Source organism: Mastigoproctus giganteus, chromosome 13 (genome assembly GCF_048544385.1).
Source record: "Mastigoproctus giganteus isolate SK-2022 chromosome 13, ASM4854438v1, whole genome shotgun sequence".
Taxonomy (NCBI): domain Eukaryota; kingdom Metazoa; phylum Arthropoda; class Arachnida; order Uropygi; family Thelyphonidae; genus Mastigoproctus; species Mastigoproctus giganteus.
The window spans coordinates 70162430-70284325 of NC_143587.1; the positions used below are offsets into that span (position 1 = coordinate 70162430).

General features: G+C 37.0%; 1 protein-coding gene across 1 annotated transcript; it reads left to right on the top strand.

Annotated features, from left to right (window-relative positions):
* The first annotated feature begins 457 nt into the window (after positions 1 to 457).
* LOC150076149 (uncharacterized) lies at positions 458 to 120720 on the top strand. The gene is made up of 9 exons (XM_090387270.1): positions 458 to 539; positions 37341 to 37408; positions 57527 to 57615; positions 73568 to 73661; positions 79408 to 79563; positions 79938 to 80011; positions 85039 to 85097; positions 89368 to 89436; positions 120632 to 120720. Exons 1-9 carry the CDS (start codon positions 458 to 460, stop codon positions 120718 to 120720), a joined length of 780 nt encoding a protein of 259 aa, XP_090243396.1.
* Positions 120721 to 121896: the final 1176 nt, after the last annotated feature.

Sequence of the window (121896 nt, forward strand, 5' to 3'; positions counted from 1 at the left end):
AGAGTAAGATGCTGAGAGGGCATATATTCAAGTTGAGGAAAGACAGTTGTAGAATAGATGTGTGGAAAGTTGCCTTAGCCGGCGGTTAGTTGATTACTGGAACAAACTTCCATCTGTTGATAACTTAAATAAATTCAAGGAAGAAGTGGATAGACTTTTGGATCGAATGAATGGGTAAAATAGGAATGTTTTTTTTTTTTTTTTTTTGGCTGATTCTGTGAAACTCTAGGCTCACCCTAAAACTTCATTTTGTTTTCAACATACTAACATCCATGGAGAAGAACGATATCATTTAACATTCATGGAAAAGAAATGTTATTATTATCCAACTACATCCATGGAGAAGAAATACTGTATATTGTTTAGTGTCATATAAACTTTGTTTTAAAATTTTGATTGTAGAAGGGGTCGCTTGATGTCGAATAATATGGCTGCTTCCAGTGTGTGTATAAACAAAATGAAAATACATGTCTTTGATAGTTTAAGTTTCATCTTTATCATATATCTAGAATTAATATGTTGTACAGTTTTGATCTCAGGTAAAAGAAGCATTTTATCTTTTATTGATTGAAACTATCACGGTATAGTTTGTTCCATCAAATCTTGTAAAATGTTAGCCATCTGTCGTTTTGATAAGCTTAATGTGTGTCATATGAGATTTATCTCATCTCTTCGCTTTAGGGTGTTGCGAGTTATTGCAGCCCTTTTATGTAATATCTGAAGTCTATACTTTTGTTTTTTCTTTTCCCGCTATATGTAGACGGTTATAACAGTAAAACAATGAATTTTTTAAGTGCCGGGGAAGCTCATTACATTTTGATATTTTTTATTAAATGGAAACGTCTTGTCGATCACAGATCAGTTATTTTCAATTCCGTTTAATTAATAGCTGATCAGAATTACACTGACAATGCCAATCTTTCCCGAACAGCTATAGGTGCATACAGTATATAGAATATACGATTAGAATATAATGCAACAAATAAAAAACTAATAAATTAATGGCATAAATATTAGCAATCAAGTACATGTACATGCAATTGACATGAAATTACTAACGCAAAACACAAGATTAAACACGTAATTAATTACCACATAATTAACACACTGACACATAATCCTTTACTTATATAAGTAAAGGACTAGCGTTTTAGATTCATACCCTTCCTTTCAGAGTTTTTTTACATAAACTAAAAGGAAGGGTATGAATCAGATTGGTCCACTTGATATCGATGGTTCGACTGTTGACGATCCTGCTCAGATAAGAAACAAACTGAATGAGAATTCTGCATCTACATTCACACATGAGGAGTTATTAGGGAAGGAAAATGGCAGAAGGTTATCAAATTGTAGCAGTGTGCTTAATGATTTTGTAATAACTGAGAGCAAAGTGGAGGAGAAATTGTTGAAGTTAAACATAAGAAAGGCACCTGGGATGGATGAGATCTATCCAGTTATATTAAAGGAGGCAGAAAGGCAATTAACCAAACCCTTAGCCATAATTATGAGAGCATCATTGGACTCAGGGGAGGTCCCCATGGACTGGAGATGTGCAAATGTATCCCCAATTCACAAAGGGGATTGAAGGGTGACACAAGTAATTACAAAAAGTTAGGTTAACTTCTGTTCCGGGTAAAATAATGGAGTCACTAGTTAAAGATGCATTGCAGGATCACATAGACTAGACTGCAGCAATAATGCAGACACAACATGGGTTTGTTAAGGGAAAGTCTTGTCTGACAAATTTGATTGGATACTATGATGTGGTTACAAAGGAACTGGATGCAAAAAATAATTTCGATTTCATATACTTGGATTTCAGGAAAGCTTTTGACACTGTTGCACATGGAAGACTACTGTACAAATTGGAGAAGAATGGTATTAAGGGTAAGTTTCTACAATGGATAAAATGGTGGTTGAGTGGAAGAAGACAGAGGGTGGTAATCAATGGATGGTACTCTTTGTGGACTAATGTCCCACAGGTTTCAGTGTTTGGCCCACTGTTGTTTTATATATTTATCATTGATATTGATGAAGGTATATCAGGCCTGGTTTGAAAGTTTGCAGATGATACAAGGGTTGGCAGGGTTGTTAATGACACTAAAGACAGTATGCTACTGCAACAGGATCTAGAAAATTAGGCAGATGGGCTGAGAAGTGGCAACTGAAGTTTAACATTGACAAAAGCAACATATTGCTTATTGGTAGAGCAGTAACCCAACAGAAACGTACCAACTGTGTGGTACTACACTTAAGGTGGTAGAAAATGAAAAAGACCTGGGAGTAATTGTGAAGTCAGGTATGATTTTTCTGAGCAATGCAGACAGGCTGCAAGAGCAGGTCATGAGGTTTTGTCAATGAAATACAGAAATTTTGCTAGCAGAGAAAAGGAGATGAATATCCCTTTATATAAGGCAATGGCCAGGCCACGCCTTGAGTACTGCTTACAGGTCTGGAGGCCTCATTTTAGGAAGGATGTAGATTTCCTTGAGCATGTACAGAGAAGAGCAACAAAATTGTTGAGAGGAATGAAGGGATTCTCTTACCGAGAGAGGCTTAATTTCTGCAAATTGCAGTGGCTGGAGACTAGGCATTGCAGGGTGATCTGATTGAGGTGTATAAGGCCTTGAATGGGTTGATCAAGCTGAATTCTGATGGGATTCTTCCACTTGCTCAGATTACGAACCTAAGGGGTCATAAATTCTAATTTTGGGAATACGGTTGTAGAATAGATGTGCGGAAATTTGCCTTTAGCCAGCGGGTGATTAATTGCTGGAACCAACTTCCATTTGTTGTTGTGGAAGTTGATAGGTTAAATAAATTCAAGGAGGAACTGGACAAACATTTAGAGGGAATGGTTGTGTGAATTTTTTTTTTGGCTGATGCTACATAAGCTCATACGCTTGCTTTCTTGCATCACATGCCACTATTACTATAACTGTAAAACTCGAATTACACAATAGTTGGAAAGGTCCATGACCACAAAACTAAACTATCAAGTTTTAGTGAAGAGGGAAGTCAGGAGGATAGTGACAGATTTTATGAAATTTTAAAGAAATGAAATACACACAATGAAAACAATTCAGGAATAATAACAGTAAAGAATTTTAATGCAAGAGTGTAAAATAAACCAATATCAAATTTAATTGGCAACTTTTGTGAAAACTCTTATTAATAATCAGCAGTAATTGAGAGATAGCTCTCATTTTAGGCCATTATGTACTAGTACTTCTGGCGCCTCCGTAGCCAGGTGGGAAGGAGCAGCAGTGCGTAGCACACGCTTCTTGATTAGACCAGGGTTCGAGCCCGTCACCACCAAATACGGAGGATGCGGAAAGGTCAGGGAATGACCACTGCATATCCCAGAGCAATATGGCGTTAGTTGCTAATGCTCCTAAAAACCAAATAACAACAACTAGTACTTCTATGATAAATGTTAGTTGTGATGTGGGAGAAAAAGTACCCAACACTTTTTAAATTTTTTTTTAATCTGTGATAAAAACAGCAGCAAATTGTTATTGTATCATAAAAGATTTTAATTTATTGGACAATCACATTTTAGCAGAATGTAAACGTTGTTACAGACATTACATTTAAAGTATACATAGATCTAATTTTAGAATACTAATGCATAGATCTGTACATAAGTGATATATATGGCATTACTGAGACTTGCAATTTGGAGGTTTATTCTACCTTTGATAAGCTTAATGTGTGCTTTGACACCAATACAAGCAATACCTGTCATTACCAAGATTTATATTATGTTTCAGCCCAACTTTGAAGCAGGCTTAACAATGTAGCATTGCCATAACTTGCAGTTATTGCATGGTTGCATGTAGTATTTGTGTTATGATTTATTACACCTTTCATAAACTGAGTACATTTTTATTTATTTTTTTTCTTCTTACTCTTTAGGCACCTCCGTAGCCAGGTGGGCAGGAGCAACAGTGCGTAGCATACGCTTCTTGATTAGACCGGGGTTCGAGCCTGTACCCACCAAATACGGAGGATGCGGAAAGGTCAGGGAATGACCACCGCATATCACCGGAGCAATATGGCCTTAGTTGCTAATGCTCCTAAAAACCAAATAACAAAACTCTTCTTACTCTTGGACACAGTTCACAAATAACTTATTTCTCTTTGGTGGAGTTTCCATATCTTCATAAAAAACTCCCATGAAGTTGGTTAATTTTAGAAGAGATTATGCTTAGTTAAGAAACATATTAAATCTAAGACAGTGCAACCAGGCGACATGGGTGACGAGTGCAGTGTTAAATGTTTGGTGTGATATAAGCATTGGAAAAACAAAATTGAGATTAGGAATGTGTTATAGTCCTATTGACTGTGATGAGTATACCAAACAGCTATACAAAGATATAGAGTGGGCCAGCAAATCAGAATGTCTCATAATGGGGGATTTAACTTTAAAGATGTTGACTGTAATTTGTGGGTTGGCCACTCACACACTAATAAGACATTTGTGGATTTCTTGGATGATTGTTCTATAGCAGCACATTAGAAAGGCAACAAAAGGAAGCAATACTCTTGATCTGGATATCAGTATGTATTAAGAATCTGCAGATAAAAGAGCCACTGACTGGCAGCGATTGCATGTACTGAAAAGGGAAAAGTTTTTGCTTTGATAAGAATGAGTACAGCGGTCTCAGCAGTTTTTAAATTTTTTGCAGTGGAACCAACTGATATTACCAACAGCAAATTCTAAAATGGGAAGTGTTCGAGGAACTAATCAAATAAGCTACTAGGCTTTTCATACCAACTGAGATATACTGTTCAAGGCTTAGACCTAAATGAATGTCAGATGAACGATTGAGACATATGGCTGAGAAGAAAAGTACATGGGTTGCATACAAATTATTAGGTGATATAGAAGCTTATAATAGCTATAGTCTGTAATCAAGTCACAAAGGAGATTAGGCAAGCTAAGGCAGATTATGAGTAGTCTCTGGCAAAGAAAAAGAACAAACACTTCTTTGTTTATATTAACAGTAGAAGAAAGGGATTGAATCACATTGGGCCACTCGATGACCACAGGTTACTAGTTGATGACCTGCTCAAGTTGCTGACAAATTGCGTAGGTATTTTGCATCTACATTCACAAGTGATGAATTCTTTAGGGAACGGGATACCAGAAGTTTTTTAAACTCTAATGAGGAGCTAAATGACTTTGAAAGGAGAAATTATTGAAGATGGAAATAAGAAAAGCACCTGGTGTGGATTGACTCTATCCAATTATATTAAGGGAGGCAGCAAAGGAAGGTGCCTCTGTGGGCAGGAGCAGCAGTGCGTAGCACACGCTTCTTGATTAGACTGGGGTTCGAGCCCGTGACCACCAAATACGGAGGATGTGGAAAGGTCAATGAATAACCACTGCATATCCCCGGAGCAATATGGCCTTAGTTGCTAATGCTCCTAAAAACCAAATAACAACAACAGCAGCAGCAAAGGAAGTAAGCAAACTCTTAGCTATAATTATTGGGGCATTCTTGGATTCAGGGGAAGTCCCTGTGGACTGGAGATGTGCAAATGTATCCCCAGTTCATAAAGGTAGATCAAAAGTTAACTTGTGTAATTACAGACCTGTTAGCTTAACAACTGTTGCACGGAAAATAACAGAATCACTGGTTAAAGAAGTAATACAGGACTATCTGGACAGGCATGCATTTACACTGCAGTCACAGTATGGATTTGTTAAGGGGCAGTCTTGTCTAAACAACTGATAGGTTACAATTTTCACTTTCCAGATATTGACAGGAACTTGTGGATTGGTCACTCACACACTAGCAGCAAGACTTTTGTGGATTTATTCAATGACTGCTTTTACAGCAGCATGTTAGAGAGGAAATAAGAGAGTGAGCAATACCCTTTATCTGATTATCAGCAGTGATTCTTCGTGCATTAAGAATCTACAGATTAGAGAACCACTAGACGTCAGTGATCACAGTGTATTAATGAGGGATCTACTTAAAGAATGAACTAACATTAGGGATAAGGGGAGGAGTTGATCTCAGAGAGTTTTTAAATTCTATACAATGAGACTAATTGATAATCTTCAGCAAATTCTAAATAGGAAGCGTTGAAGAAAATAATCATAGAAGCTACTGGGCTTTTCGTACCAATTAGAAATACTGTTCAAAGCTGAGACCTAAGGGCTTTTCATACCAGTTAGAAATACTGTTCAAAGCTGAGACCTAAATGGATGTCAGATGAACTGATGAGATGTTACAGAAAAGAAAAATGAATCGAATGCATATAAATTATCAGGTGATACAGAGATCTGTGGTAGATATAAAGTAGTCTGTAATCAAGTCACAAAGGAGATTAGGCAAGCTAAAGAAGATTACAAGATGTCTGTGGAAAAGGATGCCAAGTAAAGCAGCAAAGGTTTCTTTACTTATATTAAATGTAGCAGGAAGGGGTGAATCACATTGGCGCACTTGATGTTGATGGTTTAACTGTTGATGATTCTGCTCAGGTTGAAGACAGACTGAATAGGTATTTTTTATCTACATTCACACATGAGAAATTCTTTAGGGAGGGGAATGCCAGAAGTTTATCAAACTCTAACAGGAAGCTAAATGATTTTGTGATAACTGAGAGAAAAGATGAAGAGAAATTGAAGTTAAACATAAAAAAGACACCTCGGGTGGATGGGATCTATTCAATTATATTAAGGGAGGCAGCAAAGGAGATAAGCAAACCCTTAGCCATAATTATGAGAGCATATTTAGATTTAGGGGAGACACCTGTGGACTGGAGATGTGCAAATGTACTCAGTTCACAAAGGGGGACCAAAGAGCGACACGAGTAATTAGACCTGTTAGCTTAACTTCTGTTCCAGGGAAAATAGAGTCACTGATTAACATTAGTAAAGGCACATGATGCAAGAAAGCAAGCTTATATAGTATCAGCCAAAAGAAAAAAAAAAAAAAAAAGCACCCTTCTTATTTCACCCATCCACTCGCTCCAAATGTTTGTCTAGTTCTGCCTTGAATCTATTTAAGCTATCAACCCTGTTTCTAAACCCAGTTATAAAAAATCCAACCCATCCAACATTCATGTTGTTCTCCCTTGCCACAGCCAAATCGCTAGACGATTACATCGTATTTTCACTAACACTGATATCTCTATAATTTTTTCTACCTATAATAAGTTAGGAGCCCCTTTTAATAAATATAAAGAAACCCACATTTACAACACTAAAGACATCAACAACATAGTTTATTTAATCAAATGTCAACCCGACTGTAATGCATGCTACGTCGGCAGGACTACTAATAAATTTAGATCATCCACCATCGCAAACACATGCACCTACTACAGTCCATAGTTTTTGGACACAGCAAGGAAATACCGAACTGTCTCAACGTGTACACACTCATAACCAAAACCCTTCATTTGATACCGTAACAACCATCATCAAATTAAATTCAAATTATAAACTCTTTCTATACAAAACTGTCGTAATAGAATGGTATCGTCTCAACACCATCTTGGCATCTTAAACACAAAACTTCTGGTCACCTTGTCTACCATTTGAAATGTCACGTGAATTAAATTAACACGTGCCCAGCACAACATTTCAGGTACTTAAGATCTACAGCAACCGTTTCACTCTTCTTTTTATCACCAACTGAAGATGAACCATCAAACGTCCGTCATTCTCAACTATTGGCCTTAATCCTTTTTTAATTTTAATTTCAGATATTTTAAGACAATTAGAGGACAATATGGTGCACCCCTCCTCCTCTAGGCTAAGTTTTTTCAATTATTCTTTTTAAACCACTCTTCCTTATCGCAATTTTTAAACACCGTTTTTAGTTAACCAATGTTTTCTCAGACTACTGTTTTATGATTCATATAACCACAACACATTATTGAGGTGAGTGCCGTCTCTTTATTAAAATTTGACTAAATGCATATTTCTTGCTCTCAACCTCCACAACGACAGATGGAAGTCTGTTCCAGCAATCAACCACCCGCTGGCCAAAGGCAAACTTCCGCCTATCTATTCTACAACTGTCTTTTCTCAGTTTGAATTTATGCCCTCTCAGGTGATTATTCTGAGCAAGAGGAAGAATCCCATCAGTACTGAGCATGCTCAAGCCTTTCAAGGCTTTATACACCTCAGTCAGATCACCTCGCAGGTGCCTAGTCTCCAGACACTAATTTGCAAAACTTTCTTTGTAAGAGGAACCCTTTGTTCCATTCACTAATCTTGTTGCCCTTCTCTGTGCTCATTCCAACAGCTCTACATGTTTCTTAAAATAACATCTCCAGACCTGTATACGGTACTCAAGGTGTGGCCTGACCATTGCCTTATACAATGGGATAATCACCTCCTTATCCCTGCTAGAAAAATTCCTGTATATCATTGAGAAGACACCATAAGCTACTCTTGCAAACCATCTGCACTGCTCAGAAAACTTCATATCTGCCTGAACAATTACCTCCAGGTCCTTTTCATTCTCTATCACTGTCAGTGTAGTATCACAGAGTTCTGTGCTACACAAACAGAGTACACAATGCAGAGAGGGGAAACCCCTGGTGCCATCAGACAACTAACACACTTTGCACTTTGATCTATTCTGATTACAAAGATTATTAATTTGCCAAAGGATCAAGAACATATACTAATTCATACCCATGACAATTATAAATACTTTGCCACTTTTGCACAGGATGTCTTCAACAGACGAAGAACATTAAAGAGCCTAAACCATCAAGACCAATAACTTGAGACAGATTCCGAGCACCCATCTCCAGTAACATCAACCGCCAACCTCATCGAAGCTTAATTGAACTGAAATTCACTTCCTTCATCCAAGTTCCATCGGGCTGATATCTGCAACTGAATCTGCAGGCAACGTCAACCGGTACCTGATGCCACTCAAGACTCCAAACCCAGACACTGCAGACACCGACAGCTTTACACATTGGCAATCAAAGCTGGAATTCTTCTTCTTCCATCTGGTAAGGCATAGGCCTGCCTCACTGAATTTCTGGGATCGCCTTCTCTATCATCCCCATACCTCTTATCTTTTCCCCCCAGCCTTCAGTCTCCCCCTACTCTGTCTAACTCACCATGTACACCCCACACAACTTAACAATTAATAACATCCAAATTTAAACCATGCTTAAATAAACCTCTCTTGGTGTTTTATATTCTAGCGTTAACCCCCTTTTTTATTTATTTATATATATTTTTTCACATAGGCCCATGCCACTGAAATCTTTGGAAACTAGGTGGCAGGGCCTGCCAGAGTACAAAAAATCTACTGGGTACATGACCTGCCTCCCTGTGGCCAAATGTGGTAACAGTGGGTCCCAACGGGGGCCCAATGATTAAATGGTCAGAAGAACAACGGTACATAACACTACACATCCGTCCACTCCCACACGCTTTTTAAATCTCTAGCCTTCACAGAGTTCTGTGCTACACCAACAAAGTACACAATGAGCAGATGGGGGGAACCCCTGGTGCTGTCAGACAACTAACACACTTTGCAGTGTAGTACCACACAGTTGATACACTACTCTGGGGTTACTGATTCCCATATGCAGTACTTTACATTTGTCAATGTTAAACTGCAATTCCCACCTCTGAGCACACCTGCTCAACTTTTGTAGATCCTGTTCCAGCAGTGTACTGTCAATAGTGTCATTAACAACCCTGCGAACCTTCTCATCGTCTGCAAACTTGGACATTAAGCTGATATACCATCATCAATATCATTAATAAATACAGAAAACAACAGTGGACCCAACACTGAACCCCGGGGACTCCACTAATAATATTAGTCCACAAAGAGCTGTGTCCATTGATTACCACTCTCTGTCTTCTCCCACTCAACCATCCCTTTATCCATAGCAGCAATTTTCCTCCAAACCACACTGCTCCAATTTGTGCAGCAGTCTTCCATGTGCAACAGTATCAAAAGCCTTTCTAAGATCCAAATATATGATATCAAAATTATTCTTTGCATCCAGTTCCTTTGTAACCATATCATAGTATCCAATCAAATTGGTCAGACAAGGCTTCCCCTTACAAACCCATGCTGTGTCCGAACTATAACTGAAGTCATGTCTAAATGATCCTGCAATGCTTCTTTAACCAGTGACTCCATTAATTTCCCTGGAACAGAAGTTAAACTAACAGGTCTGTTATTACTTGTCACCCTTTTATTCTCCTTTGTGGATTGTGGTCACATTTGCACATCTCCAGTCAATGGTACCTCCCCTCAGTCCAAGGAAGCTCTCATAATTATAGGTAAGGGTTTGCTTACTTCCTTTGCTGCATCCTTTAATATAACTGGATAGATTCCATCCACTCAGGCACCTTTCTTATGTTTATCTTCAACAATTGTTCCTCCACTTTACTCTCAGTTATTACAAGATCATCTAGCTTACTGCCAGAGTATAATACACATCTGGCATTACCCTCCCTGAGTAACTCCTCATCTGTGAATCTAGATACAAAATATTCATTTAGTTTGTTAGCTACCTGAGCAGGATCATCAACAGTTCAACCATTGATATCAAGTGGACCAATCTGATTCATCCTCTTCCTTCTAGAGTTTACATAAGTAAAGAACTCTTTGCTGTTTTTCTTTGCATCCTTTGCCAAAGATTTCTCGTAATCTGTCATTGCCTGCCTAACCTCCTTTGTGACTTGGTTACTGAACAGGTTATATCTATCATAGTTTTGTCACCTATTAATTTATATGTATCCCATGCATTTTTCTTTTCTGCCACATGTCTAATTAGTTTCATCTGACATCCATTTAGGCCAAAATCTTGAACAATATTTCTTAGTTGTTATGAAAAGTCTAGTAGCTTCTAAGATTAATTCTTTGAATGGTTCCCATTTTGAATTTGCTGGTGGTAACATCATCAGTTGGTCCCACCGTAGTCACCTTTACGAAAGCAAAAACCCTTCCCTTTACCCCTGATGATAGTTACCTCTTTGAGTAAATCCTACTTCAGCACACCATGATCATGGCCACTTAGTGGTTCCTTTATCTGCAGATTCTTAATGCATGAAGAATCACTACTGATAATCAAGAGTAATACTTCAGTAGTTGAAAACAATCATCCAGTATATCCACAAAATCCTTACTAGTGTGTGAGTGACCAAACCACAAATTCCAGTCAATATCTGGGAAATTAAAATCCCCCATTATAAGACTCTCTGATTTACTGGCCCACTGTATTTCTCTGTACAGTTTTTTATTGTACTCATCAGAGTCATTAGCCCTATAACACACTCCTACTCTCAATTTTGTTTTCCCAGTGCTTATGTCACTCCAAACTGATTCGACACTTCACTGTCCAGCCATGTCGACTGGCTGTACTAGCATAACCTCCTCCTCCCTTCCTATCCTGTTTATCCTTGCTGTACACATTGTACTCCCCAAATTCCAGTTCTGCATTCCTTATATCTGTGTGACATCAAGTCTCTGTTATCTCAAGAATATCTGCCTTTGATGTTTTGACCAAATTCATCAAATTTATATAACAAGCTCCTAGAATTGCTGTACATGCATGTGTTCCTATTCTTAGCTACCCTAACACAGCTCATATATTTACTTGTTCCACAATGACTCCCAGCAGTGTCTGGAATCCCCTGCACCTTGTTTTCCAGGCTGCTGCTCATTCCAATAGAAGCAGTGCAAGAATCACTTTCACCTCTGCCATCAGCTACTGTTAATCTATTAGTCATCTATATTCCCCCAAGCTAACAGTTTTCCGACCCACCTAACACTGGCTCGATACCATCAGCAAATATTCTTGCACCCTTTCTATTTAAGTTAATCCCATCCGTGTAGAAGCAGTCTCTCCTGTTAACAAGCACAGACCAGGCTGAGAAAAATTCTACCCCTTGAGCCTTGCACAATTTCTCCAGGGCCGTATTGATTGACGAGGCTCTCATCATATACTTTCTCTATCGTGTCTGGCAGAATTGCAGACACTATCAAATTTAACTCTAACTCATGGATTTTTTCCAACATTGACCTGTATTTGTTAAGTAATTCTGCCAGTCTCCTAATCTTAATATCATTAGTGCCAACGTGTACAACAGTATCATCTTTTGTGCCCTTAAAAGATGATATCTGCTCTACAATATCATCAACATTTGCCCCGTGGCAGACATACCCTGGTCCTGTTCCACCTATCCTTTTTTGCACAATATGTTCCCCGTTTCCCTGACAATAGAGTCACTGACAACTACTAGTTCTTTTTGGGCCTGCGCATTCATTTATGTCATATATGCATATTAAAGAAGTAATGCAGGACCATCTAGACAGGAGTGCAGTTACACTTTAGTCGCAGCATGGGTTTGTTAAGAACAGATCTTGTCTGACCAATTTGATTGGATATAGTTTTAATTGTAATGAGGCTCCTGGGGTTCCCCCAACTCCTCGTCAGGCAATATGATGATGAATACAAAACTCTGTAAAAGCCAGATTTATGTAGGTTAGTGAGTGTTCACAGGGCTGGCGCAAGTGGGTAGGCGAAGTAAGCGTCGCTTACGGGTGTCATTTCAAGGCAGCAGCGAAATTTTTTTTGATATTGTTTTCTGATTGGTTAATGCTTATCAGTATTCAACATTTCAGGTGGCAATTTTTATTTTTCTTACTGGTGGCACATAGGAATGCAGCGCTACTGAGTGTTCATGTAGTATTAGTGTGGGGTTGTTGTTCATCCGGCCTCTTAGCCTGGGAGCCTGTGTTTTCACACAAAAACCTCTAGTTTACCGACCAGAGCCATGAGAATGCACACCAGGCAGTAGGGAGTGTAAAGTACTGGCAGGATAAACCCTGTGGTTGAGCAAACTCACTGCTGATGGGATTCTTTCTCTTGCTGAGATTGTGCATATGAGGTGGTATAAATTCAAATTGAGGAAGGATGATTGCAGAATAGATTTGTGGAAGTTTGCCTTCAGCTGACCAGTGGTTTTTTGCTGGAACAAGCATCATCTGTTGTTGTGAAAGTGTATAGTTTGAATAAATTCAAGGAAGAACTAGGCAAACTATTGGAGGGCATGGATATGTGAAATAAGATGTTTTTTTTTTTTTTTTTTGTGGTGCTGTGTAAACTTTTGTTGCATTTGCCACTATTAATACTAATAATATTATTGCATATTTCATTTCTGGGTAAATCGTTGATACCATGCAAAAACTAAGGTCACATATGGATTCATCATACCCAAACTCATAAAGATTATTAGGAAAGATAAAGAGGTCCTTTTTGAAAATTTTTCACATAGTGTTATATATTAGTTAGTCAGGATTACTTCCTAGAGTAGTTGTGCTCTTTCTTAATGGGAATAATTCTCTCTCTCTCTCTCTCTCTCTCACACACTCTCACAGGGTAATGGCGGAAATTTTTTTTTTTTTTTTTGGCTGGTACAGCATAAGTCTCAGGCTTCCTTGCACCATATGGCTAATAATAATAATACCATTTTAGCATCTTTTTTGTTTATTCCCTGTTTGGTAAGTAAAGGGTTAGTTTAACATACTTTTTTTTTTTTTCCCCTGTAACAATTAATAATACATGGTGCCTTCCTCAAAAATATAATTTAACTGAACTAGTGTATTATTAAGCTTAATATGATAATATATATCTTTTTAAAATTTATATTTAATTATAAATGGCAATAAAAGAGAAAAGAACTTTTACTAATTAAATTCCTAGAAATGATCTGGAGCTACTTGCAGCTACACTGCCCTACATTTAATATCCGAACACCAGCCTTTAAGACAAAAAAAATAGCTTTTATTGTATCATTTAATATTTTGTGCTGAAACGTTTTGCTTTTATGGTGGCCTTCAATCTTTGCGGCATACTCTCAGCCATCTTTTTATAAATGTTAGGTGATGTGTTCTCCACTTGGCCTTTAACGCAGCCACCAGTTTGGTCTTGTTCTTTGGACGATCTCAACATGCACGTACCCAATGATCCAATACATCCCAAAGAAGCTTGATAGTGTTCGGATCAGGACTCTGGGCTGGCCAATCCAACTTTTACACTCCCATATCTTCAAACCATTCTGTTATGACCCGAGCAGTATGGCATGGCACGTTGTCTTGCTGATACAGGTATGAGCCTTCCCCGAAGTATTTCCATAATGTTGGAAGTGCATAATTGTCCAGGCTGGCCTGGTATTGCACAGCATTCATGGTTTTGTTGATAACGACTAATGGGCCCAAGCCAAACCATGAAAAGGAGCCCCATACCATGACACTTCCTCCACCAAACTTCATTTTTGGGAGGATACAATCAGGAAGGAACTGTTCTTCTGGCATTTTCCACACCCAGGAATGGCCATCAGACTGGTAGAGTGCGAACCTCGGCTCGTCTGGCCATAGGACTGTTTTCTACTGCTCTACAGTCCAGGATTCGCGCTCCTTACACCATGTTAATTGGCATCTAGCATTTGTTGAGGTGATCAATGGCTTGTGAACAGCTGCACGACCATTGTAACTCATGTAATCCTTCATATTGTACTAGTGCTTACATTAGTCCTAATACTCTCACAGAGAGTTTGCGTGACTTGAGACAATGGCAAATTACAATTTGTACGCACAGTTCTTCACAGAATTCTCTTGTCCTGTTCTGTTAGTTTTTGGGGCTTACCATGCCATTTTTTGGCAGATTCAGTCCCATTCCTCTTTCATTTGCATATGATGTGACTAACCATTGACCTAGGGATCCCCAGAGTGACTCCAATATCTTCTACAGAATGATTGCTTATGTGGCATCCTCTATCATTCCACGTTGGAAGTCTGTTAATTCTGTTGAATGCCCACTTTTGCAATTGTCTGTTCGAAGCCCAGGGTGCATATTTATAACAGGTTCTGTGACATGTTGCATGCATAGGACCTGTTTCCCATCCATGGAGGGGTGTCTGGTTATTAATGGTAGGGCAGTATATGTTATATATGCATATAAAAATGCTGAGCTACATGCTTATATCTGGCACTACTACTTGTAGTAAATTTAGCTATATGCATTTTTAAATATATAGGAAAGTACCACAAATTTTTTTTATAGCTATACATTTTCTGAATGTGAAGAACTTGGATGGATAAAATGCCTTTAGTGATGCAGTTGCCAAATAGCAACTTCTGAAAAGTCCGAAGTTAGATGAAATGGGCTTTACATATCCTTTATAAATTAATATGTACCTCAATGTATTTAATCTCAAAGATTGAAAAAAATACATCTGCCATTCCTGGATTAGTAGGAAGGTTTTCCAAATTTCTTTAAGAAAGTGCTTCATTAAAACAAGCCCTCTCCCATCCAAAAAACCAAGTGCATCTACTAATGGGGACGCCCACACTCCTGGCCTAATCAGATTGGCCATTCATGATCTCCTTTTGACAAATGCATACTATGATTGCTTTATAACTCCATTCCTGTTGAGGTGATTATGAATTAAATCTTTAACTATTGATCCCACAATTTTCCCTAGATCAAAATTCAGACTTACAGGTTGCTCATTAAGCCACCTTTGTGAATAAGTGAGACTTGTCGATCAATTCGGCCCTGGAAAGATTGTGCAGGGCTCAAGGGGTACAATTTTTTTCAGCCTGGTCTGCACTTGTTAACAGGAGAGACTGCTTCTACAGGGATGGGATACACTTAAATAGAAAGGGTGCAAGAATGTTTGCTGATGCTATCGAGGCAGTGTTAGGTGGCTCGGAAAACTGCTAGATTGGGGGGATACAAGGACAAATAGATTAACAGTAGCCACTGGCAGAGGAGAAAGTGACTCTTGCACTGCTTCTATTGGAATAAGCAGCAGCCTGGAAAATAAGATGCAGGATATTTCAGAGACTGCTGGGAATCATGGGGGTACAAGTAAACACATGGGTTGTGTTAGGGTGGCTAAGAGGAAGAGCAGATGCATGTATACTTGCATGTACACCAATGCTAGGAGTTTAGTAAATAAATTTGATGAATTTGACGTATTGCTCAAAACATCAAAGGCAGATATTGTTGGGATTTCAGAGACTTGGTGTCACACAGATATAAGGAATGCAGAACTGGAATTTGGGGAGTACAATGTCTACAGAAAGGATAGACATGATAGGAAGGGAGGAGGGGTTATGCTATTAGTCATGAAACACATAAAATCCAAGGAAGTGAAGCCAGTCGACATCGCTGGACAGTGCAGTGTCAAGTCAGTTTGGTGTGACATAAGCATTGGGAGATCAAAATTGAGAGTAGGAGTGTGCTATAGGCCTAATTACTATGATGAGTATAATAAGAAACTGTACAGAGAAATAGAGTGGGCCAGTAAATCAGAGAGTCTTATAATGGGGGATTTTAATTTCCCAGATATTGACTGGAATTTGGGGAATGGTCACTCACACACTAGCAAGGCTTTTGTGGATTTATTGGATGATTGTTTTCTACATCAGCATGTTCGGGAGGCAACTAGAGGGAGTAATACTCTTGATTTAATTATCAGTAGTGATTGTTCATGCATTAAGAATCTGCAGATAAATAAACCACTAGGTGGCAGTGATCACAGTGTTCTGAAGTGGGATTTACTCAAAGAGGTAACTACCATTAGGGGTAAAGGGAAGGGGTATTGCTTTCGTAAAGGCGACTATGATGGACTGAGACAGTATTTAAATTCTATACAGTGAGATCAACTGATGATGTTACCAAAAGCAAATTCAAAATGGGAAGCATTCAAGGAACTAATCTTGGAAGCTACCAGGCTTTACATACCAACCAAGAAATATTGTTCAAGGTTCAGGCCTAAATGGTTGTCAGATGAACTAATGAGACATATGGCAGAGAAGAAAAATGCATGGGATACATACAAATTAATGGGTGACATGGAAGCCTGTGATAGATATAAGTTCGTCTGTAACCAAGTCACAAAGGAGATTAGGCAGGCAAAGGCAGATTATGAGAAATCCTTGGCAAAGGACGCAAAGAAAAACAGAAAAGAGTTTTTTTCCTATGTAAACTCAAGAAGGAAAGGGATGAATCAGATTGGTCCACTGGATGTTGATGGTTCAACAGTTGAGGATCCAGCTCAGGTGGCTAACAATCTAAACGAGTATTTTGCATCTACATTCACACATGAGGAGTTATTCAGGAAGGGGAATGTCGTAGGTGAAGTAAACATTGGCAGTGAGCTGGATGATTTTGTAATAACTGAGAGGAAAGTGGAGGAGAAATTGTTGAGGATAAACATAAAAAAGGCACCCGGGGTGGATGGGATCTATCCAGTTATATTAAAGGAGGCAGCAAAGGAAGTAAGCAAACCCCTAGCCATAATTATGAGAGCTTCTTTGGACTCAGGGGAGGTACCCATGGACTGGAGATGTGCAAATGTAACCCCAATTCACAAAGGAGGATCAAAGGCTGACACAAGTAATTATAGACCTGTTAGTTTAACTTCGATTCCAGGAAAATTAATGGAGGCACTGGTTAAAGAAGCACTGCAGGATCATCTGGACAAGAATTCAGTTATAGCTCAGACACAGCATGGTTTTGTTAATAGCAGGTCTTGTCTGACCAATTTGATTGGATACTATGATGTAGTCACAAAAGAACTGGATGCAGGGAATAACTTTGATATTATATATTTGGATCTTAGAAAGGCTTTTGATACTGTTGCGCATGGAAGACTGCTGCACAAATTGGAGAAGTGTGGCATTGGAGGCAAATTGCTGCTATGGATAAAGGGATGGTTGAGTGGCAGAAGACAGAGAGTGGTAATCAATGGACACTGTTCAACGTGGACTAATGTTATTAGTGGAGTTCCTCAGGGTTCAGTGTTGGGTCAATTGTTGTTTTCTGTATTTATAAATGATATTGATGATGGTGTATCAGACTTAATGTCCAAGTTTGCAGACGATACCAAGGTTGGCAGGGTTGTTAAGGACACTACTGATACTATGCTGCTGCAACAGGATCTGGAAAGGTTGAGCATTTGGGCTGAGAGGTGGCAAATGAAGTTTAACATTGACAAATGTAAAGTACTATTTTGTTATTTGTTATTTGGTTTTTAGGAGCATTAGCAACTAAGGCCATATTGCTCCGGGATATGCGGTGGTCATTCCCTGACCTTTCCGCATCCTCCGTATTTGGTGGTGACGGGCTCGAACCCCGGTCTAATCAAGAAGCGTGTGCTACGCACTGCTGCTCCTTCCCACCTGGCTACGGAGGCGCCGTAAAGTACTACATATGGGAAACAGTAACCCCAGATCAACGTATCAACTCTGTGGTACTACGCTGACAGTGGTAGAGAATGAAAAGGACCTGGGGGTAATTGTGCAGGCAGATATGAAGTTCTCTGAGCAGTGCAGACGAGCTGCAAGAGTAGCTCATGGTGTCTTGTAAATGATATACAGGAATTTTTCTAGCAGGGACAGGGATGTGATTATTCCCTTGTATAAGGCATTGGTCAGGCCACACCTTGAGTACTGTATACAGGTCTGGCGGCCTCATTTCAAGAAGGATGTAGAGCTGCTGGAACGAGTACAGAGAAGGGCAACAAGATTAGTGAATGGAACAAAGGGTTGCTCTTACGAAGAAAGGATTAAGTTTTGCAAATTACAGAGCCTGGAGACTAGGCATCGGCGAGGTGATCTGATAGAGGTGTATAAGGCTTTGAATGGCTGAGCATGCTCAATGCCGATGGGATTCTTCCTCTTGCTCAGAATAATCACCTGAGAGGGCATAAATTCAAATTGAGGAAGGACGGATGTCGGATAGATGTGCGCAAATTGCCTTTAGCCAGCGGGCAGTTGGTTTGTGGAATAAACTCCCATCGGTTGTTGTTGAAGTTGATAGCCTAAACAAGTTTAAGGCTCAGCTGGACAGGTATTTGAACGAACGGAGGGGTGAAAAGGGAGTAGTGGTTGTTTTTTTTTGGCTGATGCTGAATAAGCTTGCTTTCTTGCATCATATGCCTCTACTAATGCTAATGCTAAAATGCTAATGCTAATGCTTTAATGGGATTGCTGGTTGGGGTTGAATGCTAAAGAGATGTGTTAAAGGCCAAATAGGTCGGGCAAAATTTTGATGTTATTAAATTTAGACATGTGAGGCTATACGCTAGATAAAAGCTAATAGTGTTAGTTGCCTTAGAGATTTACACAAAACCGTAGAATTTAGACGTTGATTATAATATGGCGGCATTGTTAAGGGGTGTATTCGGTCGATTAATGAGAGAGGGAGGGAGACTGAAGACTGGGGGGTAAACAGATAGAAGAATAGGACGATAGAGTAGGCATCCCCAAAGAGGTCAGTGGAGACGAGCCCCACCAGGCGAAGTATGGGGTGGTAGGCCGGCAGGGAGGAGAGGAGACAGAGATCTGTCTCCTCCCTCCTCTGCCTGGGGATGGGATTTTAAGAGAACCAGGTTAGAGTACTCAGTTCAGATCACCAATGGCGTGTTGGCAGCAAAGCCGCAGAATGTCTTCGTCGTGTCATGTCCAAGGAGTGTCGAATCCAGTATGAAGGTCAAGCTGCCCATCCCGCACTGGGGGTGGATATGTTACCTTGCAGTGGGGAACCCACCAGGCAAGGGGGGTGGGAAACACACATTTACTTCATTCGAATCTGCATTCTCACTCTACTTGCATTCTTTTTTTTCTTCTTCTTTTCCTTTTTAATACTTTTTTTCTTATTTTATATTTTTTTTATTTATTATTATTTTTTATTTATTTATTTTATTATTTTTTTTCACTCAACTCATTCATCTTTTTCTCACACACCAGCAGGGGATGCAATGATGTGTAGTGTAAATTTAAATACTAATTAAAACTAGGGTTAGTGTGTACTTAACTGCTTAACTGTAGCATTTATGGTTTTTGTTCTTTTTCTCACACGCTTACACTTTTATTCATTCTTCTAGCTCATCTCATTTATTCGACTCTTACTTTCTGCACTGCACTTTCTGGGCACCACAACTTACTGATATTCTTCAGTTGTGGTGCAGACCTAGCCGTAAGTTTTTTTTTTTTTTTTTTTTTTTTTTTTTAGCAGGCCAGGGAGAATGCGGTGATAGTGTTTATGTGGTTAGTAAATGTTTGTTGGTACAGTATATATAAAGTAATGTAAGTTATTTTTAACTTTGTATTCTTTCAGCCAATTACATTTGCTCTTCCACTCATTCCATTCACTCTCTTCCCATTCACTCTCTCTTTCCCTCATGCTAGGTTACTCTTTCTTTCACCAAAACTGCCATTTATTCCCTTTTACCATAATTCCTAGTTCACTCAGTGCCCAGCCTATTTATTCTACCTTTCATTTTCATTCATTCATTCTACATTGCATGCCCTTGCTACTAGCTTACTGATATTTTTCACTTAATCTGCTTCCCTGGCTGCCTGTACATCTCCCTCTCCTACATGGTACTTGGTGTGGGGCCCCAGGTTCCTACACATGGCAGGGTAGTCCTGGGGAGTTTTGTCATGTCAGGTTTCTGTCAGGGTGCAGAATACTGCTATCCTAACAGTTTTTAAGTCATCGTCTTGGCGTGATGGGAAACTTGGGCAATTTTACTGTTGATTATTGTTTAATTGCTGGGGGGCTGAATTGCCATTCTTTGCATTTCTCTGCGCATTTTGAATACTTTCTGTGTGAAAGATGTAAAAGCTTTATAATTTTGCTCTTCTATGATGAACAGATGTTCTTCTACCCCGGGAAGGTGACCAATCTGTGCTATTAGCTCTGTTCTGGAGATGTCATATATTATATATTCATATAGAATATGTGCCTCTTCACTTTCGCCACAGGTGCAGTTTGGGTCATCGGTCAGGCCTAAGGAGGTTAGTTTCGCCTTTAGGGAGCCATGACCTTCAATATAAATGTTGTAAAAAGTCCAGGGGTATACCACTTAGGTGGCTCTGGGCTAACCATTGACACCCATGGCAGAAACCGTTTGGTAACCAGACCTCTGGTTTCCTGCTCCCACTTTGTTTGCCATAGCTCGTGGAGCTTTGTGGCTATTCTTTTTCTTTCATTCCAGGACACAGTGTGACTTAAGAAGGAACAGGTCAACACTTGACCATTTAATCCGCTTGGAAACATCTATACGTGATGCTTTCCTGAAACGTGAGCACCAGGTGTCGGTGCTCACTTTGATATGGTAAAAGCATATGACATGGCTTTGAGTAAAATCCCAGTCTACTCAAAGAGTGTGGTATTGCACTCCCACTCCTGACCACTTGGCTACAGAGGCCTCGAAATTCAAGTATACGATATCAAAATTATTTTTTGCATCCATTTCCGTGGTCACTGCATCATAGTAAGTTATTAGATTGGTTAGACAAGACCACCGCTAATAAATGCATGCTGTGACTGCAATATAATTGCATTCTTGTCCAGATGGTCCTGCATTACTTCTTTAACCAGTGACTCCATTACTTTTCCCTGAAACAGTTGTTAAGCTAACAGGTCCTTAATTACGCATGTCATCATTGAATCCAAGGAGTGCCCTCATAATTATGGCTCAGGGCTTGCCTACCTCTTTTGCTGCCTCTTTTATTATGATCAGATAGTTCCCATCCACCCTAGCTGGCAGGCTTTTTATGTTTATCTTTAACATTTTCCTTTTCCACTTTCCCTTCAGTTATCATAGTTATTTATCTCCCGTTGCAGTTTGATAAACTTCTGGCATCCCTTCCCCTAAATTATTTTTCATGTGTGAATGTTCTTGCGAAATACCTATTCAAATTTTCAACAACCTGAGCAGGATCATAAACAGTTAACCTCCTGACATCAAATGGGCCAGGTGTGATTCAATCTTTTTGTTGTACTGTTAATATAAACATGGAAGTCTTTACTGCTTTCTTTGCATTCTTTGCCAGAGCCATCTCACAAATCTGCCTTAGTTTGCCTAACCTCCTTTTTGACTTGATAGTGGACTGATTTATATCTACCATAGCTTCTGAATCACCTGATAATTATTTGCACCACTTGCACTTTTCTTCTCTGCCATTTGTCTCAGTAATTCAGCCGACCGACATCTATTTAGGTCTCAGCCTTGAACAGTATTTTTTCATTGGAATGAAAAGCCCAGTAGCTTTTATGATTACTGTCTCTAAAATGCTTTCCATTTAGAATCTGCTGTTGGTAACACATCATTTCATCTCACTACATAGAATTTAAAATCAAAATCAAAATTTCGAAATCAAAAGCCTTTACCCTTGTCAGTATTTGTCTTTAATTAAATTCCACATTAGTACACTGTGATCACTGCCACCCAGTGGGTCTTTTACTTTCAGATTCTTAATGCATGTGGAATCACTGCTGATTACCAGGTCAAGAGTATTGTTTCCTCTTATTGCTTCTCTAATATGCTACTGTAAAATACAGTCATCCAAGAAATTTGCAAAAGTCTTGCTAATGTGCAAGTGGCCAACCCACAAATCCAGTCAACATCCGGAAAGTTAAAATCCAACATTATAAGACACTCTGGTTTACCGGCCCACTCTATTTCTCTGTATAGTTTTTTTTGGTATATTCATTAGGCCTATAACACACGCCTATTCTGAATTTGTCTTCTCAGCGCATATATCACACCAAAATGACTCGGCATTGCACTGGTTACTCATGTCAACTGGAAGCACTGCCTTACATTTAATATGCTTCTTAACTAAGAGCACAGTGCAGAATTGGAATTTGGGGAGTACAATGTGTACAAAAAGGACAGACAGGGTAGGAAGGGAGGAGGGGTTATGCTGTTAGTTAAGAAACACAAAATCTAAGGAAGTGCATCCAGCTGACATGGGTGGACAATGCAATGTTGAGTCTGTTTGGTGTGACATAAACACTGGGAAAGGGAAAATGAGAGTAGGAGTATGTGCAAGGCCTAATGACGCTGATGAGTACAGTGAACAGTTGTGCAGAGAACAGTGAACAGTTGTGCAGAGAAATAGAATGGGCCAGTAAATCAGAATGTATTGTAATGGGGGATTTTAACTTCCCAGATATTGACTGGAACTTTGTGGGTTGGCCACTCGCACGCCAGCAAGACTTTTGTGGATTTATTGGAGAATTGTTTTCTACAGCAACATGTTTGAGGGGCAACCAGAGGGAGTAATACCCTTGATCTGATTATCAACAGTGATGATCATGCATTAGGAATTTGTGGATAAAGAAACCACTAAGTGACAGTGATCAGAGTGTACTGATGTGGGATTTACTTAATCCATCAAAGGTAAAGTGAAGCGTTTTTGTTTTCGTAAAGGTGGCTTCAGAGGTCTCAGACAGTTTTTAAATTCTGTAGAATTTAAACAGTGAATTCTAAATTGGAACCTTCAGGGACTTAACCTTGGAGGCTGCTAGGCTTTTCATACCAAATAACAAACAAATACTGTTCAAGGTTCAGGTCTAAATGGATGTCAGATGAATTAATGAGGCTCGTGGAAGAGAAGAAAATTGTATGGGATGCATATAAATTATCAGGCGACACAGCAGCCTACGACAGATATAAGCTAGTCTGTAATCAAGTCACAAAGGAGGTTAGGCAGGCAAAGGCAGTTTATGAGAAATCTTTGGCAAAGAATGCAAAGAAAAACAGCAAAGAGTTCTTTACCTACATACACTCTAGAAGGAAGGGGATGAATCAGATTGGTCCACTTGATATCAATGGTTTAACTGTAGATGATCATTCTCAGACAGCTGTCAATTTAAATGAGTATTTTGCATTTACATTCACACATGAGGAGTTATTCAAGGAGGAGAGGGCCAGATGTTTATCAAACTCTAACAGGGAGTTAAATGATTTTGTAATAACTGTGAGCAAAGTGGTGGAGAAATTGTTGAAGTTAAACATAAAAAAGGCACCTGGGGGTACATTGAATCTATCCAATTATAATGGAGGCAGCAAGGGAAGTAAGCAAACCTTTAGCCATAATTATGAGACCATCCTTAGAGTCAGGGGAGGTCCCCATGGACTGGACATGTGCAAATGTATCCCCAATTCATAAAGGGGGGTTCAAAGGGTGATACAAATAATTATAGACCTGTTTAACTTCTGTTCTGGGGAAAATAATTGAGTCACTGGTTAAAGAGGTGATACAGGATCACCTAGGCAAGACAGCAGCAATAATTCAAACACAGCATGGGTTTGTTAAGGGAAGTCTTGTCTGACCAATTTTATTGGATACTGTGATGTGGTCACAAAGCAACTGGCTGCTAAAAATAATTTTGATATATCACATACTTTGATTTGAGGAAAGCTTTTGATACTGTTGCACATGGAAGACTGCTGTACAAATTGGATCTGTATGGCATTAAGGACAAGGTACTGCAATGGATAAAGGGATGGTTGAGTGGGAGATGGCAGAGAGTGGTAATAAATGGACACTGCTCTACGTGGACTAATGTTATTAGCAGAGTCCCCTAGGGTTTGGTGCTGGGCCCATTGTTGTTTTGTGTATTTATCAATGATATCAGTGAATGTATATCACGCTTAATGTCCAAGTTTGCAGATGTTACAAAGGTTGGCATGGTTGTTAATGACAATAAAGACAGTACACTACCGCAACAGGATCTAGAAAAGTTAGGCAGATGGGCTGAGAAGTGGCAACTGAAGTTTAACATTGACAAATGCAGCGTACTGCATATGGGTAGCATTAACCCAACAGAAATGTACCAACTGTGTAGTATTACACTCAGGGAGGTGGAGAATGAAAAAGACCTGGGGGTAATTCTGCAGTCAGATATGAAGTTCTCTGAGAAGTGCAGACAGGCTGCCAAAGCAGATCATGGAGTTTTGTCAATAATATATAGGAATTTTGCTAGTGGAGACAAGGAGGTGATTATCCCTTTGTATAAGGCAATGGTCAGGCCACACCTTGAGTACTGTATACAGGTCTGGAGGCCTCGTTTTAGGAAGAATGTAGAGTTACTAGAATGAGTACAGAGAAGGGCAACAAGATTAGTGAGAGGAACAAATGTGTGCTCTTATGAAGAAAGACCTAAGGTCTGCAAGTTGCAGCATCTGGAGACTAGGCACCTGCGAGATGCCTAGTGTCCAGATGCTGATGGGTAGTTGATTGCTGGAACAAACTTCCATCTGTTGTTGTGGAAGTTGATAGCTTAAATAAATTTAAAACTGAACTAGACAAAATTTAAGCCCATACTCACCAGATGTGAGCCCCCGCTCAGGGGGGCTCACATCTGGTGAGTATGGGTTTGGCACACCCAGGGTCCTTAGCTGGATATCATCATTCTTCTCTTTCTTGGTGATTCCCTTCTACTTCTGACTCATGCATTCTCTCTCTCTCTCTCTCTCTCTCTCAGCATAATTCTGAAATTTTTTTTGGCTGGTGCAGCATAAGCCTCAGGCTTCCTTGCACCATATAGCTAATAATAATAATACAATACAATTTATTTTCATCAAAAGAATTTGTTTACAATAAATGAACTTGTTAAGAAAAGTAAATTTCTTGACAACATGTTGTAATTCTTCATATACAACAGTTTTTCCATACAAATTTGTTATCTAACAGGAAAGATAATGAAATCATCTCTCTCTCTCTCTCTCTCTCTCTCTCTCTCTCTCTCTCTCTCTCTCTCTCTCTCTCATCTCTCTCTCTCTCTCTCCTCTCTCTCTCTCTTCTCTCTCTCTCTCTCTCTCTCTCTCTCTCTCTCTCTCTCAGGGTAATTCTGAAATTTTTTTGGCTGGTGCAGCATAAGCCTCAGGCTTCCTTGCACCATATAGCTAATAATACAATACAATTTATTTTCATCAAAAGAATTTGTTTACAATAAATGAACTTGTGAAGAAAAGTAAATTTCTTGACAACATGTTGTAATTCTTCATATACAGCAGTTTTTCCATACAAATTTGTTATCTAACAGAAAAGATAATGAAATCATCTTTCTCTCTCTCTCTCTCTCTCTCTCTCTCTCTCTCTCTCTCTCTCTCTCTCTCTCAGGGTAATTCTGAATTTTTTTTGGCTGGTGCAACATAAGCCTCAGGCTTCCTTGCACCATATAGCTAATAATAATAATACAATACAATTTATTTTCATCAAAAGAATTTGTTTACAATAAATGAACTTGTTAAGAAAAGTAAATTTCTTGACAACATGTTGTAATTCTTCATATACAACAGTTTTTTCCATACAAATTTGTTATCTAACAGAAAAGATAATGAAATCACAACATATAGTACATTCCACACTTCAAACAGAGATAGTAATTTATCTGCATAGCAATTCTGATCTACTGTATCATTGAGTATCAACAATTTTCTCATTAGGAATTTTAATTTTAAATAATAATAACATTTGGAGTGACCGGATGGGTAAAATGCGAAGGGTTTTTTTTTTTTTAAGCTTGCTTTCTTGCATCATATGCCTCAGCTAATGCTAATAACCCCCATCTTTCCTGCCCTGTCCATCTTTCCTGTATACATTTTACTCCTCAAATGTAAATTCATTATCACTTATGTCTGAGTGATATCGAGTCTGCTATCCCTACAGTGTCTGCGTTTTATTATTCAAACAGTACTTCAAATTCATCAAGTTTATTAACAATGCTCCTGGCATTAGTGTACATGAAAAATGCAGTAAGTCCTCCACTTATGCAATTAATTCATTCCAGTGATTTCCACACAATTTGAAAAACTGCCTAAGTCGAATATTGCTTAAATATGATCTATTTTTAATTGTATATTCATTTGAAAGGAAAATTCAAGCAAATCAACTTCTATTTATGAAAACTTTGCGGAAATAAAACTTCATTCAATATCCTATCTAGTACGTAAATATAAAAATTTATCTAATATAGCTGAAAATACCCATTCTGTATAATCATTTAATATGTTCTCAGTCTCTGGAGATTTTGATGGTAGTCTTGAAGTATTTGTCCAATGATGTCTGCACTAGCTCTTTTTTTCTCGTCATAAATCAGTTTGTAGCATGCAATTGCATCATGCACCACTCCAATCACTTTTTCAAATCATTCTGTGTCTGGATCCTGAGCTTTTAAGCCAGCTAGTCCTTTGTTGATCATTTTAAAGCATTTTGCCATTTCCTTAGTATCAAATCGTTTTGATGGTTCAATTTCTTGTATGTCCTCCAAAACCTAGGCTTCATTTTTATGGTCATCAAGCTCCATTAAATCTACATTGCTTAATTCCTTCCTATGACTTTGCAACAATTCAATAAAGTCATTTTCCTTTAAATTTAATTCCAATGTTCTGGTCATTTCCACAGGCTCTCTAATTACATCTTCATTTTCTTCACTTCCCAAAGCATCTTGAACGAACTGAGGGCGCGTTTCTTCCAGAAGGCATTCATTGTTGATACTGTAATTTCACTCCAGGCAGCATCAATGTTTTTAACAGCTTTATAAATATCAAATTCTTTCCAGAACTGCTTCGATGATCTGGCATTCTCTCCTTCAGTGACCCTTAATGCCTGTCTAAATGTTTTTCGTAGATATACTTTTTGAATGTCTGTATTAGACCCTGATCCATGGGTTGAATGAGAGAAGTTGTATTTGCAGACAAAAATATAACTTTTATGTTTTCGTGACTAGTCACGCATAGTTGTTGGTTGACCATGCATTATCAACCAGCAGTAATATCTAAAATGGTAGGTTGTTTCCTTTGCAATATTTTTAAAATTTCTTGCAGAAAATGATGGAGAAACCAGTCCTGAAAATTTTCTTATGTCACGCATGCTTTTCGATTGGACTTCCACACAACAGATAGCGATGCCTTTGAAATATTTTTGAAGACCCTTGGATTTTTGCTGTGGTAAACTAACAGTGGTTTTATTTTGAAACCTCCAGTAGACGTTTCCACCAAAAAGAAGGGTTATTCTGTCCTTTGATACCTTAAATCCTGGCATAGTTTTTTTCTTCTTGCGATATGTAAAAACGATCTGGCATTTTTTTTCATTATAACCAGTGTTGTCTACATTGAAGACCTGTTGTGGTAGGTAATCCTCGTTTTTGATGATTTCTGTCAAAGTCTTGGAGAATGTATACTTGCATGTACACCAATGCTAGGAATTTGTAAATAAATTTGATGAATTTGAGGTATTGCTCAAAACATCAAAGGCAGATATTGTTGGGATATCAGAGACATGGTGTCACACAGATATAAGGAATGCAGAACTGGAATTTGGAGAGTACAATGTGTACAGGAAGGAAAGACGGGATAGGAAGGGAGGAGGGGTTATGCTGTTAGTTAAAAAACACATAAAATCCAAGGAAGTGAAGCCAGTCGACATCACTGGACAGCGCAGTGTCAAGTCAGTTTGGTGTGACCTAAGCATTGGGAGATAAAAATTGTGAGTAAGATTGTGCTATAGGCCTAATGACTCTGATGAGTATAATAAGAAACTGTACAGGGAAATAGAGTGGGCCAGTAAATCAGAGAGTCTTATAATGGGGGATTTTAATTTCCCAGATATTGACTGGAATTTGTGGGTTGGTCACTCACACACTAGCAAGGCTTTTGTGGATTTATTGGATGATTGTTTTCTACATCAGCATGTTCGGGAGGTAACTAGAGGGAGTAATACTCTTGATCTGATTATCAGTAGTGATTCTTCATGCATTAAGAATCTATAGATAAAGGAACCACTAGGTGGCAGTGATCACAGTGTGCTGAAGTGGGATTTACTCAAAGAGGTAACTATCATCAGGGGTAAAGGAAAGGATTTTTGCTTTCTTAAAGGCGACTACAGTGGTCTGAAACAATATTTAAATTCTATACGGTGGGACCAACTGATGATGTTACCAACAGCAAATTCAAAATGGGAAGCATTCAAAGAATTTATCTTGGAAGCTACTAGGCTTCACATACCAACTAAGAAATATTGTTCAAGGTTTAGGCCTAAATGGATGTCAGGTGAATTAATGAGACATATGGCAGAGAAGAAAAATGCATGGGATACATATAAATTAATGGGTGACATGGAAGCATTAGCATTAGTAGAGGCATTTGATGCAAGAAAGCAAGCTTATGCAGCATCAGCCAAAAAAAAAAAAAAAAAAAAAACCACTTCCACTTCACCCCTCTGTTCGTTCAAAATGCCTGTCCAGCTGAGCCTTAAACTTATTTAGGCTATCAACTTCCACGACAAGGGATGGAAGTCCATTCCACCAACCAACCACCCGCTGGCTAAAGGCAAATTTCCGCACATCTATCCTATGATAGCCTATGTTAGATATAAGCTGGTCTGTAACCAAGTCACAAAGGAAATTAGGCAGGCAAAGGCAGATTACGACAAATCTTTGGCAAAGGATGTAAAGAAAAACAACAAAGAGTTCTTTACCTATGTAACCTCTACAAGGAAAGGGATGAATCAGATTGGTCCACTGGATATTGATGGTTCAACTGTTGATGATCCTGCTCAGGAGGCTAACAAACTAAATGAGTATTTTGCATCTACATTCACCCATGATGAGTTAGTTATTCAGGGAGGCGAATGCCAGAGGTGAGTTAAACTCTGGCAGTGAGCTAGATGATTTTGTAATAACTGAGAGGAAAATGGAGGAGAAATTGTTGAAGATAAACATAAAAAAGTCACCTGCGGTGGATGGGATCTATCCAGTTATATTAAAAGAAGCAGCAAACCCTTAGCCATAATTATGAGAGCTTCTTTGGACTCAGGGGATGTACCCATGGACTGGAGATGTGCAAATGTGACCCCAATTCACAAAGGAGGATCAAAGGGTGACACAAGTAATTATAGACCTGTTAGTTTAACTTCTGTTCCAGGAAAATGAATGGAGGTACTGGTTAAAGAAGCACTGCAGGATCATCTAGACAAGACTTCAGTTATAGCTCGGCACAACATGGTTTTGTTAAAAGAAAGTCTTGCCTGACCAGTTTGATTGGATACTATGATGTGGTTCACAAAGGAACTGGATGCAGGGAATAATTTTGATATCATATATTTGGATCTTAGAAAGGGTTTTGATACTGTTGCACATGGAAGCCTGCTGAACAAATTGGAGCAGTGTGGCATTGCAGGGAAATTGCTGCTATGGATAAAGGGATGGTTGAGTGGGAAAAGACAGAGTGGTAATCAGTGGACACTGCTCATTGTGGACTAATGTTATTAGCGGAGTCCCTCAGGGTTCAGTGTTGGAGCCATTGTTTTCTGTATTTATAAATGATATTGATGATGGTATATCAAGCTTAATGTCCAAGTTTGCAGACGGTACGAAGGTTGGCAAGGCTGTTAAGGACACTAATAACAGTACAAATTTGTATTTGTATGCTGTTGTATGCTACAAATTTGTATGCTGCTGCAACAGGATCTAGAAAAGTTGAGCAGATGGGCTGAGAGGTGGCAAATGAAGTTTAACATTGACAAATATAAAGTACTACATACAGGAAGCAGTAACCCCAGAGTAACGTACCAACTCTATGATGTGGTTCACAAAGGTACTACACTGACAGTGGTAGAGAACGAAAAGGACCTGGGGGTAATTGTGCTGGCAGATATGAAATTTTCTGAGCAGTGCCAGACTGTCTGCATGAGTAGCTCATAGTGTCTTGTCAATGATATACAGGAATTTTTCTAGCAGGGATAAGGAGGTGATTATCCCCTTGTATAAGGCAATGGTCAAGCCACACCTTGAGTACTGTATACAGGTTTGGAGGCCTCATTTTAAGAAGGTTGAAGAGCAGTTGGAACGAGTACAGAGAAGGGCAACAAGATTAGTGACTGGAACAAAGGGTTGTTCTTACGAAGAAAGGCTTAAATTTTGCAAATTACAGTGTCTGGAGACTAGGCACCTGCGAGGTGATCTGATTGAGGTGTATAAAGCCTTGAATGGTTCAAGCATACTCGTTGCTGACGGGATTCTTCCTCTTGCTCAGAATAATCACCTGAGAGGGCATAAATTCAAATTCAGGAAAGACAGATGTAGGATAGATGTGCAGAAGTTTGCCTTTAGCCAGTTGGTTGGTGGAACAGACTTTCATCCTTTGTTGTGGAAGTTGATAGCCTAAATAAATTTAAGGCTGAACAGGACAAGTATTTGGAAGTATGGAGGGGTGAAATGGGAACAAGTTTTTTTAGGCTGATGCTGCATAAGCTTGCTTTCCTGCATCATATGCCTCTACTAATGCTAACTAATGCTAAACTCCAGGGCTGTGGGCGCCTCCGTAGCCAGGTGGGAAGGAGCAGCAGTGCGTAACACACGCTTCTTGATTAGACCGGGGTTCGAGCCCGTCACCACCAAATACGGAGGATGCGGAAAGGTCATTCAGGGAATAACCACCGCATATCCCGGAGCAATATGGCCTTAGTTGCTAATGCTCCTAAAAACCAAATAACAAACAATAACAAACTCCAGGGCTGCTATTATGTCTGCACTAGCAGCCTCACCTGTAATTTTGATGTTGTGTGTAGTTTAGCACAGCCCTTAAATCTTTGAAACTATCCATGGCTTGCAATGAATGTTTCACTAGCAACATTCTCACCATGTTTACACTTTAGTTCTTCAAAAAGACTCAAAGATTTTTCTTGTATGAGCATAAGACTTATCGGCATTCATTGATGTTTCATGTCTTCTATGCAAATCATCAACAATTTTTCCATTTCTGCTCTTAATAAGCTTCTTCTTTTAGATATGATCGTAAATTGCATTGGCACAGAACTTTTTATGTGCTGCATATTCAAACTTTATCTTTTATAATGGTGCTAACAGTCAATTCATTCATTTCATAAACACATGCAATGTCAGCAAATTCTTGGTGTTTTCATGTTGTGTAATGATTTCGATTTTAGTCTCCATAGTAATAATGTGCCTTTTCTTATCACCATGATGATAATTCTCACCATTTTTTTTCTTTTTGCAGACATATTTAGGGTTTATATTTATTTTGTTTACAAGTATAAGTTCACAAGATATAACTTACACTTAAGTGGTTAAGGTGAAAACAAAGTGCCGATGTTACTATCAATTCACATTAGCAGACACTAACGTAATTTATTATATTTAAAGTGGCACTCAGTGGATGCCGTGGCTAGTCATAAGTAGAAGTAGTGCAACCGCATAGTTTATCTACGAATCCGTGTTAGTCGAGGACTTACTGTACATGCACGTGTTATTACTCTTTGTTATCCTTACACAGCCCACTTATTTACTTGTTCCATGATGACCAACAGTAAGGCTTGAAACCCCTGACACCTTGCTTTCCAGTTTGCTCCATTTTCTAATAGAATCTTTCCAGTTTGCTCCATTTTCTAATAGAATCTTTCCAGTTTGCTCCATTTTCTAATAGAATCTGTGCAAAATTCACCTTCACCTCTGCCTGTGGCCGTGGTAATTTATTATTCTGCGTATCCCGCAAGCTAGCAGTTTTCCAACCCATATATTACTGCATCCATAGCATCAGCAAATATTCTTGCACCTGTTCTATTTAAGTGTATCCCATCCCTGTAAAAGGTATAGTATAAAAAGCCTGCATTTACAACTACCACAAAATTATGTCTTATGATGACAGTTGTTTTTGTGGTAGTCAAAAGTACTCTTCATATGCACTGGCAAAACTTGGTGTCACCATCAACTATAACAAATGCAAAAAAAAAAAAATAATATATATATATATTTATATATATATATATATAAACGGCGCCTCCGTAGCCGAGTGGGCAGGAGCGGGAGTGCAGTAGCACACGCTCTTTGAGTAGACCGGGGTTCAAGCCCTTGACTGCTGAATACGGTCAATCTGCCAACCCGCACTGGACCAGCGTGGCAGATTATGGTCCATTTCCCTCAGCATGAATTGTTGAGGAGGCTTCCATCCTGCAGTGGGTTGATAATGGCTGCACTTTATTTTTATTTATATATATATATATATATATATATACAGTGGTTTATTTGGGGCAAATCTTAAAAAAAAAAAAAAAAAAAAGGTAAAGTGCAGCCATTATCAACCCACTGCAGGATGGAAGCCTCCTCAACAATTCATGCTGGGAGAAATGGACCATAGTCTGCCACGCTGGTCCAGTGCGGGTTGGCAGATCGGCCATATTCAGCAATCAGGTTGAACCTGGTCTACTCAAAGAGCATGTGCTACTGCACTTCCGCTCCTGACCACTCGGCTACGGAGGCCTATCTTAAAAAACAGAACCCAATCGAGAAAATAGCTTCAGAGCAGGAGACTGCAGCACTGGAGATTACCCTACGATTGTTTCCGACCGTACCATGTGGTTTGGTCGGATTTCTGGTGGTCACGAACATAAAACATTAAAAGCAATTAGCAGTCACCTGTTTATTGGGCTTTTCTCTTAGTGCGGTCTATCATAAATGGATAGTAAACTCGATCTTATTGAATTTGCGATACTACCGACAGCTGGAATTCTGTAGGTTATTATGGTGAAATGTGTTTACACTTCCATGGAATCTTCAATCGTATAAAAAATTAATTTTCAGAATCTTTTCTTGATTCCTATTTTTAAAGCTTCGTAACTTGTTACTCTGTTCTCACTTGTGCGTATTGTGCTACTTGCAATTTGTGTGTGCTGTGTTTTTTGTATTTGATTGCTTATCTTTTTACTGTTTTAGATTTTTAACCGCCACCCAGAAATGTCAGTGAACAGAAATGTCAACTAGTTAGTATGTACACATATTAATTATTTCGATTATCACGTTTATTCTTCCGATTTTCACATATAATTTAATTTTTTAATTGGTACAGTAAGAAAGGGTAAATTTGTGCTTAATATGTCTTTACTTTTATAGCCTGTGGATAATATTCCTCCTATTTTTGCTAATTAGAATCGCTGTTTAATAGAATTAAAGTTCAATTCATAAATGTGATCACAATGACTGGTGCTTACTACACATCGTATAGTAAACGGTACTTTACTGTGGTGACTCCATCATAACACGATTTGATTGTACAGTGAACCAGTTGTAAAGCGGGGGTCCTTTGTAGTTTTAACTTTTTTACGTGAAACTTTGGATAATTGGGGCAGCCGCTTAATCGGGCCAAAATGCACTAGTCCCGATGTGGCCCAAATAACCGGAATTCACTGTGTATTTCTTTAAGTTTTTGAGGAACTTATTTATATATGATATATGTCCACACCAGTATTGTGATATATAAAAATTCTTGTTTATACTCCAGCGCAACCACCAGGTCAGTAGAGTTTACAATAAATTATCAATACAATCGTTAATTGTATTTAGCAGTCGTGAGCTTGAACCCCAGTCTACTCCACTCAAAGAGCACATGCCACTGCACTCTCACTCCTGAACCACTTGGTTACACACACACACACACACACACAGATTTTATGTTTACCACATGAACTTTCCATAACTGCTGCAAGAGGCACCCTCCCTGATTGCTACCGAGCAGACTCTGTGTGCACATGCCAGTGCTTGTCGAGCTAGTGTTGCACGAAGAGAGTTTTTTTAGCCGCATATCACTGACGATCGATTTGAAGCAAGTATCATATTGGACATACAAATTGAACAGCAATATGCAATTCGTTATTCTGTCAGATGGGGTTTGAATGCATCAGAAACAGTTAAAGAGATGAATGAAGTATATGGTATTGAGTGTTTTGGTAGGATGGCCATACTTAAATGGAACAGGCAATTCAGTGAAGGCCATGAGTCTGTTGCAGATGATCCTGGTCAGCCTTCCTCCTCGACAACTCCTGAGCAAATCGCAAAAGCCCAGGAAATCTTGGATGAAGACAGACAAATTGCGCTTTGTGAATTAGCTGTTAGAATGTCCATTTCATACGGTAGTGCTCACAGTATTGTGAAGGTTCACCTGAAAATGTCGTGAATCTGTGTCCACTGGATTCCATGCAATTTGACTCTATAATAAAAACAGCAAAGAATAGACTTCTGCTAAGAAATGCTTGATTGAAATGCAGGATCAAAACTTCATAATTCGAGTAGTGACTTGTGATTTTACTTGGATTTTTCACTGTGATCAAGAGACAAAACAAATGTCGAGTGAGCGGAAGCATTCTGATTCAACAAGACCTGAGAAATTTCGAGCTTTGGTTCAGCTGACAAACGAGTGGTTCTTGTGTTTTTTCACATAAAAGGCATTTGTGTTACACATTTTGTGCCTCTTGGAACAACTGTGAATAAGGAAGCATCCTCTGAAGTTTTCAGAGTCAAATTTTGCCTCGCCATTCTTGAGAAATGTCAACAACTTTCTGATGTGAAGTAGTTTCTCCATCAAGACAGTCAGGCTCCATACAGCTAATATTGTGCATCCATTGATCACTACTATAGGTGCCAAGGTTCTGGCACATCTTCCTTATTCATCGGACTTAGCCCTCTGTGATTTCTTTTTGTTTCCCTGTCTGAAGAAAGCTCTGAAAAGCAAGCGTTTCTTGTCTGACAGCGATGCTCCCAGCCACAACGGCAACACTTCACAGTCTTTTGAAAAATGGCTTGCAAAAAGCATTTAATCTGTGGGTATGACGATGATGAAAGTGTGTAAAGTTCAAGGGAGAGTATTTTGAGATGATTCAGATGAAGAGAATTAAGATAAAATCTTGCCTAGTCCGTGAATTAAATGATCACCCTCATACATCAAAATATTATGTGCATATATATTATATATATATGTTTCTCAAAAACTTAAAACCTTCAATTGCCTCCAAAATATTGACACTATCAGATTCAGAACACAAAATACATATAAGAAATAGTTATAAACAAAACCTTTTTTGTTATATATTATAATCATCCAAATTCTAAGTTCATGAGTTCACCTGACATCTGTTTTGATCAAAACTTGAAGAATGTTTCAGGTTGGTGTAGAAGGCTTAGTATTTAGTAGCTTTACTTCCTTTGCTTTCTTTGCATTAATGCACAGATTTTCTCCTCTAGCTGTTTTATGTTCAGCTACTGTCAACTACATGTGTGTACTTCACATTGCACATGCAAGAAGACTTCTTTTTTTTTTATTCTTAGGAGAGCTGTCTTTGGCAACTCTCAAAGCCAAGGAATACTTGTTGAGCCATATGCTTTTCCACTCTAATTTTGGGCATAATTTTTGTTAAAAGTTTAAATTAAAACTAGAGTAGGTATCTTGGCACTGTTACAGCAATACTATGTAATATATATGTACAGTAATAATACACTTGCCAGTTACTACAGCAATATGTATGCATTATGTTCAGTTAATAAAACTTTTGTAGAACTGCATGAAAGAAAATATTAAGGAATTATTACCTCCAGTAATGATGGATAAAACAAATTTCTTGATGAAATTACTTCCCTTCTTTGATTTGCAGTATTTCATGAACTACATATCTGAATAACAAAAGAATCACACCTGCTTAATCAGAACAACACAAACTGTAACTATCATAGCTTCATACATGTTTTTGAAAGACCATAATTTCAGCATCTCTCATCTATGTGTAGAAATGGATAGAAAAAATTCTGCTTAGTAGATAGAAAAATTTCTGCATCTAATTAACGTTTCATTTATAAACTTCTTTAAATATTGGATTTTTTTTATTATGAAAATAACCGTTGGCATTATGATGAAGATATTTTATTTTTGACTAGAAAAAATTAGAAATTCCAAATAGTGAGCTTGTCTTGGTAGCCAGTGTACTCTTGACTACCATAAATATTCTAGCCAAACATATAGAAGAATGAGATAGCCCTCAGTTTACTGAATTGATTTCTTTTCTAAGACCATGTAGCCTTCACTGTATTAAATACTTTTAATTTCTTCATGCTGCATTGTAACTCGTATAAAGCTGCGTACATTATTATACTAGCCAGAAATGCACTAATTGAGACCACCTGATAACTGATTAGTGACCACAAAGGCTTGAGCGTAGAATTGAATAGAGAAACTGTCATATCAGTGTCATATTAGTTTTAAACAAACAGCAGACTAGCCTTTCAGTGATGTTATTTGTATCTGTTGTTTGTAGTGTATTTCGAGGTGACTTGTGAATATGCAAAAGCTGTTCTACTGCAAACATAACATTTGAATAACATTTAATTACTTATGACAGTTAAGTCTCTTGGTTAGTAACCATATAGAAGGACAAAGTAGTTCACTATATACCAATGATTAATATGCTATAATTGCTTTTTTATGTTAATGCTGATGAAAACTGTGAAAACATAAAGAATTATGATCACTTGAAATGATTGGTAACTAGCTATTCTGAGGTTTCTTTAAAGAAACTAGCTTATTATCCTCATCATTGTAGGGTTAAACATTGAATGTCTCTGAAAAAATCAGAAATTCTATATAAGTTTTCTATAGGATAATCAAATTTTAAACAAATATAAATAAATATAAATTTATGTTCTAAATTTATTAATTTTCTCCCTATTTTTAGGAAAAAGTTCATCTAAGATTAGTAGAGAAAGAAGTACAGAACCTCTAGTAAAGCCTGAACAATATAACGTACGTTATTGAAACTTTCTGTTTACTGGCATGTATATGCAATTAGAAGTGGGAATTTTTAAACTGGTATTCTGTATTTTAACAGTTAAAGTGTACAGGTTAGATAAAAAATGTTGTTTGAAAAGCTTTGTAATGGGAACTTTGGGTATTGAAATCATTTTAGTTATGAGATTCTGTACCACTAAAAATTTGTATGAAATGTGAATTCAGTTAAGAACTGATCAGTAGGTGTATATGATAGAAGGGTCAGGCCTAGAGTGCAGAGGGCCTAGGTGTAAGAATTAATTTGGTGAAAGATCAGCATTTTTCTTACCTATGTTGAGAGGGACTCCTTATAAGAATTTGGTTTGATATATATTATTAGTATTACTAGTAGTGGCATATGATGTAAGAAAGCAAGCTCATATAGCATCAGTCAATAAAAAAGAAAAAAAACCTTCCACATCACCTGTCCATTTCTAATAGAATCTTTCCAGTTTGCTTTCCAGTTTGCTCCATTTTCTAATAGAATCTGTGCAAAATTCACCTTCACCTCTGCCTGTGGCCAATTCTTCCCTGAATTTATTCAAATTGCCCACTTCCAGAACAGCAGGTGGATATTTTAAACATATATAAACCATCAAACAACAATCAACCATCCTTTCTCACTTTGAATTTATATGTGTGTAGTCTCAGCATGAGGAAGAATGCCATCAACAACAGTGTGCTTGCTCAGTCTATTCAAAGCCTTGAACACCTCAATCAGTTCGCCTCACAGGTGCCTAGTATCTAGGTACTGCAGTTTGGAACTGAAGCCCGTCTTGATAGGCCCCGGGTGCCAAGCGTTCCGTGGCCAAGCGATTTCAGTGCATTCGTTAAAGCGATCCTCCTAAAGAGCTTTTGCCAGATATAGATTCTTTTTCGTTCTAAATACCGTTTTCCTCATTTTCTATTAGAGTAGCTCTTTCGCACTACAACTAGTAGGCAAAGGCCCAGAAAGGAAAGTCACCTTTCTGTTTCTTTTTTGCAGTATTTCATGAACTACATATCTGAATAACAAAAGAATCACACCTGCTTAATCAGAACAACACAAACTGTAACTATCATAGCTTCATACATGTTTTTGAAAGACCTTCTTATTTCACTAACACAACTAACAGCCGCTTGGTCACCTCGTGGCACTGCTCCTGCCTCCCCGTGGCGGGGCCGGAAACCTGGAAGGAAAAGTTATCCTTCCGGGGCCAAAAGGAGCAATTATGGAAACCGAAAATTTTCCACCTCTCAAGACTGTAAATCCTGCTTCTTTGGATTTGCAACAAACTGACTCTGACTATCAAACACGGAAGAGGATGAAAACAGATGTACCTCAAATGGAATATCCATCTTTCCTCATACTGCATTCCCTAACGAATCAGTCTTTGGGTACTCTGTCTCCTTTTTATATACAGAAATGTCTAGAAAGTGTAGCCGGATCACCAAAAATGGTAAGAAGACTGAAGTCTGGCGACCTATTAGTCGAAACCACCAATCGTAAACATTCTGAGTCCCTTCTGAAACTTACATCGTTTGGTGGAGTTCCTGCTAAAGTATCTCCTCATGCTACCCTGAATAGCTCCAAAGGATAATTTCCGAATGGGATCTGTTGAACGTCAAAGAGGAGGAAATTGTTCAAGAACTCCAAGACCAGAAAGTTACTGAAGCAAGACGAATAATGGTGAAGAAAGATGGAGAATTTGTTCCTACTCGTAGCATCATTCTCACATTTTCTACACCAAACCTTCCTTCATCAGTAAAAGCAGGATACTTAAACTGTCGCATCCGTCTTTATATACCCAATCCTATTCGATGCTACAAGTGTCAGAAGTTTGGACATTCCCAAACTGTCTGCCGAGGAGATTCAATTTGCTCAAACTGCGGATCAAAAGAACATGTCCATACTGATTGTAATGCTGAATCATCACGGTGTCCAAACTGCAAAGGCAACCATTCAGCCTTTTCTAGATCCTGTGAGCAATGGAAGCTGGAGAAAAAAATCCAAAAATACAAAGTGGAGAACAAGGTCACATACCCTGAAGCCAGAAAGAACCTACTACAAAACATGCCTAAGCGTACATATGCTGAAGCATCCAAAAGACAACAAACAGTTTCAACGCAAACAGATATATCAGTCCCACCAAAAGTGTCAATTTCTGATTGGGCTCGATCATTGCTATCACCTGCATCACAGTCAACAAAACATCAAACAGTAGATAGGACAAACAATACCCCGATCTCGATACCATCCACTGCTAAATTAGATCCAGTTACTGCAGATCAGAAGGAAAATTCAGTTCATGTTAGAAAGCAATTATCTGATAACACAGCTATGGATACTGCAGAAAACAATACTTGTAATGAACCTATCCTAGATCTTCATGCAGAAGACGACATAGACACACGTCCAGTCTTTCCAAAAAAGGACAAAATAAAAATTGACCGTCACAAGCAGAGCAACATTAAAAAACAGACAGATTCAACTTCTAATTCAAAACCAACACAATGAACAACATAATTCAATGGAATTGCAGAGGCTTTCGTAGCAACATAGACGATATATATGAACTAATTGATCGTTATCATCCTGTGAGCATATGCCTACAAGAAACAAATCTAACACCACAAGTGTCCGTGTCAGTTAAATATTACACTGTTTTTCGACAAGACAGGACAAACAGTGCTCATGGTGGAGTGGCCATACTCATAGACTCAGGGGTTCCTTGTAAACAAATTCCTCTTCAAACTGCCTTAGAAGCTGTTGCGGCTCGTGTAATGATTGGCATTTCTTTAACGATCGTTTCAATATATCTCCCTCCCAATCAGCAATGTACGATTCATGAACTACAAAACCTTGTTCTGCAATTACCGTCACCAGTTTGCCTACTAGGAGACTTTAATGGACACCATCCACTATGGGGATCCCCCGTCTCAGACAGACGCGGAGAACTCATTGAGACACTACTAGACAGACAGAATTTAACATTACTGAACACAGGTTTACCCACTTACATTCATCTTCCTACTGGAGCATCATCTGCAATAGACCTCTCAATCTGCTCTCCGATCCTCTTCCCAAGTGTCGAATGGACAACACTTGACAATCCTCTCAACAGTGATCACTATCCAGTAATATGCAGAATTCAAACCACGATTTCCAAAACAACTGATCCACAAATGAAATGGAAATTTTCAAAAGCAGACTGGACAAAATATAAAAGTCATATCTCTTTTGATGATCACATCATTGAGTCTGCCTCTATCAATACTGTCACAAAACATATCACAATGCAGATACTATCAGCTTCAAAGGTTGCCATCCCACAGTCTCAATTAAGAAATCGTAGACACACCAATCACTGGTGGAACGATGATTGTAATAAGGTGAAAAGAGAAAAGAACGCAGCATGGAACTTATTCCGAAAATGCCCTACCACTGCCAACCTTATCAATTATAAGAAACTTAAAGCCAAAGCACGGTACATCAGGCGAAAGGCTAAAAAGGACTCTTGGATAAAATTTGCTTCATCAATCAATAAAGACACTGAAGCCAGAATAATATGGAAAAAAATTAGGCAGCTAAATGGTAAATACCCTACATTACCTGCACCTATTTTTAATTGGAATGGGAAGGAGATCTCTAATCCAGAAGATATTGCAAATGCCTTAGGAACAGCGTTCTCTGAATTGTCCGCCTCCATCGCGTATCATCCATCATTCCAAAAAATTAAAGCCGATGCTGAGAAATTCGAACTAAATTTCAAAACTTCCCGCAGTTTACCCTATAATCAACCGCTCACACTATCAGAATTGAAAGAATCTATAAATATTTCCCACAACAGTGCCCCTGGCCCTGATGGAATTTACTATGTAATGCTTAAAAATCTAGATCAGCAATCGTTATCCTCTCTACTAAAATTTTACAATCGGATATTTTATGAACACACATTTCCTAGCTCCTGGCAACATTCATATGTAATTGCTATCCCTAAACCAGGAAAAGATCATTCGATCCCTAACAACTACAGACCGATCTCTCTAACCAGCTGCTTAAGTAAAACTTTAGAAAAAATGGTGCACCGTCGATTGACGTGGTACCTTGAATCTAGAAACATAATCAGCAACAATCAGTTCGGCTTTCGGAAGAAGAGATCATCCTTAGATCTCATGATAAAGGCTGAATCAAATATAAGAAACGCTTTTATCAGGAATCAACATCTCGTCATGGTGTGTCTCGATATAGAAAAAGCTTTCGATACCACATGGCGTTATGGAATCCTAAAAGACCTCCATTCTATAGATATGAAAGGGCATTTACCATATTTTATCCAAAACTTCCTTTGCCACAGGACATTCCAAGTTCGATATCGGCAGGCTCTGTCTCACACATACAGACAAGAAGGTGTCCCTCAAGGCTCTGTCCTCAGTGCCACTCTATTTGCTATACGAATTAACAATATCACAAACAGCATTCCAAACACTGTTGACTCATATATTTATGCTGATGATCTTACCTTGTCCTGCCATTCTCAGACTATAAATTATATTGAGAGGCAATTTACAAATATCAATAAATAATATTGAACTATGGATGACACAAAATGGATATCGACTATCAAAACACAAATCTATGGCCACGCACTTCTGCAACAAGCGGAAAATGCATCCAGAACCCGAGTTACACTTGGCCAATCATCCTCTTCCAATCGTTAACAGCATTCGTCTCCTAGGGCTAATTTTTGATAAGAATCTAAATTTCCAGGAGCATGTTAAACACCTACGAACCACCTGCCTTAAGAAAATTAACATACTACGGGTCGTCTCTAGTACATCTTGGGGTGCAGACCGGTACACCCTGCTTCACATGTATAGGTCTCTAATTAGATCTCGCCTAGATTATGGGGCGCCTGTCTATGACTCTGCTAGAGAGAGTACTTTGGCTCGTCTTGCTCCAATCCAACACGCTGCCCTTAGGATTGCCCTGGGTGCATACAGAACATCACCTATTCAAAGTCTATGTTGAGGCTCACGAACCTCCACTCAGTATCAGGAGAAAGATGTTACTGCTAAACTACTCGGCTAAAATTAAAAGCTTCCCCACTCATCCTATTTGGCCACTACTGTATGATCCGCAGTGGAGAACACACTATGGAAACAAACCCAGAACAATCCGACCTGCAGGTATCAGATTACAGAACCTATTAGAATGCTGGAATATTTCCTTTCATAATATCATCAGAGATTTAAAAGACTCGGATCCCCCATGGATTACCTTAACTCCTTCATATGATGATTACTTTGAAAAATGGGGAAAAGGTGCTGTAGCAGATGTTAACATCAGACAATTGCATCTTGTCCATGAAGAAAATTATTCCCACTTTTCTAAGATCTACACTGACGGTTCAAAGTCTGGCAATAAAATGGGTGCAGCTGCTGTCTTCCCTAATACAACTGTCTCTATTCCACTTCCAGCTGAATGCAGCAGCTATACTGCTGAACTCTATGCAATTAAACTTGCCCTGGAAAATATTTCCCTCCTGTCAACGAATAAAAGTATAGTGTACACCGATTCCAAGAGTGCTCTCTTAGCTCTCACAAACACCTCACCTTGCAATTCTTTGGTAAAGCTAATAAGACAAGAACTGATACATCTCCATGAGCAACATTGCACTGTTGTCTTTTCCTGGATCCCAGGCCACAGCGGTATTCCTGGAAATGAGTGCGCTGATCATGCCGCAAAGCATCCCTCCAACGTAGCCTTATCAAATGATCTTGTTCCCTATCCTGATTATAAACGTAAAATACAGGAAATATGTATGGTACAATGGACTCTTTTGTGGAAAAAGCAAACACATAATAAACTGTTTCAACTGAAACCTGAACCACAATTATGGACCTCTAGCCTCCGTAAAATCAGAAAGGAAGAAGTACTTCTAGCCAGAACCAGAATTGGCCACACTCACCTTACTCATCTGTTTCTACTCACAGGAAATGATCCTCCTCAGTGCACACACTGTTTGCAGCCGTTATCAGTGAAGCACATTCTGATTGAATGTAGCTTGTTCGACACGGCCCGACAGTCTACTTTCAGCTCCATCTCAAACCCCTTGTCACTCAACAGCATCATAGGTAATGACGCAAAACTCTCCGAATTTTTCACCTACTTGAAAAAAATTAAAATGTATGACCAACTCTAATTGCTCCCAGAGCAGTTATCATATGTATACATACTTACTTTGATAGGCGCAATATGGCCTATGTAGCCCTTGCACCAGAAATCCCATAACAACAACAACAACAACAACCGTCTTGATAGGACCACCCTTTCATTCCCTTCACCAATCTCTTTGCCCTTCTCTGCACCTGTTCCAACAGCTCTACATCCTTCCTAAAATGAGGCCTCCAGACATTATTATTATTATTAGCCATATGGTGCAAGGAAGCCAAAAAAAAAAAAAAAAATTCCTGCAATAGCCTGAGAAAGAAATAGAGAGAGAGTCAGAAGTAGAAGGGAATCACCAAGAAAGAGAAGAATGATGATAACCAGCTCAGGACCCTGTGTTTGCCAATCCCATACTCACCAGATGTGAACCTCTGACATGTATACTGTACTCAAGATGCAGCCTAACCATTGCCTTATACAACAGGATAATCACTTCTTTGTCCCTCCTAGTACTCGCATATCATAGACAAAACCCCATCATCTCTCTTGGCATTCTGTCTGTATTACTCAGAGAACTTCATATTGACTGCACAATTACCCCAGGTCCATTTCATTTTCCTCTACTGTGAGTAGTACTATACAGTTGGTACATTAACCTGGAATTACCACTGCCATATGCAATATCTCGCGTTTGTCAATGTTAAGTTTCAGCTGTCATTTCTCAGCACATTTGCCTAATTTTTTTAACTTATTGCAACAGCTTATCCTGAATGCTGTCATTAACCACCTGGCTAACCTTTGTACCATCTGGAAACTTAGACATTAAGCCTGATATACCTTCATCAATATCATTATTAATATAGAAAACAACAATGGACCTTGAACTGAACCCTGGGAGACTCCACTAATAACATTAGTCCACAAAGAGCAGTCTAAATTAATAACCACTCTCTTCCTTCTCCCACTCAACCATCTCTTTATCCAGAGCAGTAACTTGCCCTTAATGCCACACTATTCCAATTTGTACAGAAGTCTTGTATGTGCAACAGTATCAAAAGCTTTCTTGAAATCCAAGTATTAAATTATTTTTGCATCCATTTCTATTGTCACTATATCATAATAGTCAATCAAATTGGTCAGACAAGATCTCCCCTTAAGAAAACCATGCTGTGACTGCAGTATAATTGCATCCTTTTCTAGATGATACCGCAATTACTTCTTTTACCAGATAATTCATTATTTTCCCAAAAACATAAATTAATCATGTCACCTTTTGATCTCTTTGTGAATTGGGTATACATTTGCATATCCTCATTCCATAGGGGGACTACTTATGAATCCAAATATGCTCTTATAATTATGGCTAAGGTTGTTTTACCTCTGCTGCTTCCTTTAATATAATTGGATAACCCCCCCATCCACTTCAGGTGCCTTTTTTATGTTAAGCTTCAACAATTTCTCTTCCACTTTCCTATCAGTTATCACAAAATCATTTAGGTCCCTGTTAGATTTTAATGAACAGCTGGAATTTCCCTCACTAAAGAACTCCTCATATGTGAGTATAGATGCAAAATACCTATTCAGTTTGTCAGCAACCTTAGCAGAATTATCAACAGTGAAACCTTCAACATCAAGTGGAACAATGGGATTCAACCATTTCCTTCTACTGTTAATATAAGTAAAGATGTCTTTGCTGCATTTCTTGGCAATCTTTGCCAGAGACATCTTGTAATCTTCCTTAGCTTGCCTGACATTGTTTGCTACTTGATTACAAACTACTTTATATCTACCATTGGCCTCTGTATCATGTAATAATGTACATGCATCCAATTCATTTTTCTTCTCTGCCAGAAGTGTCATCAGTTTATCTGACATTTACATTTAGGTTTAAGCCTGGAATGGTTATTTCTTTGTTGATATGAAAAACCTAGTAGCTTCTATGATTACTTCCCTGAATGCATTCCATTAGAATTTGCTGTTGGTAATATCATCAGCTGGGCCTGATATATAGAATTTAAAAACTTTCGGAAACCAGTCACCCTTAGAAAGAAAAATCCCTTCCTACTTTTGTCTTTAAGTAAATCCCACATAAACACACTGTAATCACTGCAATTCAGGGAGTCTTTACCTGCAGGTGTTCTTAATGCATAAAGAATTTCTGCTGATAATCAGATCAAGCGCTTCCTTTTGATTTGCTTCTCTAATGTTCTGCTGCAGAAATCAGTCATCCAGTAAAGTCTTTCTAATGTGTGAGTGACCAACTCAAGTTCTCGTCAATATCTGAAAGTTAAAATACACTATTACAAAACATTCTGATTTACTATCCCGCTCTATTTTTTCTCTGTATGGATGTTTGTTGTACTCATTACAGTCATTAGTCATTATTATAATACATTACTACTCTCATTTTTGTTTTTCCCAGTACTTATGTCACACCAAACTGACTCAAAATTGCACTGGTAACCACGTTAACTGTGGATTCACTGCCTTAGATTTAATATGCTTCTAACTAAGCATAACTCCTCCTCCTGTCCTGCCTGTACTTCCTGTACACTCGTGACAAATTGTCAACTTGACTAAAAATATAAATTCAAATATGTGATTAAAAATATGATTGAGAATGTTTTGATCCTTTGTTTTCTTTCTTTAGAACCTCAGATTCTTTTGCTCATTTTAATAAATTCTTAACAGAAGATTTATTTCACAACATTTAGGAATTTTGAAATGTTAATATGAAAATCTGGACATAAGTTTTCGGTTCAAACTCTGTTACATATCTGTACTGAGATCATTGCTCTTCGATTTATTGAAGAATGTTAAGTGCAAATTTATCTTACCAACAGTGTTTGTATCTTTCACTTCCATTTTGGTAATTGATTAATATATCAATTTCAAAAATGAAATGGAAATTAATATGCTAACCTATGACTAAATCAGAATCAAACCTGAAATTTGATTCTTAGTCATGGGCATTTTTACTGCCAAGGTCAAGGGGGTATTTTTTTTAAAATTTATTTATTGTACTAGGTGGTCTCAACCAGCTTTCCTGGCATCCCCGCCAATAATCACAATACTGTACAGATATTTACAGACTTACAGCACTAATTCCTGCTCCATTACAAAATATTGAAATTCAGTGCTTCATGTTCCTGCACCATTATAAGACATTGAAGCTCTGCAGTTCATATATAATGAATTTGCAGTCCCTGCTATGGAAAGTAGCTAGTGAGAAATTGCCATCAGCATATAAATTTTCAATGTAATGAACAGTCTGAGAAAAATGTGTTTAATAAATGAAATATAACCTGAATTCCACACCATGGAAGTATTCTTCAAAGTAAATTGCAGTCAAACCAGGGAAGTATTCTCATCAGTATCAGTAAATTGTAGTCAGAAGATGAACACAGATCTGTTGCAAATGTCGTCTTCATAAGCGTTGAAATATGCTTAATTAGAGGTTGACGTCTCCAATGGACTCGTCGAGTACACCGACTTAAAAGACCAATCAGTGATGAAATGCACAGCCTGAAGCACCTGTCCTTGTCGAGTACTCAGATTTGAAACCACTCGGAGAAGCACCTGTCCTCAAATACTCTGTCTTGAAAGAGCACCCAGTGATGAAATGTGGACTAACTAGGGATGGACTGGCCTATTTGTACTAGTCCTCTTGAATCATTCGTGATTATCTAGCAGCTGCCAAAGCTCATGCCTGCAGTATCAGGAACCTCATCACACAGCCATCATCTGCAGCACAAAGAACCGCCATTCTATAATCTAAAGATCGCTAAATGAAGCAAGGGGCAGTAGAAATGACAAGAGAGTCTAAAACAGTGGGAGAAGATTCTGTTCTTTTGCTTAATGAGGAAGTACTTTGTGGCTGCTTGTGACTATGTGGTGCAGAAGTTCCCCTTGAAAATTGATGTTGTTATAAATGCTGAGGTAGCACAAATTTCATAATTTGGCAGTTTGAATCACTGAAATAAGGCAGGCCATTCAGTTAGGGACAAGTGATGTCCAGAATTTTAAAGAGCACGGAAATTTATAATTGAAAGAATAGACATATCTGATATTCAGAATGGGGCAAGACTGTAGTCAAGTAAGTTCAAATCAGAATTACTCTAAATATGGGAATGGTACATGTAGCAGTCATAATGAATGGATTAGTAGTAACAATAATATAAAAATAATCCAGCTGAATTCACAATGATCAAAAGCTGTTAAAGTTGAGCTGAGAATAGCATACAATAGCTGTAATCATTGTATTCAATAATAACTTAGAGGTGACTATGCTGCATTTGTTTTGTAATTCTCTTGCTGTATGTGTCTGTGTTGAAAGTGAGGATGTATAATTTTACTTGGTGTTGATATACTTCCATCATGTTGCAGATATTGAACTTCACTTAGAATATCTGAAAGGACAAACAGTAATTTTGTGTTTGGACTCTAATTCCAAAAATACTTTGTGTTTTAGCAAGTATAACAGAGGGTGATTACTGGAGAAACAGTCATTTGAAATAATCTCGTAATCCATAATTAGAGATCAGAGCATATTGGACACTGAATGAGGAATCGAATATTGATATCACACTGTCAACTATAAGAGGGTCCAAACACAACGAGCTGGAGCATTGAGTCTGACTGAGTCTCCAGTGATCATAGTGTGATCAGGTTTGAAATTACAGAAAAAGTTACTCGTCATTCTAGGTATATAGAGAGCCAGTTTTGATGGTTCTCTGTCCATACTGCTAATTGGAATATGTTTAATGAAGAATTACGCAAACAGAAGGCACAGTGTCAGCTCATGTGTTAAATGATTTGAGTGGCCCTGCAGCAGTTAAGCTGATACGGGTTGGTTATAAAATGCTTCTATAGTTGCAGTGAGGCATTGTGAAACTAAATGTATCCTGTTAAGTGGTGGACTCCACAGTTGACAATACTATGCAAAGAAACCAATAAAGCAAGGAAGATATATCAAAGAAGCAAACGTCGGGCTGAAGCAAATCATATACATTTAAAGAATGAGTATCAACAACTGAGTGGAAGATACACATGGCTGATCACAAAAAAAAAAAAATTTAAATGTGTGGAAAGAACTTGTAAGGACATGTGGGAACAAATGACCCTTGGGGCTTGGTTTATAAATTATGTACAGTCAGTCGTCGTATAACATGTGTTTATACTACACAAATTCGATCATACACAATTTATAAATAGGAGAACGATATTGTATATAACACGAACCAAATTTGCTTATGTGCGATTCACCTTTGCATTTACAAGAAACAGCAGTCGAACGCGGAATCACCCCAACTGAACGCAACATAGGAATGAAAATAAGATTCTGAAAATGTACAGTATTTGTTTTTATATCAATGAAGGGGAAACACATTTCACCATAATAACATAAAAACCCCACACAATTCCAGCTATCAGTATTATCGCAAATGCAATTAGATCGAGTTTACTACCAGTTTATAACAGATTCCACTAGCAGAAATGCAACTGGAAATTGTTTTTATTGTTTTATGGTAGTAACCCCCAGAAATGTGAGCTAGTGAGGTGTTAATAGTATTTCTGCCTTTACAGTGTTGTTTATTCATTTGCTACACGCGCGCAGCTTTGTTGATGTGTATCAAGTGTGCCTCCTCATTTTGTAATTGTGCTTTATTCCCGAAAAATGAGTGAAATTCTTAAAAGGTGTGAAGAGGAAGCATCCTGGTGAAGACACTACAGATTCAGAGAGAAAAAGAAAAGCAATATCGATACACAGAGGCGGACTGGTCAAAAATTCTTACCTGGGAAAATTTGTAGCGGCTTCATACTAGCGTTTATGGCCAAAATCACACTGGCCTCCGGCCTACCGGGGAAATATGAAAATATGAAATTGTGAAATGCTTTGAGCGAAATGAAAGACCATGTGATATTGTACGTGCTACAGGCTTAAATGAGGCAATGCCAAGAATTAGAAAGAATGCAGAGAAAATAAAAACAACTTTCATAGCAGGAACAACTCAAAGTGTAATTAAAATCTATTGGATCAAGACACAAATTGGAAGAGATGGAACGGCTGTCATCTGTTTGGATAGAAAATCAAAGAAAGAACAAATTTGATTATGATAGAAGCAAAAGCATTAGCAATATTTTATTACGACTATTACAAACTTACATAATAAAATACGTAAGTATTTTATTATGATTATTTGTGTTTGGTAATGTTTTGGTTACAAATGTGTGTTCAATCTTGGGTGGTCGGCGCCTAACCCTATTTTTCCCTTAGGGCCTGTTGTTTATATTGCATGATTTTGCATTGCACGAGGGTTTCTAGGAACACAACTATCGTGCTATATGAGAACTGACTGTACTAATAAAATTAAAAACCCAGCGGGAGATATCACATGTTTGATTCAGGCTACAGATGGTACTTCTCGAATGTGGAAAGAAAGTGTAGGTTTGATATTAGATAAATTGGTGAATGACATAAAAGCAAATGGGGATTCTGATGACAATGGAAATAAATACTTGGAAATGAAATTGCATAATGAAAGTTATAGAGGCAGTGGGAAAGAGTGCAGCTTCCAGATGGATGAGCTAGATGTCGCAGTTCAAAGAATCAAGAACAATAAATATCCAGATATGGACCTCATTGAGGGGGGAGGTCATAAAACAGTCTAAAATTGATACCAGAGCACCTGCTAAGCATTTTTGCCACTTGTCTCAGAGATGGAGTATTTCCACCACTATAGAAGGAAGCTCTTCTAAAATGTCTTCTGAAATCGCCATTGAAACCGAAGGAAAGGGCAGATTCATGTTGCCCTATTGCATTGTCGAATGGACTAGGGAAAGTTTATGAAAGATTGTTGGCAAGTAGAATTATGGAATGTATTAAAGAAAACTGCGAGTGGTCTGAAAAGCAATGTGGGTTTACAGCAGGAGATGGACTGATGTTGCGTTGGGGGGAAAGTTGGTGGAATCTGCTGTACATCGATGCAGATCAAAATATTGTCTGGGTATCTTTGTAGATTTTGCTGGGACATTTGATAGCATCAACTGGCACAGTATTCTTATGGTATTACATCAGGCAAACTGCACATCATAGATCTACTCTGTTATAAGAGATTACTTCTGCAACAAGACAGTTACAGTAAATCAGCATAGAGAGCATTATCAGACAAGTTGTAAGAGGCTGTCCATAAGGGTCAGTCCTTGGCGCATTACTGTGGAATTTAGTCGTAAATAATTAGTTAAAATTGGAGTATGACAACGTAATTATGATTGCATATGCTTATGACTTAGTTTTGCTGATGGAAGGCGACTCGAAGCTCCAACTAGAGGAGTGATCACACTTTATTTTATCTGAGCTGAGTACTTGGTGAGATTGCATAGGCTTGTGATTTCAACAGAAAAGAGCAAAACTGTGTTGTTAAAAGGATACCTGTCTATTACGAGAAATCCACAATGTCGAATAGTTGGAGCCAGTCTGCAATGTGTGAAGACAATCAAATACCTAGGAGTTAAGATTGATAGGCAGTTATGATTTGTCTCACACATCAGTTACATTGTTGAGAAGATTTGTAAATTTGTTGGTATGACTGGGCATGTAACTAGGAAGGAGTCGGGGAGGCAAGGCATTGAATCTATTTTATGACTATCTTCTTACCAAATTTCGAGCTATGGTGTGCATGTCTGGCTAGATTGTGAATTGCAAAAGGCAAATGTTAGGAAAATATTTTCAATTCAACAGGTAATGTTGTTACAACTCAATATGGCCTGTAGGACTGTGTCAAATGAGGCCTTTGCAGGTGATAACAGGATGGCTGCCACTGGATCTTGTTTTAGTATTTAAGTCAATGTTCTTCTAGGCGTAGACAGCTACATGAGTGGATGTCAATTGAGATTTGTTGTGATGGTGGTTATGATGAGGAGAGGAAACGATTATGGACACTTCTTATTGACTGGTGGCAAGACAGATGGTACAGTTGTACCAAGGATTTAATAACCAAAACATTTCTTCCAAATATTGAACAGTTTGGAAAGGGTGTGCCAAGTTGAATTTCAAAAAAATCTTTATTCAACATTCCTGATTATGGGACCTGGATCCTTCTTTGGAAAATTAATGAATTAGGTATTTCAGCACATTTTTGGTGTACTTGTGGAGGAAAAGAAGACTGAGCACATTTTCTGTATAGATGCCATGAGTACTAGGATCTGCGAGAGGAATTGATTGATGGAGCACTCAGCATGCAAATGCTGACTTCTGGATGTGAGACCCTTCTGCTGAAGACAAGGACAGACTTTGGTGCTTTCCAAAATTGTGCAGTACAGGTTTTCAAGAGAAGACAAGACCTTCTGCAAATGGAGCAAGAACAATCCATCTGTCTTGCCTACGGTCCTGATAAAACTACCCGTTTCTTTCAGCTGCAGCAAACATAACGGAAGATGATTTTCTGTGTCTCTTTCACCTGTGTTAAACAACGATAGAAGATTACCTGTGTCTCAGCTACAGCAAACATAACGGAAAAAGAAAGGTGAAGCGATTCAAGAGGGCTAGTACTAGGACTTTCTCAATAGCTTTTTTTCCTGGCAGAGACTCAAACTTACATGACGTGAACTGTAGCGTGCTCCAATACCCTATAATGGAGTGGGCACATGAAGTGCAGAAGTTCAGTATATAAATAGTGGCAGGGATGCCAGGAAAGCTGGCTTGGACCACTTAGTACAATAAATAAAAAAAGAAAGGAATGTGTTATTTTAAATATGTAATAGTTATATGACAGAATCATATCAGCCTTTGGTATTGTGGTCAGTTATAATTGGACACATCATTACTAATAGCCTGAATTCAACTCCATATGATTCTTTAATACAATAGGCTGTATGGTGTAATTGCAAATGGTGTAACTGGATGTATTCTTTCCTCCCCAAGGCCTTTCTTACGTAAGGCTTTGGGGAGAAAACTTTTCCAAGAGAGATGTTTCTCAGTAATCATCATGTCGTCAGGCAGGGGTGGGAGGTGACAAGTCTCTGTCTCTTCCCCCATACTTTACATGGTGGGGCTTGTCCCCACTGACCTCTTTGGAGATGCCTACTCTATCATCCCCATCCTTCTACCTGTTCCCCCAGTCTCCATTCTCCCTCCCATTCTAACTAAACCAACCGAGTACGCCCCTAACAATGCCTCCAAATTCTAATCAACATCTAAAAATTCAGCCACTTTCTCATAAACCTCTTTCGGCCTTTACAAATTCTAGTGTTCACCCCCTTTTATATATATATATATATAGGTCTTGCCACTGAAATCCTTGGAAAATAGGGGAGGCGGGGCCTGCCATAGTACTTAAATAATTTTCTGGGTGCCTGACCTGTCTCCTCGTGGCAAAATGTGGGCAATGGTGGGTCCCAATAGGGCCCAACAGCTAAATGGTCAGAGAAACAACAGTACATAACACTCCCCACACACTTTTTAAATCTCTGGCCTCCACAGAGTTCCGTGTCACTTACAAAGAATACAACACGGATATGTGGGTAACCCCCGGTGCTGTCAGACAGCTAGCACACTTTACACTTAGATCATTATGTCGCTGTTTATGACAAGTTGACTCTTATTCATTGTTTATTTCTGATTCAAATATACTTTCATTTGTAATGGTCATTGCAAAGTACCTGTTTAACTATCCTTCATCTGTATGGTTTGTCTGTAACTTCACCTCTTCCGTTTTGTAACGAAGTCTATCTGATATATTCTACTTGTTTCTATTCACATACAAGTGGAATTTTGTTCCATCCTTAGCTCTTCTTAGCTCTGCCCTCTCCTACCAAATTTACTCCTTACAACTTAATTTTTTGTGAATTTTTTGATCTTTACATTGAAGTATGCTGGTATTATGTTATGTGATATTTTAATGGATGAAAATTTTGTGTAGATCAGTTGGTGATCTTGTTTATTTGTTTCTATTCATATGCAAGTGGAATTTTGTTCCATCCTTAGCTCTTCTTAGCTCTGCCCTCTCCTACCAAATTTACTCATTACAACTTAATTGGCACCTCTGTAGCCAGGTGGGCAGGAGCAGCAGTGCGTAGCACAAGCTTCTTGATTAGACCGGGGTTTGGGCCTGACCACCAAATATGGAGGATGCAGAAAGGTCAGAGAATGGCCACCGCATATCCCCGGAGCAATATGGCCTTAGTTGCTATTGCTCCTAAAAACCAAATAACAAACAACAAACAAACAACTTAATTTTTTGTGAATTTTCTGATTTTTACCTCCCCAAGGCCTTTCTTACGTAAGGCTTTGGGGAGAAAACTTTTCCGAGAGAGAAAGCTATTTGAATTGGGAAGTTAGACTTCAATCTAACTTCCCAAACATTTCATGGGAAATTTGATTGCAGGTCAAGGTTCAGTGTAAGAAAGTCAAAATTCTGTGTGCACTATATATAAATGGCAGAGCGATAATGACATGAATTTGATGGAGTGGGGTAAAGAGATATTGAAGAAAAGAGGTAAAAAATATATATATATATATATATATATATATATATATATATATATATATTCTCAATTAAGAAGTTTCTGATAAGGAATATCATATCAGAGAACGGAAAGAATCTTGGCGTAGTTTCCCCAGAGAAGGTTTGAACCATTATCATTATGGCTGTTCAAGATATGCAGCTGTCCTGTAGTGGAGAGGAAAAGAGATAAAATGAAAACAGAGCTAGGGTGATGAAGACATGGAGCCAGTCCTGATGAACCAGGACTTTCTGCCTACTTCTCTTGATGTATAGCATTAGTATTAATAGTGGAAAATGATGCAAGAAAACAAGATAAAAAAAAAAAAAAAACCCAACAACAACAACATTTCCCGTATAACCTTTTTATCCCTTCTAACAGTTTGTCTAGTTCTTCCTTGGCTTTATTCAAACTATCCACTTCCACAATACCAGATGAAAGTTTGTTCCAACAATCAACCATCCTTCCTGAAATTGAATTTATGTCCCTTCATGTGTATTCTGTACAGGAGGCAGGTTGCTATCAGCATTGAGTGTACTAAATTCACCTCGATTGGGTATCCTCACAGTACCCAATTTCCAGTAATGAAGACTTTCTTCTTCAGCGTATCCTTTTATTCCCCTTGCTAATCTCATTATTTTTCTCTGCAACCATTCCAATAGAGCCACATCCTTTCTAAATTTAGCCTGTAGACCTGTATGCAGTACTCAAGATTTGGTCCAACAGTGGAATAATCACCTCCTTATCCTTTCTGGCAAAATTCCTGTATATCAACAAAACCCCATAAGCTGTCTTAGCAGCCTGTCTGACTGCATGTTTCTCCTCAGTCATTTTCATTCTCCATATATTAGAAATAAGTTTTTGAAAATATTGTAACAATACAAATGACTTATTTATAAAATAAATAAAATTGCTCCTTTTAAATAAAATTTCTTTTCTTTATAAAAGTAAATCTCCCAGTTTTCTACAGGACTTGCAGAAACCTTTTTTCACAGATGAAAAAAGGTTTCTGAGATTAAAATTCAAATTTGAAATTTAAAGGGAAAAAACTAACTTTTTATCTTTATAAAAATTTTTATATTCTTTGAAGTACTCTTCTGATACAATTTAAATGAAAGTTGTTAATGTAAATGCAAAAGTACAAAACAAAATCAGACAGTTCAATTTACAAGGGATGGTCAATAAGTATTTTCCCTCAACTATAAATATTTTAGGTAGAGATTTGATATATATATATATATATATATATATATATAGATAGATATATATATAGATATATATATACTACTAAGATAAATATATATATAGATATATATATACTACTAAGATAAATATATAGATAGATATATACTACTAAGATAAACAGATATATATATATATATATATACTACTAATCTCATAAGTTAATGCAGTGTTTGCAACCTGTGTGCCACGAGTATGCTTCAAATGTGCCGCAGAAAATGCAAATTTAAAAAAATAATAATAATAAATCCAAGTTTTATAATAAAAATTCAAACAAAAAAAATCATTTATTTACGCTGTGCCAATTTTTGGAATTTTGGAAAAGACAATTAAAATTTTATTACCTCAAACCCAACCGTCTCACTGATTAAAATGTTATTATTGTATTTTTGTTTGTTTTTATATAATTATGTAATTTTTCACTATTTTTTTTTAAATTACATGTAATTCATGTATGTTCAAAAAAAAATAAATAAATAAAGAGACATTAAAAGCACTTAAAACAAATAATAAGTATATTAAATATACCCACAAATATATCACAAACAGGAAGTTATTTCTCCAACAGAAATAACTTCCTGTTTGTGAATATATGAGTATAGTAGTAATTGTAGACGTGAAATTTTAGCGTCTTTAAAAATGTGCCTCAGCAACAAAAAGGTTGAGAAACACTGAGCTAATTATATATTCTTAGATCCACCAGTTGCTGAACTAGAATCATGACTACAGCAGGAGGTGCTATGCTGGATATGGTTAATCCAATCCCTTATAAAATTCCTTCATTTGCAAAGCAAAGAAGCAAAACAAATCCACGAGAAGAGGAAAGCTGTATGTAAAACTGTGAAATACTGTTAAAGACAGTTCAGATGTGGGCAATGCAGTTTACGCAATGACCCAAAAGAAAGACCCATCTCAGCTACATTCTGGCTAAAGTGGAACAACTAGTACTTGAAGACAGATGTGTGACTATAAATTGTATAGCAAATGATGTGAACATTAGTCATGGGTTTGTATGGACCATAATTCATGAGTTCTTGCACATGTCTAAGGTGGCAGTCCAAGGTCCTGAGATGCTGCTTTCTCAAAAGCTTCACAGGCTTCACAATATTCCAAACAGTCCTTGGCATACATGCCAAGCTTAATGGAGCTTTGTAGAGAGAATAATAATTTTTTTGACTGAATTGTGATGATGGATTATTGTTGGGCACGTCACTGTAATCTAGAATGAGCATACAATAGAAACATTCATCTTCACCAACACCCAAAAAAGCCCAAGTACTATTGCCTGCCAACAAGGTTGTGTTATTGGTCTTCTGGGACTCTAAAGCTATGATCCTCACAGATTACCTCCTAAAAGGCAATGGCATCATCACTGGAGAATACTACAGAAAACTCCAGGGAAATTTAAGAGAGGCTATCAAGTTGAAGAAAGGTGGAAAGCTATCTAAAGCTGTCTGCCTCCTAGCTGACAATGTTTCTGCTCACAATGCTGCTCTCACAGTGGATTTCGCAATCAGGTGTGACTTTGAAAGTCTGCAGCATCCACTTTATTTTCCTGACCTCTCATCTTTAGATTTCTTTTGCTTCCCTAAATTGAAGAAACCATTATGGGGCCACAGATTTCAGACTGATGAGGAGGTAATTAATGAAATTTAAACCTGGTTTTCTTCTCAGAGTGAGGAGTTCTGTTCAAGAGGCTCAAAAGAGCTTATCCATAGGTAAGGAAAATGTGTAGCTCTAGGAGTTAGCTACATAGAGAAGGATGAAATTGCCAGCCAAGTTTCAAATCCCTAACTCAAATAATTTTATGTGACGATAAATTCTTATTGACTGCTCCCTCATATTATATAGAGGTTTTGAGACATGTCTGAAAAGTATAGTTTAATTTTTAAGAAGTTTATTTAATGATCAAGTTTTGAATAAGTTATTTGATGGATATCTGTCTCTCTCGTGGAAAATTTAGCAAGTATATGAAAATTTTTACCCAGCATATGATTTAAATTATCAATTCTCTATAGAAGTTGTGTGTAAGAATATGTAAGTGAAATACTATGAACAAACAAACAAACATCCACGCATCCTTATTCTTATAGAGAAAATGATGCACGGCTGTATCATAAATGGCCAATTATCTCTATTTACATAGTCGGTAATGAATAATGCTAATAACAATTCAGACGTTTTCTTTTATCTTTCAGAATACCTTTGAATTCAGTAAACAAAATCTTCAAGTTGTATGGTCTGAAGAAAGTATTATTTTACTTTTGTCATCCAGATTATATAGGAGGTGAGAATTAATCTATTAATTTTAAAATAAAATATAAACCCATGATATGACATAAAGACAGAAAAAAAATTGACTATTTTAAATACTATACTTATTACCTGTGTGCATTAATATTAAATTAAATGTGAAATTTGTCCCTTAAGCAATTGGGAGGGAAACCTACCATGGTGGGTAAAATATTTAAATTAGCAAGATCAGCATGGGCAAACCAGTGGCATGCTTGACATAAATAGCATTCAATGAAGTTTAACATTGACAAATGTAAAGTACTACATATGGGAAACAGTAACCCCAGAGCAACGTATCAACTCTGCGGTACTACACTGACAGTGGTGGAGAATGAAAAGGACCTGGGGGTAATTGTGCAGGCAGATATGAAGTTCTCTGAGCAGTGCAGACGAGCTGCAAGAGTAGCTCATGGTGTCTTGTCAATGATATACAGGAATTTTTCCAGCAGGGATAAGGAGGTGATTATTCCCTTGTATAAGGCAATGGTTAGGCCACATCTTGAGTACTGTATACAGGTCTGGAGGCCTCATTTCAAGAAGGATGTAGAGCTGCTGGAACGGGTACAGAGGAGGGCAACAAGATTAGTGAATGGAACAAAGGGTTGCTCTTACAAAGAAAGGCTTAAGTTTTGCAAATTACAGTCTGGAGACTAGGCACTGGCGAGGTGATCTGATAGAGGTGTATAAGGCTTTGAATGGTTTGAGCATGCTCAATGCTAATGGGATTCTTCATCTTGCTCAGAATAATCACCTCAGAGGGCATAAATTCAAATTGAGGAAGGACGGATGTCGGATAGATGTGCGGAAATTTGCCTTTGGCCAGCGGGTGGTTGGTTGGTGGAACCGACTTCCATCACTTGTTGTTGAAGTTGATAGCCTAAACAAATTTAAAGCTCAACTGGACAGGTATTTTGAACGAACAGAGGGGTGAAATGGTAGTGGTGTGTGTTTTTTTTTTTTTTTTGGCTGATGCTGAATAAGCTTGCTTTCTTGCATCATATGCCTCTACTAATGCTAATGCTAATGCTAATAAGAAAATATACCAGCATGTGGCAAGAATTTCTGGACCTGATACTGAAAATATCAAAGGGTTGATGATACAGAAGCCCTTAGTGGAGAGTGCCAAGGTGACTGATGAGTGAGGTCTTAGTTTTTAAAGATACAGGCAGGAGATTTAATTTCAGGAAAGAGGACTATGATGAGAGAGAGAGAGAGAGAGATGGGATGGGATGGGATGGGATGGGATGATTTTAAAGCTGTATGGAAGCCCATATGCATGTATGCCATTAAGAAAGCATAGCAAGAAGAGAATGCTGAAATGGATCAATAAAAGACTGGCTAGTTCGACCCTTTTCACGAGTGGATTTCTTCACAAAATTTCTAAGTTTTTTTTTAAAAAAACTTTTAAAAAAACTTATTCATAAATGTTTTACATAGCTTTTAACTGTTAATTTATTCTTATTTGGATAAAGAATTGATTGCCCAGTATAGTAAAATTATTGTCAAAAATCATACCAGAATTTAAAAAGAATTGTAAAAAATGCTAAAAAAATTATAAAAAGGCAGAAGATACAGTAATCACTAAGCTCAAGCCCCACCTGAAAGAAGTGAAAGTGAACACAGTGAGGAAGATAAGGAATAATGGAATATTGATCGAAGTTGCAAACAAAAAGGACAAACTAGGCCTTCAACATGAAAAACCTAAAGGGAGAAATCTCAATATACTTATTTTTGATATAGTAGAGTCTACCCCTGAAAGGGAATTAATGACAGACATATACTACAAGAATTTTAATGACATAATAACCATTGATGAATTTGCGGATCAATTTCAGTTAAAGAGAGGCACTAAAAGCCAAAAAAATGGGCAGTTGAATGTAATAGCAATGATTTCGCCTAAAATATGGCAGCAATTAAAAGGACAACAGAGATCTATACTGGCTGAACCAGCCGTAGATTCAGGGAACACTTCCCTGTTCAAAAGTGTTATAGCTGTCACAAATATGGACATACTGCCAGGGACTGCAGTCAGGAAAACTCCTGTCTGTGGCCACTGTGCCATCACTCGCCATGACTATAAAAACTGAAAAAAAAAACAAAAATCAGCAGCCAAAAGTGCTATAAGTCAGACATGCTGTCTGACCATTTGTACAGTATCAGGGTTGTAAAATACCCCTGTTACCAAAAATTATCCAGATTGAGAACATGAATGTGACTATGGCTCTAAACTTCATCCAGTTGAATGTTCAGAGGGCACGTACAGTTGTTGATCAGATCAAACACAAGTTAGAGGAAAATAATATAGATATCTTGGTACTCCAAGAACCCCTACACACAGAGTAGAGTTCAAGGATAGTCAAGGCTATAAGATCATATAATGCACCACAGGTGTCCCTTCTACTGCAATAGTTAAAAAATACTGACATCACTGTCACAAAGGTGGGTCACCTCTGCTCCTCAGTGGCAGTGTGTGCACATATCACCAGTGTTGTGGGACAATTTTATATTCTTTCATTGTATTCCAGACCAGGTGAAGATCTAATCACACTGTTGAATATCTACAAATAGTTACAGATTTGCTACCTAATCTAACATAATTGTGTGTGCTGATGTCAAATGCTGGTCAACCTTATGGTACATAGTGTTAATTGTAATGTGGCTCCAGAGGTTTCCCCCAATTCCGTAACCTTATGGCTATACCATAAGGTTACGGAATTGTGGGAAGAAGAAAATAGAGCAGGCACACACAATGGCCAGCTACTTACTGAATATAGTTACCTCCACATTTCAGGTATTAAATTAGCCAAATAACTTTCCAACTTTTAGCAGTACTATGTGGAAGAGTGACATTGATGTCACTCTTGCTACAAATTCAATAGCTTATAAAACTACAGACTGCTATGTCTGTAATATCAGATCATAGTGCAATTACTTTCAAACTAAATAAACAGTTAAAACAGACAAACAATCCCTGTTGGATATCAAAAGATATAACATAAAGAAAGAAAATTGGAATATCTTCACAGAATTTACAACAGCTAAGCTGCAAAAGCAGGAAAATGAGTGGTCTAGATCAGTGGTTCCCAAACCAGTGAGATCTACGGACCCTTTCAAAAATCAAAAAAGGTTCACGGACCCTTTCAAATATCAAAAACAGTTTGCGGACCCCTATATATAACATATACATATGTTTTATATATATATATATACAGGTAACTCTTGTATAACGCAGAGGTTATGTTCCAGAAATATCACACGTTATAGAAATTGCTTTATATGACATTCAGGTTTCATACAAAATGTAGGGTTATGTTACGTAGTGTTTTTTTAATTATAAAAAAACAATGACATTCAACAAAAACATATTTTATTCATTCAAGAATTCATGTAACTAATTATTTAACGAATACATAGCATAAAATTATAAAAATTAGGAATTGTACATAAATTTCATTGCATATAATGCATAAATTTTGCATTATATGCAATGAAATTTTGATTATGGACGACACCAGGCCATATTTTTTTCCAGCAACCTTTCAGTGTAGAGGGTTTTAACTCCTTTACACATAGAGAAATAATTTTTACACAGTTAAATATTGAAAACTTTTTCCACACTTGAGGCAGTGTCATGTTTGGATTAGATTCCATTTTTTCCAAAATTAATTCGAATGTTTGATGAATATAATACACTTTAAAATGTTTAAATTATCCCTTGATCAAGGGGTTGAATAAGTGACGTTGTATTAGGTGGCAAATAAATTCTTTTAATATTCGGATGGGTTACATTTTTTGAGTGCCCTGGCGCATTATCTAAAATTAGTAAAATTTTAAAGTCGATATTCTTTGTCTTTGTGTATCTTTCTATATCAGGCTCAAAACAGTTAAAAACCAATTTTCAAATCTACTAGCTGTAAGCCATGCCTTTTTGTTGGCTTTCCAATAAACAGGGAGAATTGACATGTCAATCGCTTTCATAGCATGAGGATTTAAAGATCGGTTAATTAACATTGGTTTTGTGATGTGATCACCTGATGCATTACTACAAAACAGTAGAGTAATTTTGTCTTTAGAAACTGAATCCAGGAGCTGTTTTTTCATTTTTTGATATATAAGTGCGTTTTGGCATTTTTTTCCAGTTTAACCCAAATTCGTCTGCATTGAATACCTGGTCTGCACTATATTCACCTTCTTCAATGATTTTTAAAAGTTCTTCTGGGAATTTTCGGGCAGCATCTACATCTGCTGATACTGATTCTCCTTGGAGCTGAAGATTATGCAAAGAAAATCGCTTTTTAAAATTTTCGAACCAGCCTTTACTGGCACAAAATTTATGCTGAGAACTTTCTTCTGAAAAATCTTGTTCAAGTCATTTTAAATATTGATAAATTTTGAGGGCTTTTTGTTTAATAAGGTTTCCACTCAAAGGCATTTTCTTGTGAGTGCAATCTTCAATCCAAACCATTAGAGATTTCTCCATTTTTTCAATTACAATATCGCATACACGAGCAATGCGCATTGCACTTATCGTTGACCCAGCAATAACACTATCTCTGATTTTCTGCACATTTTGTTTGATTATACGAATTGTTGATTCATTTAAATTCAAAGTCCTTGCAACAACTCCTTGTTTTTCTCCATTTTTCAGCCGATCCAAGATTTTAGTTTTTTTCTTCGAGAGAAATGAATTTTCTTTTCAATGTTGGTTTTTTTTTTTCCTTCTTTTGCAGTTTTGGTAAAAACTGCAAAAGAAGGAAAAATAAATATAAAATAAATAAAAAATAAATTTTATTTATAAAATAAATAAAAAATAAATGCACAACAATTAACTCTTTATAAGTTAAAAAATTGGCACTACACAAAGAAATATGTATTATATGTACTTGCGTGTTTCCCCTTATAAATTCGGTTCTGGAAACCACCCGTTATATGAGCAGACACAAATTTAACGAACATAAAGTTTGATTTTTAAGTCGCGTGGTAAAAGTGTGTGAAAAGAAATGATAAAACAATTTGTAGATCGCGTTATATCGAAACCATGACTGTGTCATACAAGGGTAGCCACAATTTATAAACCGCGTTATATTGAAACCGTGTTGTATAGGTACCGTGTTATACGAGGTTTACCTATATATATACACAGGGTGTCTCAAAAATATTGGTGCAAACATTTAGGGGAAGTAGGTAACATCTAAAGGAATGTGAATTGCATAGGAACCCATAACCGGAAACGTCACCGTAAGTCGGTACATGGCGCTGTTCATCAGTTCGCGAGAGGGAAAATTTCTGGTTTACTCATTCAAGCAGAAGTTGCCGCACAAAGAGCATGCATCAATATACGAACTGTGAGCTGGCAGACATGCACCTAGTGTATGGATTAGCAGAGGGCAATGGATGAGCCGCTCAACGAATTTATGGAGAACGCTTCCCAGACAGACATGTACCGGACCACTGTTTGTTTGCACATGTGCATCAAAATTTGTGCGATTATGGGTCATTTAGAGGTACCAGGAGTAGTGCGGGCAGACCACGTTCGATGCAAACTCCTGTCATGGTAGAAAGTGTGTTGAATGCTGTCTAGAATAATCCTACTACCAGCACACGTGCCATTGCCTCTACCTTAGGAGTGTCTCGTTGCAGTGTACAGCGTGTCTGGCACGATGATTCCTTACACCCCTTTCATCTCCAAAAGGTTCAGTTACTGCTCCCCCAAGATCAGTTACTGCTCCACTGCGCAAAAGCTGTGTGGCTTTTGCGCAGTGGTTTTTCCAAGTTGTTCAAGACTTGAATTTTCCAGCCTATGTTTTGGTCACGGATGAGGCTTATTTCACTCGGGAAGGCTTATTCAATCAGCACAATGCTTGTGTGTGGGCTCACGACAACCCACACGGTGTGCGTCCCCATGTGGCACAACATCGCTTCGCAATAAATGTGTGGGCAGGTATGGTCGGTGACTGCTTAGTTGGCCCATACCTGTTACCATCCCGCATGAACTCCGCTAAATATCGGATCCTTCTTGAACAAGTTCTACCAGGGTTACTTGATAATGTTCCAGCAAATGTGAGACGCAACATTTGGTTTCAACATGACGGGGCACCTGCCCATTATGGAAGGTGTGTTCGTGACCGTTTGAACAGGCATTTTGGGTGTCGATGGATTGGCTGTGGTGGACCCGTTGCCTGGCCCCCACGTTCACCTGATTTATCGAGCCTTGGTTTCTTTCTGTGGGGGCCCTCAAATCTATTGTGTATGAATTGCTTCTGGAGACGGAAATGGATCTCGTGGCAAGACTCGTCTGCGCTGCTGCTACTGTCAAAGAAACTCCAGGTGTGTTCGACCGTGTCCTCCAATCCATGCTGTGTCGGTGTCACGCATGCATCGCATCTCATGGCGGAACCTTCGAGCATCTGTTGTAACATCATGAAATGCACCCATCTCTACTCCATTGTTAATATTATGTCAAATAAATGTTTGCCACTAATTACTGTCTTGTGTCGTTTCTGCTTCTTGTGCCTCTGCTACTACTTTCCCGTGACGTTTCCGGTTATGGGTTCCTATGCGATTCACATTCCTTTAGATGTTACCTACCTCCCCTAAACGTTTGTACCAATATTTTTGAGACACCCTGTATATATATATATATATATATATATGGTTGACCACTGTTTCGCAGACCCCCTGGAACTGGTCTATGGAACCACAGTGGTCTGCATACCCAAGTATAGGAAATGCTGGTCTAGATCAAATAACAGTTATAGCCCAGACGACCATGTACTGATTATGAAAAATGTCTTGATAAAATTGTCAAACCTGTCTATCCAAAAGAAAAAACGAAGGAATCCGGTAGTTCCCTGGTGGTGCCCTGAACTAACTATACTCGGGAGAAGGGTACACCAGGTGAGAAGACATTTTGAAAGAGCCAGAACATTTGGCCACAAAACAAGGTTGATGCACTGAGAGATTCTTACAAGGAACCAATATACAGTCAGACCTCTCTTTAACGAACTTCCATATAGCGAATTTTTTATGTAGCAAACTTTTTTGTTTCCCCTTGGTTATTATATTGAAAATAGTTTCTGTATATCAAAGAAAATTTCGATCCTGATTTTGAGAGGCCTGCGTACTCATTGCTTGCACTTCTGGCCTTTAGGCAATAAAGTTGAAGCTGTAGAAAGCACGAATTAAGAGCTAAAAGGATTAAGAATTAATTCCTTTAGCTCTTAAAAGCTAAAGGGATTAATTCCACGAATTAAAAGCTAAAACATTCTACAATTTAGTGGTTCCTGTAAAACCTATACAAGGATTGCTGCCATGTGGGCGGTAGACGAGTTGATTGTAAATTGTTCTCCGTAAAGTGATTTAAATCTAGTGATAAATCTAGTTTGCTACCCAATCTGATGGATATCATCGTATAGTGGACATCGAAAGCTATCCAATCATAGGGATTATGGAGGTACCTGACTTATAGCAGATAAGTAACTTTTAATTTTAATTTGTTTATGAATGATCGTGTTAGAGCCAAAGCAAACTGCTGCCATTGTCTGACATTATTGTGTGTGTGTGTGTAGGTCAATGCTAGGAAAAAACGGGTTGAAATATATTTCAAGTTAATTGCAACAGTCATGCTACCTGTACCGCTTGCTGCCTAAACCTCGGCAACACTACTGCCCTCGGCAACAGTTGCCTGCCGCAACCACCTGTTTTTACCCCATTTCATTGCGGCGGCACTTGTCCAACTTAAACGCTATTGTTCTCCCTCAGACCCTGCAGAATTGTCAACTAACTGTCCCACCCCAAAAATTCCCATCCCTTCACTCCCATTTTTTTTTTTTTTTTTTTTAATTTTTTATTGAGTGTGTGGCCATGCATTTGTGAGCTCTGTGTAAATCAGTGTTATAAAGTATGTAGAATTGGAATTTTCACCCACCAACGATGTTAGATGAAACTCTTTAGGACACTGGACATTCAGGTGACTTTTTGGCTAAAAATAACTTGTTTTAAAGAATATAAGAGTGTATTAAAAAATTGTGTGTAATAGTCACCATACGTATATGATATGCATACAAAATCTTGGACTTTAGTGTCCCGAGAAATAGTTTTGTCCCCTGTGGACTCCACAGGGCAAAGCACAACTGGTGAAAAGACTAGAAACCTTGCAGTATTTAGTTATAGGAAATTACCACAATAATGACCATGTATTTTTTTACTGTTCTAATCTATTCCTTCTTCTCATCGCGATGCCGAACAAACACGTTGCCACAACAATAGTGACGCCATCTTGGGCGCCATATTGATTTTTACCTCATCGCGAGAGGAAGTACTTTCTTATTTATACTCTTATGACTTATATAAGAACTGAATTGATATTGTATGGCAATTATACTTGTCACTTACAACTAGGAAATAATAATATGGCTCTTTTATATATTTTTAATATGTTTACCTTGGTATTGTGCACCACGTGGTCGGAACTCTCACTATGCTCCAGGGAAATTGAGCAATTTACAGGCTTCTGTAAATAGCGATCCAGGTAGTGGAAAGAAATTCTAATTATACTGCTTTAAAGAGGAAGATCCCCTCCATTAAACAAGACCAACTTGATATCAATACCCAGATCATTCTTTTGGTGTTATCCCCCTCCCCTCATTCATAGACTTTCCATGGGTTTGAGCCAACTTTGCTCCTGCACATATGTTTGGAAAGTAAATACCACCATCTTGTTCCCGGACCTCGAAAACCTTTGAGGAAAGTTTCCCCATCTCTCTAGGGGCATTTTGCACTTGGGAGTTCCCCCCTCCCACGTGCCTTGTGGCAGTCAGCCCAAATATTTGCCGACGGACTGTTCAGCATCAAATTGACCTACAGATCTGCGGTTTTCACTGCACAGTAGTATTCTGAACGGACTATAGCAAAATGGAAATAGCAAACGGAAATAGCAAAATGTCCAATCATCCAAATAATAATCTCGGTGATGCGACTCTGAGTGAAATGCACACCAATAAGACAAACTGCACAACAGCAGTGTAATTTGTCTCAGTGCCCAGAAAATGCCGATGTCGCCATAATACAAGACCGAGAGGACCAGAAGTCAGTTCTGGCCCCCAAGAAAAAATATGAGGAATTGTCCCCAAATCTGAATGAGAAATGAGAAGCCAGACTGAGCCTAATGACTCAGAAAGGCCCTGGTAAGCAAACAGATGCTGACATTTCACCCAGAAAGGCAGGGTTTCCCCCCACCCTGGAGCCTTCACTTCCAGCAGGGGATATTGTAAATCAGGTATTAGCATTAGCATTAGTAGAGGCATATGATGCAAGAAAGCAAGCTTATGCAGCATCAACCAAAAAAAAAAAAAAAAAAACCCTTCCACTTCACCCCTGCGTTTGTTCGAAATACCTGTCCAGCTGAGCCTTAAATTTATTTAGGCTATCAATTTCCACAAGGAAGTCTGTTCCACCAACCAACTACCCGCTGGCTAAAGGCAAATTTCCGCACATCTATCCTACATCTGTCTTTCCTCAATTTGAATTTATGCCCTCTCAGGTGATTATTCTGAACAAGAGGCAGTATCCCATCAGCATTGAGCATGCTCAAACCATTCAAGATTTTGTACACCTCTATCAGATCACCTTGCCGGTGCCTAGTCTCTAGACACTGTAATTTGCAAAATTTAAGCCTTTCTTCATAAGAGCAACTCTTTGTTCAGTTCACTAACCTTGTTGCCCTTCTATGTACTCATTCCAGCAGCTCTACAACCTTCTTGAAATGAGGCCTCCAGACCTGTATACAGTACTCAAGGTGCAGCCTGACCATTGCCTTATACAAGGGAATAATCACCTCCCTATCCCTACTAGAAAAATTCCTGTATATCATTGATAAGACACCATGAGCTTTTCTTGCAGCCCATCTGCACTGCTCACAGAACTTCATATCTGCCTGCACAATTACCACCAGGTCCTTTTCATTCTCTACCACTGTCAGTGTAGTACCACAGAGTTGATACGTTGCTCTGGGGTTGCTGTTCCCCATATGTAGTACTTACATTTGTCAATGTTAAACTTCATTTGCCACCTCTCAGCCTATCAGCTCAACCTTTCCAGATCCTGTTGCAGCAGCATAGTGTCAGTAGCATCCTTAACAACCCTGCCAACCTTTGAATCGTCTGCAAAGTTGGACATTAAGCTTGATATACCATTATCAATATTATTTATAAATACAGAAAACAACAATGGATCCAACACTGAACCCTGAGGGACTCCACTAATAACATTAGTCTACGATGAGGAGTGTCCATTAATTACCACTCTCTGTCTTCCCTTTATCCCTAGCAACAATTTGTCATCAATGCCACACTGCTCCAATTTGTGCAGCAGTCTTCCATGTGCAACAGTATCAAAAGCCTTTCTAAGATCCAAGTATATAATATCAAAGTTATTCCCTGCATCCAATTCTTTTGTGACTACATCATAGTATCCAATCAAATTGGTCAGGCAAGACCTTCCCTTAACAAAGCCATGCTGTGTCTGAGCTATAACTGAATTCTTGTCAAGATGATCCTGCAGTGCTTCTATTAATTTCCCTGGAACAGAAGTTAAACTCACAGGTCTATAATTACTTGTGTCAGCCTTTGATCTGCCTTTGTGAATTGGGGTTACATTTGCACATCTCCAATCTGTGGGTACCTGCCCTGAGTCCAAGGAAGCTCTCATAATTATGGCTAACCGATTGCTTACTTCCTTTGCTGCCTCCTTTAATATAACTGGATAGATCCCATCCACCCCAGGTGCCTTTCTTGTATTTATCTTCAACAATTTCTCCTCCACTTTACTCTCAATTATTACAAGATCATCTAGCTCACTGCCGGTGTTTACTTCATCTATGGCATTCCCCTTCCTGAATAACTCCTCATGTGTAAATGTAGGTGCAAAATATTGATTTAGTTTGTTAGCCACCTGAGCAGGATCATGAACAGTTGAACCATTGATATCAAGTGGACCAATCTGATTCATCCCCTTCCTTCTAGAGTTTACATAAATAAAGAACTCCTTGCTGTTTTTCTTTGCATTCCTTGCCAAAGATTTCTTGTAATCTGCCTTCGCCTGTCTAACCTCCTTTGTAACTTGGTTACAGATCAAGTTATATCTATCATAGGCTTCTGTGTCACATGTTAATTTATATGTATCCCATGCATTTTTCTTCTCTGCCATATGGCTCATTAGTTTATCTGACATCCATTTAGGCCTGAACCTTGAACAATATTTCTTAGTTGGTATGTAAAGCCTAGTAGCTTCCAAGATAAGTTCTTTGAATGCTTCCCATTTTGAGTTTGCTGTTGGTAACATCATCAGTTTGTCCCACTGTATAGAATTTAAATACTGTCTCAGACCATCGTAGTCGCCTTTACGAAAGCAATAACCCTTCCCTTTACCCCTGATGGTAGTTACCTCTTTGAGTAAATCCCACTTCAGCACACTGTGATCACTGCCACCTAGTGGTTCCTGTATCTGCAGATTCTTAATGCATGAAGAATCACTACTGATAATGAAATCAAGAGTATTGCTCCCTCTAAATGCCTCCCGATTATGCTGATTTAGAAAACAATCATCCAATAAATCCACAGGCTTCCACAACAGCCTTGCTAGTGTGTGAGTGACCAACCTACAAATTCCAGTCAATATCTGGGAAATTAAAATCCCCCATTATAAGACTCTCTGATTTACTGGCCCACTCTATTTCCCTGTACAGTTTCTTATTATACTCATCAGAGTCATTAGGCCTATACCACACTCCTACTCTCAATTTTGATCTCCCAATGCTTATGTCACACCAAACTGACTCGACACTGCACTGTCCAGCAGTGCCCACTGGCTTCACTTCCTTGGATTTTATGTGTTTCTTAACTAATAGCATAACCTCTCCTCCCTTCCTATCCCGTCTTTCTTTCCTGTACACATTGTACTCCCCAAATTTCAGTTCTGCATTACTTATATCTGTGGGACACCACGTCTCTGATATCCCAACAATATTCGCCTTTGATGCTTTGAGCAATACCTCAAATTCATCAAATTTATTTACCAAACTCCTAGCATTGGTGTACATGCAAGTATACATGCACCTGTTTTCTTTCTTAGCTACCCTAACACAACCCATGTGTTTACTTGTACCCCAATGACTCCCAGCAGTCTCTGAAATATCCTGCATCTTATTTTCCAGGCTGCTGCTCATTCCAATAGAAACAGTGCAAGAATCACTTTCACCTCTGCCAGTGGCTACTGTTAATCTATTAGTCCTTATATCCCCTCCAATCTAGCAGTTTTCCGACCCACATAACACTGCCTCGATAGCATCAGCAAACATTCTTGCACCCTTTCAATTTAAGTGCATCCCATCCCTGTAGAAGCAGTCTCTCCTGTTAACAAGTACAGACCAGGCTGAAAAAAATTCTACCCCTTGAGCCCTGCACAGTCTTTCCAGGGGCGAATTGATCAGCAGGGCTCTCATCATATATTCTCTCCTATCGTGTCTGGGCAGAATTGCAGACACTTTCAAATTCAACCCTAATACACGGCTTTTTTTCAACAGTGACCTGTACTTGTTAAGTAATTCCGCCGGTCTCCTACTCTTAATATCATTAGTGCCAACGTGTACAACTATATCACCTTTTGTGCCCTTAAAAGATGATATCCGCTGTACAAAGTCATCAATCTTTGCCCTGGCAGACCTACCCTGGTCCTGTTTCACCTATCCTTTTTACGAAGCATTTTTCCCATTTCCCTGACAATAGAGTCACTAACAACTACTAGTTCATTTGGGACCAGCGCATTCTGCCTTGGGGGTTGCCGCTCTGTTGCGTGATGCCCAAGTACAAACTCTGGCGTTGGTGTGGGCAGCTGAGAGCTTGATGGGTCCCTCACTTTTAATCCTTCGAGGGCATCCAACCTATCCTTCAAGCTCTCATGTAGGCCGATAACAATGCTGAGTTGTCGCCTGATTTTCTTACACACCTTGCATCGCGCACATACAAAGACATTCCCCATGGCAGTATCATGTCCCGTACCTGACTGCTCCACAAACATCAAGCAAATAGTGCATTTTAAAAGGCTGTGATTCAGAGGGCAACTGCCCCCCTCAGTTCTTCCCTGAGCCACAGCACTTCCATTAGCTTGAGCCTTTTGCTTTGCTGCTCTGGTCTGAGTCATGATTTTGATTTAATTTCAATAAAATTTCAATTTCAGTACAAAATTAAAACCCCAAACTTGTATCCCAACAGTTATAATGCTATATTTATGTTTCCGTGTCAAGTGTTATCTACGAAATCCCTTTATATAACTTTCGTATCAGTTAAGTATTAATTATTTATTTTTGCTAATTATTTATGTTACGTGATCTGAGTCGTTATATGTATATAGTTAAAAGTACAATTTAATTGACAATGAAGTTCAACAAGATTAATAGATTTACTGATTAATTGACAATATTATATTATGTACCTACCAAACTAGAAGACATCATGAAAGATAATAACAATAGAATCACCACTTCACAAAAGGGGACAAAAGGATATCAGAAGGATTTTGATGAATCTTGATGCTAAGAAAGCTCCAGGTCCTGATGGTATTTCTCCACTTGTTCTCAAAACCTGTGCTCCTGAACTTACTCCTATTCTTTGCCGCCTTTTTTCACTTTCTTATTCCAAAGATGTTTTTCCTTCTGCTTGGAAATTTGCTCATATCCAGCCAGTTCCTAAAAAGGGTGACAAATCCCTCCCATCCAGTTATCGTCCCGTTGCAATTACTTCTACTCTTTCTAAAGTAATGGAGAAATCAATTAACTGCCAACTCTTAAACTACCTAGAAACCTTCCGTCTGATCAGCGATCGCCAGTATGGATTCCGTCAGTGTTGATCCACTGGTGATGTTCTGGCTTATGTTACCCATTTATGGACTAATTCAATGGAAAGGTTTGGTAAAACACAAGTAGTTGCTCTTGACATCTCAAAGGCTTTTGATCAACTGGTGATATTCTGGCTTATGTTACCCATTTATGGACTAATTTAATGGAAAGGTTCGGTGAAACACAAGTAGTTGCTCTTGACATCTCAAAGGCTTTTGATCGTGTTTGGCATAAAGGTCTTCTAAACAAGCTTCCATCTTATGGTTTGCCAACTGTTTTTAGTAATTGGTTATCCAGTTTTCTCTCTGATCGCTCACTGAGAGTGATGGTAGATGGCTCTCTGTCTTCTAACTTCTCCACTAATGCCGGTGTCCCCCAAGGTTCAGTTCTTTCCCCCACTCTGTTCCTTTTGTATATCAATGACCTTCTTTCATTGACTGGAAATCCTATCCATAGTTTTGCCGATGATAGCACATTGCATTCAACTTTCCATTTTGAGAAACCTTGTACTGCTCAATCAGCTTCAAGATCTCGAAAATCTGCTGCCAATTCCTTAAATGCCGATCTTCAGGTAATTCTCCAGTGGGGCAAAGACAACTTAGTTGATTTCAACCCTTCTAAAACTCAGTCTTGTCTTATATCTCGCAAAAAGGATTCTTCTGTACCTATGCTTATCTTTAGTGACACTCTAATTTCTAGGCAAAATGATATATCTCTTTTGGGGATTACCCTGACTTCTAATCTCTCTTGGCACAAGCACATTACAAATATTGCTTCCTCTGCATCTAAAAAACTTGGTTTTCTCTTTCGCTCTCGCCTTTACTTTTCTTCCAAACAGCTGCTCACTCTGTATAAATCGCAAATTCGCCCTGCCATGGAATATTGTTCCCACATCTGGGGTGGTGCCCCCAAAACCTCTCTCAGGCTTCTTGATTCCATTCAGAAGAGGGCAGTTAGGTTAATTAATGATTCATCTCTAACAGAGTCTCTCCACTCGCTTTCTCATAGATGCACTGTTTCTGCTGCATACCTCTTCTACAGATACTTCCACGGGCACTGTTCTTCTGAATTGGCTTCTATAAGTCCCGCTCTCTCTTTCAAAACAGTCCGAAAACGTGCCGCCACCAGCCAACATCCATTTACTGTCCAACTTCAAACCCACAGAACCAACTTTTCATCTTCCTCATTTATTCATTCAACTGCCGTTTTCTGGAACAACCTTCCTTCATACATATTTCCTGAAAATTACAATCTACAGAAGTTCAAGTCCAATGTCAACAAATATCTTCTTTCCTCTTCTCAACCTCCAACCCAAGCACGGTACTAAGTACTATAGGTTCTAATACCTCCCGTGTTTTGGGTTCACATAAAAAAAAAAAAAAAAATGCCGTATTTATCATGAAAAAGATTTAACTCTGATTACATGGAAAACTGATCTATAGAAAGCTGGGTTTTCCACTGAGAAAGAATCAGCATGTTGAGTTTGTAAACGTTTTATATTGTTCTGTAACCAATTGTGAATAAAATTTTTGTCATATTCTCCCAGAGTTAGTTTTTCTAGATTATGGCATACAGAAATTTTATTTATAGTGCAGATTGATTGGTTGTTTTTGGGTTTTTTTGGTATATTGACTACTAATAGTTGACCAGTACACAATATTGACTACTATTCATCAATAGATTAGTTGATGTGGTGTGCTTGTATATCATGGTCTATACTAGGTGTGTATGTTCTTGGACTGATTTTCATATTATTTAGCCTGAAAAATCCAAAATAACTCATGAGAAACTCTCTGCCTGAGATCAGCTAACTTTCAAATACTCTATTGAGGAGGCTTTTAAGAATTCCTCCGGTCTCCAATAGATTTGAATCCAGACCTTTTGAAATAAGTGATGCATTGTGACACACTGTGTTGTCGTGGAGGAAATTTGAAGTAAAATACTTAAACTTCACTTTTATTTTGAGAAACAGATTTTTTTTTTCCCCTATGTGTTTACTCAAGGTAATAAATCTCATGTTCTGTATATTCTTCTCTATTTTTTTCATTTGCAGCACTGATGGAGGAAAAACTTTTAATGTGGTGAAATATCCACTTATGAATTTTGCTGCAGATAACATTCTTGTTAGCCCTGTGGACAAAAATAGGGTAAGTTACCTCACTTTTTATTTTGATGATTTTCACTGATGTTATTTACGTATTACATACCATTAAAGAAAGTGTGCCTAATCTATTTAAGAACTGTGCACTTACATAAATCCCAGTGTTTACATATTTAGGAATGTTTTCATTAGAGTAAAAATATGATGGCACTATATTCCTATTAAATACAAGTAGTTCCCGACTTTACAAGTTAATTTGTTCCTAGCGTGCTCTCATGAAGTGAAAACTCATAAAGTGGGAATGTATTTCCCATAGACATAATGTTAAAAACAGGGGTTATGTTCTCAGCAATGAAATTAGTTAGCCAATTAGTTTATCTTTAAACAATGATTGATTTATCCAAATAAATGAAAACATAGCCTGTAAAATCAACTAAATTATAATTTAAAGAAATTATTTTTTACTTATTATAAATGTTAAAGAATGTTTATTCATCATCATTGACTAAATGCACACTCATTGATCACTTGTTGTTGGGGCAGCACATGTTGTTGGTTTGTTGCACAAGGAGTCGCCGTCTTCAGAAATGCTTCAAGAGGTGTTTGTCTCCAAGATAATCTCTTCTCTTTTCTTTATAAATTTCACGATAGCATGCATAAGCATTTTTTAATGGCACACACAAATTGCGACTAACTAACACGATATGCACAAGTGAGGTTGCAACTAACACAATTCACGCGGAGTAAAAATTTACAAAGCTTAAAAAAACAAGGAATGAAAAGAAGATTCTGAAAATTTATTTATTTATGTTTTTTATATGATTGAAGATTGCAGTGAAGGGGAAACACATTTCATCATAATAACATAAAAACCCACACAATTCTAGCTATCGGTATTTTCACAAATGCAATAACATTGAGTTTACTACCGTTTATAATTGATTGCACTAACAGAAAAGCCCAATAAACCGGAAAGTGCAAATTGTTTTTATTGTTTTATGGTAGTGACTTTGAGAAATGTGTTTTTTAGAAAAATATCACAAAGGCTTTCAAAATTGATTCTTATAACGGAACATATGATAACGATGAAAGCGTAGTGTGTTTTAATGATTTGAATTGGTAACTAATACAATTTCTGTTATAAAAATTACCTTTTAGAGAGTAAATAGCTTAGTTATATAGCGAAAATTAACTTCCCAGGTCTTGGAACGAATAACTAAAAAACAATGTGTTATTGGGTTCACATTACGATATTTTCAAGATAAGTTGGTTTCTCTGAAACATATTAATATCGTAAAGTGGGGTGCACTGTATTGTATAGCTACACGTGGTTTGAAATGTGGTATTTATGAATGTTTAACATTCATTTTTTTGCAATTAATGTTCATATTTTCAATTTTGTTGATACTTGAAAAAAAAAAAAAAAAAAAAACCTCTTAAACCTGGGAACTCATAAAGCGGGAACTGCCTTTTTGATAAAATTTAGTTTATTTATTTATTTTTTTGTTTTTTAATCCATTTCAACTAAGTGGGTGGTGTGGATCTTGCAAAGTTTAAAAGAGGTTTAGTTGTTAAATAAACATATGAGATATTAAATTGTTGTCTCTTATTCAGACCAAAATTTAATTTATTTATTATTAATTTGAAAAGAAAGCATTCAGCCTTGCATGAAATTCAGGGGCAGCATTTATTGCTTCTGCTCACAGAAAAGGAACAAATTGATCATACAGGTACAGATAATAGATGCAGTTTTGTGGATAAGATGTGCTACAAATACACCCTCATGTATTAAACATACATTGTGAAATTCATTTAGTTTTGACACAGTGATCACATCAAGATAATTTCTGTATACTGAAAAAGGGAAAAAGAAATTTTGTCCACAAAGCATCTATACTTGTGTGATCAGTTTATTTCTTTTCTGTAACCATAAGTATTAAAATCAGTCCTTCACATCATGTGTGTGTGCCTACATTTTCTTTGCAAGTTTATAGTTTTTTTTTTATCTGCATATTCTTCTTCTTCTTCTTCTTCTTGGTCCTTAGCTGGCAGCTGGGGGAGGCGGTTGGCCACGCAACTAGTATGCTGCTGTAGGTGCCGCAGGGTTTCGGACTTGCTCTGTGATGTTCTTCCATACTTTACGATCTGCATATTACATTGTTGAAGGAATACATATATTATAGTTTAACTGTTATTTCAATGTGTAATTTTAAAAAAAAAATTTACAAAAGTTTCAATATTTTAGACCAGTGTTCCGCAACCGGTGTGCTGCCACAAGATGACAGGTGTGCCACGAGCTTATTTTAAGAAATTAACTGTACATTATTTACTCACAATTATAGTTTTTATATATGCTTGTAATGCTACTCATTGTTATATTTCACAATATGCCATTTTTACTAAAACACAATGTTGTACATGTGGGACAGTAAATTTTTTTTCGCCTGAGTATCCAACACTTGTTTTCTAAATTTATTTGTGTGTTTGCCCATTCAATATATCTCGTTTTGTTGCTGCGCTGACTGAAATATGAATGATGCTTGTTAAAGTTAGATACATACATGCTGTTCCTTAAAAGAGTAAGGATTAGCAAAACATCCCCTCTCTTTTATTATTTTATTGGCTTGTTTTGATATTTGTCCTGTTTGTCCATGCTACTTCAACGTTATTATTTTGTTTTGCCGATTCACCCACCTTTGTTATAAGACTTTATTTTAAAGCAATAGATGTCCCTTTCTCTGAAGAGTATTGTTCCCACGTCTGCTACTTTCAGTTTCCTCATAGCTATGCTCTGAAATAGTCAGAAAACTGTGATTGTGAGCCATAACATTGTCGACTTTACTATTTTCTTTTTTAACAATGGAAAAGTTCCTCATATGGAGTATTCCGTCCATGAGTGCAAGTGCTGAAAGTGACAAGCTTGAAAAAAAAGAAACAAAAAAAAAAATTGGTGTGCAGACAATATAGTGATAATTATTTGTCTTTTGTTTTTTTTTCTGTTGTGGTGATAAAACTTGCCCAATTCCTGAGTGTCTTGTGTGTGAACCATGACAGTCGAGTTTAGCTTTGTAGCTAAAGTGCACAAAGTGAGTCCTGACATACAATGTGACCATTGTCTTATTCACTGTGAAGCCATTGTTGCCAAGTCTTTCCCATCTACTCTGAAAGTTGTGCTGGACGAAGTAGTAAAAGTCATTAACTTCATCAAATTGTGGCCCCTCAATTCGTGGCTTTTTTCCATTTTGTGTCAGGAAGTGGGATCTGAACACACCACACTCCTGCTACATACAGAGTATGGTGGTTGTCACATGGTAAAGTGTTAAGGTGCCTTTTTGAACTTAAGGGTACAGGCATTTTTAACAGTTGAGGGGCATAAGTATGCAGAGTTATTGCAGATGATGAATGGGTGATTAAGTTGGCATATCTTTCCAATATTTTTGTTTACTTGAATAAACTGAACCGAAAAATGCAAGGCAAGGACGAAAATTTTTTTACAAGTATGGATAAGATTTGAGGCTTTCAGAATAAGCTGGATTTGTGGATATAACACATTGCAAATGGGTCGTTTGAGATGGTCCCAACTGTATGGTCACTTGCTGCTGGTAATAAAATGGTGAAGGACTTCATTAAAGAACATTTAGGTAACTTGTGGCAGAAGTTCAAGGATTATTTTGGAGAGCGCATTGAAGATTTCATTGAAGAAATTGAAGATTTCACATTGAAGGTATGCATAGTTATTTGGTTTAATACTAATAGAATTTTTTTTTTTTTTTGGTTTTGCTTTGCTTTTGTACATTGATTTAGGGTTCATAAAATGTTAATATATGCATGAGGCAATTTATGTTGGATTGTTGGAACGATAATAATTGATTCTATTGCATATTTATATTAAATTGACGTAAATTATGCTTTTTTGGGGGTGGTTGTTATTTTGGTTTTTAGGAGCATTAGCAACTAAGGCCATATTGCTCTGGGGATATGCGGCGGTCATTCCCTGACCTTTCCAAATCCTCTGTATTTGGTGATCATGGGCTTGAACCCTGGTCTAATCAAGAAGCGTGTGCTATGCACTGCTGCTCCTGCCCACCTGGCTACTGAGGTGCCTTTTTGGGGGATTAACATTTTGATGGGCCTTGTTGTGTCATGGATAACTTAAGGTGTGCTGCAAAGAGAGAAAGGTTGCAGATCACTGTTTTAGATTGAATTATTTCATAATTATGTACATTTTGGTGAGATGTGTGTGTGTGTACAGTATATATATATATACATATATATATATATATATATATATATATATATATATATATATATATATATATATATATATATATATATATATATATTATAGTTCAGTTGTTTCAATGCATAATTTTTAAAAAAAGTTAAAATTATTTCCTAATTATGCACATTCTGTGTACCATTTTTATGAGATTGTTTTCATGAAAATCAATGATATACAGAAATACAGACCCTCTCTTTCTTTACTCTTAACTCTAAATTAATGAGAGTTAAAAAAACTATTTCTAATAAACATATTGTATTGAAAGCTGATAAAGGAGGCATTGTTATTTTTATAAAAAAGGTGAGTTACAAGTCAGAATGCCTTCAAATTATTGAAGATGATAGCATATCTTAAATTGAGTAATAATCCAGTACATACTGTTCAAAGGAAAATTGAAATTCAGTTAAGGCATTTGAAACATGCTGAGTGATATATTATGTTCTGACCCAATTTTTACTATTTTTTTTTAATATTATGTTCTGAAAACTGACTTACTGGGACTTTTTCAAAATCTCCCTACATTAATATTAAAATGACAAAACAATGAAAGGATATGCAGCATTTGCTATCAAAATAATAATAATAAATAAATAAAATAAAATGGCTCTCCCTTTTATTTTATCTATTTCCAAATAGATAAAATAAAACAGTGGCAGACAAGAAAACTGCATCACCTTAAAAAAGTAACATTTGTAGTGAAACGTATAAGATAGGACAGAGAAATAGAGAAACAAATTTGACTTGGTTGTGTTGAAGGTATCTGTGTTGAGATGACTCAGAGTACTTTCTTGAATATCTTCAGAAGGTGGGTAGTGGATGCAGGTTAGTCTACATTGGCTTAAATGTGTGTCTGAAGGAGTTTTAAGAAGTATCCTTATGGTATATACTTTAAAGATAGAGAAGCTGGAAATTTCTTTAACAAAGTGAAACATTACCCCAGTGGCTCACATCTGGTGAGTATGGGCTTGATACATACACTCAGTGTCCTGAGATGGATATCATAATTTTTCTCTTTCTTGGTGATTCCCTTCTATTTCTGATTCTTGTTTTCTCTATCAGGGTAATTCAGAAAATATTTTTGGCTGGTGCAGCTATAGCCTCAGTCTTCTTTGCACCCTATAGCTAATAATAATAAGGCCACAGGACTCAAATGAGAAGACTGATTTTTACTTTTTCATGTTTGCTAACCTTTTTGAACTTTGAAAAAGGTGGATGACATAATTCTGGAATTGGTGAGCTGCTGAGAGCCTGTCAGCTCTTTTTGAATAGATCTCATATATATAAAAAAAAAAAAAAAAAAGCTTAATGAATATGTGCAAAACAAGTGATCAGATCATAGTATGAAACAAAAAGTATGATTTTAGTTATATGTTCAAAGGCAGGTAAGGTAGATTAAAAAAAAGTTTGGTATTGATATTGCTAAAAAAAAACTGTTCAACTAAATAATTATATGCAGTTTCTTTAGTGTTTGTTTTACTTTGTACCTGAATTCACGAATTTTTTTTTACAGATATTGTTGGTAAACTCTACATGTCTAATATATAGCAAGGATGGTGGAAGATCATTTTTATATACTACACTGCCATTTACTTTAAGAAATTCTATTATTCAGTTCCATCCAAAGGGTGTAGATTATCTTTTGGCTTTGACAAGTAAAGAATATCAGGTAAATTTAGCCACTTATCGAGGTTCCAGTGGGTACAGTTACTGTACATAACTTTGTTTTTTTTTGTTTAATGATTAACTGATGAATCTTTAAACCAGTTATTTAATTAACTGATACTAATACTTTTTTTTTTATGATAAACAGTTTCAGCTCTTTTTTGAAAATTGTCTTTAATTTTCAGTATTTATATTTGAATTTATATTCCATTTAGTTTAAATGGAATATAAATCATTTGGATAACATGGGGAAATTTTATGAAACTGCAATACCACACTTTGACCAAGGATTTTTTTTTTTTTTGCAGATAGGGTAGTCACACAATAGTTCCATGATGTTTAAAAAGTTCTAAAGTACATTTTTATTGTTTTTTGCAGTCAAAGGCATGTTTTTCTAGCAGTTTTGGCCTTAAATGGATAGATATATTACCCAATGTAGAATATGCTGAATGGTAAGTATCTTTAGTATTTTACTATTTTCAGTTCTCAAATAAAAAATTAGTATTACTCTAGCTAAAGAGTATTCATGAAAATATGAAAAATAACTGTGCTTGATTAGTTTTGGGGGAAAAAAAATTATGCAGTTGATGCTCCTTGTCTTAATGTTAGGCCACTATCATGCCACTCAAATCCACAACACATTGTTTTCTTTAAAATTGGTGGTTCTAAATATTTTAATTCCTTGGCATTTTTTCCCTTTCTTTTCCTTGAATGATAAGTGTCTCTTTTCCTAAAAGAAAATGTTCATACAGTTGTTTTGAGGATTGAAAGGATGTGTAATCTAGTATTAAGTATTACTAATGTAAAATGATGGAAGGAAACAAGCTGAAAAGCTTAAATACCGAATCAGCTAAAAAAACAAAATCCACATCATCTGACCATATCCTCTAATAATGCTGGCCAACATGATTTTTAATTGTACCAATATATCATTGTTTGCAGTCAATTTTTATGCATAGATTTCAAAAATAACTCTTAAAGTTTTATATCATATTACAATTTCGATATATACAAGTTTTTGTTTATCCATGATACGTATATCTTACTAAATTTTAGGCAAGTAAAGGTGACACTAATCTCTTGTATTACCAGCAGATAGCAATGTTTGCATGTGCTTATAGATGGCAGAAATGTTGAGGAGGGTTAACTTGTTCAACCTTGTCTGTCTGGCTGCCTGCCCCTTATATCTGACATTTCTTCCATCTCTCTCTCTCTCTCTCTCTCTCTCTCTCTCTCTCTCTCTCAGCAAAGACATTGTAGTCTGAGGAAGTGTACAGTTTATCTGTGTTTATTGCATATTGTCTGTTTCTTTTCTGTTTTGCTTAGCATTGTGTTCTAAAAATGTTTAAGCAGAAGCAAAGGGGGTGTCTGAATCACCCTGAAAATTTCTGCAACATGTGTGGATGGTTTACAACAAAAACTTAAAGAAAGAAAAATCTACAATATTACTAAACCTGCATATTCTTTGTACTTTTTACTTGTTGCAAGATTGGGCATCAAGGCAAAACTTGGGCTACACATATGTGATTTTTTTTACCTATATCACAAATCTGAGGATGTGACTAATTGAGAAAATTAAAAGTGCTTTTTTTGTTTCCTATGGCATAGTGAGAACTGCGCAGCCACATTGATAGTTACTATTTCTGCAAGACAAAAATATCATGAATATCCAGAAAAAAGCAAGTATAGCATCAAATATCCTAATATATCATTTGCAATAAGGCTTGTTCCACATAATGAAAAACTGCTGATACCAGATCCCCAAAATCATGGAATAAAGAAGCAGTGATGAATATAGTCAGCGATGAATATAGTCAGAATTCTGTTACAGACTTCTGTGGGCAGCCCAGCAACTGGGCTGTCAACATCAATAGGTTTGGACTACCAACTAGAAAATTATAATATCCCAGACAAACTAAGTAATTCAACTAAGAGTTGAATTATATAGTTTAAAACATGATTTAACTTATCTAAAGAGGGAGCAGATCCCCTTGGTTCTAGTTTACAACAGTGGAAGTTATTTGAAGCAAGAACTAAAATTACAGTATATCAAAATCATCACAAAGTATTTTCAGAATATTTCATTATGGAAGGTGAAACTCTGTAATGAAGTTAGTGGCCTTCTGAATAAACTGGGCATTGAACACAATCCTAATGAATGGCATATATTTATTGATGCCTCGAAATTAAGTTTGAAAGCAGTTTTACTGCATAATATCAATGCATTCTCATCATTTCCTGTACCTTAAATTGTATTTATATTATATCTTGAAAGAAATATATGAAAGTATGGCCAAGATTTTGAGTGCAATAAAGTGCCATGACTTTGCTTGGAATGTCTGTGGTGATCTTAAGCTAATTAGATTACTTACTGGTCTTCAGGGAGGTTTCACAAAATACTGTTATTTTCTGTGTTAGTGGGGCTATTGCACAACAATAAAACATACAATGCAGAGTGCTTACTGAAATCACTGATAATGTTACCACTTTTAGCCTTGGACTAATAAAATTAGTCCAAGGATAGTAATGCCCAATAGTAACCACTCTGTCTTCCGCATTCACCATCCTATTATCCATAGCAGTAATTTGTCCCTAATGCCACACTGCTCCAATTTGTACAGGCATCTTTCTTGTGGAATAGTATCAATAGCTTTACTTTATATAATGTCAAAATTATTTTTTGTGTCAGGTTTATTTGTAACTGCATCATAGTAGCTAATCAATTTATTTATTACTGCATCATAGTAGGTAATTTTATTTGTTACTGTGTCATAGTAGCTAATCAGATTGGTCAAATAGGATCTCCCCTTAATGAATCCATGCTGTGATTGCCATATACCTACATACCAGTCAAAATATTCCTGTATCACTCTTTTAACATTAATTCCATTATTTTCCCTGAAATCAAGTCAGGCTTACAGGTCTGTAATTGCCCACTTCACCTTTTGATCTCACTTTGTGTATAGCAAAGACATTGCACATCTCCAATTTGAAATGACTCCTCTGCATGTACCTGTGAACCTTACAATAAAGATCATATTTATTACTGCCACTTAGTGGTTCCTTAATCTGGCAATTCTTAATGCATAAAGAGTTACTGCTAAAAACAATCGCCTAATAAATCCAGAAAAGTTTTGCTACTGTGAGTGACCAACCCAAAAGTTTCATTTAGTATCTGAAAAGTTAAAATCCCCCATTATAAGACATTCTGATTTACTGATCTACTCTATTCATCACAATCATATGGCTTGTAACATACTTCTGCTCTCATTTTTTTTCTTTCCAGAACTTACATAACATCAAAACAACTAAATATTTCACTAGCCACTCATGTCAACTGGGTCACTGCCATAGATTCTATAATTCCCATAAAAATAATAGTAATTGTAGTAGTGGTAAATGATGCAAGAAAGCTAGCGTATTTAGCATCAGCGAAAAAAAAACAAAAAAACATACACACTTCACCCATCCACACCCTCCAATGTCTTAAACACCTCAACCAGGTCTCCCTGCAGGTGTATAATCTCCAGATGATGAAATTTGCTAACTGAAGCCTTTCTGGGTAAGAGCACCTTTATGTTCCCTTCTCTGCACCAGTTCCAGCAGATCTATATCCTTCCTAAAGTGAGGCTTCCAGACCTGTATACATTACTCAAGATGTGACCTAACCTTGTGCAAGAGAATAATCATCTCCTTATCCCTGCTAGCAAAGTTTTTGTAAAAAACTCCATGAGCTGTCTTGGCAGCTTGTCTACACCACTCAGAGAATTTCATATCTGACTGCACTATAACCCCCAGGTATTTTTCATTTTTCACTATCCTGAGTGTAGTACCAAACATTTGATAAGTTACTATGCGATTAATGTTACCTATATGCAGTGCCTTGCATTTGTCAATGTTAAACTTCACATAAAGTAAAAAAATATGTGGAGGTCTTAAAGTCTCGAAACTTTATTAGACAGTTGGATAGACAACTTGATTAGTCGAGACCTACTAATTGGGGATTTGAGGGGTGACACCTTTATAGTAAAATACTCTATTGAGAAGCTATTTATTTGAAAAGTAGTGCATCACTGATAAAGTCACTAAAAGATGAAGTTAGTTCTGAATGAGAGAGCCAAGACAAAAAAAAAAAAAAAACTGAAATACTAGTTTGTCTAGCTGCTCTGAGACTACAGTGATTTCCTTTTATATGAATATCAGCATGGACCCTCTTTTGAGAATTGCATTTATTTGAAAAGTAATGCAACAGAGGTCATTGAAAAGACTAAGAATGAAAGGTCTATGACCATGTTAATAAGACTTTTTTTTTCTTTTTTGTCAAAAGGTTTCAGGTCTGAAATTTTATTGAAACAAATATATTTTCAATAATTACACTACAAAATTTTCAAAATGATGACTTGGTATCAATGTGTAGTATGACTTTACTTGTAGAAAATTTTATTATAATCACATTCTTCGTTATCGACATTAGGGTTTTAACTTTTCACTACCAGCAAGGGAATTTCTGATTCCATATTTATTGAAATACATGGTTTCTAGAAATAAATTGGATTTTCTTGGCATAAAGGATGTTCTAGTAAGGTGTTCCAGGATAGAATTTGTACCTTGTGATCAGGAAAATATGGTAATTGCAAAAATAAAGTGTCTTTAAAGGCTTTTTTTTTTTTTTAAAGTTCTTTGAAAGTGTAACTTCTGCTTTGCTGGATAATTGCTGTCCCTTTAAGGAATTCTTTAGTTTGGGAAAAAATAAAATCACATGGCAATAGTGTATTGTATTACTGGATTAGTTCTGTAATAAACTAAAATTTCAACTCGCAAGTGGAGACTTAGTGTTTTATTTATATATACTGGGTAATAGGATTGATTTAATATCATTATGACTTTTGTGGAATGCATTAAAAATTTCAATTAAATTTTTAATTGTTCTTGTTTCATCAATTCTGAGTGATAGTACTCATCTGATATCAGTGATAATATTCATCTCTTTTTGTTTCTATTTTTCATTGGCTTTTTCAGTTTATTATTTGTTATCAACTTTACTATTATAATTTCACAAGTTATTTTGTGTATATTGACTTAAATGAATACTGTCGGAATATTCACTTGATCTATAACATGAGAAATTACATAATAGCAGTCTCCTGTTTTATGTATGTACCTGTTCCCTTACAAGAATGCTCTGAGCATCCAGACTGGTAAAGCATATAAACTTAAATATCTCTAATAACAAGGTATTTTATAAACCCTTGATGTAATATGGTGACTTTGGTAAAAAAAAAAATCTTATTAGCGATTTTAATTAGTTTGTTAGTGTGGTGGCAATGCTATTTTTTTTTTTCACCCAAGTATTCTTTTTATTGATAAAAGTAAAGAAATGTAAAGTACTTTGGCATTTCATTGTAGTAATTTTTTATTTGTTTTTCATCTAAGCATCATATTTTATAAATTCATTGTAACTCTAATGTGATATTTTTAGGGATATAAAAGGAAATAACACTATTTATCTTTTGAATAAAACTGGATCAGATGCAGAAGGTGAGTAAAAGCATTTGTAGCAAATGCATCTTTTAATAATAATAAATAATTGCAGGTAATGCAAATCAAATTAGCATCAGTTTGTTTAAATAATAGCTGTTTTGCTGTTACTTCTCTTTCCTTTGTCAGATTAGTTGACAATGGAAGTAGTTTTATGGGAGAGTGGATTGAAAGTGGCTCAATATATAGCAGTTTGATAATTGAAAGTTGGCTATTAATGACAGAACAAAAATCATGTAAAATGTTGAAAATCTTGTTTATGTGGTTTTAGTTTTCCTCAGCCATATGATTTAAGAAGGTGGTATATCTTGCTCCACTGGTCACTTCACATACATAAGTATCTTCACAGTTTTAGTATCCTATAAAGCAGACATTCTCAACCTACTGCTTACATAAAACCACAATGACTTTGTTGGAATAATTCCCAAAAATCTTGGAATTTTGAAGATAAATTTGAAATTGGATAATTTATATTGTGAATTAACTGCAGTTAATTTCTGTAACACATGAAGATCTTAGCACTTTGAAATTATAAAATAGCTAATGCTAATTTAGCCTTTTCAAAATGATCAAACAGAAGGAGTAGCTTGCCCTCTGTTGGATTTTTGTAGACAGCTGTAGAATTTAAATTGCCTTGGGAATGCAGTGGTCTTAATGATCACAGCAAAACTAACTAAGGCAACTCCTGATTTAAAAAAAAAAAAAAAAAAAAACCAACTGCACCAAACCTGATGCTGTTGTTTTTGGGCTTTTTAGGCATATCAGTAGCTTAAACATGTATTTTGCTTTGTGTATTATGTCTGTACAGGTGTGTGTTTGCAAAGTGATTTGCATGTTGTGTTAGCTGAAAAACCCAGAATAACTCATGGGGGAACCCTACACTTTCTACCAGAGATCAGCTAACTACAGCCCCAATTGAAGAAACCTTTAGAAATTCTTCCAGTTTACAACAGGACTCAGACACAAATCTCTCTAAATGAGTGAAAGTGGCAAAACTGCTATGCTTTTACAAATCACCACCAAACTTGGTGCTTCAGTTATTAGGGATGAGATGGGCATAACTTATTCCAGTGATCAGAGGTACATGCTGTCCAAAGTAAATTTATGACATCCAGCCTTCTGTTTTAAAATGAAACAAATATAAATATAAAATTCTCCCTAGGATTTTATATATTTTTGCTCTTTTCTCTCTTACCAGTGACTATATTCTTCCTCATTTATTTGAGTACTCTTTTGAACACTCTCTAGATGTTGTTGTTTTTTAGATGCAACCTTCAGATCTATATATAGTATTTTATTATATTGTCTCTTATTGTTAGCTTATGTAAAGACACCCTTCTCCCCATTTGCAAAAGTTCTTATTACCAGACTTTGACAATTACATTGCTATTAAGGGAGCATGATACTTCTGTTGCAGTACGTGGTATTCATGGAGGGATGTCAGAATATGTTTTGTCTTATTTGTCTTATATTATAACATGAACAGGTTGTTCACATGCTTTATATTGCCACCTAGTCGTTAGGTCCAATTAATTGTATGCTTACATAGAGGGGTCTGCTGGAAAGTGTGCTTGTTTTAAGTACAACTATGTGGATAATGTCAGTTTGGAAGGATCAGAGGCAAGTGATCAGGGAGGCTCAGCATTGCAGTTTCATTTTTCAGTAGCAAAATAGTGTAATTCGTTGTATGTCACAGCCCAGTGATTATGTTGTTGGCAAATCAGGGTCGTTCAGGATTCTCTGCCTGTATTTTTTATCTTGTCACAAACTTTTTATATTTGCAATCTGGCATCTGAAGAGTTGGAACCATTTGAGTTGGGAGAAACCTGTCTTTAGCATGAGCCTGTTATTGCCAAATGATAATGGTAGTGTGGCTATGAGGTTAACTTGAGATACAATTCCTCCATGTGTATAGTTCCCAGAAGTTAGTCATCTATCACCCCAGTGAACACCTTGACTGTGAAGGTGAGGTGCTGTTCCACAATGATGGCTGGAAATCTATTAATGCTCAGTAACATTCCATCTGGGTTATTCTCTCTTATTGGTGATTCACCACAACAGCCAATATTTGTTAGTGTATATCTTTTTAGTTGTGGTTATGGCTGTGCAGTCCAAAATTTCTGCTCCATATAAGATGGCTAAGGATGTAGTCTGAATAATCAAAATTTCTGATTAACAGTGGTTCATTTACATACTGGCTAGAAATTTAACAGCACCAACTAGGTAGACCTCCAACATGACATGATTTCTAAAATGCAGATTCTAAAATTTTTTTAGGCAATATTTAGAATCCAGAATATAAAATTAAGAAATTTTACATGGTATCCTCTGCATTCTGGGTGCTCCCAGAATGCAGAGGATACCATGTAAAATTTCTTAATGAACGTTAATGAAGTCTGTGGAAAAGAATTCCAGTGGAAAAATTGGCAACAGATCCATTCCCTGGTGAAATTCTGGCCTAAGAAAGTATAAAAATAAACTCCAGAGAAGATTCTCAAAAGAGGATAGGAAACAGGCCTACTGCAACTTCTAAATGCATTACAGAGAGGAAATAAGAATACAAGCTTAAATCTTAGCATTAATATTGAAAACAATGCAAATAATCCTTGATAGGGAAGATCTTTTATAAACAAGGAAAAAAGGGCTGAACTTTCCATCGGTGAGAATTGATAATGGATTCACAAGAAACATTGAGGAATTGATTGAAATGTTCTCATCTCTTTCTTAAAGGAGGAGAATAGAGAACAGTATATATGAATGCACATAACACCTCTCGCTGAAAAAAGCCCCAAATGTGACTGACAATGTCAGCTACCATCAGCAATGTTTGATAGACATGATAATGATAGTTTACAAGCTATGCCTCATATTTGGAGTTTATCCCAAAGTATGGAAATGCATCCTTGTAAAATTATCTCAAAAAGTGAAAACAATGACTGCATGCACTTTAAGCCCATTTGTCTCTTCTGCAACTTTGGCAAAGTCTTTAATCACCTTATGAATCAGAGACTGAGCGAATGGTCTGTTGAAGATGGCCATGAGCCTGTACATCAGTAGCCCTTTGATCGGGCCTTGGATTTGTTATTATTTTTGGAAACATATTTCATGGGCTAAGGTTGCAAAAACATCTGATAAAACTATTTAACTCTTCTAAGCACTACACAGAGGTAGGTACAAAGGAGAGAGAGAGAGAGAGAGAGACAAGTCTACCTGGAAGTAGGAGGAAAAACATGTAACAGACACCCAGAAAAGAGGGTACCCCCCTCTCTGTGGGTCTACCACCAGGCATTACTTTTGGATTTATTTTTTAATGAGGAACTTGTCAAAAAAAAATCCTTCTACTGGTCGTTGATAGGAATCAAACTCAGATCTCTCTCCAAATGAGTGTCAGATAGTGATGTATTATTGTGCTAAATAAACTTCATATTGTGTTCCACTGGACAAATTGCATGTTGTTCAAGCTAAAAATACACCTAGAATAACTCAGGAGAGTAGAGATCCCTCCATGAACCTGAGATTGGCCAACTACAGACTTCCTTGAATAGGATATTAAAATTCCTCCAGTCATCTTATAGGAATTCAACCAAGCTCTCTCCAAGTGGGTAGCAAATGGCAATGTATCATTGCTGACTGAGCTGCCACAGAGGATAGCTTTGTCACAAATTCAAATTATTATTTTTAATAGCACAGGAGCTTGTAACTCATATCCTTGTAGTTTTTTTTATCTTTAGAAGTGTGTGTGATCACAGGATGATTTGCATGTACCATAGGCTGAAAATCCTGGTATAACTCATAGGGGAAGGAAATCTACTCCCTCTGCCTAAGATTGGCTAACTGTAGCTTCAGGTGAATTTGAATTTATAAATTCCTGCAGTTGTTGATGGAAACCAAACATAGAACTTACCGAAGAACCAACAGTTAGCAGTATATTGTGCTGACTAAGGTGTCACAGATGACCAGTTTGAGCACAGAGTTCATTGTGCCTTGTGCAAAAACTCATCTTTGTTTAACTACTGGAGCTCAAGGTTGAATGTCTGGTTTATGAAAGTTTGAGAATTCTTGCTGTAAAGGAAGCCACAAAAGGCATACTTAACGAGCTTTATTAAATTGACATTAATGAATATGTAAACGAATTCATAACTGGGTATGCTAAAACTGCTCTTTCATTGCATAGCTTTCATGATATTTTGCAACTAACTTTGTGCTAGCTTTAAATATTACTGTAGTGGATAAACTGCCTTTCATTAAAAAAATAATGTTATATTTACAGGGAGTAAAAGTAAGGTGATTGATTTAATCAGAGCAGAAATAAATACTCAGAATACTCCAGAAATAAAAGGTAATTGATTGTAAGTAAGAAATCAATAAGTAATTCATAGATTATTTTACATATTACTTGAACAATACTTTGGATCTGGGGGATGTTTTGACATTAATTTTGAAGCAATTAATTTTAAAGCCAGTGCAGACTGATTATTATTATATATATCTTCAACTTTTTTCTCCTTGCCCTTTTAGGTGTATTTCTTGAGTGGAAAATGTTCGTTAATGTTCCACCTTCATCTTCATTATAACACTTATTTTAGTGAGAGTGCTTTATGCAGATTGATTGATGAGCTTTTGGGATGAACTTTTATTCATTCAGTTAGTATTGATACTAATAGTGGCAAATTGTGCAAGAAAGCAAGCTTATACAGCATCAGACAAAGGGAAAAAAAATTTAACAGTCCCCCTTTCACCTATCCACCCACTTCAATAGTTTATCTAGTTCTTGAATTTATGCAACCTTCCACTTCGGCAACAATGGATAGAAGTTTGTTTCAGCAATCAATGACCCCTAGGCTGAGAGTAAATTTCTGTATATTTATTCTGCAACCATCCTTCCTCGATTTGAATTTATTTTCCCTCGTGCACATATTCTGAGAAAGAGGAAGAATCCCAACAGCATTGAGTTTGCTCAAACCATTCAAAGCCTTAAATATCTAAATCACATCACCTTGCAGTTGCTTAGTCTCCAGATGCTGTATTTTGCAGAACTGAAGCCTCTCTTAGGAAGAGATCACCCATTTGTTCCTCTCACCAGCCTCATTGCTCTTCTCTGTACCTGTTCCAGTAGTCCTACATCCTTCTGGTGCCTCTGTAGCCAGGTGGTCAGGAGCAGCAGTGCGTAGCACACGCTTCTTGATTAGACCGGGGTTTGAGCCCATGACCACCAAATATGGAGGATGCGGAAAGGTCAGGGAATGACCACTGCATATCCCCGGAGCAATATGGCCTTAGTTGCTAATGCTCCTAAAAACCAAATAACAAACAACAACAAACAAACCTACATCCTTCCTAAAATGAGGCTTCCAAACCTGTATGCAATACTAAAGATGTGGCTTTTTCATTGTCTAATACAATAGGATAATCACCACCTCATCCCTGGCACCTCCTTAGCCAGCTGGGCAGGAGCAGCAGTGTGTAGCACATGCTTCTTGATTAAACCGGGGTTCGAGCCAGTGATCACCAAATGCAGAGGATGCGGAAAGGTCAGGGAATGACCACCGCATATCCCCCGGAGCAATGTGGCCTTAGTTGCTAATACACCTAAAAACCAAATAACAAACAAACAAACAAACCTCATCCCTGCTCTCAAAATTCTTGTATACCATTGAAAAAAACCCCAAGTCGTCCTGGCAGCCTGTCTTGCACTGCTTAAAGAATTTCATATCTGACTGCACAATTATCTCCCAGGTCCTTTTCATTTTCTACTACCCTGAGTGTAGTACCACACAGTTGATATGTTACTGTGGGAATACTGCTACTCATATGCAGTACCTTGTATTTGTCAATGTTAAACTTCAAATGCCATTTCTTAGCCCATCTGTCCAATTTTTCTAGATCTTGTTGTCTCAGCATACTTTCATTACTGTCGTTAACTACCCTGCCAACTTTGTATCAACTGCAAACTTAGACATTAAACCTAATATACCTTCATCAGTATCATTAATAAATACAGAAAACAACAATGGGCCCAGGACCAAACCCTGTTAATAACATTAACAGGGTTAGGTGCTAATAACATTAGTTCATTGATAAACACTATCTTCTCCCACTCAACCATCCCTTCATCTATAGTAGTAACTTGCCCTTAATGCCATACTGATCCAATTTGTACAGCAGTCTTTTATGCGCAACTGTATCAAAAGCTTTCCTGAAATCGAAGTATATGATTTTGGAATTGGTTTTTGCATCCAGTCACTGCATTATATTATCCATTCAAATTGGTCATGTGACTGAAGCATAACTGTGCTCTTGCCTAGATGGTCCTGCATCACTTCTTTAACCAGTGACTCCATTATTTTCTCTGGAACAGAAGCTAAGCTTCTGTTCCAGAGAAAATAAAAAAACAGGCACAACCTGTTACTCTGGAACAGAAGCTTAGCTTCTGTTCCAGAGTAACAGGTTGTGTTCCAGAGTAACAGGTTGTGCCTGTTAGCCATTGTTCCAGTTTGAGCTTACAAAAGCCAGTTTTATCCTTCAGATTCAGAAGTTAATGAAATTGTATCAAATGATACATAAATAGATATAGGAGATATTATTGCTGAAAATAAACGACATAAAGAAGTTTTTTTTTATGAATTTATAATTTTAAGAAATTTTTTATTTTGTTTTTAATCCTGCAATGATGCTACAGGGTTAATATTTGTAATAATTAGGGTATTATTACAAAAATACTTACACTACACCTATTAGGTGTAGTGTGATTTCTTTTTAATTTCTAAAAAAAGTTTATAGATTTTCGAATTGATCTGAGTATACTAGTATTTCACCATTTCATAATGAATTGTAATACATGCAGTCCATTAAGAAAATATGAAAAGATAGGACATGTTCTGTAATCTTCAATTATGCATTTTTTTTTTAGATTTTAATTTAATAAAAAAAATGCTGCTTTTTTACCTATTTTATTTTCAAAAAAAAAAAATAATAAGATAGTAACTCTGTTGGAAAAAAAAAAAAAAAAGCATAGGTGTACAATATAATCATCATCATCAGCCATTTTCAATCCACTGCAGGATGAAGGCCTCTCAAGCAACTTTCCAGTTCCTTCTGTTTTGTGCAATGGCCCCCATTTACTACCCACAAACTCATGAATTTCATCTATCCATCTCCGCCATTGTCTTCCAGGTTTTCTTCTAGCTCCTCTTGGGTACCATTCTGTTATTTTCTTATTCTATCTGTCATCATGGTCTTTGAGCTGTATGTCCTGCCCAAGACCATTTTAGTTCTTTACTTTTGATAAGAATGTCCTTTACTTGAGTTTGCTGTCTAATCCATGTGTTTATCTTCTTATCTAACAGTCTGATTCCCGATATAATTCGTTCCATTCTTTGCTGTGTAGTTCTCAGCTTCTCTTCCATTTTTTTGGTGAGTGCCCAAGTTTCACTTCTATAAGTCATGGTGGGGAGTATACATTGGTTCATTATTTTACGTTTCAGACAAACTGAGATATTGCTCATCAGTATGTGACTATATTTCCTGAATGCTATCCATCCAAAATTTATCCTTCTCTTGACTTCCTGCCATTTATCATTAGTACAGCTGATAACTTGTCCCAGATAAGTATATGACTCCACCTTTTCAATTACTGCTCCTTCAATCATTATGTCCCTTTCTGTGGCATACTTGTTCATCATTACTTTTGTTTTAGCCATATTCATCTTTAGTCCAAAATCCTTACTAACTGTGCATAACTGATTAAGATTTTCCTCTAATTCTTTGGGATCGTGACTTATGACCACAATGTCATCTGCAAATCGTAAATGGTTTAGGTACTCTCCATTCCTGTTGACTCCTTTCTGCGACCAGTCTAATCTAATGAAAGCTTCCTCAAGGGCAGCAGTAAACAGCTTCGGAGATATTGTGTCTCCTTGTCGAACTCCTTTCTCGATTTTAAATTTCCTACTGTCTTTGTCTAGTCTAATAAAGGAGGTAGCGTTCTCATATATTTTCTTCAAAATTATAATATATGGGGTATCTATGCCTTGTCTTTCCAGTGCCTGAAACATTGCCTTATGCTGTATGGAGTCAAATGTCTTTTCATAATCCACAAATGCCAGGCATAATGGTGTTTTATATTCATTTGCTTTCTCCATTAGCTGTGATATTACGTGAAGGTGATCCATAGTTGAGAATCCTGTCCTAAAGTCAGCTTGCTCTTTTGGTTGATTCTCATCAAGTATTCTTTCTAATCTGTTAGTAATGACCCTTGTGAACAACTTGTAGATGTGGGATAACAAGCTAACAATATAATTTCCAATTTCTGATATATCTCCTTTCTTATGCAGCAAAACTATGATTGCATTATTCCACTGCTTAGGTTTCACACCTTTTCTACTGCACTTTGTGAAGAGCCTTGCCAGTTTTTGTGTTATGTCTCTTCCTCCCAATTTTAACAACTCTACAGTAACTTCATCTTCCCCCCGGGGCTTTCTGGTTCTTCATTTTCTTCAATGCATGTTCTACCTCATCAGGACAAATATTGGGTATGTCGGAGGTGTTGCTAATTTGCAATCCATCTTTCCCTCTGCTGGCATCATTCCCTCGCTCCTTGTATAATTCTCTATAGTAGTCTTCTGCTATTTGATTTATACCTTCTCTGCTATTTATAAGTACACATCGCTATTCTTCAGTTTCAGCATCATTTGTCTTTCTGTATTACTGCTCACGGCTGCTGATTTAAGTCCTTTGTTTTCCCTTAATGCTTGTTCTACTTTTCTTGTGTTAAATATTAGCATTAGCATTAGTAGAGGCATTTGATGCAAGAAAGCAAGCTTATGCAGCATCAGCCAAAAAAAAAAAAAAAAAAAAAAAACCACTTCCACTTCACCCCTCTGTTCGTTCAAAATACCTGTCCAGCTGAGCCTTAAACTTATTTAGGCTATCAACCTCCACTACAAGGGATGGAAGTCTGTTCCACCAACCAACCACCCGCTAGCTAAAGGCAAATTTCCGCACGTCTATCCTACATCTGTCTTTCCTCAATTTGAATTTATGCCCTCTCAGGTAATTATTCTGAGCTAGAGGAAGAATCCCATCAGCATTGAGCATGCTCAAACCATTCAAGGCTTTATACACCTCTATCAGATCACCTCGCTGGTGCCTAGTCTCCAGACACTGTAATTTGCAAAACTTAAGCCTTTCTTCGTAAGAGCACCCCTTTGTTCCATTCACTAATCTTGTTGCCCTTCTCTGTACTCGTTCCAGCAGCTCTACGTCCTTCTTGAAATGAGGCCTCCAGACCTGTATACAGTACTCTAGGTGTGGCCTGACCATTGCCTTATACAAGGGAATAATCACCTCCTTATCCCTGCTGGAAAAATTCCTGTATATCATTGACAATACTCCATGAGCTACTCTTGCAGCCCGTCTGCACTGCTCAGAGAACTTCATATCTGCCTGCACAACCACCCCCAAGTCCCTTTCATTCTCTATCACTGTCAGTGTAGTACCACAGAGTTGATATGTTGCTCTGGGGTTGCTGTTTCCCATGTGTAGTACTTTACATTTGTCAATGTTAAACTTCATTTGCCACCTCTCAGCCCATCTGCTCAACCTTTCCAGATCCTGTTAATGCAGCATAGTGTCAGTAGTGTCCTTGACAACCCTGCCAACCTTTGTATCATCTGCAAACTTGGATATTAAGCTTGATATACCATCATCAATATCATTTATAAATACAGAAAACAATAATGGACCCAACACTGAGCCCTGAGGGACTCCACTAATAACATTAGTCCACGATGAGCAGTGTCCATTGATTACCACTCTCTGTCTTCTCCCCCTCAACCACCCCTTTATCCATAGCAGCAATTTGCCTCCAATGTCACACTGCTCCAATTTGTGTAGCAGTCTTCCATGTGCAACAGTATCAAAAGCCTTTCTAAGATCCAAGTATATAATATCAAAGCTATTCCCTGCATCCAGTTCTTTTGTGACTGCATCATAATATCCAATCAAATTGGTCAGGCAAGACTTCCCCTTAACAAAACCATGCTGCATCCGAGCTATAACTGAAGTCTTGTCTAAATGATCCTGCAGTGCTTCTTTAACCAGTGCCTCCATTAATTTTCCTGGAACAGAAGTTAAGCTCATAGGTCTATAATTACTTGTGTCAACCTTTGATCCTCCTTTGTGAATTGGGGTCACATTTGCACATTTCCAGTCTATGGGTACCTCCCCTTCCAAGGAAGCTCTCATAATTATGGCTAAGGGTTTGCTTACTTCCTTTGCTGCCTCCTTTAATATAACTGGATAGATCCCATCCACCCCGGGTGCCTTTCTTGTGTTTATCTTCAACAGTTTCTCCTCCACTTTACTCCCAGTTATTTCAAGATTCTGTACATTACTGCTAGAGTTGAATACACCTCTGGCATTCCCCTCGCTGAATAACTCCTCATGTGTGAATGTCGATGCAAAATATTCATTTAGTTTGTTAGCTACCTGAGCAGGGTCATCAACAGTTGACCCATCAATATCAAGTGGACCAATCTGATTCATCCCCTTCCTTCTAGAGTTTACATAAGTAAAGAACTCTTTGCTGTTTTTCTTTGCATCCCTTGCCAAGGATTTCTCGTAATCTGCCTTCGCCTGCCTAACCTCCTTTGTAACTTGGTTGCATATCAACTTGTATCTATCATATTCTTCTGTGTCATGTGTTAATTTGTAAGTATGCCATGCATTTTTCTTCTCTGCCATATGCCTCATTAGTTCATCTGACATCCATTTTGGCCTAAACCTTGAACAATATTTCTTAGTTGGTATGTAAAGCCTAGTAGCTTCCAAGATTAATTCTTTGAATGCTTCCCATTTTGAATTTGCTGTTGGTAACATCATTAGTTGGTCCCACTGTATAGAATTTAAATACTGTCTCAGTCCATCGTAGTCGCCTTTACGGAAGCAATAACCCTTCCCTTTACCACTAATGGTAGTTACCTCTTTGAGTAAATCCCACTTCAGCACACTGTGGTCACTGCCACCTAGTGGTTCATTTATCTGCAGATTCTTAATGCATGAAGAATCACTGCTGATAATCAAATCAAGAGTATTACTCCCTCTAGTTGCCTCCCGAACATTCTGATGTAGAAAACAATCATCCAATAAATCCACAAAAGCCCTGCTAGTGTGTGAGTGACCAGCCCCCAAATTCCAGTCAATATCTGGGAAATTAAAATCTTCCATTATAAGACTTTCTGATTTACTGGCCCACTCTATTTCCCTGTACAGTTTCTTATTATACTCATCAGAGTCATTAGGCCTATAGCACACTCCTACTCTCAATTTTGATCTCCCAATGCTTATGTCACACCAAACTGACTCAACACTGCACTGTCCAGCGATGTCGACTGGCTTCACTTCCTTGGTTTTTATGTGTTTCTTAACTAATAGCACCCCCTTCCTATCCTATAGGAAGGGGGAGGGGCTATCCTGTCCTATCCTGTCCATCCTTTCTGTAGACGTTGTACTCCCCAAATTCCAGTTCTGCATCCCTTATATCTGTGTGACACCACGTCTCTGATATCCCAACAATATCTGCCTTTGATGTTTTGAGCAATACCTCAAATTCATCAAATTTATTTACTAAACTCCTAGCATTGGTGTACACGCAAGTATACCTGCACCTGTTTCTATTCTTAGCTACCCTAACACAACCCATGTGTTTACTTGTACCGTAATGGCTCCCAGCAGTCTCTGAAATATCATGCATCTTGTTTTTCAGGCTTCTGCTCATTCTAATAGAAGCAGTGCAAGAATCTCTTTCACCTCTGCCAGTGGCTACTGTCAATCTATTGGTCTTTGTCTCCCCCCCCAAGCTATCAGTTTTCCGACCCACCTAACACTGCCTCGATAGCATCAGCAGATATTCTTGCACCCTTTCTATTTAAGTGTATCCCATCCCTGTAGAAGCAATCTCTCCCGTTAACAAGTACAGTCCAGGCTGAAAAAAATTCTACCCCTTGAGCCTTGCACAATCTTTCCAGTGCCGAATTGATCGACAAGGCTCTCATCATATACTCCCTCCTATCGTGTCTGGGCAGAATTGCAGACACTTTCAAATTCAACCCTAATTCTCGGCTTTTGTTCAACAGTGACCTGTACTTGTTAAGTAATTCTGCCGGTCTCCTACTCCTATTCTTATGTCCTCTCTGAGTCTCTTTCTAATGGCTTTGCATAACTCAGTATACTCAATTTTCTCCTTATCAGTGTTTATCTTGCTCTTCATTTGTCACCTTCGGTTTATCATAACAAGTGTTTTTTGACTAATTTTTTCTAAATAACTAAACTCTTACTCTTAACGTATTATGCCTTGTGCATTTAGTTATTTTTAAATATTATCATATAAACCTTTTGGCATATCTCGTATTGTGTGATTATCTTCACAACTGGGCTGTCATGTTGCCAATACCAGGGTACCTGCCCACCCACAGAAGATAGGCCAATAGCTTTGAAATGGTGCTGTCTGGGTGGTGGTACTCACTGAGAATAAGTAACAATAGTCACTTATTTGAGGTAGTGCAATACCAATGCAACTCGTTGTGAAGGAAGAGCACAATATGAGATGCAGAGCAAATGATGCCTCCACACTAACTACTATCGTAGTTTCGTAAGAGTTATCTATGGTGTATCTACACTGATATTATATAGATATTAAACTCTTACTCTTACCATATTATGGCTTGTGCATTTAGTTATTTGAAAATATCTTCAAATGTTTTAATATCCTTCTTATTGGTATTAATGAAATTAATATAAAAGAGGATTATCTTGTAACTTTTTCATGATAGAAGGGGGTATTTATCCCAGTTAGTCTTTAATATAGATGAAACAGGAATCTTTTGGAAGTATATCCCTTCTCATACATTGTTAAAAATGCAATTTCCTGTTACAAGGAACTTTACAAAAAAAAAAAAAAAAAAAAAAAAAGCAAAATTAATCAACCAAAAATTAGTTATTTCTCGAAAAATGAGGATGCAGTATCTGAGTCCTTGTAGAATTACTGTGAACTGGTGGCATTTTTTTTTATTTATAGCTTGCATTATATGAAGAGGAAAAGCAGTTGTCAAATTGAGATTATAAATTATGTGGGAGAGAGGGAAGATGTACATAGAGTGAAGAGAAGGTCAAGCCACCAGTTGTTTTTCTCCTTAGTAATATTTTTATAGTTTATTAAATGTGAAATTAAATAATATACATGTATATACATGTGTATGTACATATATATAGGTATTGTGTCAAAAGACATTTAGGTTTAAATATTAAATGGTATTGTAAATATTGGCTCCAGTGTTAATGCTATTGTCTGTGGACAATTAGACATTACACATCCATGGGTTGTATATGTACTTAACTTATTATGTACTTAATTTATACATTTTTGTTTTTAAATTGTTGTACTATTTGGGAGTATCAGGTTTGTAGTGACCCCAACCAACCCACTAGTTATATTTAAACTTAGCCCTGGTATGGATAACCTTACATATAAAATATAAGATACATATAAAAACTACAAAATTAATGAAATTTTAAAGAAAGCTGGAGAAATTGGCAAAAGTTAGTGAAAATTAATGAAAATTAACATTCTTCCTCATAGCCATATCTCTGCTACTCCTCAGGGGCTTTGAGCAGACATATATAGCCATACTAGAGGAATGTATTATATATATCCGTTTCTGTAATCCCTATACCAGTTTTGCTGGGTTAATTACTTGGTGGATAATTTGGAATTATAACAGTAATATTCAATAAATGTACTTATTTTTATATAAGTACTTGATTTTAAATAAACAGGGTGGTTTACATATATTACAGCAAACTGTGATAGAAGATTCAAAGCCCTATGGGTATGTAACAGATTGAAATATCATAGTATATCACCTCCGTGTCCTGTGGTGGTCAGTCTGAAAATATTCAATTTCCCGCAAAAGTTTAGATTTTATGTGTGTATGGTACAGTTTATTGCGCAGTCGTATCAGGTTTTGACCATGGCGTGATAGTTAACCTTGCTGTAGGCAACGTCACATTCTTTGCATTCTTGAGCGTCGATTGTAATTTAGAGTTTGTTGTATTATTGTGGGAAGCAGATACAATATGATATCTAACCATGCTAAAAATGATAGAAATAAATGGTAATAATTGACATGTATATGTCAATTATTACCATTTATTTTATTAAATTTTAGCATTTTATTAAAATAAAATGGGAAAAGATTGGGTGATAGTTATTAAAATTAAATGTGTTATCCGTAGGGTGTGGACTGGCAATGCTTTTCTAAGGCATGACAGCCCTGATGTGCCCTTGGGGATAACTATTTACAAATATATACAGCCTCTTTCATTGTGAATATTAACTCTTTGTTTCTGTACTTGTAAATAAATCTCGATTTAGTGGAAGTGCATTATACCTGTATGGTGATGTAGACCTGTGTATTTACATTCCTGGTGTTAATAACTCTGCTTGTGGGGAATTATGAATTTGGACATCCAGGTACCATGCAGATAGGTGTTGAGCCACACCTCTGTGCAATTAACCTGGGGTTCAAAAGAGGGCCAAATTATACCTTTAATTAGAGTTATTTATGTTCCATGGAAAAAAAATGTTTTCTATGATACTATCAGGACTAATGTGAGTTGGTTGCTGTATGAGTTTAGCTTGTGTGGCTGCATTTATATGGTGTCTGATGTAATTGTCAGGTATTTTGTTTTTGATAAGGGTATTTTTCAGTTTTATTAAAGCTGTTATAATGCTTTCTGGACTATTGCATATGTGTATAATTCTGTTTGTTTGGTTTCTGATAACGTTTCCATGTATATTTTTGGCTAATTTAGTTTTCCAGTTAATTAGTTTAATTGATGGAAAGCCGAACAGGTCTCTTTTATCGTAGTGTTTGGTGTATACAAAATCATTTGTTATTGTGATTTGACTCTCTAGGTAGGTGGCTTGTAGGTTGCTTTCTGTGTTGGTTATTTCTATAGTAAAATCTTCGGGATAGATTTTTTTAGCTATATTGTTGAAATCTGTATGGTTGATGACTAGTGTACATCACAGGTCTCTTTTATCGTAGTGTTTGGTGTATACAAAATCGTTTGTTATTGTGATTTGACTCTCTAGGTAGGGGGCTTGTAGGTTGCTTTCTGTGTTGGTTATTCCTATAGTAAAATCTTCGGGATAGATTTTTTTAGCTATATTGTCGAAATCTGTATGGTTGATGACTAGTGTACATCATCTATGTACCTGTAGTATGTGATGTCTTCTTTATATTTATTTTCATAAAAGTGCAAATAGAGGTTAGCTATGGAGCATGAACTACTTGAACCCATAGCCACGCCTCTTATTTGCACATAGATGCTATTGCCCATCTGTATGTAATTGTTTTTTACATTAAGGTCTTTCCAGTACTGTTTTTTACATCCTAGTTTATCTTGATATTCTATGTAATATTCAGATAGTACTTTTATCAAATTGCCGTGTGATATACTAGTTTGTTGTTTGTTTGGTTTTTTTTAGGAGCATTAGCAACTAAGGCCATATTGCTCTGGGAATATGCGGTGGTTATTCCCTTGACCTTTCCGCATCCTCTGTATTTGGTGGTGACGGGCTCGAACCCCGGTCTAATCAAGAAGCGTGTGCTACGCACTGCTGCTCCTTCCCACCTGGCTACGGAGACGCCGATATACTAGTGAACAAGTTTTTGAAGTCATGTGTATACATTGTTGATGTGGTTATTTCTAATATATTCAATGCACTGTCTGTTATTGGAGATAAATTTTGCGTATATGATATTGCTAGTTATAATATTTAATTTGGATTCCATTATTTTGGTAGTGGTATTGTTGTAGCTGTTTCTGCATGTGGTGATGAACCTTTTTCCCTGTAGGGTCTTTGTGGAATTTGGGAATCCAGTAAATGTATGGATATAGGGTGTTGTCCATTTTTAATTTAATTTTCTTGTGTATTGCTATTAGTTTTTTATTATGTTTGGGGTGGGGTTGATGAACTTATATATGTCACTGTGGTCCAATTCCTGTTTTAGGGTGTCTATATAGAATCTCTTACAAATGATGCTGAAGTTATTATTAGCTTTATCTATATTGGTGATAATGAACTTGTTTTGTAGGTTTTTGATTTTTTGCTTAATACTTTTTAAATTGTATATCTTGTGGTCATATTGGTGTGTCATGATGTCTCTGAATCTAGTTAAGATAAGTTTAATGGTAATATTAATCCATATTTGAAATGCTTCCACTGGGGTGTTGTATTTGTATGCTGTTTTGTATGCGAATTGCAATAGAATTGCAAATATACACAAGTCCATATTAATGGACTTGTGTATATTTTTTAAGTAAATTTTGGAGTTGGGTCTGAATTTTGTTCCTTTACTCATTACTTCTTGTAGGGTATTGTCTTCTATAATTTTAAGGTCGCCAGTTAGTATGTGGCTGTGATGTGGATCTATATAATTTTTGTATTTTTCTTCATGACAAAAACAGGGCTGATCTGTTATGCCCATGTTGGCTATTGTTTTTTTGTAGTTATAGATAGTCATTCCTATAGGTTTGTCATATCTATGTCTGATTTCAATATTGATATTATTTATTGGAAAATAGGTTTTAGTTTTCTGCATGATATTTCTGAGATTAACGTAGTCATAGACCCAATTCAGAAATTTTATTATGCAGTACTCTTTGTTTGTATTTTCAGGGTATACTAATCCTATTCTAAAATTAATATCTTCTAATGTGTGTTTAAGATGTATATTTTTGATAGAAATCTTATGGTATATCTTGTTTACGGCTTTTAGCTTACTATGTTTTAGTGCAAACATGGTGTTATGTATTGTTTTTATGTTAATGGGATCTGTATCCCATTCCGTGAGGAGTTTTTCAAAATTGTTAATGTCTTGTCTTATTATAGCTACTATAATCTTGCTTAATTTTATATTTTCTAAATCCATTACTTTGTATGTTTTTTGTTAATTGAAAAATTGCATATGTGCATTGTTTATAACTGGAGTAGGTGAAATTCCTACCATTGAACCTATAAGGTTCAATGGTAGGAATTTAACCCATAAGGGTAGAGGGATTTGTATTGAAGAATGAAAAGATCTTCTAGTAGTTCCCGTTTTTTTGGTGTTTTCCATGATGGCTAGTATGGCTATGGTGATATTAGTAAAGTTGTGTTTTTGGAAGTGTCTTAGCTCTATTTCATTGGTGTATTTGACTGTATCATTTCTGTCTTTGGGTGAATTTTCCCCATATTTCTTTATTTGAGATCGGTGCAGATTTAGTCTTATATGTAGTTCAGTGCTGGTTTGTCCTATATACTTGATGCCACATTCTTTACATGTTATCAAGTATATTACTCCCTTTGTGTGGCAAAAAATTGGTGAATTTTCTGTGTTATGGCTGTGCTGGCTATGCATGTATGGGCACATTTTACATAATTTACTGTTACATTTATTAAATTTTAGTAGATTTTGCTGGTGTAGACTATCTATATAGTCTTCATCGTATGGGATGCACTTGTGTGTTATGTTTCGTTGGTGTTTCAGTGTATTCACATGAGGTGTGGCAGCATTGTATGCTATGTGGCCGTTTTCAGGAAGATTCGGGTGCTGCGAGGTCATGTCTAAGCCCGGGGTGCAATTTATGCTGTGGTACCTGTACAGCATTTTTCTCTGTTTCATTGTAGTATTCATGGTGCTAACTTATTTATACTCAATATTGGCTATGGTCCATACTGTTGCTTAATACTTCCGTAGTATGATGTATTATTTATTTTTTATTTACTAATTTATAATTACTATTTTATACTGTTGTCCCTGTAGCTGGTGAGCAATCCAGGGTACAGTCAGTGTCAATAATATTGGTATCGTGACAAAAAACATTTAGATTTAAATATTAAATGGCGTAAGTATTGTAAATATTGGCTCCAGTGTTAATGCTATTGTCTGTGACAATTTAGACATTACATGTGCATGGGTTGTATATGTACTTAACTTATTTATACATTTTTGTTTTTAAATTGTACTATTTGGGAGTATCAGGTTTGTAGTGACCCTATATATATATATATATATATATATATATATATATATATATATATACACCGATGAGCCAAAACATGACTAGCGAGTCATTATGCAAATCAAAGCAACTGCAGGTGAACTACGGCACGGGTCGGGACACAGTGTAAAAAACACTTGATGCTGAACTTCGTTAATCAGTGTTACTCTTGTTCTTCAGATGAGAGAGGCAGCAGACTTAAGCAAGTTTGACAAAGGCCAAATTGTAATGGCCAGACGACTGGGTCAGGGCACATCCAAAACGGCATGGCTGGTGGGATGTCACGGTCAGCCATGTTAGTACCAAAAGTGGTCCGAGGAGGGAACACTCACAAACCGTCGGCGAGGTGTTGGACGACCACGGCTCATCGATGTTCGAGGCGAGTAAAGGCTTTCCCGGATGTTTCGGGAGAACCTTTGCTCACCCAAAACATCCGGGTGGGCATTATTGCCCAGTAATTGGAATGCTGGTGATGGGAGCAATGTGTCACAACACACATTACATCGAACCCTGCTGAAAATGGGGCTGTGTAGCCGCAGGCCACTCCGAGTGCCCATGCTAACCACGGTTCACCAGCGACAGCGTCTACAGTGGGCAGGCAAGCATCGAAACTGGACCTTCAGTGATTGGAAGAAGGTTGTCTGGTCCAGTAAATCACGTTTCCTGTTACACTGGCGCCTCCGTAGCCAGGTGGGCAGGAGCAGCAGTGCGTAGCACACGCTTCTTGATTAGACCGGGGTTCGACCCTGTGACCACCAAATACGGAGGATGCGGAAAGGTCAGGGAATGACGGCCGCATATCCCTGGAGCAATATGGCCTTAGTTGCTAGTGCTGCTAAAGCCCAAATAACAACAACAACAACCTGTTGCACCATGTGGACGGCCAGGTATGTGTGCGTCATTTACCTGGGGAAGTGATGGCACCTGGATGCACCTTGGGACAGACACAAGCTGCGGCCTCGGTGTCATGCTTTGAGCGATGTTCTGCTGGGATACCCTGGGTCCAGTAATCCATGTGCCAGGCACTCTGAGTTCTACCACCTGCCTAAACATCGTTGCTGACCAGGTACACCCTTTTGTGGCAACGGTCTTCCCCTCTGGTGTTGCCACCTTTCAGCAGGATAATGCACCATGTCACAATGCCCGGATTGTTCTAGACTGGTTCGTGGAACATGAGGAAGACTTCCAGGTATTGTCCTGGTCTCCAAATTCCCCAGACATCAATCCCATTGAGCATCTGTAGTTTGTGTTGGAACAGCAACTCCAATCCGCAACATCTCAACCACGGACCTTATAGGAGTTAAAGGATCTGCTGGTTACGTGTTGGTACCAGATACCACAAGACACATTTAGAAATCTTGTAGCGTCCATGCCTCGCCAGGTACAAGCTGTTTTGGCTGCATGTGGAGGACCAACATCATATTATGTAAGTGGGCATAATGTTTTAGCTCATTGGTGTATATATTTAATATAGTCTAAGTAATTTATCTATTTAGAGGAGGCTAATATGTAAGATACTGAATCTATATTGAAGTACGGTTACAAATAATGCAGGTTAACGTGCCGACGACGAACGACGTAACAACCCAAGTAACATATAATAGCCTATGCTGGCACCAGTGGTCATTCCTGAAAACATATATGGACTACAAAGCAAAGTAAATTACAATTAAAATTAAATTAAAAGATTAAAAGATGTTAATTATGTGTAAAAAGATACATTGAAAGGGACTTTTTCTAGGGATAACCCTCTCGATGTATCAACCGTAATTAACGTAGCTATCTGTTTCTGTTATCATCCACTAGCTTAACGAAGTCCAGGTGAAAGCAAAATAATATATGTTAAGCGAAAAAATAATAATTAATAATAAGATGTAAGGTAATGGTTATGCTACAAAATAGCACCATGGTATATCACAATTTAGTTGTTAACTGGCTGGATGACTATTAGCCCGACAGATATCTAAATCATGAATTTATAGAAAGAGACCTAGAATTACAAAAGCAAAAGACAATATAGAAAGATCTATCCACTGCTGTTCATATATATGGTATAATGAGCTATATTGGTATCAGTAGTAGCATAAGCTAACTGAAGGAAAACTGAATTAGGGTAAAGTATAGCAATAGTACCTCAGTCCCCCTCGAATTGCTCTAATAGTTCATGAGGTATGAAAAGTAGGTTTATACAGCAAACAGAAAGTATAGAAAAAGATTAGCCATGATGGTACGTAGGATAAAACCGGGAGTGTAACTTCCCATTCCTTATAGTAAGGAATCCTGGTTTAAGTATCACCGTCTAGGAAGCTGAAGATATAGCCAAAATTATATAGCATAATATATAATAATAATAACAGGAAAGGCTAGTAAGTGGCAGATAAATATAGATTAGATAGACCGTTATGTTAGATGTATCAATAAATATCTCCTAGTAGATATAGATTAAGAAATAAGCATGCTTACCACCAGTAAAAACAAAGTTAGAAAAGAACAAGGAGTAAAGCATGTGTAGCTGTATATCAGACGCTAGATTACAAGAGTGCCCTCTTGGATCTGGAGTTAAAGCAAGTAAAGTAACTAAAATTGTCATAATTAAATCAAATAGCCGAAGCGCCCTCTGTAATTTTTGTATAGGAATAAGGAACTAGAATTTGGTAATGAAAACAATTAGATGGTTCTCGGAGACAAAATAGAGTATAACAGAATTATTTCCTACCCATTTTCAATGAGTGTAAGCTATATATAACCTACTCCATGGGCAGTGCCTACTATGTACATACATACCCTGCAAAAGTTAAAAATTGTCAGTAATATAGATAACTAATTAAAATTATATAAGATGCATGGTCTATGTGGTGTGTGTAGTCAAAACTTTATCTATAATAAGATGTGGGTTAAGGTTTTTATGTCTTTTATTAAAAGTTATCAGTATAGCTTTATGTAGGTTTCGTGTAATAAAATAATAAGGGAATCCATTTTTTATTAACTTAGATCTGAATTTGATGAGTGTGTCTATAATATTATCTACATTGTTGCATATGTTAATTCTTCTAATACATTGAGCCACTATAATATTTCTGTGAACCCATTTGGAGATATTAGAGTTCCAATTAGTTAGGTCTATGGAATTAAATTGAAAATCGTTTTGTTTGTCATATAGTTTGGTATGTAATATATTGTTATCTATGCATATGTCTAAGTCAAGATAGATAGCTTTTTTGGAACTAAGAGTATTAGTACACTCTATAGTGTTTAATAACTTCTGTGAGGAAGTTAAAATTGTTAATAACAATCAAATCATCTATATATCTGTATAGTTTTATGTCATTTTTGAAGTTAATTTCAAAATGGTGAAGGTATAGGTTAGCGATGAGACAGGAGCTACAAGCTCCCCCCCCCTCCCGGTGCTTCCGTAGCCAGGTGTGAAGGAGCAGTAGTGCGTAGCACACGCTTCTTGATTAGACCGGGGTTCGAGCCCGTCACCACCAAATACGGAGGATGCGGAAAGGTCAGGGGATGACCACCGCATATCCGGGAGCAATATGACCTTAGTTGCTAATGCTCCTAAAAACCAAACAACAACAAGCTCCCATCGCAATGCCTATGTATTGCTTGTATATGTTACTTCCGTTAAATATGTAGTTATTGAAAATGCAGAGGTTAATTAGGTCATCCCAGTAGTATTGTTTAGTGATTATTTAGTAATAATCACTAAACACAGTTTTTAGACTATTATGAGGGATACTGGTAAACAGATTATTAAAGTCATACGTATTAATATGTTCTATGGTATTTTTATTTATATTGGTATTTAAATAACTTAATATTGGGCTATTATTGAGTATAATTTTTGAATTATCTATGTTGTCAAATATAATGTTAAGCAGATAAACTAGTTTAGGTGTGGTATCTTAGCGTAGCTGTCTCTACACAAGGTAATAAATCTAAAACCTATAGGTGATTTATGAAATTTAGGTATGCAGTATATATATGGAAATTTAGTGTTAGTTATTTATTTATACTATTATAATTATCTTATAATAATCTTATAATTTATTCTTAAGTTCATATATACATTTTTATATATATACATATATATATATACTACCATTAAATATTGACAAAAGTTAAATTATAATAAAGTAAATAAATAATTGAGCATTCATTAGAGGCAGCGACTCGCAATTCCTCCATATGAAGCCGAAATATATTTTAAATTAAATAAAATAAAACATAAGCCAGTAGTATGCCAAAAACTGTAGAGCGAAATTAACATAAAAATAACCAAATAAACGAACAAACTGAAAAGAAGAATAAAAGTTAGACATAAATAATAGCTCAGAAACCCCTGTATAATTTCGAACTTTAAATCCAATTAACATGACGTATATAAATTTAGAATAATGCCAATTACATATTAATTTAGCGGTACCCCCCCCCGAAAGGTACCAGTTTCAAAAGATGTGAAATATCACCAATAAAGGGGGTTAAAGGAACTACTAAAAATGACAAAATCAGAATAAATTAAAATAAAATAAAATAGACTGACCATCATGCCCCATATCTACAGAGGACCACGAGGCCAATAATGATCATGGAATCGCTGCATTTCAATCGCTATACCAATCGTCGCAATGGTGAAAGGATCGAAGTACCAAATCACCCTTCCTCTTCCGATCGATCCTCCAATGCAGAGGATTTGCACGGCGGTGGTCCTTATGCAGCGAAAAATAAATTATAGGACAGACAGCACTCTAAAGCAGAGCCACACCACTGACATACTGTAAGCTGAATCAGCTTATATAGAAGAAAGGAAAATAGATGGCGGCACAGGCGCTGCTAAATTAGCATATCAACCCATACTGCCTTTGAATTATATTAAATATTGACAAAAGTTAAATTATAATAAATTAAATAAATAGATAATTAAGCATTCATTAGAGGCAGCCACTCGCAATTCCTCCATATGAAGCCGAAATATATTTTAAATTAAATAAAATAAAACATATTCTGAATTTATATACGTCATGTTAATTGGATTTAAAGTTCGAAATTATACAGGGGTTTCTGAGCTATTATTTATGTCTAACTTTTATTCTTCTTTTCCGTTTGTTCGTTTATTTGGTTATTTTTATGTTAATTTCGCTCTACAGTTTTTGCCATACTACTGGCTTATGTTTCATTTTATTTAATTTAAAAAAAAAATTATATATATATATATATATATATATATATTATGTGAGGTAAAAATTAGGCAAAAGTAATAAAAATAAATAAATATGGCTATGTAGCTATCATTAGAGGCAGCAAATGCACATCCTCCACATGATGCCTAATTATATCTGATAATTAAAGTAAATATGATATTTAAAATAAAAACATCAGCCAGTAGTACGGCAATAATACAGAGCGAAACGAAACGCAAAATAATATAAAATAAACAAACAGGGAAGGGAAAATAGAGATAATAGGACAAAAAGGTAGTTGATAATCCCCTGTATAATTTAGTCAATTAAGTCATTAAACCCAATTAATAAAAAATGTAAATTTAAAATAGTGCCAATTATAAATAATTTAGCGGTACCCCCCTCGAAGGTACCAGTTCCAAAAGACATGAAATATCACCAAAAAGGGTTTTCAATGACGATTGAAATGCAGTGATTCCATGACCATTATTGGCCTCGTGGTCCTCTGTCGATATGGGGCATGATGGTCAGTCTATCATTTTGATATTTTAGTTTTTTGGTAGTTTCTTTAACCCTTTTTGGTGATATTTCACGTCTTTTGGAACTGGTACCTTCGAGGGGGGTACCGCTAAATTATTTATAATTGGCACTATTTTAAATTTACATTTTTTATTAATTGGGTTTAATGACTTAATTGACTAAATTATACAGGGGATTATCAACTACCTTTTTGTCCTATTATCTCTATTTTCCCTTCCCTGTTTGTTTATTTTATATTATTTTGCGTTTCGTTTCGCTCTGTATTATTGCCGTACTACTGGCTGATGTTTTTATTTTAAATATCATATTTATTTTAATTATCAGATATATATATATATATATATATATATGTATGTATGTATATACAGTATATATAAGACAATAAAAATAATTTAGAATAAGAATTTAAAAATAATAATAATAATGCCAGCAGCATGGCAAGACAAGAGTGAAAATAGTCAAATTAAACATAATGATCAAACCAATAGGGAGGGAAGAGAGGGTTAACAAGAGTAAAAATATTGCAGCAGAAACTCTAAGATAATTTAGAACATTTAAATGTAAAGATAATAAAATAATAATCCATTAAATTTCAAATACCAATTAAATAGAAATTTAACAGCGTCCCCTCTGACAGGCACCAGGTCCAAATTTATGTGAAATATCACCAACAGAGGTGTAAACCACTACAATAAAATAAAACAAAAATAAACCAAAAATAGACGGACCATTACACCCCATCTCAACAAACCCATGTTTAGTCTGTAGAGCAAAGTTTCCGGCATCTCCCTCCCCCCATACTTCTCCTTCAACTCATGCACAGTACTAAGTACTGTAGGTTTTCATACCTTTCATGTTTGGGGTTTTCATAAAAAAAAAAAAAAAAAAAAAGAGGACCACAAGGCCAATAATGGTCAGGGAATTGCTGCATTTCGATCACTAGACAAATCGCCGCAAAGGCGAGTCGATTGAAAGATCAGTCCGCCACCTGATCCCCAGATCGAACTGCCAGTGCAGAAGACTTGAATAGTGGTGGTCCTGATGCAGTGAAAATTAAAAATAGAACAGATACGAGCACTCCATCCATAGTGTATTACTGTTAACTGTTGAGATGGGGCATAATGGTCAGTCTATTTTTGGTTTATTTTATTGTAGTGGTTTACATCTCTGTTGGTGATATTTCACATAAATTTGGACCTGGTGCCCATCAGAGGGGGGCGCCGTTAAATTTCTATTTAATTGGTATTCGAAATTTAATGGATTATTATTTTATTATCTTTACATTTAGATGTTTTAAATTATCTTAGAGTTTCTGCAGCATATTTTTACTCTTGTTACCCCTCCCTGTTGGTTTGATTGTTATGTTTAATTTGACTATTTTCGCTCTTGTCTTGCCATAATGCTGCTGGCATTATTATTATTATTTTTTTAATTCTTATTCTAAATTATTTTTTATTTTATATTTCAAGCATCATGTAGAGGAATATGCTTTTTGCTGCCTCTGATGTTTGCTTTACCTTTTTATTTTATTTTTTATTATGAAAGATTCAGTTTCCAACTATTTCAAACGTTATTCAAATATATGTATAATTATATATTATAGTTTGATTGTATAAACTACTTCAATTTTCTGGTGTTTAATTTCTGTAAAGGTATTAAGGTGTAAACGGAACAGGAGATTCAGTTAGAAAATGTAGTCTAACCTATTCCTGGGGGTAATGGTATTAAAGATATGATTAATACCTAATGAAATTAAAGTTAAAATTATAATTATTTTAACAAACTTTAAATAACATTAATTAATCAACAAATCAATACAACTAACTACTGTCTAATTGCCACACGGCAATAGCATTAACGTTGCAAGGGATAAATTGAAAATAATCATTTAGGCATTTATATTAATTTTTAAAAACACAATATATAATTATATATATATATATATATATATATATGTTCGTGTCAGACGGCACCTGGGATTTCTCCCATCGGGAATATATAACAGTTAAGAAGCAAAATAAGCAGAAAAAGGAATATAACAAAAGTTATGAAGTTTAAAGGATAGTAGAAAGTGGAAGTGAAGTAGTGGTTAAACAGGTGAAGGAATTTGAAAAACCTTGTGTAAAAATGAACTGGGACTGAGGGAAAAAAAAAAAAAAAGGGAATATACGAGTACATAAATAACACTATATTCCAGGAAATTCATCAGGAGACTACTCCTGACCATGTATCAGGCACTGTGTTTCCAAACTTGTCTGTAGTATTAGAAAAAGGGAGGCAAATATGTGGCCCTTTATTGTAATACTAATAGACAAGGTAGTCCCTATGCAGTGTAAAAAATGTAAATTAAAATAAATACAAATATATACAAATTTACAAAAGTGTAATGTGGAATATAATACAAATGTATGTGAAGTGCATGAAAAAGTATAGACAAGCAAATGGTATAGGGAATTGTAAATTCTAGGGGAGGGGAAGGGGAGAAAAGATGTTCAAAAGAAGGCAAAAATAGCGATAGGATTAAGGATAGATGGAGCGTTCATATCACCCTCATATTGCACTAATAGTTTTACGAACTTGAAAAAAATAGAAAAAGACAGTATGTATATATATATATAATTTTTTTTGCTTTTAGAACATTTCTTTCATACAATACCTGTCATATGCAAGTCAGTGCGGCACCTCTGTAGCCAGGTGGGCAGGAGCAACAGTGCATAGCACACGCTTCTTGATTAGACCGGGGTTTGAGCCTGTGACCACCAAATATGGAAGATGCAGAAAGGTCAGGGAATGACCACCTCATATCCCCAGCGCAATATGGCCTTAGTTACTAATGCTCCTAAAAACCAAATAATAATAATAATAATAATAATAATAATAATAATAGCAGCAAGTCGGTGCATATGGAGGGTGATTATTCCATTGTGTGTTGCAGTTCTAGGAATGTTACCATGACAAACAGCAAGAACTTATTGTATTAAAACATAAAAAAACTATAAAAAGGCACAATACAAAGACAGATGACAATACCACATGGATTGAAAAATTGTTTTTTTTTTATTTATACTGATGTTATTTACAATCACAATATCGACATTAAATTGCTATCTGAAGATGTTTCAAGGTTCTTTCCAAATTCTGTCATCAGATAAGTGGGCAAAGTATGAATAAGGCTGCACTCATAGGACACCACTGCTATCAAGCTATCTGTTTTGATAGTTTAGCAGTGGTGCCCTGCAAAAATGTTCTTGTAAATGACATAAGTTTAAATAAAAAGCGCTTTTCTTTTTTTTTTCATATCTACATAGTATAAAAGTTCCTAATGTATATGAAAATACATATATGAGATGTTGGAAGTGGATAATAGGTCAAGTAAATGATTTAATTGCAGGGTTTCTACTCTAACCATCTGTCCATCTTTCCTTGTGATTGCTAAAATGATTATGAACGTTATTTTGCCACACTATATAGAAAAGGCCATTAGATTTGAATCCCATTTGAATTTTTTATGAAAGTTCCTATGGGAGGAACTTTTTTGAATATTTAAATTAACATTAATGGTATATAGCTTTGTGTAATGTCCCTGTACGAGAACTGCTCCATCATCAAATTGCCATAACTAGAACTGCTGACTTTGAACATTGTGATAATTAAACACTTCATTTATTTCACAAATATACGTGGTCTCAGATCCAATCTCAGTGATGTCCATTTCGACTTACAGTCTGCCAAACCCCATGTTATTTTTCTGAAAGAATCTCTGTTATTGGTTGATTCGATCCCTGCTCATCTCAGTTGTCCAGATTATTTGCTGTACAATGCCTTTCGTTTCAAATCAGGTACTTGTACACATATCCATTCTGATATCCCCTATCAGAGACTTGGTAATTTGGAATCTCCTCTTTTCATTCCTCTGGCTTAAACTCTCTCTCAACCACACTCTGTCTGTCAAATCCATCTGCTGCCTTTATCATTCTCCCAACTTCACTAATCATTTGGAACTCTTTGGCTTTCTTGCTTTGAAACCTGACTTATCAAGTCTAACTTTCCTAACAATGAGGTAATTTTCCTTGATGATTTTAATGTTCACAACTCTGGTTGGCTTCCGTTTTCTGGTCACACGGACCACACTGGCTGTAATGCTGAGACTTTTGCGATTACTAATGACTTCACATAGATTGTTCATTTACCTACCAGAATACCAGACAATCCTAACCACAAAACCAACATGCTTGATCTTTTTTTCACAAAAAAACCCTTCTAAATACACTGTTGAGGTGAATGGTCTTCTAGGCAACTCAGATGACAACTTGGTGATGGTTTCTTTGGCTACAAGAGAGCTTTTCTCTCGTAGCCATTCCCAACCTTGTGTTATTTGACACTACAAGAATGCAAAATGGGATGATCTGCAAGATTTCTTTTCATCTTTCCCTTGGTCAGATTACTGTTTCAGAACTTCTGATGTCAACTTTTGCTCATCGTATCAGTAAAATTATTCTTGTAGGGTTGGAATCCTTCATTCCACACTCCACCTTAAAATTTCATCCTTTATCTAAACCTTGGTTTTCCAATAAATGTGCTAAGGCTGTTCAAGAGAAGAATATTGCATATCATAATTGGCTTGTTTCCAAATCTTCATTTTCATTTTCTGCCTACACCAAAGCTCGAAACAGTTGTAAAGCAGTTATTAACCAGTCCAAACTAGATTTGAAACAGGATAAGTATAGAAAACTTGATTCTTGTCCAAATAGTAGCTAGTATTCTGGTCTCTTGCCAAAGCTATTAGCCGCAACTTTTGCTCATCTCTGTTCCCACTTCTGTCAAAATCAGATGGTTCTATTGCCACTTCTGCCAAGGATAAGACCAACCTGACAGCATCCTAATTTTCTTCTAACTTGTGTATTAATGACCTTGGTTAAACACATCCCACCATTCCCAGTATGCTCCATTCATTGCCTCCTGTGGTCTTCCATCAAAAGCATGTCAGAAAGATTTTGATGAATCTTGATGCTAAGAAAGTTCCAGGTCTTGATGGTATTTAACCACTTGTTATCAAAACCTGTGCTCCTGAACTTAGTCCTGTTCTGTGTCGCCTTTTTCCACTTTTTTATTCCAAAGGTGTTTTTCGTTTAAGATGAGGCATCTCTTTTCTTCTTTTGGAGCACCGATAAGAAGAGTTCTTACCTTCAGTTCTGTGATGACAGGTAGAACTAAAATTTGGCTACTCTCTCTCTCTCGCAGCAGTGACTAAACTAAATACTTTTAGTACCACTTGTGAAGATTGCTGCTGACTGCAAGCAATATTGGAGAGCTACTAACTGCTGCCTGATCAAACAATTAAAATAATCAAATGAAAGAAAACTATAAAACTGCATAATGAAAACAAAAACTATAATTAACAGTTATTCCAACAGTCAACCACCACCCCCACTTGCCGAGGGCAAACCTCCTCACATCTATCCTGCAACCATCCTTCCTGAATTTGAATTTATGCTCCCTCATGTGTGTAGTCTTGGCAAGAAGAAGAATGCCATTGATCAGATCACCTTTCAGGTGCATAGTCTCAAGATGCTGTAGTTTGCAGAAACGAAACCTGTCTTGGTATGACCACCTTTTCATTTCCTTCACCAATCTGGTTGCCCTTCCCTGCACCCATTCCAGTAGATTTACTTCCTTCCTAAAATGAGGCCTCCAAACCTGTATGCAGTACTCAAGATAACCATTGCCTTATACGATTGGATAATGACTTCATTGCCCCTGCTAGCAAAGTTCCTGAATATCATAGACAAAACCTTCATAAGCTGTCTTGGCAGCCTGTCTGCATTGCATATTAAATAAATTTCCTTATCATACTACTTGCCTAATTTTGTCAAAAATCATTTAATTAAATAAACCATTATTATAATTATAGAAATATTAAATACAAGTGTTGTTCATTGAAGTGGAAAGTGAAAAAGTCCTGGGGGTAATTGTGCAGTCAAATATGAAGTTTGCTGAGCAGTGCAGATGGGCTACCAGGGCAGGTCACAGACTCTTGTCAATGATATATAGGAATTTTGCTAGCAGGTACAGGGAGGTGATTATCCCATTGTACAAGGCAGTGGTCAGGCCACACCTAGAGTACTGTGTATAAATCGTGGAGGCTTCATTTTAGGAAAGATGTAGAGTTGCTAGAATGAGTACAAAGAAGGGCAACAAGATTGGTGAGGGGAACAAAGGGGTGCTCTTACCAAGAAAGGCTTAAGTTCTGTAAATTGCAGTGCCTGGAGAGTAGGCACCTGCAAGGTGATCTGATTGAAGTGTATAAGGCCTGAATGGGTTGAGCAAGCTGAATGCTGATGAGATTCTTCTTCTTGCTCAAATTAAGAACCTGAGGGGACATAGATTCAAATTGAGGAAAGACAGTTGTAGAATAGATGTGCAGAAATTTGCCTTTAGCCAGACTTCCATCTTTTGTTGTGGAAGTTGATAGCCTAAGGAAATTTAAGGCTGAACTGGACAGGCATTTGGGAAGAATGGAGGGATGAAATGGGATGTTTTTTTTTTTTTTTTCCTTGGCTGATGCTGCATAAGCTTGCTTTCTTGCATCTTATGCCTATGCTAATTGTGATTAATTATATGGTAATAAATGTGCGCCATAACACCCTTTGGTTTGAAATGGTCTAAAACAAACACACACATAATTTTGTGCCCCTGTTTTCTGTGTTTACATAATTATTTGATTTCCAAAGTAGCATTAGCATTAGTACAGGCATGTGATGCAAGAAAGCAAGCTTATGCAGCATCAGCCAAAAAAAAAAAAAAAAAAAAAAGCTTCCACTTCACCACTCCGTTCATTTGAAATGCCTGTCCAGTTGAGCCTTAAATTTATTTAGGCTATCAACTTCCACAACAAGGGATGGAAGTCTGTTCCACCAACCAACTACCCACTGGCTAAAGGCAAATTTCAGCACATCTATCCTACCTCTGTCTTTCCTCAATCTGAATTTATGCCCTCTCAGGTGATTATTCTGAACAAGAGGCAGAATCCCATCAGCATTGAGCATGCTCAAACCATTCAAGGCTTTATACACCTCTGTCAGATCACCTCGCCGGTTCCTAGTCTACAGACACCGTAATTTGCAAAACTTAAGCCTTTCTTCGTAAGTGCAATCCTTTGTTCCATTCACTAATCTTGTTGCCCTTCTCTGTACTCGTTCCAGCAGCTCTACATCCTTCTTGAAATGAGGCCTCCAGACCTGTATACAGTACTCAAGGTGTGGTCTAACCATTGCCTTATACAAGGGAATAATAACCTCTTTATCCCTACCAGAAAAATTCCTGTATATTATTGATAAGACACCATGAGCTACTTTTGCAGACAGTCTGCACTGCTCAGAAAATTTCATATCTGCCTGCACAATTACCCCCAGGTCCTTTTCATTCTCTGCCACTGTCAGTGTAGTACCACAGAGTTGATACATTGCTCTGGGGTTACTGTTTCCCATATGCAGTACTTTACATTTGTCAATGTTAAACTTCATTTGCCACCTCTCAACCCATTTGCTCAACCTTTCCAGATCCTGTTGCAGCAGCATAGCATCAGTAGTGTTCTTAACAACCTTGCCAACCTTTGTATCGTCTGCAAACTTGGACATTAAGCTTGATATACCATCATCAATATCATTTATAAATACAGAAAACAGTAATGGATCCAACGCTGAACTCTGAGGGACTCCACTAATAACATTAGTCCACGATGAGCAGTGTCCGTTGATTACCACTCTCTGCCTTCTTCCCCTCAACCACCCTTTATCCATAGCAGCAATTTTCCTCCAATGCCACACTGCTCCATACTGTTACACATGGAAGACTGCTGTGCAGCAGTCTTACATGTGCAATAGTATCAAAAGCCTTTCTAAGATCCAAATATATAATATCAAAGTTATTCCCTGCATCCAGTTCTTTTGTGACTGCATCATAGTATCCAATCAAATTGGTCAGGCAAGACTTTCCCTTAACAAAACCATGCTGTGTCCGAGCTATAACTGAAGTCTTGTCTAGATGATCCTGCAATGCTTCTTTAACCAGTGCCTCCATTAATTTTCCTGGAACAGAAGTTAAACTCACAGGTCTATAATTACTTGTGTCAGCCTTTGATCCTCCTTTGTGAATTGGAGTCACATTTGCACATCTCCAGTCTATGGGTACCTCCCCTGAGTCCAAGTAAGCTCTCATAATTATGGCTAAGGGTTTGCTTACTTCCTTTGTTGACTCCTTTAATATAACTGGATAGATCCCATCCACCCCAGGTGCCTTTCTTGTGTTTATCTTCAACAATTTCTTCTCCACTTTACTCTCAGTTATTACAAGATTATCTAGCTTACTGCCAGAGTTGAATACCGCTGGCATTCCCCTCGCTAAATAACTCCTCATGTGTGAATGTTGATGCAAAATATTCATTTAGTTTGTTAGCTACCTGAGCTGGATCATCAACAGTTGAACCATCGATATCGAGTGGACCAATCTGGTTCATCCCCATCATCCTAGAGTTTACATAAGTAAACAACTCTTTGCTGTTGTTCTTTGCATTGTTTGCCAAAGATTTGTTGTAATCTGCCTTCGCCTGCCTAACCTCCTTTGTAACTTGGTTATAGATCAACTTATATCTATCATAGGCTTCTGTGTCACATGTTAATTTATATGTATCCCATGCATTTTTCTTCTCTGCCATATGTCTCATTAGTTCATCTGACATCCATTTAGGCCTAAACCTTGAACAATATTTCTTAGTTGGTACGTAAAGCCTAGTAGCTTCCAAGATAAGTTCTTTGAATGCTTCCCATTTTGAATTTGCTGTTGGTAACATCATCAGCTGGTCCCACTGTATAGAATTTAAATACTGTCTCAGACCATCGTAGTCGCCTTTATGAAAGCAATTACCCTTCCCTTTACCCCTGATGGTAGTTACCTCTTTGAGTAAATCCCACTTCAGCACACTGTGATCACTGCCACCTAGTGGTTCATTTATCTGCAGATTCTTAATGCATGAAGAATCACTGCTGATAATCAAATCAAGAGTATTACTCCCTCTAGTTGCCTCCCGAACATTCTGATGTAGAAAACAATCATCCAATAAATCCACAAAAGCCCTGCTAGTGTGTGAGTGACCAGCCCCCAAATTCCAGTCAATATCTGGGAAATTAAAATCTTCCATTATAAGACTTTCTGATTTACTGGCCCACTCTATTTCCCTGTACAGTTTCTTATTATACTCATCAGAGTCATTAGGCCTATAGCACACTCCTACTCTCAATTTTGATCTCCCAATGCTTATGTCACACCAAACTCCAGACATTGTACTCCCCAAATTCCACTTCTGCATTCCTTATATCTGTGTGACACCACGTCTCTGATATCCCAACAATATCCACCTTTGATGTTTTGAGCAATACCTCAAATTCATCAAATTCATTTACTAAACTCCTAGCATTGGTGTACACGCAAGTATACATGCACCTGTTTCTATTCTTAGCTACCCTAACACAACCCATGTGTTTACTTGTACTGCAATGACTCTGAAATCTCTCTGAAATATCCAGCAATCTCTGAAATATCCTGCATCTTGTTTTCCAGGCTGGTGCTCATTCCAATAGAAGCAGTGCAAGAATCACATTCACCTCTGCCAGTTGCTACTGTTAATCTATTAGTCCTTGTATCCCCCCCCAAGCTAGCAGTTTTCCGACCCACCTAACAACACTGCCTCGATAGCATCAGCAAATATTCTTGCACCCTTTCTATTTAAGTGTATCCCATCCCTGTAGAAGCAGCCTCTCCTGTTAACTAGTACAGACCAGGCTGAAAAAAATTCTACCCTTGAGCCTTGCACAATCTTTTCAGGGCTGAATTGATCGACAAGGCTCTCATCATATACTCCCTCCTATCGTGTTTGGGCAGAATTGCAGACACTTTCAAATTCAACCCTAATTCACTGCTTTTTTTCAACAGTTACCTGTACTTGTTAAGTAATTCTGCCGGTCTCCTACTCTTAATATCATTAGTGCCAACATGTACAACTATATCACCTTTTGTGCCCTTAAAAGATGATATCCGCTCTACAACGTCATCAACCTTTGCCCCTGGCAGACATACCCTGGTCCTGTTCCACCTATCCTTTTTACAAAGCATGTTCCCCGTTTCCCTGACAATAGAGTCACCAACAACTATTAGTTCCTGTGGGACCAGCGCATTCTGCCTTGGGGGTTGCCACTGTGTTGCGTCATGACCAAGTTCAAGCTCTGGCATTGATGTGGGCAGCTGAGAGCTTGATGGGTACCTCAATTTAGATCCTTCGAGGGCATCCACCCCGTCCTTCAAGCTCTCATATAGGCCCATAACAAAGCTGAGTTGTCGCCTGATTTCTTTACACTTCTTGCATCGCGCACACACAAATACATCCCCTATGGCAATATCATGTCCCATACCCGATTGTTCCACAAACATCATGCAAGCAGTGCATTTTAAAAGGCTGTGATTCAGAGAGCAACCTGCCCCCGTCAGTTCTCCCCTGAGCCACAGCACTCCCATTAGCTTGAGCCTTTTGCTTTGCTGCTCTGGTCTGAGTCATGATTTCGATTTAATTTCAATAAAATTTCAATTTCAGTACAAAATTATAACCCTAAACTTGTATCCCAATACAGTTATAATGCTATATATAGTTTTCAGTATCGAGTATTATCTACGAGTTCCATTTATATAACTTCCATATCAAGTTATGTATTAATTAATTATGTTACATTTGTGATCTAAGTCATTATATGTATTTAGTTAAAAGTACAATTTAATTGACAATGAAGTTTAACAAAATTAATAGATTTTACTGATTAATTTACAATATTATATTATATACTGTACTATACTAAGCTTGCGCTATCTAGTTCGGGATATAACGTTGTGTCGTATAACTATGGCGGCAAGTTACAAACGGTAAATCTATGGACACTTGTGTATTAATTAACTTCCAAATCTCGCTGTCTCAATTCAGAATAAACTAACGATCCTGACTAGGTCTATAAGCTACATATAGAAAATAATTTGATGTATCATTTGGTCAATAAACCGGCTAAATATGGCTAAGAAACTTCTCGTTCAGCGGAGTGCAACTCGTAACACGTGGATATGATACCCTTACCGATACTTTTATGCAATTACAAGGCCGAGTAAAGAATAAATACAGCAGATTAATCAGAAAAACACAAAATAATGCTATACTACTAAATTTAAATCAAAAGTTTTAGAAAAACAATAATTTCAAATCAATAAATAAGAAAATCCATTTAGCGGCTTTGAACACTTCTGTCTCCCACTAGCAAGTAGTAAAGGGTGTAGGTAATTTCAGTGCAAGCATTAAAATAATTTTTAAATCAATTGTTTTGTGAACACAGCCTCGTATCTGTACTTTGAATAATTATCTTGTGTTTTCAGGAGTGCATTCAACTGTGTTAATTGGAAACCAGTCACGCTAGTTTTGTTTTTCTGAGTCAGTTATAATGTTAATGTAATGTCAGTACTTACTCGTAAACTGAGATATGAAATTTCTCTTCATTATTAGAAGGCAGATGCTTCAACATTGGATGAACTCATTTTATTAAATTACTAGATGTAAACTTGGGTTTCAGTTTTGTTATATTGAGTTGGTTTTTTTTTCTGTTTTTTTTTTAGTTATTGCTAAACATGTGTCATCTTTCCAACAGCAAGATAAATTCCTGTTTGTGTCTGTTTATTCTGAAGAGGTAAATGCATTTTTTTAAATTAAACTTTCTTTAAAATGATAAAAGAATAGCTTTATTGTTTCATCATATTTAAAAACATGAATGGACAAACATGTACACTTACTTGCACTAAGAAAGAATCAAAAATAATCAAATAAGAATCAAAAATTTAATTGCATTCAGTGAAAGCAATTAAACTTTTGATTTTAGGGATTCCTTTGAAATCTCTAAATTGATTATGCTTGGTTATATATAAATTTCAGAAATGCTCTAATTAAAATTCATTTTCATTTACTCCTCTGTGTTAGATAGGAATACTTAATATCAATTGTTTTATCTGATGACGATTTTAAGAATCGTCATCAGTAATTAATGTTAACTTAGTAGGTAACATTCTGGTAAAGGAAGATAATTAATGCGCTTTTTCTCCCTGAGTATAAAAATTACTTTAAAATATTCCTAGCACATCAAATTTTTGAAAAATTTCATTATTTTATATTAAAAGCTGTGCTTATATGTAATTAGAACATAAATTACAGTTTAATTTTCCTGAAGAATGGCAACAACTGTTAGCCTTAAATCATTGACTGTAGGTAGCATTTATTACTGTTTATTACTGTGTGACAGGTTGCAACACATTGTGACATATTCTGACCATTTGGGTTATGTTCTAAGCCACACTATCATGTTAGATTCTACATCTGTAATTAATGATTTGCATATGCTATGCAATTTTAAGTAAACTGTTTCTGGTTGTGTTTCTAAATTCAGTAAATTTGATATTTATCATGTGAAAACTTGATAAATTGCACAAATTTCTATTATGTGTGTAGCAAATATGTAATTTAATAGCACAGAAGAACAATTTCTTCTATGATCAACACAGCTTATGATCTTTACTTGAGCTGCAAAACAGATCAAAATAAACCTTAGGCTTCCACATAACTATTGTGCATTGACACTGCAAGGATGGTTGAATGAAAAAATCAACCATCCTTGTGCATTCAAGGGTGTTTGAATGAATGTCACTTGCAGGGCCAACAATATGGCAGGAATAGAAAGACTGTTTTGAGGACTGTACTTTTGTTTAACCAGGACTGTTGGCTTTTCACCTAAAAGTAAGAAATATTCAGTACCCCAGTCTACTTTATACAATGTAGCTCCATTCTGATGACATGTCAATTTCTAAGCCTCTTCAGACAAAAACTTTAGATG

What these genes read in the sequence shown, in the direction of transcription:
- LOC150076149 (XM_090387270.1), top strand. Translation starts at nt 458, where the DNA reads ATGAAAATACATGTCTTTGATAGTTTAAGTTTCATCTTTATCATATAT. An exon ending in TAAAGCCTGAACAATATAAC is followed by an intron (nt 37,409 to 57,526) that starts GTACGTTATTGA and finishes TTTATCTTTCAG; the next exon opens with AATACCTTTGAATTCAGTAA. An exon ending in AATGTAGAATATGCTGAATG is followed by an intron (nt 80,012 to 85,038) that starts GTAAGTATCTTT and finishes TGATATTTTTAG; the next exon opens with GGATATAAAAGGAAATAACA.